The following is a 143,365-nucleotide window of genomic DNA, read 5'->3' as shown; positions in this document are numbered from 1 at the left end:
TAGTGCACGGATAATAGATAAGATGTGATTGGTTGTAGCGTATAGTGCACGGATAATAGATAAGATGTGATTGGTTGTAGTGTATAGAGCACGGATAATAGATAAGATGTGATTGGTTGTAGCGTATAGTGCACGGATAATAGATAAGATGTGATTGGTTGTAGCGCATAGAGCACGGATAATAGATAAGATGTGATTGGTTGTAGCGTATAGTGCACAGATAATAGATAAGGTGTGATTGGTTGTAGCGTATAGTGCACAGATAATAGATAAGGTGTGATTGGTTGTAGCGTATAGAGCACGGAAAATAGATAAGATGTGATTGGTTGTAGTGTATAGAGCACGGATAATAGAAAGTGGTGATCACAGTTTACGATAACTGATTATCAAACCTTTTTCTTGTAACAGTTCATCGAGAACGGGACTTTCTTCAGGGGTACCAAGAGATTGTTTTGGATCAAATTGAATGTTGCCTCTTCCCCGCTGACTTCATGGACTCCATTCACATAGACTTGTAGATTCCCAGCGATCTCTACCTGAAATAACATTGCAACGAAAGAGATCACTGCATATTAACATCGTCACTAACACAAAACACTATCATTATCGCCATTATAATCATACCCATCAGCATAACCACCATCATTAGCATTATTATAATTATTATCATCCATCATTATCATTATCATAATAATAATAATCATCATCATCTTTATTAATATTATTATCATTATCATCATCATTGTGATAATTGCTATCATCAAATAAAATTAAAACTCAGAAATCCCCAAACCTTTAATAGCTAACTTATTGAAATAGTTATTTTTATTGTCTTTCTTACTAAATCTGTGTGATCATCTGATTTGGAAGATACATCGATCAGCATCTTATGGATTTCCTCCAGATTGCTGATGGTCAAGTCATCAGTCATGTTTGAATACAGTTCTCCGTATGCCTATGAGATAATAAGATATAATAAGATATAATAAGTAATACAAAAACATAAAAGAAAGAAAACCGTTCCGTATATGCGATTGGGTCACACGGTGGGAAAAATTTCAACGCGTGTAGTTTGCTCACTTTTTCGCCGCGGGGCCAAAAATTAACAGTTCAAGTACGGCGACAAGTTTGCTTCGAACACTGAGTTTTTTGGCCTCGCGATGCAGGGAGCTCTCACGTGGTTTAGTGAATATGGTTTACGGCGTGTTTATATTTGCCTGTGTGATAGCAGCTTGTACTGAAGTCAGGTTCTTACGACCCTCTTCAAAGATCGCCTTGGTCTCCCTCAGCTTGTCACGTGATTGCTTCGCTGCGGTTTCTATGTCTTTACAATACTGCTCTGCTTTGATCATCGTGTAAATGTTGAAACCTGTTGATAGATAGTTTGCTCAAAAAGCGCGCTCTCTACATTATATTCAAGTTTTTCTCCTTATTCGTGGTCGATCGGCAACCTGCTTTTTTGAAAAAGAAAAAAAATACGTGCAGTGGTAAAAAGCTGACTTTAAAGAGGTCGCGAGAAATCCCCATGCTTCGAGCGGTTCCTTTTTTTTTTTACTACTATCACTAATAATACTACAAGTTAGCGAACGCAAAATAACTTAGGTGTCCGAGCATGGAAGGGTCGAACTCTAACTCTGGGCTATGCTTACCTGTACTGGCTAAATCGAATGCCGCCTGGAAACCTTTACCGGCAAGCTGTGCAAACCTTTTAACCTTCTGCGTCAGAGTAGTTTTCAAAGTTTTGGCTTGACGTAGCTGAGTTCGAATTGAGCCGATGTTCATATTTTTCTTGATAAGCTGTTGAGCTTGAGGGCTGCTTGCTTGAGTAGTAGGGTTCTTCCAGCGTATCGCGTTTCTTCTAGACAGCTAGTGACCAAATGTAAGAGTTAACAACCGCAATGGAGGCTATAATAGTTGTTGATGACTGTTTATCCGACTTGCGTCACTCTGTTTTGTTTTTGTTATCTCTTTATTAGGATAAGTTACTCTTTTCTTAATACTTTAAATGTAGTGCAGCCATTTTTATTTTAGACTGAAATGAATATCGTTATTTGCAAAATTAATATATAGCCCACGAAAACCGGCGTTTTTTTTAGTTTTTAGTTTAGTTTTATTTATTTTGCCACTCCCTTCTAACATATATATACTGTCAGGCAAAATAACATATAACTATATTAAGATAAGAACGCCGAAGCAAGGCTAAGCCTTGAAACAAAAAGGAAACAGTGGTTGAGGAGATTTGTGACGTCAGGGAACACTTCCCAGAGTTCCAAGCTCCCCTCCCTCTTGGTTCATATTAGAGAGCTTAAGCAAGTCAACACGAACGGCACCAAAAACGGCGCGCGCGCTCACGAATTGCTGAAAAACGTCGTTGACGTCCGTGACAGGAAATCTCGAAATCACGCAAAAATAGGGAAAATGCCGTTCGAGATTTCCTGTCACGGACGTCAACGCCGTTCTTTAGCAATTCGTGAGCGCGCGCGCCGTTTTTGATGTCGTTCGTGTTGACTTGCTTAAGCTCTCTATTAACTAGCAAACGGGCGAGCGAGTTATCGGGGTCGATTTGGGTCAATTAAAAAAAGAAATAACATTGCATTATATTTTATTTAACTTATTGATTTATATATGCGTGATTCAACTCACTACAGAGATAAAAATGGAAATTGAAATCAAGTTGTTTACTTCGTTGAAAATAATGAAATGCAACACCAAAACAAATTGTCCTCGTCTACTCCCCAGTACCAACCTTGCTAACTTCCACGGCTGTAATTTTTCTCTTGGCGTAATTGATCAGTACCCCGGTAGCCGGCGACAAGGTTGCGATCATCGGCACCCCTATATTCATGGCTGTATCTAGAGCCGAACTGTAGTATTGGGCGACCTTCATGTATTCAACATTTTCTCCCGTTTTCTTCATTCTATCAATATATCTCTATAAACAAGAAAAAAAAAACGTTTGTTCTGTTTATATAACATTGGTCATTATTCGTAGTAACAATATGAAAAGCTAAAAAAACTTTTTATAATAAAAGAGCAGATATGACATAAAAAGAAAATGTTGTTAACGATAATAAATAATTAGATCCTAAAATGTATCGAAAAATCGAGGTTGCAAACTGCAACTTCATTGGTATTAAATCCCCCCCCCCCCCCCCCATAAAAAAGCGTTTTTAAGAAATCAGCACTAATATCTCCCGTCGAGCGGTGCATGTAAGAACGGTGTTACTCTGGTATAGGAACAGGCTAAGGAATCTGCAAGTTAGCAGATCGAGACTTTCCAAATATTCCCCACTTTTTAAATCAATTTTAAAAGCGAAAATCGTTCCGATTGGCGAAATAATTTCAAAATTATATTGGATTATTTTAAAGCATTTTATAAAATGCTCGATATTGTACCTTCGCTTTGTCCCCTGCCTCGATAAGCAGATCACGGACTGTTGGTGACAAGGTTTTTAAATATTCCAGTTGAGAGTTTCCAATATCTTCGATGGTTTTCATCGATTGCAGAAAGGCTGTAAGGCTACGGCAAACCCAATTTTCTTGCTTTTGTACTGACAAAGAAAACAATTTCTTTTCAGAAATTATAAGTGCAGTTCAAAAGGATCGCAAGCGCATCCAGGAGAACTTCCGACTTGTTTACGAAGAACAATCGCTGAACACTCGCCTCAATTAACGATATGGGTGTGGGAGTAGAGACCCACCCTATCTACGAGGGTGTGGGGGGGGAGGTACTCAACCTATGAGGGAGGGGTAGGGAAAGACACCCACCCTTTGGGGAAGGAGGGAAAGATACCTACACTTTTGGGAAGGAGGGAAAGATACCCACCCTTTGGGGAAGGAGGGAAAGATACCTACACTTTTGGGAAGGAGGGGAAGATACCTACCCTTTGGGGAAGGAGGGAAAGATACCCACCCTTTGGGGAAGGAGGAAAAGACATCCGCCCTTTGGGGAAGGAGGGAAAGATACCCACCCTTTGGGGAAGGAGGGAAAGATACCCACCCTTTGGGGAAGGAGGAGAAGATACCCACCCTTTGGGGAAGGAGGGAAAGATACCCACCCTTTGGGGAAGGAGGAGAAGATACCCACCCTTTGGGGACGGAGGGAAAGATACCTACCGTTTGGGGAACGAGGGAAAGATACCCACCCTTTGGGGAAGGAGGGAAAGATACCTACACTTTGGGGAAGGAGGGAAAGATACCCACCCTTTGGGGGAAGGAGGGAAAGACATCCACCCTTTGGGGAAGGAGGGAAAGACACCCACCCTTTGGGGAAGGAGGGAAAGATACCCACCCTTTGGGGAAGAAGGGAAAGATACCCACACTTTGGGGAAGGAGGGAAAGATACCCACCCTTTGGGGAAGAAGGGAAAGATACCTACACTTTGGGGAAGGAGGGAAAGATACCCACCCTTTGGGGAAGAAGGGAAAGATACCTACACTTTGGGGAAGGAGGGAAAGATACCCACCCTTTGGGGAAGGAGGGAAAGATACCCACCCTTTGGGGAAGGAGGGAAATATACCCAACCTTTGGGGAAGGAGGGAAAGACATCCACCCTTTGGGGAAGGAGGGAAAGATACCCACCCTTTGGGGAAGGAATGAAAGGTACCCACCCTTTGGGGAAGGAGGGAAAGACACCCACCCTTTGGGGAAGGAGGGAAAGATACCCACCTTTTGGGGAAGAAGGGAAAGACACCCACCCTTTGGGGAAGGAGGGAAAGATACGCACCCTTCGGGGAAGGAGGGAAAGATACCTACACTTTGGGGAAGGAGGGAAAGATACCCATCCTTTGGGGGAAGGAGGGAAAGACATCCACCCTTTGGGGAAAAAGGGAAAGACTCCCACCCTTTGGGGAAGGAGGGAAAGATACCCACCCTTTGGGGAAGGAGGAAAAGATACCCACACTTTGGAGAAGGAGGGAAAGATACCCACCCTTTGGGGAAGAAGGGAAAGACACCCACCCTTTGGGGAAGGAGGGAAAGATACCCACCCTTAGGGGAAGGAGGGAAAGACATCCACCCTTTGAGGAAGGAGGGAAAGATACCCACCCTTAAGGGAAGGAGGGAAAGATACCCACACTTTAAGGAAGGAGGGAAAGATACCCACCCTTTGGGGAAGGAGGGAAAGATACCTACCCTTTGAGGAAGGAGGGAAAGATACCCACCCTTTGGGGAAGGAGGGGAAGATACCCATCCTTTGGGGAAGGAGGGAAAGATACCCACCCTTTGGGGAAGGAGGGAAAGATACCCATCCTTTGGGGAAGGAGGGAAAGATACCCACCCTTTGGGGAAGAAGGAGGGGAAAGGTAATCACTCCATTATGTGTTTGTTCTTAATCTCTGGGGGTCAAGGTTTAGCTTTTACTTTTAGAGTATTGGTTTATTACTTACGTCTCAGACTCATGGCGTCTGTCTCCGTCATAAGTGCCTCTACCTCTGCTTTGAGCTCGACAAAATCTTTCCTGTAATCGCAAGCACTCGTGTGGCAGCATTTTCCTATCGCATGGAAAGCTGCTTGGAACATTGAGGCGCCGGACGTGAGAATGTTGAGAACTTGAGCGGTCTTTGGCACGCGACGGAAAATCTTTGAGAGGAATCTTACAACACCTAAAAAAAAGTTATTTTATCATAAATGTTTCATATCTATATCGATAAGTTCTATTGTGTTTTTTTATTTATTGCTGTTTTTGTCGACTTTAGAAGATAAGTATTATATGATTTTGTTTTTCGCTGCAGCAAATTCTCATTCTTATTTGGCGTTTGAAAATGCGTCTTTGTGGATCTGGGGGACGTCCTCTTGCTGACTCCAATACTTTGCCTCCACAAAAGCTTTTTGTGGAGTTTTGTAGAGGAATCTACAGCTCAAATGACAAAAATGTTCTATTGTCTGATAAACGTAGTTGCTACGAATGTTATTTGTTTTTACGAATAAGTTACTAAGCACTTCTTTACGCACCGCGCCTAGAGCTTTGTTGTGTCTTGGGCTTCTGTGGCGCCAATCCAAGGCGCTCTTCCCCACCAGGGCTTGAGCCTGTGAAGCACTCAGGGTGAAAATGGTATAGCGCTACAACATTGTTGAGCATATTGAAACAAGACGGGGCTTGTAATTTGAAGTTTTGGGAGGGGGGAGGGGGTGGTGGGTTGTTTAAAATAGATGTGGGGGGATCGAGTTTTTACACTATGAGACTCTAATAAGGAGATAAGGAGGAAACAATTTCGATTTTTCTTTTTCAACAAAAGTCAGAGTACAGACACCGTTTTTTTCTCTATTACTCTAATATTAACCCTCTTAACCCTCAATATTTAAATAATAGTCGTTGACTGGTATCAGGACCAGCTGATGACGCAAGAACTTTGACATGAATGGCATTTTTTGGGGAGTTAACGAGAATTGTTTTGGCTCAAATTTTCTTCAGGGAGGGGTAGGGAGTCTTGTCAAATTCAGATTTCAATGGACTCTGATTTGATCCTTTCGCGCAGATGCATTAAAAATATATATTTCTCACCTCCGCCATTTTCATCGATGTCCTGGCTGTTTTCTTCTTCTTGTATCATATCATCATCACCGCACTCATATTCTTCGTCGCTTGCAATTTCCCGTTTTTTTACTCTTGATATGGCGGAAGAATGGGAACTGTCAATTTCCTGGAGCATTACCAACACACCCAGAAATATTATGATGCGGGTAGCTTTCTTTATCATCTTAAATAAAGAAAATACGCGATAAAGGACTGACAGTTTAAACAATGTTCTTTTCATTAAAACCTTGTTACACATTGTTATGAAGGAATTGTTAATCTATGCAAAAGTCGCTTCTGACACGTCAGTAAGATATTTACTTTCACTTTCCATTCGACATTTTAATACTTACTTTACAGACTTTACTTCAGCGACCTATCGCCGACATTTTCGAAAAGCTACTCCCGTCAATCTAGAAGCATTTTTTATTGGCATGCATTGAAATAGTTTCCAGCCACGCCGATTCTCAAAGCACCAAAAGTATAACTATATAAGTTGAAATAACAGTGCCAGAAAGCGGTTTACTTGCAGTTGGGAATTACTGACAAGAGTTCGCAGAATATTTAAAAGCGCAGTAACACAAACAAATTGATCCTTGTTAGTGAAAAGATCCAATTTTTCGAGTAGAAAAATTACAAAAAGAGTTAGGGCTTTCAATTCGAGCAGGAGTAATATCAAATTAGGAGCTCAAGGTATCCGGCCGTGTATTAGTGCCACTGTATCTGTTTTTTTAGCACATATTAATGCGAAAAAAAGTGGAAACCAGTGTTTGTTGTTTTTGTAGCTATTGCAGTAAGTTTTTGAATAAATTACCTTGATATTGTCTCTTGTCGAGGCTGCAAGAAGTTCCCTTCTTTTTGCACGTCTAAAAGCGAATGCTGAGATCACGTCCCATTCGCTATTTATAACCATAAAAGACAACATATAATCACGTCTGAATATTTCAGTAGTCATTCAAGCTGCTATGGAATCCAATTACCTGATGACCATGAATATGTACAGATCAGTCTAAATGCGATCACCTCTCTCTGCACCAGTAACAGCGATCATGTTCTAGCGCTCCTTGTAATTTTCAGAGGCATAACTTCCTGGCCTACGCCTGTGCTTACCGTGACATTTCCTCACTACCCCCCTGATGATAACATTTGACACCCGCCACTCCACCCCATGTAACAGACAGAACCAGAGATCCTCGATGAATTTAAAGAATCCACCGGGTCTCGGGGAGGCTCGGAAGGTTCGGCAGGTTTAAGTTTTAAAAATTCCAGTCGGATATGGTTTCACTGGTGTCCACAGAGGCGAGCCACGCTGATCATTGTCAGGTGGGGGATTCTTTATTATTATTTTGAAAGTTTTCAGAGTAAGTCACTTGAGAGCACTTGTACAGCGGTGCAGCAACCCGCACTGCTTCATGGGTAAAATGTGAAGGCGTGGAAATGTCTAAGAACTTGAATCTCTTTGAACACGTGTTTAAAAAAAAAACTTTTTTTGTTTATTGCATTCCTCGTGTGTAAGTTTTGTTGAGTTTGGTTTAGATCTCTTGTAAAATCCCGGTTATACTAGGTGCTAGCTACTTCCCATATCTCCCCAGGCTCCAACGCCTAACCACCCCTAACAATCTCCCCCACACGCACAACTATCCCTTATGCACAGGTATGTGGAGCTCTAGAAAGAGATAGATGACCGGCTGCATGACTTTAGGGCCTTTAAAAAGTGCGTGCCTAATTATTCTCCGGGATTTTGAGATGTGTCGCTATTTAAATAAATTATGAACGCTTCAAAACAAAACCAAAAATGGAATATGACCTAAAGGGGATGATTTTATCAATTTCTTTTGGTTTCCCTTTAAAGAACAAGCGTTCTTATTTACTTTTGCTTGCAGACTGATAGCTCGCCAGACTAATTCTACCAACTAAACTGTGCGAAGGTTATAAACTGGGCCCCGCTATACGAATCCGTCGCTATATTTTTATGAGAGTTTAAAACCGGCGCACATAAAAAAATTCACCAATTTTCAAGAAAGAGAATTTTTATCATTAAGTATGTTTTATTTTAATCCCGATATATTGATAAAGGCCAAATACATAATTACAGATTACAGAATAGCGCCGAGGCGTCCATAACAGTTAGCCGGGGGGGGGGGGGGAGGGGTTTGGGTGGAGAGTGAGATCCTATGTCTCTCGTGACCATGAATTTTACAAAAGTTGAGTGAAACGTGAAACTTGAAATTCGTGAAGCGTGCTATGGCCATGTGACGTAGAATGTCGTGTATCATTCTTACTTCAACAATTGATTGCATTCTTTTATGGATAGAGACGTTCATTTATTTCTCGTTCAGCTTTCATGAGGTATATTTTACTTCTATTAAGAAAATTCATTCTGTGAACTGTTCCTATTATTACAGTAGTCCTTTGTGGAAATGCAACAATTTGGTTCGTAATTGATACTTGTCCGCCTTCACCCATTGTATATATTATGTATAATGGCCCCGTAGATATACAAGTATATCGTAATAAACTAACTTATTGTTAACCACCAATCTTAATCCAATGGTCCAATTCATATTGTGTGCGGCATATTTTTATCTGTTTACGAGATTCTCTCCTGATAAAGCCACCAAGGATGGGAAGGATAATATTATTCTATCATCTCCCAGTTTAAGCCAGCCGGCCAGCATCTTTTATGTATATAGAGTTATCAGACATTTCCAAGCAGGTGCCCTTGATAGCTATCATCCCACCTCATGCTACCCTTCTTTAAAAGTGTATTTATTGCTTTATGCACCTAAAAGACATGCGTTTCTACCTTTGCTTCTTCGTATTCCCTCTCACCTCGGCCATTCAGAAAACAAGGAACTCCATCTTTGGTTACACCCTTCTTGCATCCCCTTTCGACGAGACAGATGTTGAGGAGCTTTGGGAATGCTATAAACTCTGCTATGATGACAAAGAAAACTGCGCCAGCATCAACTACGACATGAAAAAAGGAAGATGCAAGCTTATGAAGGTGACTCACGCAAACATGCCTCGAAGTGATCTCGTGGAAATGGAAAATTCCGTTAACGCGAATATTAGAGAGGGTAAGTTCACGCGGATATTAGAGAGGGTAAGTTCACGCGGATATTAGAGAGGGTAGGTTCACGCGGATATTAAAGAGGGAAAGTTCATTTGAACATAACCTTTTTCACTTGCTTTCCCTTTTGCGTACCAGTTTCGTGTTTTTTTTTAAATTGCGTTATATTTCAATTTTCAAAGTTACCCGAGAATTCTCGCAACGTACAGAAAAACGTTTGTGACAAAAAACACATATATGTCATTATTTAATAGATTAGCTTTTATTCTAAGACTTTTATTTAAGTTAGTTGAGCTTGTTATTTTTTCGAACCTCTGCTTGAATCTGACAGGTATCCTAACAGTTTGCTCTAACATCACCCACCCCCTGGGGATGGAAGATGGAAGCATTCCAGACTCAAGCATCACAGCTTCGTCATTCAGAGGGCACCCCCCTTATAACGGACGCCTAAACAACCAAGCAGTGGGACACATTGGCGCATGGGCAGCCGAAAAAGCCCAAAAAGGCGAGTTCCTACAGGTGGACCTCAGCCAAGTCACGTGGGTTACCCATGTAGCAACGCAGGGGCGCCCGGAAATGACGTCAGCGAATAAGACAATGTGGGCGACTGAGTACACCATTGAATACAGTCTGACGGGAGATCAGTGGCAGAGTTACCAAGACGAGAATGGTGTAATTAAGGTAAGAACACGTGTACAGTCTGACGGGAGGTCAGTGGCAGAGTTACCAAGACGAGAATGGTGTGATTAAGGTAAGAACACGTGTACAGTGTGGAGTACAGTCTGACGGGAGAACAGTGGTAGAGTTACCAAGACGTGAATGGTGGGACTAAGAGGTAATGACTCGTGTACAGTGTCAAGTAGAGTCTGTGACGGGCACCCAGTCGTAGAGTTATTTGTGTAGTGTATGTATTTAGCGCTTACGCAAATCTTATATATAATCAGGGCCGTAGCAGGGGGTGGGGCACTGGGGGCACGTGCCCCCCCCCCCAATATTTTCAAAACTATAAGAAAATGACCAGTAGGGGCGTGGCTGTGCCCCACATTGTTGTCTTAATGTTTCTCTACTTTCTCTCTCTCTATATATTATATAACTTATTTTTCAGACATTCCCTGGTAATTCAGACCGGAACACTGTGGTGAAGAACGAGTTCTCCCCTGTCATCCAAGCGCGCTACGTCAGGATTGTGGTGCAGGCCTGGTACACAAATATCGTTATGAGAGCGGAGTTGTATGGGTGTGAAGGGTAAACTGGGTTGATATACACCTATTTCACAAAAGGTTGTCAGTGCAAATGGCGATTGGCAAATGGCGATTGGCAAATGGCGATTGGCAAATGGCGATTGGCAAATGGCAGTTCTAAGACCAGAAGTGAAGAATATGAATAAATCAAAACAACTATCTATTAAAGGTAACCAATGCTTGGCTCTGACATTGCTGGACTTAATTTAACACCTTTAATTTTAAGAATAATTAGTACCCATAAGCCATTTGGCATTTGCACTGACAACCTTTTGTGAAATAGGTGTATCTTATTTAACGAGCTTTCACACTCGATAAAGCTCGTTTTTTGAGAGCAAAGCTTTTTCGCCAGGATTCCCAGGAAGCGTGTGCGTGTGCTTCAGCTGTGGATTTCAAGGGTTGTTAAATACTCCAATCATTTTTGTTGATATAAATCATTGCTAGTACATGGATGTCTTATTGTCGGGAAAAGACATCCTCAAACGGGCTAGGGCAAGAAATAGCTCATAAAAAGCAATAAAAAAAAAAACAAGGAAAGCACGTAATTTAGCTATTAGTTCGTTGGCTCATAGCTAACCTCCTACGCATTTGTTTTCTGGTCTCTGTCACGCAGTCGTTGTGTACTCAGACACGCAGTCGTTTTGCTATTTGTCACGCGATGTTTTTGCGTGACATACCTAGCTAAAATGTTTTTAGAGAGGTGGTGGATCTTTCATGTGTGTAGATAAAAGAAATTGATAATCTGGAGTCCATCTACAATACAAAAAAAATGGAAATCAAAATAAACCTGCACATTGTACATGTTTTTAATATTATATGAAATGTCTTTGTAATACAAATAAAAAAAGGTGGGCATACATTTCCAAAAAAAATAATATTCACTTTTCCTTGTCCGGCTTTTAACCTGCAATTGCTTCAAAGTTTGCTCTGTTTTGGTGTATCCATCTGCATGGTCTCCCTGTCTAGATGTATCCCATCTGCATGGTTTCCCTGCCTGGGTGTATCCCATCTGCATGGTTTCCCTGTCTGGGTGTATCCCATCTGCATGGTCTCCCTGTCTGGGTGTATCCCATCTGCATGGTCTCCCTGTCTGGGTGTATCCCATCTGCATGGTCTCCCTGTCTGGGTGTATCCCATCTGCATGGTTTCCCTGCCTGGGTGTATCCCATCTGCATGGACTACCTGTCTGGGTGTATCCCATCTGCATGGTCTCCCTGCCTGGGTGTATCCCATCTGCATGGTTTCCCTGCCTGGGTGTATCCCATCTGCATGGACTCCCTGTCTGGGTGTATCCCATCTGCATGGTCTCCCTGTCTGGGTGTATCCCATCTGTATGGTCTCCCTGTCTGGGTGTATCCCATCTGCAAGGTCTCCCTGTCTGGGTGTATCCCATCTGTATGGACTCCCTGTCTGGGTGTATCCCATCTGCATGGTCTTGGTGTCAGGGTGTATCTGCATGGTCTCCCTGTCTGGGTGCATCCCATCTGACATTTCAAAAGCTATTCAACATGCCTATTGAATATTGATGAGAGTTTTAAGCCATTCAAAACACTCGAAGATCGTGTTTAAAATAGCTATAAAATCAAGTAAACAAACAGATAAAAGGAAAGGAACGTCACAACAATTTAGTGAACATTACAATGTTGTGAGCCAAGCTCATAATGGTCATTTACTCATAATCTATAGATACTGGGGGTGGGAATGTTGCAAGTACCGCACCCCCTACTACTACCACCATGTACTTTTTGTCTTGAAGAAGGTAATCTCCCTGGTAACAAAATGAATAGGATCTGTAATTATCTATAACCATATTTTCTAAAAAGAATAATCACGTTTATAGGAGCTCCGTTTTAGGCAAAGCCACCATCTATGGATATTTCAACTACATTTTATCACTTGCCTAACCATTCCATACATTTCTAGCACAGTGGCATACATAATAACGTGTTGGCCAAACCTACAAATGAGTTAAAAGAGCTTGAATAAAGTTGAGAAATGTTACAGTGAGGGATTTACTCATGCAAAGGCCATATGAAGCACACTGGTCACGTAGCAACCAGGAAAGCAGGGGAGGGGGGGGGGTGAGAAAGATCACTGAAGCATTGTTTGTACTAATGCCCTACAGTAGTAGGCCCCAGTCCCACCCTCTTCCGCCCTTTGTGCTAAAGGGGCATCACATTAAAAGAATGCTATAACCTCCCCTGCTATAACCAAGTAGCAAGCCACAAATGAAACGATCTATACATTACTGAAGGCCTGAGTTAGCCCGTGGACACGTTGTGTGACAAACCCCACCCCCCCGGGGGTGGAAGATGGCAGAATTCCAGACTCGTGCAGATATAACAGCTTCGTCATACTTCTTTATATGCTACTCCCCTCATTTCAGACTTTTGGACAACAAACCACGATGTCAGCATGGCAAAAATAACAAACGTGAACCCTGTGTGCGTTTCTATCAGTTTTTATCTACAGGCGCGAATCCAGGATTAAAGTCTAAACTGTGTAGCATAACCTGACAAGCAGGACCTGTCTACTAAAAAGGAGCTTAACACTGTCGCCTCAATAGAATAAAAAACATGCTGCTGATACCTAACGTACTAGCTCTAATCATTTTGACATGTTTGAAGTTAAAGAATGTCGATCAACCACTCCTTTGTTATTGTTCATAATTGAAAATTCTTAACAATTATTCGCCGAGGGAGAAGTAAATAGATTCGCTGAGCATGAGGAGAATAATTGTTTTAGTATACACTTGGCGGGGACTGAACAAGACACATTTTGCTGTAATTATTTTATCGAATTTCCAACTTTGTTTACCTTTAATGATTGTCGCGCGAAACGAGGTATCGCTTCTGAGCGTTGTTTTGATGTTTGTATCTTTTTGAAGATTTTGCTCGCTCTGAACATTGAGGCCACCAAATCCATTTTGTTTTTCCACACACTGTTTTTAACCACCACGAAATACAGAACCTCCAATGAAGACAATTACGAATTTTGACCAATATTATTTTTTAGACTAGTGGGACTAATTCAATCCCGTTTGACTCGTTTTCACGAATTTGTTCCAAGTAAATTATTTTTTCGCTTTGAATCCTCCACAGATGATAAGGTTCAATCACTGAAATAATCCTTTTGATTGTGATACATTTTGTAGGCCTAAACTTTGAGTAACTTGTCGTTTTCCTTCGTAAAAAGTGACGATGTGCTGCTTTTGTTTATCGCAAATAAAATTTTAGCAAACTTAGAATTTGTCGGCGCGCGTTGCAAAATCATTTCGGCGGGAAATTGTCGAAACACAGGGAGTTTGAAGCCGATTTTCCGTAAAGGACAATAAATCTAAATCAATTTTAGCAAAATTGTCATTTTAATGTGAAGCTCGATAATTTCGGGTGCTAAAAGTAAGTTTCTTATATATGGTATTTTCACAAACCGACTCATCCGAGTTTTAGCGGTGAATACTGTCCCATTATTCCGGAATAGCGAACCAATCAGAGCGCGCGTTCTTATAAAGTTCCCGCCAAGTATATACTAAATTTTCAAGGAAACTTAAAAATAACAATCTACGAATGAAGTCTGATACAATATTGACAATATTTGATTGAAAATATCTTGGTTACTTGCTTGAATTAGCCGATGGAAATTGATGCATTGTGTCACTCGGCATTAAGCGGGACATAAAATGGCGGCGTAATTTATTCAGGGTGGTGAAAAGTATTTTCGTGATTCGTGATTGGCCCTAAATTAAATTCGTGATTCGTGAAAAGCCTAAAAATAGATTCGTGAACCGTGATCGGATACTCTATCGTTATCCGTGATTGGGGAATTTTTACTTTTGTGACTTGTGATTTCCCATGAATCTAGCGCAGCACTGATCTATGTATAATTAAATTAAATATTCATGGGCAAAGCAAAAAAATAGGGTTGAGGACTAGAAAATAAGAATCCTCAATTAATTGATTACAGGAAAGAGAAATGATTGGTCATTTGTAGAGCTTCTTGGAAACTATCGATTTCTATTGACAAATTGAATAATCAAAGTTTGCCAAAAGGGTGTCAGAGTTTTGTGTTTATCCGAAAAAAAAGGACACATACTACTAACTTCAATAGCGCAAAAATACTTTAATAAATATAAAAGTTTAACAGACTTTTGAAAAATTCTTTAATAAATATCAAAGTTTAACAGACTTTGTGAAAGCGTGCATATAAAGGCAGCATTGCCGAAATATTGGTGGATTCCTACTGCTCCCAATATTAAGCTACTCCATTATTAACATCCATCTTTCTAGTTATGAGACTCGTGTTAATCAAACTTCACATGCTGATTGGGGATCTTTTTATTGGTGGCCAAGGCAGCGCGAATCGTACTTTAATAGCTGGAACCCCAAACTGACATTATTTTGATCAAAACCAACGCTAAGGAAGTAAGGCGAAATATTTAATAATTATGCTTACTTATCTCATTTTTACAAGTTTTTTTGTTCTTGCTGAAGCAACGAACGTCTGCCAAAAGCCTTCCATGGTATCGTTTTCCAGGAAACGACTTGTAGAACATGTTATCCGTAAAGTGACTGGCAACAACCAAATGCAGTGTTACGCGGAGCGTGAAAACGATCAGCGCTGTCAGAGCATTAACTATCTTTACAACACCATGGCTTGTGAGCTGAATAATCGGACAAAGGACGCGAGACCGGACGATCTTGTGGACTATGATAGCGGCTGGTATATGCAGAGGGATAACAGAGGTATTTTGATTTATTTGTTTTGATCCTTTCAAATATTCCCAATTGTTTTAAACGCATTGCACATTTCATTGATTGAATGAAAATACTTTTTATCGAGGACATTTTTTTTCTAGACAAACTTTCCTATTTGGGTCATGATTAATTTGTCGTTTTGGATAAGGAATTGGAGTGCTTTTTACACAACACTCAATTTAGAATTGACTTTTAACGATTTAATCAAGGCACCATGGCAAATCGCATATTATTCTATTTTAGTGATTTTGATATTTGTTTGAGCCGGCGCGTTTGGTTGCCAATAGGGAATTTTTGCATCGAATTTCGCACGCACAAGACTAGTTGTATTATATTTTGGCCTGCAATAACAAAGTATCGACACAACAAAAAAGCCTAGACTATTGCTCTAGGCTCTTTGGTATTCATTCAGTAAAACGATCTGAAAATAATGCATCTCGTCGTGATGACAAATCAATGTTTCATACTTTTTAATAGAAGCCAAGTACTTCTTTCTAATTAAAAATAAATCCATCGAGGAGTTGCCAGGCAACACATGTGAGGAGATCAAATCAAGCGAGTCATGCGCTAGCAGCGGGTGGTATTAGATAGACATAAGAAACACGGGAACCGCGTCGCTCATGGTGTGTGACATGGAGATGGAAGGTAAGATGTGTCACGCGTGCTGTGTGACATGGAGATGGAATGTAAAATGTGTCACGCATGGTCTGTTACATGGAGATGGAAGATAAGATGTGTCACGCGTGCTGTGTGACATGGACATGGAAGGTAAGATGTGTCACGCGTGCTGTGTGACATGGAGATGGAATGTAAGATGTGTCACGCGTGTTGTGTGACATGGAGATTGAATGTAAGATGTGTCACGCGTGTTGTGTGACATGGAGATGGAAGGTAAGATGTGTCACGCGTGCTGTGTGACATGGAGATGGAATGTAAGACGCGTCACGCATGGTCTGTTAGATGGAGATGAAATTAAAGATGTGTCACGCATGTTGTGTGACATAGAGGTGGAAGGTAAGATGTGTCACGCGTGGTGTGTGACATGAAGATGGAAGGTAAGATGTGTCACGCGTTGTCTGTGACATGGAGATGAAAGGTAAGATTTGTCATGCGTTGTGACATGGAGATGAAAGGTAAGATGTGTCACGCTTGATGTGTGACATGGAGATGGAAGGTAAGATGCGTCATGCGTGGTGTGTGACATGGAGATGGAAGTTAAGATGTGTCACGCGTTGTGACATGGAGTTGAAAGGTAAAATGTGTCACGCTTGGTGTGTGACATGGAGATGGAAGGTAAGATGTGTCACGCGTGCTGTGTGACATAGAAATAAGATGCGTCATGCGTGGTGTGTTACATGGAAATGGAAGGTAAGATGTGTCACGCGTGTTGTGTGACATGGAGGTGGAAGGTAAGATGTGTCACGCTTGTTGTGTGACATGAAGATGGAAGGTAAGATGTGTCACGCGTTGTCTGTGACATGGAGATGGAAGGTAAGATGTGTCACGCGTGTTGTGTGACATGGAGATGGAAGGTAAGATGTGTCACGCACGGTGTGTGACATGAAGAGTGAAAAACAGCGGTTAGGCTACGTTCAAGGCAATACCAGAGGATGCTGAACAATATCAAACTAATTTTAGATTAAATATCGGGTTGAACTCTTTTTCAAGAATTTTTAGGAATAGTGATATTAGTATTCATTAGGAAACTAAGATTACTTTTTTTCTCCGAAGTAAGAAATATTTTGGGGTGGCTTTATACACTAACTTGATAGAATGTGAAACTAAGCAAGAAATGTATTCTATTTCTTTATGATTTTAATTAAAGGGTTCTACAGAGAAATTAGGGCAAAGTTGTTCAGGTTATTTTGGCTCCGCACGATCGCGTATCACCCTGAATTTCTGTCTTCTGCTTCTCATACTAATACCCAAGGAATCATACTTTTCAGAGCTGAATTGTCAATACTAGGTGCTAGCTACTTCCCATATCTCCCCAGGCTCCAACGCCTAACCACCCCTAACAATCTCCCCCACACGCACAACTATCCCTTATGCACAGGTATGTGGAGCTCTAGAAAGAGATAGATCACCGGCTGCATGACTTTAGGGCCTTTAAAAAGTGCGTGCCTAATTATTCTCCGGGATTTTGAGATGTGTCGCTATTTAAATAAAATATGAACGCTTCAAAACAAAACCAAAAATGGAATAAACCTAAAGGGGATGATTTTATCAATTTCTTTTGGTTTCCCTTTAAAGAACAAGCGTTTTTATTTACTTTTGCTTGCAGACTGATAGCTCGCCAGACTAATTCTACCAACTAAACTGTGGGAAGGTTATAAACTGGGCCCCGCTATGCGAATCCGTCGCTATATTTTTATGAGAGTTTAAAACCGGCGCACATAAAAAAAAATCACCAATTTTCAAGAAAGAGAACTTTTATCATTAAGTATGTTTTATTTTAATCCCGATATATAAATAAAAGCCAAATACATAATTACAGATTACAGAATGATATAGCGCCGAGGCGTCCATAACAGTTAGCCCGGGGGGGGGGGGGGGGGGGGAGGGGTTTGGGTGGAGAGTGAGATCCTATGTCTCTCGTGACCCATGAATTTTACAAAAGTTGAGTGAAACGTGAAACTTGAAATTCGTGAAGCGTGCCATGGCCATGTGACGTAGAATGTCGTGTATCATTCTTACTGCAACAATTGATTGCATTCTTTTATGGATAGAGACGTTCATTTATTTCTCGTTCAGCTTTCATGAGGTATATTTTACTTCTATTAAGAAAATTCATTCTGTGAACTGTTCCTATTATTACAGTAGTCCTTTGTGGAAATGCAACAATTTGGTTCGTGATTGATACTTGTCCGCCTTCACCCATTGTATATATTATGTATAATGGCCCCGTAGATATACAAGTATATCGTAATAAACTAACTTATTGTTTACCACCAATCTTAATCCAATGGTCCAATTCATATTGTGTGCGGCATATTTTTATCTGTTTACGAGATGCTCTCCTGATAAAGCCACCAAGGATGGGAAGGATAATATTATTCTATCATCTCCCAGTTTAAGCCAGCCGGCCAGCATCTTTTATGTATAAAGAGTTATCAGACATTTCCAAGCAGGTGCCCTTGATAGCTATCATCTCACCTCATGCTACCCTTCATTAAAAGTGTATTTATTGCTTTATGCACCTAAAAGACATGCGTTTCTACCTTTGCTTCTTCGTATTCTCTCTCACATCGGCCATTCAGAAAACAAGGAACTCCATCTTTGGTTACACCCTTCTTGCATCCCCTTTCGACGAGACAGATGTTGAGGAGCTTTGGGAATGCTATAAACTCTGCTATGACGACAAAGAAAACTGCGCCAGCATCAACTACGACATGAAAAAAGGAAGATGCAAGCTTATGAAGGTGACTCACGCAAACATGCCTCGAAGTGATCTCGTGGAAATGGAAAATTCCGTTTACGCGGGTATTAGAGAGGGTAAGTTCACGCGGATATTAGAGAGGGTGAGTTCACGCGGATATTAAAGAGGGTAAGTTCATTTGAACAAAACCTTTTTCACTTGCTTTCCCTTTTGCGTACCAGTTTCGTGTTTTTTTTTTAAATTGCGTTATATTTCAATTTTCAAAGTTACCCGAGAATTCTCGCAACGTACAGAAAAACTTTTGTGACAAAAAACACATATATGTCATTATTTAATAGATTAGCTTTTATTCTAAGACTTTTATTTAAGTTAGTTGAGCTTGTTATTTTTTCGAACCTCTGCTTGAATCTGACAGGTATCCTAACAGTTTGCTCTAACATCACCCACCCCCTGGGGATGGAAGATGGAAGCATTCCAGACTCAAGCATCACAGCTTCGTCATTCAGAGGGCACCCCCCTTATAACGGACGCCTAAACAACCAAGCAGTGGGACACATTGGCGCATGGGCAGCCGAAAAAGCCCAAAAAGGCGAGTTCCTACAGGTGGACCTCGGCCAAGTCACGTGGGTTACCCATGTAGCAACGCAGGGGCGCCCGGAAATGACGTCAGCGAATAAGACAATGTGGGCGACTGAGTACACCATTGAATACAGTCTGACGGGAGATCAGTGGCAGAGTTACCAAGACGAGAATGGTGTGATTAAGGTAAGAACACGTGTACAGTCTGACGGGAGGTCAGTGGCAGAGTTACCAAGACGAGAATGGTGTGATTAAGGTAAGAACACGTGTACAGTGTGGAGTACAGTCTGACGGGAGGTCAGTGGCAGAGTTACCAAGACGTGAATGGTGGGACTAAGAGGTAATGACTCGTGTACAGTGTGGAGTACAGTCTGACGGGAGGTCAGTGGCAGAGTTACCAAGACGTGAATGGTGGGACTAAGAGGTAATGACTCGTGTACAGTGTGGAGTACAGTCTGACGGGAGGTCAGTGGTAGAGTTACCAAGACGAGAATGGTGTGATTAAGGTAAGAACACGTGTACAGTGTGGAGTACAGTCTGACGGGAGGTCAGTGGCAGAGTTACCAAGACGTGAATGGTGGGACTAAGAGGTAATGACTCGTGTACAGTGTCAAGTAGAGTCTGTGACGGGCACCCAGTCGTAGAGTTATTTGTGTAGTGTATGTATTTAGCGCTTACGCAAATCGTATATATAATCAGGGCCGTAGCAGGGGGTGGGGCACTGGGGGCACGTGCCCCCCCCCAATATTTTTAAAACTATAAGAAAATGACCAGTAGGGGCGTGGCTGTGCCCCACATTGTTGTCTTAATGTTTCTCTACTTTCTCTCTCTATATATATTATATAACTTATTTTTCAGACATTCCCTGGTAATTCAGATCGGAACACTGTGGTGAAGAACGAGTTCTCCCCTGTCATCCAAGCGCGCTACGTCAGGATTGTGGTGCAGGCCTGGTACACAAATATCGTTATGAGAGCGGAGTTGTATGGGTGTGAAGGGTAAACTGGGTTGATATACACCTATTTCACAAAAGGTTGTCAGTGCAAATGGCGATAGGCAAATGGCAGTTCTAAGACCAGAAGTGAAGAATATGAATAAATCAAAACAACTATCTATTAAAGGTTACCAATGCTTGGCTCTAACATTGCTGGACGTAATTTAACACCTTTAATTTTACGAATAATTAGTACCCATAAGCCATTTGGCATTTGCACTGACAACCTTTTGTGAAATAGGTGTATCTTATTTAACGAGCTTTCACGCTCGATAAAGCTCGTTTTTTGAGAGCAAAGCTTTTCCGCCAGGATTCCCAGGAAGCGTGTGCGTGTGCTTCAGCTGTGGATTTCAAGGGTTGTTAAATACTCCAATCATTTTTGTTGATATAAAACATTGCTAGTACATGGATGTCTTATTGTCGGAAAAAGACATCCTCAAACGGGCTAGGGCAAGAAATAGCTCATAAAAAGCAATAAAAAAAAACAAGGAAAGCACGTAATTTACCTATTAGTTCGTTGGCTCATAGCTAACCTCCTACGCATTTGTTTTCTGGTCTCTGTCACGCAGTCGTTGTGTACTCAGACACGCAGTCGTTTTGCTATTTGTCACGCGATGTTTTTGCGTGACATACCTAGCTAAAATGTTTTTAGAGAGGTGGTGGATCTTTCAGTGGTGTAGATAAAAGAAATTGATAATCTGGAGTCCATCTACAATACAAAAAAAGGAAATCAAAATAAACCTGCACATTGTACATGTTTTTAATATTATATGAAATGTCTTTGTAATACAAATATAAAAAGGTGGGCATACATTTCCAAAAAAAAATAATAATCACTTTTCCTTGTCCGGCTTTTAACCTGCAATTGCTTCAAAGTTTGCCCTGTTTTGGTGTATCCATCTGCATGGTCTCCCTGTCTAGATGTATCCCATCTGCATGGTTTCCCTGCCTGGGTGTATCCCATCTGCATGGTTTCCCTGTCTGGGTGTATCCCATCTGCATGGTCTCCCTGTCTTGGTGTATTCCATCTGCATGGTCTCCCTATCTGGGTGTATCCCATCTGCATGGTCTCCCTGTCTGGGTGTATCCCATCTGTATGGACTCCCTGTCTGGGTGTATCCCATCTGCATGGTCTTGGTGTCAGGGTGTATCTGCATGGTCTCTCTGTCTGGGTGCATCCCATCTGACATTTCAAAAGCTATTCAACATGCCTATTGAATATTGATGAGAAATTTAAGCCATTCAAAACACTCGAAGATCGTGTTTAAAATAGCTATCAAATCAAGTAAACAAACAGATAAAAGGAAAGAAACGTCACAACAATTTAGTGAACATTACAATGTTGTGAGCCAAGCTTATAATGGTCATTTTCTCATAATCTATAGATACTGGGGGTGGGAATGTTGCCAGTACCGCACCCCCTACTACTACCACCCTGTACTTTTTGTCTTGAAGAAGGTAATCTCCCTGGTAACAAAATGAATAGGATCTGTAATTATCTATAACCATATTTTCTAAAAAGAATAATCACGTTTATAGGAGCTCCGTTTTAGGCAAAGCCACCATCTATGGATATTTCAACTACATTTTATCACTTGCCTAATCATTCCATACATTTCTAGTACAGTGGCATACATAATAACCTGTTGGCCAAACCTACAAATGAGTTAAAAGAGCTTGAATAAAGTTGAGAAATGTTACAGTGAGGGATTTACACATGCAAAGGCCATATGAAGCACACTGGTCACGTAGCAACCAGGAAAGCAGGGGGGAGGGGTGAGAAAGAGCACTGAAGCATTGTTTGTACTAATGCCCTACAGTTGTAGGCCCCAGTCCCACCCTCTTCCGCCCTTTGTGCTAAAGGGGCATCACATTAAAAGAATGCCCTACAGTAGTAGGCCCCAGTTCCACCCTCTTCCGCCCTTTGTGCTAAAGGGGCATCACATTAAAAGAATGCTATAACCTCCCCTGCTATAACCAAGTATCGAGCCACAAATGAAACGATCTACACATTACTGAAGGCCTGGGTTAGCCCGTGGACACGTTGTGTGACAAACCCCACCCCCCCGGGGGTGGAAGATGGCAGAATTCCAGACTCGTGCAGATATAACAGCTTCGTTATACTTCTTTATATGGTACTCCCCTCATTTCAGACTTTTGGACAACAAACCACGATGTCGGCATGGCAAAAATAACAAACGTGAACCCTGTGTGCGTTGCTATCAGTTTTTATCTACAGGCGCGAATCCAGGATTAAAGTCTAAACTGTGTAGCATAAACTGACAAGCAGGACCTGTCTACGAAAAAGGAGCTTAACACTGTCGCCTCAATAGAATAAAAACATGCTGCTGATACCTAACGTACTAGCTCTAATCATTTTGACATGTTTTAAGTTAAAGAATGTCGATCAACCACTCCTTTGTTATTGTTCATAATTGAAAATTCTTAACAATTATTCGCCGAGGGAGAAGTAAATAGATTCGCTGAGCATGAGGAGAATAGTTGTTTTAGTAAATACTTGGCGGGGACTGAACAAGACACATTTTGCTGTAATTATTTTATCGAATTTCCAACTTTGTTTACCTTTAATAATGGTCCCGCGAAACGAGGTATCGCTTCTGAGCGTTGTTTTGATGTTTGTATCTTTTTGAAGATTTTGCTCGCTCTGAACATTGAGGCCACCAAATCCATTTTGTTTTTCCACACACTGTTTTTAACCACCACGAAATACAGAACCTCCAATGGAGACAATTACGAATTTTGACCAATATTATTTTGTAGACTAGTGGGACTAATTTAATCCCGTTTGACTCGTTTTCACGAATTTGTTCCAAGTAAGTTATTTCTTTCGCTTTGAATCCTCCACAGATGATAAGGTTCAATCACTGAAATAATCCGTTTGATTGTGATACATTTTGTAGCCCTATACTTTGAGTAACTTGTCGTTTTCCTTCGTAAAAAGTGACGATGTGCTGCTTTTGTTTATCGCAATTAAAATTTTAGCAAACTTTGAATTTGTCGGCGCGCGTTGCAAAATCATTTCGGCGGGAAATTGTCAAAACACAGGGAGTTTGAAGCCGATTTTCCGTAAAGAACAATGAATCTAAATCAATTTTAGCAAAATTGCCGTTTTAATATGAAGCTCGATAATTTCGGGTGCTAAAAGTAAGTTTCTTGTAATGGCATTTTTACAAACCGACTCCTCCGGGTTTTAGCGGTAAATAATCTCCTATTATTCCGAGATAGCGAACCAATCAGAGCGCGCGTTCTACGAATGAAGTCTGATACAATATTGACAATATTTGATTAAAAATATCTTGGTTACTCGCTTGAATTAGCCGATGGAAATGGATGCATTGTGTCACTCGGCATTGAGCGGGAGCGTAAAATGGCGGCGTGATTTATTCAGGGTGGTGAAAAGTATTTTCGTGATTCGTGATTGGCCCTAAATTAAATTCGTGATCCCTGAAAAGCCTAAAAATAGATTCGTGAATCGTGATCGGATACTCTATCGTGATCCGTGATTGGGGAATTTTTACTTTTGTGACTTGTGATTTCCCATGCCTAAATTCGTGAAATGTGAACGTAGACACCGAAAATAATTAAAACAATTCGTGTAACGAGAGCGACTGCGAAACAGTGCCCAACTTGACAGCTGTAGTACAATCACTCCCCATCGACATGACGGAAAAACCCTGAACATGCGCACTTTGAAGAAATGGAGAAAGAAGATACAATTTCTCACAATGGCCATCAGTTCCTTGTATTCGGGAGTGATTTTCCCTTTTCAAAACACAAATAAAGTGAGATTGATATGCACATACCCAGATTTTGGCTTTTTATTGCTTATGTTTTCCTTGATCGTCCTTGCTCTATGTATGAGCTCAGGAACGATAAGCTAAAATTTCAATGCACTTTACAAAAAGTCGCATCGATTTAAAAAAAGTCGCATTTGATATTCTGTTTGATATTACTCACTAAGTACTTAGGGGAATTTTCCGCATTATTTGATGTGAAATGAGCTTATTGGAAACGTCAAGTCATGTTTTCCGTTATTTCCTCCCAATCGATTGTAACGGCGTCACGATGCGTGCATTTATACGTAGAAGTAAACATTGATGTCATTGTGTGTTGCTGTTGAAGTGAATCAAGCGCAGACTGATCTATGTATAATTAAATTAAATATCCATGGGCAAAGCAAAAAAATATGGTTGAGGACTAGAAAATAAGAATCCTCAATTAATTGATTACAGGAAAGAGAAATGATTGGTCATTTGTAGAGCTTCTTGGAAACTATCAATTTCTATTGACAAATTGAATAATAAAAGTTTGCCAAAAGGGTGTCAGAGTTTTGTGTTTATCCGAAAAAAAGGGACACATACTACTAACTTCAATAGCCAGTCATCGCAAAAATACTTTAATAAATATAAAAGTTTAACAGACTTTGTGAAAAATACTTTAATAAATATCAAAGTTTAACAGACTTTGTGAAAGCGTGCATATAAAGGCAGCATTGCCGAAATATTGGTGGATTCCCACTGCTCCCAATATTAAGCTACTCCATTATTAACATCCATCTTACCTTTCTAGTTATGAGACTCGTGTTAATCAAACTTCACATGCTGATTGGGGATCTTTTTATTGGTGGCCAAGGCAGCGCGAATCGTACTTTAATAGCTGGAACCCCAAACTGACATTATTTTGATCAAAACCAACGCTAAGGAAGTAAGGCGAAATATTTAATAATTATGCTTACTTATCTCATTTTTACAAGTTTTTTTGTTCTTGCTGAAGCAACGAACGTCTGCCAAAAGCCTTCCATGGTATCGTTTTCCAGGAAACGACTTGTAGAACATGTTATCCGTAAAGTGACTGGCAACAACCAAATGCAGTGTTACGCGGAGTGTGAAAACGATCAGCGCTGTCAGAGCATTAACTATCTTTACGACACCATGGCTTGTGAGCTGAATAATCGGACAAAGGACGCGAGACCGGACGATCTTGTGGACTATGATAGCGGCTGGTATATGCAGAGGGATAACAGAGGTATGTTGATTTATTTGTTTTGATCCTTTCAAATATTCCCAATTGTTTTAAACGCATTGCATATTTCATTGATTGAATGAAAATACGAGGACATTTTTTTTTCTAGACAAACTTTCCTATTTGGGTCATGATTAATTTGTCGTTTTGGATAAGGAATTGGAGTGCTTTTGACACAACACTCAATTTAGAATTGACTTTTAACGATTTAATCAAGGCACCATGGCAAATTACATATTATTCTATTTTGGTGATTTTGATATTTGTTTGAGCCGGCGCGTTTGGTTGCCAATAGGGAATTTTTGCATCGAATTTCGCACGCACAAGACTAGTTGTATTATATTTTGGCCTGCAATAACAAAGTATCGACACAACAAAAACGCCTAGACTATTACTCTAGGCTCTTTGGTATTCATTCAGAAAAACGATCTGAAAATAATGGATTTCGTCGTGATGACAAATCAATGTTTCATACTTTTTAATAAAAGCCAAGTACTTCTTTCTAATTAAAAAAATCTTCCAGTTGCCCTCGGATCCATCGAGGAGTTGCCAGGCAACACATGTGAGGAGATCAAATCAAGCGAATCATGCGCTAGCAGCGGGTGGTATTGGATAGACATAAGAAACACGGGAACCGCGTCGCTCATGGTGTGTGACATGGAGATGGAAGGTAAGATGTGTCACGCGTGCTGTGTGACATGGAGATGGAATGTAAGATGCGTCACGCGTGCTGTGTTACATAGAGATGGAAGATAAGATGTGTCACGCGTGCTGTGTGACATGGAGATGGAAGGTAAGATGTGTCACGCGTGCTGTGTGACATGGAGATGGAATGTAAGATGCGTCACGCGTGGTCTGTTACATGGAGATGAAAGGTAAGATGTGTCACTGTTGTGTGACATGGAGGTGGAAGGTAAGATGTGTCACGCGTGGTGTGTGACATGAAGATGGAAGGTAAGATGTGTCACGCGTTGTCTGTGACATGGAGATGGAAGGTAAGATGTGTCACGCGTTGTGACATGGAGATGAAAGGTAAGATGTGTCATGCTTGGTGCGTGACATGGAGATGGAAGGTAAGATGTGTCACGCGTGTTGTGTGACATGGAGATGGAAGGTAAGATGTGTCACGCGTTGTGACATGGAGATGAAAGGTAAAGATGCGTCATGCGTGGTGTGTGACATGGAGATGGAAGGTAAGATGTGTCACGCATGGTGTGTGACATGAAGAGTGAGAAACAGCGGTTAGGCTACGTTCAAACGTCGTATTATCCATGAGCCGTATTCAATGCAAATGCATGCAAATGAACATGAAACAATCGACTCGATTCATTTGCATTGAATACGGCTCATGGGTAATACGACGTTTGACTTAGCCTTATGGTCAGTGTATAGCATTGAAATAAGCAGCTCAAGCTTGTTGTGTTACATAATTATGTTTAATGTACCTAGAGCCCTATAGTCAGTCTGAGGTTTCCTATTTTTCCATGAAATATTTTATTACAGATATCGATGAGTGTGCGTCCGGAACTCACAAATGTAACGCGAAATCAACGTGCAACAACACAAAGGGCGGTTACAATTGCACGTGTGTTTCAGCTCTCTATGGCAAGATTGATCCGTATAACTGCACGGGTAAGAAACCCTTCGACCTTTTAATCTTACAACTTACTCTAGAGCCAGCATTTTCACCCTTCTCTATTAGTTCCCTTATCGATGAGTTCCCACTTCTATCATTGGCGCAAATATATTTAACAGGACGCTTTTCTTCCCTGAAATTGTTAAAGTGCAACTGGAGGAATAAAGCAGCTAGTGGGTGGCCCTAAAACATTAGGGCCACCTTTATTCTCACGTTAGTGAGAATAAAGATCAAGGTGCATGTAAAGGAGAGAGCAGACATTTTTTTTTTGCAGATAATAAATTCTGCCTGGATTTAAATGGACCTCCTAGTCGTTCGTGCCTGAGAATTAAAATATTCAATTTATGATATTCAATTAATGGTATTCAATTAATGATATTCAATTTACGATATTCACTTAATTATATTCACTTAATGATATTCAATTTATGATATTCAATTTAAAATATTCAATTCATGATATTAAATTTATAATATTAAATTTATGATATTCACGGGCGTGTCACGCCCGTTCCACAATGCGTAAAAGTCAGTCTAAGAATATCATTGCCATCATTGCCATCATTGCCATCATTGCCATCATTGCCATCATTGCCATCATTGCCATCATTGCCATCATTGCCATCATTGCCATCATTGCCATCATTGCCATCATTGCCATCATTGCCATCATTGCCATCATTGCCATCGTTGCCATCATTGCCATCATTGCCATCGTTGCCATCATTGCCATCATTGCCATCATTGCCATCATTGCCATCATTGCCATCATTGCCATCATTGCCATCATTGCCATCATTGCCATCATTGCCATCATTGCCATCGTTGCCATCATTGACATCATTGCCATCGTTGCCATCATTGCCATCATTGCCATCATTGCCATCATTGACATCATTGCCTTGTATAAAGGCAATACCAGAGGATGCTGAACAATATCAAACTAATTTTGGATTAAATATCGGGTTGAACTTTTTTTCAAGAATTTTTAGGAAATTGATATTAGTATTCATAAACAGATGCCATTAGGAAACTAAGATTACTTTTTTTCTCCGAGGTAAGAAATATTTTGGGGTGTCTTTATACACTAACTTGATAGAATGGGACACTATGCAAGAAATGTATTCTATTGCTTTATGATTTTAATTAAATAGTTCTACAGAGAAATTAGGGCAAAGTTGTTCAGGTTATTTTGGCTCCGCACGCTCGCGTATCACCCTGAATTTCTGTCTTCTGCTTCTCATACTAATATCCAAGGAATCATACTTTTCAGAGCTGAATTGTCAATATCACGCGTACATGGGTTCTTCAAGTGGCATTTTTGATATCAAGTACAACAACGAGACGATAGGGATTCAGGTACAATTATCTTAGAAACCAGAGATTCTAAGAATCTGCCTATCCCAGGTGATTACCCTGGAAATCAGAGATTCTAAGAATTTCCATATTCCAGGGGATTACCATGGAAACCAGAGATTCTAATAATTTGCCTATCCCAGGGGATTACCCTGGAAACCAGAGATTCTAAGAATTAACCCATCCCAGGGGATTACCCTGATGGAAACCAAATATTTTAAGAATAAACCTATCCAAGGGGACTACCCTGATGGAAACCAGAGAATCTAAGAATTTGCCTATCCCAGGGGATTACCCTGATGGAAACCAGAGAATCTAAGAATTTGCCTATCCCAGGGGAAAAGGGTTAGAGCATGACAGCAGAGGGGTCGGGCTGAGGGCATATTGGGATAAAAACTTTTATTGGGAGGGTAGTTAGAAGTTAAGTTGTATATGTTTAGGAACGCAGGTCTAACAACCAAAACTTTGCTTATTTTCGCTCAATAATTTCAACATAAAACTTTGCGACTGCTTGTACGCTATGGATGACAATACACACATCACTCCAAACATCTTCTTAGTTTGGTTGTCTGACGATGTTTATACCTTGAGATATTAATATTTTCTTCATCAATGATGTCAGGCATCAAGTGATAATTTTGTTTCACCTCACATGACATCATCCAAGTTTGGTATTCTTACGATTTTTCTATCATAAAATGAATAGAAATTTTGCTTTTGATGACTCCATAAATCACGTGACCATTCTGACCCTTTCGTTACATTCATGAGATATTTAAAGATTTATTGTTAATGCCCCCCCCCTCTTGACACTCACATTAACAAAGTTCGTTGAATGAATTTGGATGGGATATTACATAGAAGTCTTTGAAATGTGATTTTCATTTAGACAAATGACAACATTTGTTTCATATGTTAAAATGACAAGCTAGTAGATGATCATAAATGATGGTTAGAAGAACCATCTGAGATATAGAGTATATATTTCTGTTTCTTCAGTCGATGCAAGTGTATTGCCAAATCGACCAGTCCACCCCCAGGGCCTGGCTTGTATTCCAAAAACGACAAGACGGTAGCGTCGACTTCTATCAAAACTGGACGGCCTACGAAACCGGTTTTGGTAGCCTGTCAAGTGAGTTTTGGCTTGGTCTGATTAACATTCACCGATTGACCAATCAGGGACAGACGACTCTCCGCGTGGAGGTAGAGGACTGGGATGGGAACATGCGGTACGCCGAGTACAGCGATTTTTCTGTGGATAGCGCAGCAAACAAATACAAGCTGACAGCTAGCGGCTACACTGGTAAGTAATGAGTCACGGGGTGGGAATATATCACGCGAAGATAGGGTCACGTGACGGAATACATCACGCGCGAGGCTGGGTCACGGGGTGGGAATATATCACGCGAAGATAGGGTCACGTGACGGAATACATCAAGCGCGAAGCTGGTTCACGGGGTGGGAATATATCACGCGTAAAGATAGGGTCACGTGACGGAATACATCACGCGCGAAGCTGGTTCACGGGGTTGGAATATATCACGCGAAGATAGGGTCACGTGACGGAATACATCACGCGCGAAGCTGGGTCACGGGGTGGGAATATATCACGCGTAAAGCTAGGGTCACGTGACGGAATACATCACGCGCGAGGCTGGGTCACGGGGTGGGAATATATCACGCGAAGATAGGGTCACGTGACGGAATACATCACGCGCGAAGCTGGGTCACGGGGTGGGAATATATCACGCGAAGATAGGGTCACGTGACGGAATACATCACGCGCGAAGCTGGGTCACGGGGTGGGAATACATCACACGCGAAGCAAGGGGTTTGCGTAAGAAGCGGTAAAATGCTGGGCAACAGCTATCACATATAGCTGTTTTGAGTGTTTACAATTAGGGAGAGCCAAATCTCCTCGCCGTTTTCACAGTCCTTCTTTTGCAACATGTTACAAACGACCAATTTCAATTAGGAACTTAGGCCATAAGGCCATAAGAAGTAATGGCTGATAGATGACATTGCCGATATATGCTTTTGTTTTCGCAGTCCTTCTTTTTTTTGCATATGTTTCACACGACCAATTTCAATTAGAGCCATAACAAGTAATGGCTAATAGATGACATTGCCGATATATGCTTTTGTTTTCGCAGTCCTTTTTTGCACATGTTTAACACAAACAATTTTAATTAGAGCCATAACAAGCTATGGCTAACAGATGACATTGTCGATATATGCTTATGTTTTCAGTCCTTTTTTGCACATTTTTCACACGACCAATTTCAATTATAGCCATAACAAGTAATGGCTAATAGATGACATTGCCGATATATGCTTTTGTTTTCGCAGTCCTTTTTGCACATGTTTCACACGAACAATTTTAATTTGAAACGTATATACTTATTTCAAAAATACGTTGTCCTAAAACGCTCAGCCTATACCGTGAGCTAGTATGGGTTTGTTGCTCAGAAATTATTTCCAGGACTTTATTAAATAGACTGTTGTTTTGCTTTGCTGACAGCGCTTAACGAGTTTGCGCCGGTAGTAAAGAATTATATTGTCTGAAACAACATATATTACCCATACTACCTTGCGGTATGGGCGCGTGCGGCAGAGCGATCTTGGACGTTTTTTTTGAAATAGCTGTATGCTTTCAGGAACTGCTGGCGACTCACTTGACTTCCACACCGGGATGTGGTTCAGTACCCCGGAGCAGGATAACGACCTCGCCCCAGTCAACTGCGCGGCCGAGGGCGGGGTTCGCGGAGGGTGGTGGTTTAACTACTGTGTAAAGAGTAATTTGAATGCCTTCTATTATGAGGGTGGTACGTGTCCATTTACATCCGGGATAGTGTGGAGCTCGTGGAGAGGCCCCTCTTACTCTTACAAGCAAGTGAGAATGATGATATCTCAACATTAGGGACGACCATTTGATAATGTCGGGAAGGTAACTTTCTCTATGGAATTTGACCAGGTTTCACTCGTTCTTTTCTCTAAGATTATATGATGATGACGCAATAATTGTTTTTGGAACATTTGGTAGGGCTGATGGTAATATGGTGACGATAATCGTAATGATAACGATATCGGTGTAAGATACCACGACAACGACGATGATCACATATCTCTAAACCATTTTCAAGATTTTTACTATTATCATTTTTGCGTTTTTAACAGTAAAAAATAGAAGCCAATTTTCCAAGTAAGGCGAGTTACGATTGTCAATAAGCATATAAGCCGTTACTTCACAAGTTATTGTAAAACGTTACTGTAAAACGGGATCATATAACATCACCCAAGAGATAAAACGCCGCCGGCTAAAGTGGCTGGGTCATGTCCTCAGGATGGGGCAGGAACGTATCCCAAAGACATCAGCCTTATGGACTCCTATCGGGAAACGTAAGCCTGGACGGCCTAAAACAACTTGGCGAAGAACAATCCAGGCTGAGCTGCTAGAGATGGGATTGACTTGGGGCGAGGCACTAAAAGTTGCAAAGGACCGCCAAGAGTGGCGTCACCGTGTCGCGGCCCTATTTCCCACTAGGGAAGATGGGGATAACTAACTCACAAGTTATCATTAACGCCAGTCAATCATCATCGATCAAGGACCATAATGCAATGCCTAGATATCATTGAGGTCAGTCAATCATAACCGGTCAAGGACCATAATGCAATGCCTAGTTATCATTAAGGACAGTCAATTATCACCAGTCAATGACCATAATGCAATGCCTAGTTATCATCAACGCCAGTCAATTATCACCAGTCAAGGACCATAATGCAATGCCTAGATATCACATTGACGGATGGTATTGATTTTAACGCTAGGAAAGAAGTAATAAAAACGTTTTTTTTTCATTTAAGGAAATATTTTATTCTAAGGCGCGTACCAAGAGGGGGTGCGCAGGGGGGGGGGGGGGGGTTAAGGGGGCACATCCCCCCTGCCAAGGAAGCCAAAAGTTGGGTCATTTCTTCAAATACTATGCTATTATCATATGATATCTGACTGCGCACCCCCCCTCTCTCAGCCAATCCTGGGTGCGCGCCTGATTCCTGCAATGTGCAGCCACACGTAGGTCGCATAAGAATATTTTTAGAAATATTTATTATCTTTAGGATGTTTTTTTTACCTTTACAGACTGCATATAATATAACATATTATATTTCATATTATTGTAATTAAACGGGGGGGAGGGACCCAGGAGATCCAAAGGGAGGGGAGGGGGCGAAGCACCGGTTTCGAGAAAACTGTGGGGGGACCCATTGTTCTTCCGTGGATTTCGTTATATTTCTTGTTATTTTCGAGCCAAATTACAGAAAAAGGAGCCGGGGCCCCTAGATCCGACCCTGTTATACGTATCTCAATTCATCCGCTTGGATGCTAGGTATCACCATCTAGTCTATCCCCATTCCCCCCTTCAGACTATGCATCTTGCTATGGCATAAGGGAATCATTACTCACGAGACCTGTTACAAAGGTGTGCAGTCGTTATGGACTGTGAGGTATGCCCTTGGTGTGCGTGACAGGAGGTCAGATCGAATGCGTAGAGGTGACTAGCTCATATGTTAAAGTATTCTAAACTTAAACCTTTCCAGAGAGTTTATTCAAGTGGCCTTCCATTTTCAATAGTAATTAATTTTAATAGTAAATTAATAGAAACAGTGGCGGATCCAGGGGTGGTTACGTTGGTTTAAAAGAACAAAGCCTTATAAGCAAAATGATGGGACTTGGAAAGCTTTCATGGTTTCGATAAATCGAACCACCCCATGAAATATTCTAGATCCGCCATAAGCGGGAAAAATAATAAAAAATCAAGCACTTAAATCAGCATAGTTTAGACATTATACTATTTAACATTATACTTTAGTATACATAAGTTTGCAATAAAAAATAATCACGAAAACCATCAAAAGGGAGTATACATTTGTCACAGGTTTAGAATATTTTCTAGAAAAATGTACATACCCCTTACCGGCTCAAGAGCGTCGAGTAAAAAAGGCGGAGAGCCATATTTCATGTCTCAGAGTTTCCAGGAAAAAAGAAAAAAAAACAACAACAACAACAAACAACCATTTGTGTTCCGTGCAACAAATGTTGTGCAAAAAATAATCTTGGAAAGAACGCGTAGCACAACCTTACGCAAGAGGGAGATCATACAAAATGAGTTTATTCAATTTACACACAGAACAGAAACGTTGCTTGTCTTTGTGTCAATAAGCATTCGTAAGCATATCGGCGGTCGCTCGGGTTCCCGAGATCGTTTCGGTAACTTGTCGATAGTCTTCACTCCGATCTTTTGAAGCTTCACGGGCAGGTTTCTAGTTTTGTTTCTAGTCTCTGGTCGCCATAGCGAGTAAACATAACGCGAACTTCTTCAAGCGTCTTTTAAGATTGATAAACAAATCTCAACGAATCGGCTTAGAACCTCGTCGGGCACCAATCTGGTCAGCGGATTGGCTTGAGCCCATTCTTTTGGTCAGCTGGCACTGACCTTACTTGGGTGTCTGGTCAGCGGAGTTCCCTGGCAGTCTAGACAAAGCCAAATGTCTTGGTCTTGATAGCAAGGAGAAGCTTGCTCTTTAGGATAGCCCGCGATGAGTACAGCGGCATGTAGAGCCTGCTGATACACGTGTTAGCGGTCGGCAGCTGGTGGTCATGCGCAGGTTTGACGGTGACGGATGGCTTGGGCTGGAAACCCTCCTCGCTGGCTGGCAGCGCGGGACTGGACGTCCAGAAATACACCTGAGACAGACATTTCACTATGAATCAAAACTCATAACGAACTAGGAAATACGACTACGATAGGCATAACGACCGAAATACCATTAATTATGGCATCTAATCAACTCTATAGGTGTAAGAAGCTGGGGCCTTGGGTGGTATTTGCAGCTTACCAAGTCTTGTCTCTCGGTGTTGCTCATCTTCTCAACGATGGACCAGAACCACTTTTTGAACTTTAACAGCTTTTCTGCGCCAGCTCCTGTCAGAAAGTAACATAAGAGCCAATATGATCACGTGACAATACAAGAACACGGAGCACCATTAGAACCTATATGATCACATGATAATACAAGAACACGGAGCACCATTAGAACCTATATGATCACATGACAATACAAGAACACGGAGCACCATTAGAACCTATATGATCACATGACAATACAAGAACACGGAGCACCATTAGAACCTATATGATCACGTGACAATACAAGAACACGGAGCACCATTAGAACCTATATGATCACATGATAATACAAGAACACGGAGCACCATTAGAACCTATATGATCACATGACAATACAAGAACACGGAGCACCATTAGAACCTATATGATCACATGACAATACAAGAACACGGAGCACCATTAGAACCTATATGATCACGTGACAATACAAGAACACGGAGCACCATTAGAACCTATATGATCACGTGACAATACAAGAACACGGAGCACCATTAGAACCTATATGATCACGTGACAATACAAGAACACGGAGCACCATTAGAACCTATATGATCACATGACAATACAAGAACACGGAGCACCATTAGAACCTATATGATCACATGACAATACAAGAACACGGAGCACCATTAGAACCTATATGATCACATGACAATACAAAAACACGGAGCACCATTAGAACCTATATGATCACATGACAATACAAGAACACAGAGCACCATTAGAACCTATATGATCACATGACAATACAAGAACACGGAGCACCATTAGAACCTATATGATCACATGACAATACAAGAACACGGAGCACCATTAGAACCTATATGATCACATGACAATACAAGAACACGGAGCACCATTAGAACCTATATGATCACATGACCATACAAGAACACGGAGCACCATTAGAACCTATATGATCACATGACAATACAAGAACACGGAGCACCATTAGAACCTATATGATCACATGACAATACAAGAACACGGAGCACCATTAGAACCTATATGATCACATGACAATACAAGAACACGGAGCACCATTAGAACCTATATGATCACATGGCAATACAAGAACACGGAGCACCATTAGAACCTATATGATCACATGACAATACAAGAACACGGAGCACCATTAGAACCTATATGATCACGTGACAATACAAGAACACGGAGCACCATTAGAACCTATATGATCACGTGACAATACAAGAACACGGAGCACCATTAGAACCTATATGATCACGTGACAATACAAGAACACGGAGCACCATTAGAACCTATATGATCACGTGACAATACAAGAACACGGAGCACCATTAGAACCTATATGATCACGTGACAATACAAGAACACGGAGCACCATTAGAACATATATGATCACGTGAAAATATCAACCGATCAAGCGACATGATAAAACCAATTGTCTATTACACTTAAAAATGGTCGCGCGAGAAAATTAACCAATCAGGCAAAAGAGTCTTTGCGTGACTGTAATTCGGGCCTAGGCACAATCATCTAGCCAACAGATAACGGTACGTTATCGGTATGTGTTCACGTGATACGTACCGCCAGTCTCGTCGTTGAAAGAGGTATAGGACATCAGTTGTTGTACACTTATCTCGCCGCAGCCGTTTAGCAGCAACCGGAAGTCCTCGGCCGTAAGACACTCAAGCGAAGACGATGGGATCACATCCAGTACACCTTCACGCATGCTCTGTGGACGCAGAGGTTAAACCACGTTTACATGGGGCCAAAGCACAGGTTTAAGCCACGTTTACATGGGGCCAATATTACAAGTTTAAACCACGTTCACATTGGGCCAGTAACACGTGAAACAAAGGGTTTTGCCCCGTTAACAGGCCCAATAACTATACACAGTGTTTAACAATGGTACACCAGGAACACAAGGTAATTTGGCCCAGTTCACAAAGGAAAACATTCTATTTTTTCTCATTAGATTGGACACACTTTGACCTTGGCCGCAAAACTTCCTTCACACAAATAACTCGGTGCGTACATAGCTTTGATTTGAATCCTATTATCAACAGCTTAGGCCTAGTTTAAAGGCCGCATTAACGTCGCATTAAATTCAGCCGTATTAAATTTGTACAATTTTATATATGGTTTATTCGGCGTCTAAAACCATTTTATACGGCCGGTCGAATTAAATACGGGTCTGCGAGATAATACGCCTGGTCCAGGCGCCATAGGACGGCTTAAGTCAGATACGGTTTAGACGCCGTATTATCCATGCGCCGTTATAGAATGCATAGGTTATTAGAATGCAAATGTAGCTAAACCGACAAAATAAGGCTATAAGACGGCGTTGGTTTTAAACGCCGAATTAGGTCCCAGCCGTAGCAAATATTTATTTTAATTAAGTCACGAAAAGGATTATCCAGCTGTTTAAAATAAAGTTTTAGCTAAAACCTTTCGCCTGTGCGTTTTACAACCTCGTTTTGAACATTGTATTTATTGGTCTTTTTCTTTTTTCGTCAAATGGCGACGTACCAGAAACCCACGTCTCGATAAACTCGCAATTTTATTATCAAGCACACAGAACACTAATTTCGTTTTTGCCAATTTGCATGCCTGCTTTTCTACTCGAAAAAGCATAATACTTCATGTAGCCATCGATATGGTTAGGGTTTGGGTTAGGGTCAGAATCCAGGACACACTATATTGGTGGCTATATGAAGTTTCAACCCGCGAAACGAGCCATGTACCGCTGTCATTGTGATAGCGCGGGCACTACTCGACATCCCGCTAGAACTAAATCATATACCTACGCCTCATTTAATACGCCGTCTAAAACCACCGCTATATTTACGTCGACTAAAATTCGAATTTTATACGGCGCGACGTTAATTCGGCCTTTAAACTAGGCCCTAATCTGTTGTAAATGACCTGGGCATTCGGTAGTCTAGTGTACCGGAAGTGACGTCACTGACCTGTAAGGCCCTCTTGGTGCTAGTGACCATCCGATAGTCTGCGTACAGGCGCACGTACTCCTGAACGTTGGATGCCGTCACCGCCACGTCCTTCCCCCCCCTCATCAGGTCGACAAGTGCCCCCCCTTCCTCAGGTGTCAGGTGGATGTTGAAGGTCAGGTCGAGAGTGTGGAATTTCTGCTCCGCGTCCGGTGACTCAGCGAGCGCTAGCAAGTGTCGTAAGCTCTCGTATAGGACGGGATCGAAGAACGCTAAGTCGTGCCATCCGACCTGTCACAGAGAACAACGTGAAACGAGTGGGAAATGTGATGGTTCGAAATATTTGTACCATGTGATCACAACGTCTCTCACAAAGGAAGATGTAAGAAAACCCTGGGTAGATCGCGCCGGATAGAGAAGACACCATTACCATACTTTATTCACATCGTATACATTTTAGCGCAAATTGGTTTGTGAAGCTTTTACACATTCACAAAAAGTGACTATAAGTACGCCCAGTAGCAGTTCCCCTGTTCCTTATTTTCCCTTGATAATGTGTTCCAAACAATTGCAACACATTACCAAGGGTAGGGGATGGGAGGAGGTGGGGGGGTTGGTCTCCTGTTCCTTATTATCCTTTTATAATGTGTTCCAAACAATTGCAACACATTACCAAGGGAGGGGAGGGGAGGGGGGTGGGGGGTTAGTCCCTGTTCCTTATTTTCCTTTGATAATGTGTTCCAAACAATTGCAACACATTACCAAGGGAGGGGAGGGGAGGGGGTGGGGGGTTAGTCCCTGTTCCTTATTTTCCCTTGATAATGTGTTCCAAACAATTGCAACACATTACCAAGGGAGGGGAGGGGGGGGGGGGGAGGTGGTTAGGGTGTATCTCGTACCCGCCGTCCGAGGATAAACTTGATAACATGTCTGTTGAATGTCAGCGTGCACAGCTCGTTCTGGAGTAAACAAAGGCCGATAATCCTGGAAAAACAGAGATCCAGTCAAATAAACAGGCAGACAGAATAGACAGACAGAAACCGATGGACAACAGACAGACGCTTAGAAATAGTCAGACGGACGGACAGACAGACGGAGAGAAACAGATGGACAACAAACAGACGCTTAGAAATAGTCAGACGGACGGACAGAAACAGATGGACAAACAGACAGAAGCTTAGAAATAGTCACACAGAAGGACGGATAAGCAGCGAGACAGACGGACAGACGTGCAGACCGAGAGAGATGAACAAAAAGACAATTAAAAAGTCTGACAGACGGACGGACGAGCAGCTAGACGGACGGACTCACGTACAGATGGACAGGCAGGCTGTCAGAGACAGACAGACGCTTAGACACAGACAGACGAACATACCTTCCAACGTTCCTGTAGCAGTTGAGCCGGTCGTCCGTGTACTGGCCGGGTCTGGGCGAGTAGTAGCCCGCCTTGCCAGGCTGATAGAAAAGCGGGGTGTGCTCCTCAGCGGACTCCTCTTGCTCACTGACCGGGGCAGAAGCCACGGACTCTTCCTCCGCAGGCTCTTTGCTTAAATTCCTGCGCAAAACACACGCTTGTACTTTTTAGTTTTTGAAGTATATGAGAAAGTTTGTTTGCTGGTCAATTTTGTCGTCTTTAGTAAAGGTATACCCTGGTTCCTGGTTCCAAATTTTAAAAGGTATTACTATATTAGAAACCCGCTTATTCGAACTGATGCCTAGGTATACACCTTAGAACCCCTCTAATTCGAACTCCAAGGGAAAATACAATTACTTTGAGTAGGTGGAGATTTGGGACCTTATTACGCGGCCTTTCTGGCCTCCGAAACTTCGTACAAATCATATTATTTAGGTAGAAAAGAGAAGGAAGCACGAGACTGGGAACTGTGGCAAGTGAAAACGGGATTCAATTAAAAAAAATTGAAAATATAGGTCATATTCAGTGGTAATACCGATTTTTTCGCGGTTAAAAATACAATACTCGGGAGCTGGTTTAACACCAAAGAAAGGCTTAAAACTAAGTAATGATTAAACAGATATTACAAAATGTTGCTGTCTTGTGTGCTTGTTGTTTGCTTGCTTTTGGCGGGAATAAACATGCACGACCTATTGCAAGCGCCAGTCTCTCTCTGGTGTAAAACCCACAGGTCTCCCAAGCATTATGATTTTAATTATAATTCGGAGCTACCTAGTCACTCGAGTTAGCGTGGTTGTGTGACCTTACTTGGCTTCGTTGATGACGTCAACAGCCTCGTCCACGCGCTGAACCAGGGTGTCCTCACTGGCGAGGAGGAGGAGGAGCTGAGCTGGTGACAGCTCTAACAGCATCCCCGTGATCCTGCTGGCGAGAGCCTACATGGGGGAGCAAAACCAAGCTAGAATTTGTACTTGAACGGTAACATCTCATGGCCGGTTTTGAGACACGTCTATATGTGTAAGAGGAAAACAACTTTACCGGTTTGAGGGTGTGTTTATACTTGTGGGGTACACCGCCTTACCGGTTTAAGGGCGTGTCTATTAATGCAGGAAGTGTACACCGCCTTACCGGGTTAAGGGCGTGTCTACACATGTTAGGGTACACCGCCTTACAGTGTTAAGGGCGTGTCTATTAATGCAGGAAGGGTACACCGCCTTACCGGTTTAAGGGCGTGTCTACACATGTTAGGGTACACCGCCTTACCGTGTTAAGGGCGTGTCTATTAATGCAGGAAGGGTACACCGCCTTACCGGGTTAAGGGCGTGTCTACACATGTTAGGGTACACCGCCTTACCGTGTTAAGGGCGTGTCTATTAATGCAGGGAGGGTACACCGCCTTACCGGTTTAAGGGCATGTACGCGGGGGTACAATCTCTCGCCTAGCGACTGGCGGTGGTAGGGTAGGGGGTCACCATCCGTGTCATCCCCATCAGTGCTAGGTGTGCCGCTACAGTAGAATGGCCTGGCATCTGCAGACAGCGTGCGGCGTGACTCCCTGTCACGGTGGTCACGGCGCTTGTGTCGGTAGGAGGACAGGGCGCGGCGTAGACGCTGGACTGTACCTGAAAGGATGGGCATTCGAGATACAGTTCATCCTGTTTAAGCAGGCCAATCACGCTGTCATTTTATTTGCTCCCGCTCAACGCCTAGTGACCCAGAGAATCCATTTCCTTTGGCTAACTCAAACGAGTAACCAAGATATTTCAATCATATCGTAAATAACATATCAGACTTCATTCTTAGATTGTTATTTTCAAGTTTCCTTGCGAATATACCGCTGTATTTTCAATGATAAACAATAAAAAAGGCGATTTGGTGATTCTTTAACGTTATAAAAAAGATAGACAGCAACCGCAAAAAAATACAAAAACTGTGAAAGCAGTGTGGAAGTTTCCTTGAGGATGTGACTGATAATTTAGAACAGATGGCCTGTTGAACAGCGCGGATTCTAATATATTCTTTTGTCTTTTAACGGACCTTCGGAAGTAAACTGGTGAGACTGCGGCTTTAACTTCCCCATCCGTCACTGCTTGACGTGCACTCCGTCTTGACGTGCACTCTGCCTTGACGTGAACTCCGCCTCACCCAATCTTACCTTTATGACACGTGTCCAGGGGCGGCAGTTTTTCTCCTGATAGCAGAGCTTCGCTGAGCGCCGTGTAGAAGCTACGCGCCACTCCGCTCCCCTCCCCCTGCTCGTCCTTGAAGGAGACTTTTACCCGGTGGATGGTCATTGGACGTGACCTTGGGCCACGGCGGCCGAACTGATTATTGAGCTGACGGAACGACTGCTGGATGATGGTGGCGCGACCTCGCTCAACCTGATGAAGAGATCAGGTAGGAGGGCAACCATGTTAGGTCATGTTATTACTTCTTTCTTTACACCAAGCTATGTGAGGTCACGCAGTCATGTCAATATCATAATCTAGCTAGGTCATGTAACACAATCCCACCCGATTAATGTCACGTACTCACCCTGGTCGCGCTATTCAAGCTCACACACCCACCTCATGCCTTCATCTCTATATTCATGTCACGCTATATTTATGTCACGCCCTCACCTCTATATTTATGTCACGCAATGTAAGTTCACGGACTCACCTCTATATTCATGTCACGCCCTCACCTCTATATTCATGTCACGCAATGTAAGTTCACGGACTCACCTCTATATTCATGTCACGCTATATTTATGTCACGCCCTCACCTCTATATTCATGTCAAGCAATGTAAGTTCACGTTCTAACATCTATATTCATGTCACGCTATATTTATGTCACGCCCTCACCTCTATATTCATGTCACGCAATGTAAGTTCACAGACTCACCTCTATATTCATGTCACGCTATGTCAGTTCACGCACTCACCTCTATATTCATGTCACGCTATGTCAGTTCACGCCCTTACCTCTATATTCATGTCACGCTATGTCAGTTCACGCCCTTACCTCTATATTCATGTCACGCTATGTAGGTTCACGGACTCACCTCTTTATTCATGTCACGCTATGTCAGTTCACGCCCTTACCTCTATATTCATGTCACGCTATGTAGGTTCACGCACTCACCTCTATATTCATGTTAGGCTATGTCAGTTCTTACGTCCATTCTTCCCTTATATTCATGTCACGCACTCACCTCTATATTCATGTCACGTTGGGCTGAGTTTCTCAGTCTCTCCATTTCCCGCCTGAACTTGGTCTCATTCACGTCAAATCTGCCGAGCTCACCAAGAACAGAAGAAGGCTCGGACCCAACGTCCTCAAGGAACACTCGGCCAAAGAGCTCCACGCACAGGCGCCACCGGCCTAGTAACGAGTTGGCTGACGTGCCGCCATGAATGGACGACGAGGGCTGGGCACTAGCTGACGAGGGGGACTGGGTAGGCGACGTGGTGGTCTGAGTACTGGCGGAAGTGGAGGCTTGGGCACTAGCGGACGTAGAGGCTTGTGCTTCCTTATCTTAAATAGAATCAAAATTAGGCTCTTATTTCATCTCGTTGTTTTTGAACGTGGTTATGATGAAAAAAAAAACAGTCAAGGGAAGTCTGCTGATCCAAATTGCGTGCCGCATGGTTTATAATTAAAACCCTAACCCCATGAAAATTAGGTATCAATTTCAGTAGAGAATTCTATCCCATCTAAGGGTAGAGAGAGGTGGATTTAAATAACCCAAATCATCATGTACAATATTTACAATTTTTTTCTTAACATATAAACATTAATCTACTTCAACAAAATACAGTTAAACCCAATTAACTTGAACCCCCAAGGGATATGGAAAACGGTGCGAGTTGGCGGGGAGTTACCCGAGTAGAAATAACTGAACATTAGTCTCAAAATAATTTGAGATCAGACAGAGTTAAGAAGGAGTACGATTTACCGGGTCCCACTCTTTATACAACCAAGAATGGAAGGTAGTTTTAAAGTATTGAAAAACATTACCAAACGAACGCAACATAGAATTACCTCTCATTTCTGTATCCCCCGCACCATCACTCTTCTCTGTCACACCTGCTTGCGTGACCGTCACGTCAGGCCGTGACAGGGCCATAGTGCGTGACGCTTGCTTGCCTTTGTGGCGATCCTGGCCTGCGCCAAACAGCTGCTCCCTGCGCGCATTAGGATGGAGCAGGTGTGGCTGGCACGCCAGGGGTAACGCCTCCTCCAGTGGTGTGTTAAACGGGTCAGGCGGCTCACATCCAAGCACAGTGGTGGAATCCGTACGCACGAAATACCTGATAAGCAGTTAGTTAAGCAGCAAGTTAAACTGTGAGCCCGAGGGTGGAGGATCGTCCATGTAAAACAAGGATCGTGTTCTCATGAATAACAAAAGAAGTTTAATCTTGTAGTCAGAGAAATGTAAAAAAAAATGGTGTCTAGACGCGCCATACGCGTCTCACGTGCGTCTCGTTGCGTACTTATTTGATCATGACGCACGCTGTGACGTCGTCTGTGCATCTATTAGAGAACAGACGCACAAAAAATGAGATCTATTTGTTAAGTATCTTAGCGGATTTCCTAGTAAAGTTGGGTGGTACCTTTTGCACCTCCTTAACCCCCCTGGCCACGGGCCTGTGTCTGTTCGTAGGATCGTACCTGTGCAGGGATCCAGGAGGAGGCGGTGTCGGCATGGGCTCGTCTTCCACAGCCTCCGTGTCATCGTCGTACTCGTCATCTCTCCGCGAGCAATCCTCATCCTCGATATCCTCACTCCCTTCCTCGTCCGGTTCTCCCACTTCCGGGACAACACTGCTTGTACCTGAGACAATGCTCAATGTCATAACATAGAATTACATGCAATAATATACTTTACAAATAATAATAATTGAATACCAAAGCACGCCATTTTAACTGCCTCCTTCACTAGCGATTAAAGGTCGGCGTGAGATTATTCAATTCTTCTTACACACGGGCTTATATTTTTTACACGGTATTTGTGAACGTGGTAGTAGTAGAGTGGAATATATACGTTTGAAGTAGAGTGGGTGTGAAATAGTTTACATATGATGATGACGACAGAAAACGCACTGAAGGCGTTTCAATGTGACATGGCTTGGGGGGGAGGGTGGGGCTGAAGCTGCTTGCATGTTATTGGGATGGTTGCGGGTTTGGAGGGGCCTGAAGTAGCTTACATGTGATGGTAGCGGGTTTGGAGGGGCCTGAAGTAGCTTACATGTGATGGTAGCGGGTTGGAAGGGGCCTGAAGTAGCTTACATGTGATGGTAACGGGTTGGGAGGGGCCTGAAGTAGCTTACATGTGATGGTAGCGGGTTGGGAGGGGCCTGAAGTAGCTTACATGTGATGGTAGCGGGTTGGGAGGGGCCTGAAGTAGCTTACATGTGATGGTAGCGGGTTGGGAGGGGCCTGAAGTAACTTACATGTGATGGTAGCGGGTTGGGAGGGGCCTGAAGTAGCTTACATGTGATGGTAGCGGGTTGGGAGGGGCCTGAAGTAACTTACATGTGATGGTAGCGGGTTGGGAGGGGCCTGAAGTAGCTTACATGTGATGGTAGCGGGTTGGGAGGGGCCTGAAGTAGCTTACATGTGATGGAAGTGGGTGGAGAGGCACTGGAGACGTTCCACTGTGACATGGCCTGGGGGTTGTTGCGCAGGTAGTAGATCAGCGCGTCCAGGACATATGCAACATGACGGAGGGCAGACACGTCTAGTTTAGGCAGCGTGTCTCCATGTTCGTTACACTGGCCCCGTAGCAGCGACAGCACATACTGGAGGAAGTCCTGGCGACCAGCATCCGGGGTACTCACACTTGGCGTCACTTGACGTCTAAATGGAGCAGGCCATTAGTTAATACCGTACTTAGAACAAAAGGAGGAATGCAAGAACGAGGACTACGTTTAGTAAGTGAGCTACGCAAATGGGCTTCGTTGGCTTCCTTAAGATGCTTTGTACTAAACTGATCCAAAGTGTTTAAGGGTCTGTAGAAGCTATCAGAAGATTTTACCACATTGAATTGATGCACCACAGACAAAACAATAGAACGGAAATATAATAGAACAATGAGGTAATCTAGCCATTCCTGTTAGGACTTATGAACGGGCTTCTGCACTTCTGTGATTATTTACCTTCGCCTCTTACTCTCCCAGGACCTGAGGATGGCTGCGTCCTCCCTTACTCGCCGGTCCTTGGAGGCGGTCTTTGGGTGTGGATCATGTAGGGGGTGAGACGGGTGAGTGGAGTCGGTAGCGGCAGACAGGGAGAGTCCAAACCTCAGCTGAGACTCGGTGCAGTCTAACACAGTCTCCATCCACTCCCAGCAAGGCTGCAGCCCCCAGTCCACCAGGCTACAGCACTCTCGAACAGTGGCTGGGGTTGGGGTAAGGAATGTGGGTGGTAGTGTGGACTGAGGGTTGGCGTTACGTAGGAGGTCCGTTATCTGGTGAACAAGAACAGTTAGTATGAAGAATGTTACAGTAATGTTACATTCATCTGCCGGACGTACTGGTGCAAGCGCAATTCTTTAAGGCACGTTATCACTTGCAATTTTTGTTAAACGAATTTTGCAGCAACCATGGTCATAATCATATTCCAAGACAAACTGGGCGGGGAAAAAGGTTTTGAAAATAGCAACGGTAATGGTAATTTGAAAGTTTCAATGCATCGATTTGAACTCAACCCTTCAAGTATGATCGAATAGTCTGAAACAAATTTGAAATCTGTGGCCTTGAAAGTGTGGCGAGTTTACAGGCTGTTTACTCGCATGAATTTAGGTGCAATAAAATTGTCAAAAAATTGAAGCTTACAAATATTGAATTTTGTTTATACAATACACTCACTATAAACTAGTCCATTTTGCTGCCCCCAGACTAACCTCTCGAACAACAATGCCAAATGCTCTCGCAAGCGCACTGGTGGAGTTCCCCATGCGATCAGTTGTTGGCGTCCCAGTCAGGTCATTGGCCCCAGTTGCTGCCGATGCCCCATTGCTTGCGCCAGTCCGCCGCAGTGTCCCTGAGTCCATATAGATAAACCCTGATGCATTGGAGGTCTGGGCAGTAGCCAGGCTAGTTCCCGTACTGCGGGGCTGGTTGGGGCGGATCGCCCACTGCATAACATGAGGGGAGGACCGGGAGGGCTCAGAGGCTGTTGCAGCCGCTGCTCGACTAGGTACCTCCACCATGTTCTCCTGCCCACCATCGTTGTCATCCCTATCATGCATTTCTGCATCATCTTCTTCTTCCTCTTCCTCATCTTCCCCAGTGGATGACTCCTCCTCGCTGTAAAAGTCCCCATGGTCACCCTGGCTTGCACTGTCAGAGCCAATGAGGGAGCCTGGGACACGACTGCGGCGTTCGGTTTCTCCAACATTGCTACCAAGTAAATAAATTATTCTATCGTCAAATGTGATTAGCGGAGGTTTTAATAAGATCTGAAGAAAGAGACCAAAGCCATGCTCTCCTTCCCAAGAAACGTTCGATAGGAACAAAGTCACTGTCCTGTATTTCCCAGTATGTTTTGCGATTGCTGTTCTGGGCCAAATTTCTGTTTTCTGTTTAGCTCTGATGCGAAGCTATTTCAAATAGGGGTTTACATATTGTTAGTCAGTTAATATTTCAATTATTAGTCGGTAGTTAAATACAGTGTGACTAATTCTTGTATTGCCTCAGAAGCCTACCTATCATCACTGTCGCTGTCACTCTCAGCCAAAAGATCGAGGTCCATGTCTGATTCATTACCAGCAGCCCCGCTACCCAGCTCGTCGTCCGCTGCCTCCTCCTGGGAACAAGCAAGCAAAACGAAAAGATGGAAAAGCTTTTATGAGTTACAAAAATCAAGTACAACAAACCAGTTAATGTTTGAAAGAAGTCATTCCATTTAATGAGTAGAGAAATTGATTCGGTGAGTGGAGATCATTGTTTATGACTGGTCAAAATCCTTTGATAAATGGAACAAAAAATCATTTAGAGTGGAAAAAAAAACGCTTAATGAGTGAAGAAAATAGTTCGGTGAGTTGAAGAAAAATCGTTTGATAAGTAGAAAATCATTTGTAGCAAATCATTTGATGAGCGAAAATGACTTAACGTTTGTAGCAAGTTGTTTCAAGTAAATCACAAGAGTAAAGTAAATTGTTTAATTGTTTAAGTCCGAATTATGGAGTTGCCTAAAAACCTACATGTGTGGACTTACCTCCACATCATCGGCATCCACCACAGCACCCCCGCCAGGTGCATGATGGGACACACTGCTAGCAGCAGCATGCTCCTGCCCTACAAGGCGTGCCTGGCGGCGGCGGTGTCTAGTGCCCCTGTGCCTATGGGTGGAGGGCCGCTCATGGGGGTCTGCGTCCTCACTAGTGGCAGAAGATGGAGACTTGAGAGGCAAAGGTTCCACAGAGAAGAGCTCCTCGCTCGCCTGAGTGGCCTCGATGTTTGACGTTATGAGGGAGAAGGGCTGGGAGGGACGACACACGCCCAGGCGGACTGGGGCTAACAATGAGTCAGCTGTTTTCACCAGCTCAGGGACCGCCAGAGTGTTGAGAGTATGGAATACAAGTCTGCACTTGGCCAGCGGCTGCATGAAGCTCCTGAAGTTCAAAACACAAATCTCAGGATAGGTCATAGGTACATAAATTGATGCGGGAGAAATAAGCCAGGGTATTCAATAACTGTGGTCATATTGACAAAATGACCTGTCTTCATGTTTAAATGGGCAGAATCGTGCATACCAAAATATTGTGATATTTAGGTTTTCCCTCCCATGATTCGTGGTGCACCTAACTAGTGAAAAGGGACCTTAAGCAACGACAACGTGGACGACGACGGCAGGAAACAATAAAATTTGATTCAGAATTCAATAGCAGCAAGTGGGAATGCAATATGTCTGATACATTTCAGCCGTTTTCCGTAAAACCATGATGTGAAAACTCCAAGTTTTACGGTCAATTGAGGACGCAGATAATTGCACTGTAAACTCCACTTACTACGTTCGCTGCTGTAGAAATAATGTCCTTAGTTTATTTTCATCTGTCTCTGACTATAATGTTTTGCTTATTGAATGCAATTACTGATTGAAATATTGATCGCCACGCGCGAAAACATCTTTTTCGATCGCGTTGTCCTAGCCGTCGTCATCGTCCTTGCTTAAGGTCCCTAGTGTCGCATGCGGAGCAGATGGTTTGTCTAAACACTCGCCTGCTTATATCTCACACAATCCTGGAAATATTACATGTTTTAACTGGTCGATAACGTTTCACATTAATTGCTTTTATTTTCCTTGTAGCAAGAAGATCGACGAGAAAATACTCCAAGGGATTTTGCTAATGTTATCGACTTCCCTGAATTCAATACACGATAGTTTTTGTCACTGTCAATGAGGTTAGATTGTCTGCTGGTATGGTAAAACTGAAATCTGCACTCTTTTCACCCAGACTTTAATAATTCACTTACGGTCTTCTCTTTACAGTAGACGGAGGCATCTCGGAGGCTCTGACTACAAAGACTCGGGCTACCGATCGTATAAATCGTTTAGCAATCCGAGCTTCTTCAGAATTGTTTGGGTCTGTCGAAGACTTGACAGCAGAGACCAGTGTGGCGAGCAGATAGTCCAGCATCTGAATTAAAAGAAACTTTCAATTAATAGAAATTCATCCGTTTTATTGTCTGTCATCTCTCTTTTTTTCTGTTATCTGTCTCACGATACAAACGGCTACCTTAAAATCAAAATATATAGCTTATGGTATACAAATGGCGTGAAAACCAATAGTCCAACAACAACCAATGACCACACAATATAACCTTCTATAGTAGAATAGTGCCACTGATTACACAGCACTTAAAGTGGCCACCATTTTGTCATTCTATATGGCCAGTAGGAATAATCCAATTATATCGCATAGCTACAATCCCTTGGGGGTGAATTTGGTAAGCGAAATATGTCCTTAGATTACCTCAGAGGTGCACTTGGCGATCAGGAAGTGAGTGAAGGCATCCAGCCGGACAGCTCTATCTTGCTCGGACAAATGTTCTTCTTGCTCCTCCCCAGTGAGCATGTATGCAGAGGAGGCGTCTGGGTGACCCTCTGCCGCATGTCTGAAACAACAGCGTAACATTAGCACAGTTATAATACGCCCGTCTGCCGCATGTCTGAAACAACAGCGTAACATTAGCACAGTTATAATACGCCCGTCTGCCGCATGTCTGAAACAACAGCGTAACATTAGCAGCGGTTATAATACGCTCGTCTGCCGCATGTCTGAAACAACAGCGTAACATTAGCAATGGTTATAATACGTCCGTCTGCCGCATGTCTCAAACAACAGCGTAACATTAGCAGCGGTTATAATACGTCCGTCTGCCGCATGTCTGAAACAACAGCGTGACATTAGCAGGGGTTATAATACGCCCGTCTGCCGCATATCTCAAACAACAGCGTAACATTAGCAGCGGTTATAATACGCCCGTCTGCCGCATGTCTCAAACAACAGCGTAACATTAGCACAGTTATAATACGCCCGTCTGCCGCATGTCTGAAACAACAGCGTAGCATAAGAAGGGGTTTTAACAAGCTCTTAAGAAGCAGACAAAAGCTATTCTTTCCTTTGCAAGAAACGTTTGATAGAAGGAAAAGTATTTCGCTGTATGTATTTCTTTGGCCTAGGTTCTATTTTCTGTTTAGCTCTAATGCGGAGCTAAAAGGCTGACCCTACTACATATCCGTATTTACCAATGCACAAAACGCAATTCACTCCAAGTATGAACTTAAAAATTAGTCCAATACACTGACACACATCATATGTATATATTTCAAATAAGGGGCCACACTTAAGTAGTCAGTTAATATTTCAGTAATCCGTCGGGAGTTGTTGATGGAAGTAAAGTGTCACCTATTTCAAATAAGGTTGTACACCGAGAATCTGTGTATCATAACACGCAATGCTTTATGTGTATAAAGTTAATAAGCAAATAAACGTGATAATATACAAATCAAGGTTTCAAAAGCTGTAGAAATTTTGTTTACATTGTTATGGGCATTTACATAACTTTCAGATATAAGGATTCGGCCATTTATACGCTACTCATGAACCAACGCGGGTTACGACAAATGGCTTCTTGAGAGAAACCTTTTCGAAAAAGTTTTAAAATACGGGGAACCATAAAATGTTGGTAACAACTTTAGTTTCTCAGTAGTCATTACCTTTTTCAATGTTTATCGGAAGTGATTTTTAGGCTGTTAGTTGTTAATTGATAGCCCCCCACCCCCTCCCCCCAGGGTGTGGAACACATGTAAATACGTGTACCTAGTAACATCGCAGCAGCCATCCATGATCATAGCCTTGACCGCGCGCCAGTCCTGCATGATCAGCTCCAATGCTGTACGAGCGAATCGCGGTGGGTCGAGATCATGGTCGGGCAGGGGGTTAGTGGTAGCGCATGTACCAATAGTCTTGCTCTTGGTCTTGGGGCGTGTGTCATTGGCTCGGTGGGGGTGATGTTGCCTCTGTTCTACGGCTTGTCGAGATACAGTCTGGACCAAGAACAGCAGAAGGTGCTCGCCCCTGTTAATAACAATACGATAATCAACCTGGTAACAAGACTTGTAACAAAAGGATAATCAACCTGGTAAAAGGACTTGTAACAATACGATAATCAACCTGGTAAAAAGACTTGTAACAATGCGATAATCAACCTGGTAACAAGACTTGTAACAATACGATAATCAACCTGGTAACAAGACTTGTAACAATACGATAATCAACCTGGTAACAACATTTTCATATGACTACATATTTGAATAAGAAATGAACTTTTAAAGAACTGTTGAACTGGTAGTCACAAGTCACCCTGTGAACAGCATTTTGTGACTAGGTTATCACCAAACACCCCCCCCCCCCCCCCCCCCCACACACACACACACACACACATAAAGAGGAAAGAAACGGACATACAGATTATTATTAAATACACATTATTTTCATGATAAAGTCAATCGAGGCAGGAAGGGAAGAAAAATACAACAGTTAACAGTTCACATTGTCTTCAAATTTTTCTGCCAATGATAATTTGACGCTTTGAGCTTTATCATGAGATGCTAATGCTGTCGATCTCACAATCTACATATGACAAGATGTCAGGATTTTGTGCTCAGCATAGCCTTAGACATGAACTACCAGTTTATTGAAAGACCGACAGCAGTTTCTTAAGGTATATCCCACCGTTAGGTGGCCACTAGGATGGAGTTTTAGGAAAGCATTACTTTGCTGGTTTACGGATGGCAAGTGAAGTTGGTGTAATCAGAAGTATTGCATCTTTTTTGGTTTACTTTACAAGACAATCAGGACAATAGGCCCTGCCACACCCAATCAGTACTCACCTTGCATTAGGCCTGGTCACAAGGTCTGTGTCGCTGATCAACCTGCTAAGGAGTTGTGACCGCGCCACTTGGGAGCCTGGGATGAGGGCTCGGCATTTGCATTTTTCCCAACAATCACAGTAAGCTGTGGGTGATGTACGCTTCAGCCTAAAGACAACATCATATCAGCATGATTCAAAGTTACTGACAAAGGTCGCCATTGCATGAACTAGGGACACCAAACATCTGAGACTAAAAGTCAATTAGACAAAGTATTAAATAGTCGATTTTCTCGGTGAAAAATAGCTGGATATGTTCCGCCGGCCGCCTGGGCCTAATAAAACCCCTGTTCTTCAACAGTCCAAGTAGCCCTATAGCAAATAACATGGAAATTAAGACAAAAAACCCAGCTTGTTACACTCACTTGCAGTCATGACCACGATGGCAAACTCGCGCACATTCCGTGCAGCAGCACAGGGAGCCCGTCAGGCCACACGTGCGGCACTCAAAGATGTCCTGGTTTATGTGCTCGGTCCCAGTCCATGTGAAGGAGCACGTGTCATTGCAGCAGAGGACCTGCAGGGGAGAGGAGTCAGGATGTCCGTCAGAAGGGAACACCATCGTCATCAGAATCTCCTTGTCCACCACTCCATCAGCTCCCGTGGCAAGCCGTTGGGCTGTGGTAAACAGGCAGAGTGCGGCCTGGTAAGCACGTCCCTTAACTGCTGCCATAAATGGAGTCCCTCCATTTGCGTCCCTGTAGAAACAGATGAAAAAATAAAAAAACATTTCTAAACACTGGATGTTTTCAAAAATTGATTCAGTATATAAATAGTCTATCTTTTGAACTTCTGCAGAGCTAGATGTTGAATTGATGAGGTATGAATCAACACAAGGATAAAAAGGTATGTTAAACGCCTCTGTGAAGCAGAGTGGTTGCGATGACATTTCAAGCATTAGACTTTCGTCGGAGCAAAAGAAATTTAAGTTGAATTGATGACATGTTTCTATGATCTCTGTCCTGATTTTCTCACGAGCATAAAAAACGTATACGCTATATATAACGCTATTTATAACGTATATACATATATATATATATGTATATACGCTATATATTAATCAGTAAAAAGCTGATGAAATGTTCTTGACCTTCACAGCAGGGAGCATGAAAGCTATGAAAATAACGATCTAGATCACTTACTTTGCAGACAGGAGCTGGAGCAGGAATGGAGCAAGTGCTTTACTGTCACACAGTAGACGCAAGCATTTCAGAGCCTTTGCCTGTTTGGTAAGAGGCTCCTCTGTGCTTGCAGATGACGGCCCAGCAGGCGTGGAGGAGGCAAGAGGTGGGAGCTCTTCACTGTTCGAGTCTGCGATTAAACAACAAGAATACAGTTAAAAAAAATACTGTTTTAACATTTTGAGTTTTATAAATCTGACCCTGCAATAACAAAATGTTAGCAAGGGGCAATCAAGCAGTTTTAAATAATAAGAGATGGGTGAAGATCGATACTTGCATCAGTGCCGTAAATACCGATACAAAACACAAGCTATTTTTCCAAGAGTCATTTTCTTAAAAAAGATTGACATTTCTTCAGAAATATCCAATTGTTTAGATTATTTGATTGGTACATAACTTAACAAAAAGCAACCTTCTAAAAGGTAAATTTGGATATGCACGGTAGTTCTTGTTTTCCTTTACCACTAAAACACAACGGGCCCGCTACGCTGATGTTACCTTCCACTTGTTGAGATATGCGCTGGATGGTCGCTCTACAGTCGCCTGGCGGGTCAGGTGGCCAGTGTAGGGTAGGGATAGGTGCATCATCATCGCCCTCAAGCCTTCCTGAAGAAGACAGTCCCAAGGAAAAGGCTCGCTGCATCACTTCTCTGACTCCAGCCCTACTTACAGGTGGGGTGCTTTGAGAGGCGCCAGCCGCAGATGACGATGGGGTGTCTAAGAGAAGATTAAAATAGTGCTATACTGGAATCAAACAACACGTCTTATTTTCGGTAATCTATTTTGTGAGCATAAATAGGGGGTTAATTAACATAAATAAGGGTTAATTAGCATAAATACGGTTAAATTAGCATAAATAAGGGTTAATTAGCAGGTGTTCAGGTAACAATAACATTGCAGCAGCAGCAGAACTCCATTCACCAATCCCTAAAAGACTTAAAATCTTGTCAGACGAGAGACAAATCAAGGCTTATAATATGAAGATTTATATTTTTATCGGCAAAAACTGAAAAAATAAAAACTGTATCTTTAGATTTTCATGCTCCAACATTTTTCGGGTAACTCCAGCTGAGAAAGAGATCGGTGAAGCAGGCAGCAAAGCATGTACCATGGACAGAGTCCGCAAGGTAGCACTCGCCAGACACGCTGCTGCTTGACCGGACCGCAGCAGCGGCAGCAGCCACAGCTGAGGCAAGGGCATCCACCACGCCCTTGATCGAGTCTAGCTTACTGCCAGCACCAGAGGTAGCACTACCTCCTGTAAGAGGATCTGAGGAAGGGTCACCTGGCTCATGAGCTGACGTCGGGAAACACATGGAGATACAAGTGTGCAGAATGTTGCGGTTGCCATCACAGCGCTCAAGTAAGGCTGATTCTACAAGACTTGAGGTGTCAAGAATATCTACAAATGGAAATGAAATGGTGTTGTCTGTTTAGTTACATCCGACATGAATGTTGTCATGGCTTTTTCTGTTCAATTTTGAACACTAGTATTACTGAAAACATTACATTATTATGCTAATTTGCTGTTATAAACTAGATTAGCTAATATACATCAATTCCCCGAAAAAGACTTATTTTAAGAGCGATTTTCACAGTTTTTTTGAACCTTTATATTGTTTTTATTCCTAAGAATAACATTCAACCATATTTTTCTTTCTTGTCTATTAAACATGGCAACATACCAGATGAAGCTTCCAAGGAGTCCAAAAACTTCTGAATTCCCTCATAGTCGCAGGCAAGCACATAAGACATGAGTTTCTGGGGCTAAAGACAAACAAAGGTAAAGGTTACATTTATGTTATTTTCTGTCCTGACTCAATATTTCTTATCATGAGCCATGAAGTTATTATTTGTAATTTTGACATGTCCCAGGGGCAAGTGAAACAAAAATATTTTTTAGAGCACTTTAACATACCTCCAAAACCATGACAACAACAGCAGTCAGTTTGCAGTCCAGCCCAGGCCGGAGAGATGTAACTCCAACACCAAGACACTGCACTGGTGGAAGATCCTGAAAAAAATAAAAATAATTGATTTCAATAAGAATGTTGGATTAGATGACTGTGAATTCCTCAGATGATTCGAATTAGCAGGATTAATGAAGGGAAAGGGAAAATCTTGAAAAAAAGAAAGAAACACTATTTTTTTTTTCAACAGAGGGTGGGCACTACCTCCTCAAACATGACTAAACAGTAAATGGTGCTCCTCTGTTTCTTTTGTGCCCTTAGTGAGAGAAGCAAGACGAACCTATCCAGTGTCCGACAGACAAGAAGCACTGTACTAAAGCCCACCCAATCAACACCAGTAATCTCTCTTAACTCATTAGGGTTCATCTCTAGTTAAATGACATGAACATGCCTGCAGGGCCCTCTAATAGCTAACAAGGAATTCCATTGCAAAAATAAATTCGATAGCCTTTTTTCTTTGTTGATTTATAACATTTACAGCAAAATGAATAGGCTTATGGAATGAGAAATACTTACAATCCATGAAGGGTCTTTGATAGTCCCAAGAAAGTTCCTTGAGAGGGGAAATAAGGCACCATTTGTGTCGGTCATCATGATAAGGGAGTCCTGGAAAAGAAGTACAAAAAAAGTTAAGTGTCTATCATGTTTAAGAATAGATCTAGAAAAAAGCTTGGCAAGGTAATGGCAACTGGGTGACGGGACAAGGTGAGCATGGGTGGTACAGTTGCCAAGGCATCACCTGTATCTGTCATCAGAGGGGTTACTTGCTCAGTTCCCTGGTCACACCATAAATCAAGTTATTTGGTTCTCGCTTTTGCTAAAGGGATATATTTAGGTTTCCTCCCTTTCTGTGCCTTCTCAACCGCACTACATCTGCTCTCCTTGGAATTCATCATTCCAGATTCAGTAGAGGTGAGCTTCTCAAAGTGATAACTGTTACTTACACATCCTGTTGAGTACATCTGGATGTCTCGGCTACCTCGCTGGCCAAGGAAAGACGCACAGTCTGCAGGCAGGCCACCACCTGGCTCTGGTTTACTGGAGGCGAGGCTGTATAGGGCATAACGGACCCCAGTAGATGTCTTTAGCAGGACGTGAACCCCCTTGCAGTTCACCGTCAGGGATAGGACCTTACACCCTGTGGGCACTGACAGAGCCTTAGGTGTGCGCTGAATGCAGTCAGGAATCTTATTGGCAGCAGATGACTTGACCAACTACATATAATAATATAAAACAGGAACTAATGAATGTCATTATTGAATGTCACTCAAATATGCAAAATATCCTCAATTTAATACCATGATCCACAATAAACAATAACAGTCACTATAACAGTAACAAACAACAATGAAATACAGTAAGATATAAGCCCACGTCACATTTAGTGCTCGCAGCTCGATATGTATTTAAAAAATAAAAATGCTCAGTCTCTAAAATAAAAATGGGTTCACACCAAGAACCATTCGGTGGCCATACTACAATCCAAACTTATTCTTCCCCACTAGGCGGTTGGGTTTTCGTAAGCCTGTAGGTTCTGAATTTATGTATTTTCTTCTAGGTGTTTCATGTATGACTATGTGTATGTAAGCATTACATAAAAGAAGTAGTACTGTACATGTAATATTTGTGTATTGGCAAACCTGTAGTTCATCTTTTCGCAGCAGTCTAGTTTCCTGTAGAAGCTGAAGAAGCTGTCCTGTGAGCTGTGCTTCTTCCACAGGGTTCCCAGACGGTGCGGTGGGTTGACTACTACTGCTATCCTTTACTGGGAACCTGACAGCCGCGTAAGCACCATCAACCTGGAAACACAACAGCACCATCAGTAGACACACAAAGGGCTGGAAACACAACAGCACCATCAGTAGGCACACAAAGGGCTGGAAACACAACATCACCATCAGTAGACACACAAAGGGCTGGAAACACAACAGCACCATCAGTAGACACACAAAGGGCTGGAAACACAACAGCACCATCAGTAGACACACAAAGGGCTGTAAACACAACAGCACCATCAGTAGACACACAAAGGGCTGGAAACACAACAGCACCATCAGTAGACACACATAGGGCTGGAAACACAACAGCACCATCAGTAGACACACATAGGGCTGTAAACACAACAGCACCATCAGTAGACACACATAGGGCTGGAAACACAACAGCACCATCAGCAGACACACATAGGGCTGCAAACACAACAGCACCATCAGTAGACACACATAGGGATGGAAACACAACAGCACCATCAGTAGACACACAAAGGGCTGGAAACACAACATCACCATCAGTAGACACACATAGGGCTGGAAACACAACAACACCATCAGTAGGCACACAAAGGGCTGGAAACACAACAGCACCATCAGTAGACACACAAAGGGCTGGAAACACAACAGCACCATCAGTAGACACACATAGGGCTGGAAACACAACAGCACCATCAGTAGACACACATAGGGCTGGAAACACAACAGCACCATCAGTAGACACACATAGGGCTGGAAACACAACAGCACCATCAGTAGACACATTAAGGGCTGGAAACACAACAGCACCATCAGTAGACACACATAGGGCTGGAAACACAACAGCACCATCAGCAGACACACATAGGGCTGGAAACACAACAGCACCATCAGTAGACACACATAGGGATGGAAACACAACAGCACCATCAGTAGACACACAAAGGGCTGGAAACACAACAGCACAATCAGCAGACACACAAAGGGCTGGAAACACAACAGCACCATCAGTAGGCACACATAGGGCTGGAAACACAACAGCACCATCAGTAGACACACAAAGGGCTGGAAACACAACAGCACCATCAGTAGACACACAAAGGGCTGGACACACAACAGCACCATCGGTAGACACACATAGGGCTGGAAACACAACAGCACCATCAGTAGACACACATAGGGCTGGAAACACAACAGCACCATCAGTAGACACACAAAGGGCTGGAAACACAACAGCACCATCAGTAGACACACATAGGGCTGGAAACACAACAGCACCATCAGTAGACACACATAGGGCTGGAAACACAACAACACCATCAGTAGACACACAAAGGGCTGCAAACAGGGGAGGTTTCCCGGGTTTTCTTCTATTTCCCAAAACTAACAATTTCATTGTAAAAGGTAAGCGATTAATGTTATGGTGGCTGCCAGGAGCTCCATCTTATGCCTCCAACTCGACCATGCTACCGTATATATGTGTTCTAGTAATTAAGCATTTTATTTGTAAGGAGAGTGGTTACAGTAGCTCCCAAAAGTATCTTAATTATTCATTCATTGAGCATTGAATTGTACAAAAACCATAAACCTGTAAAACAATCATTTTCTAGTAATTAAGCATTTTATTTGTAAGGAGAGTGGTTACAGTAGCTCCCAAAAGTATCTTAATTATTCATTCATTGAGCATTGAATTGTACAAAAACCATAAACCTGTAAAACAATCATTTTCAAAAAATAACTTACCCTGTACGAGAATATTAGTTTAAAAAATGCCACATATATTTAGCATTTCTCTCAGGCACATGAATTCGAAAACAAATCTCAATGGTTTAGAGCTTGTAAAATTCTTTCATTTCAATGTCTTAAGTACCTTAAGTACTTTCCCAACAGGGATATTTTGTTTGTCTTCAACAAAGATGACATTCTTGAGTTCCCACTCCTCAACTGATCTGTCGATGGCAGACTCAGACATCACATCCTTCTTACGCTCTGCAAACAACAAGACACTTAAAGTCTCTAAGGCTTACGGCTTTTCATTCTAAATGAAATTGTAGATAATGATTGCCAACTCATAAAGGCAGTGATTTACAGTTAACAAAGCTTTAAAATGGAGATAAAGGTCCTGCTGTCATATAATAATGACCATTAAATTAATTATCTGACCACAGGATCTATCACTAAATCACTTTTTTGTGAAATCTGATCGAAATACTCTCACCAAGAACTTGTGATGTAATGCAGTGGGGGCCTTTAATAGCTGATACTCAAGGTGAATGGGAATCTGACCACAGGGTCTATCACTTAATTATTTTTTTTGTGAAATCTGGTTGAAATACTCTCACCAAGAACTTGTGATGTAATGCAGTGGAGGCCTTTAATAGCTGATACTCAAGGTGAATGGGAGTCCATCAAGGCGCATAATCCAATGATGTACATGAGACAATAAGTAATAAGCCCTGATCTCAAATCATCTTAGTTTTGGAAGAAAGATGACCATTAAATAGATTAAAAACACTCATCCTTCTATATGATTTTCTTATTGAAATGACTACTGTATCTCCTACCACAATGTTTACAATGCTTTTCTGCAGTGTTTGAGCTTTTATGTTCATATCTAATCATTGTAATTTTACTTAGTTTTTATTTTCCTAAACTGATTTGCCATGGTTAGTCCGAGACTACCCGCTGATCAGTGACTGAATTTAAAGCTAAAAAATGAAACATAACAAATTTGACTTGACCATTCAAAACAAGGAGAGACTTACTGAGGCCTAGCATGGCAGGCATGTCGTGATCCGGCGGCAGCTGCTCTTCAACAGGGGGCATGATCTCTTGGGTGCCTGAAGTTTGCACCTTGAATCGGCACTTCTCATCCAAATTCCAGGCTGCTTCCAGCAAGGTCCCAACCCTGGGTACTCCCGTGGAGATGTTGAACCCAACTGAACCAGGGTGGTACAGGGGGCAACTCCTCATGGACACCTAAGATACACAGAGGTATTAAGACCATGTAGAAAGTTAACAGCTAGTTTATATTAGTCTAGCTGGTGTGAGCTGTCAAAAGGTCCTACTTTTTAACACAATCACTTGAGTGACACTACCCTAAATTAATAACAGCATCTAGGAGACAATTTTAACAGGGATCCTTTTTAGAGGGCTCTTTTAGGTGAGTATCAGTCATTCCTTTTATTGGCTTGGAAAGAGAGGAAGGACAGATCCCTGTTTGCCATACCGTAAATGACCTAATAAACGCCCGGGGCTGGGGGGTTCTTTAGATAGGGGGCGTTTATTAGATCATTTACAATATCCTTGACAAAAACCAGCTAATCTTTTTACCGTGACATTTATCACCTAACAAAGGGGGACAATGGGACACTCACTTGGACTCCAGGAACTATGCAGCTTGTAAAGGTGGTCCTGTTACGACGAGCTCGTGCTCTAGCTTTTTCTAACAGCTTTTTTCTCTGCTCAAATGGCAGGACACCCCTGAAAAACATGACATTTTTTAAATGAAGGGAAAAACACCTCATAGAGGGCTTCTGATGTGGCCTGTACAAAGAGTACAAGCTTAGGTGGATACTTACCACTAGTAGTGGTCTGAACATAGAGTACAAGCTTAGGTGGATACTTACCACCAGTAGTGGTCTGAACATAGAGTACAAGCATGGGTGGATACTTACTACTAGTAGTGGTCTGAACATAGAGTACAAGCATGGGTGGATACTTACCACCAGTAGTGGTCTGAACATAGAGTACAAGCATGGGTGGATACTTACTACTAGTAGTGGTCTGAACATAGAGTACAAGCTTAGGTGGATACTTACCACCAGTAGTGGTCTGAACATAGAGTACAAGCATGGGTGGATACTTACTACTAGTAGTGGTCTGAACATAGAGTACAAGCATGGGTGGATACTTACCACCAGTAGTGGTCTGAACATAGAGTACAAGCATGGGTGGATACTTACTACTAGTAGTAGTCTGAACATAGAGTACAAGCATGGGTGGATACTTACCACCAGTAGTGGTCTGAACATAGAGTACAAGCATGGGTGGATACTTACTACTAGTAGTGGTCTGAACATAGAGTACAAGCATGGGTGGATACTTACCACCAGTAGTGGTCTGAACATAGAGTACAAGCATGGGTGGATACTTACTACTAGTAGTGGTCTGAACATAGAGTACAAGCTTAGGTGGATACTTACCACCAGTAGTGGTCTGAACATAGAGTACAAGCATGGGTGGATACTTACTACTAGTAGTGGTCTGAACATAGAGTACAAGCATGGGTGGATACTTACTACTAGTAGTGGTCTGAACATAGAGTACAAGCATGGGTGGATACTTACTACTAGTAGTGGTCTGAACATAGAGTACAAGCATGGGTGGATACTTACTACTAGTAGTGGTCTGAACATAGAGTACAAGCATGGGTGGATACTTACCACCAGTAGTGGTCTGAACATAGAGTACAAGCATGGGTGGATACTTACTACTAGTAGTGGTCTGAACATAGAGTACAAGCATGGGTGGATACTTACCACCAGTAGTGGTCTGAACATAGAGTACAAGCATGGGTGGATACTTACTACTAGTAGTGGTCTGAACATAGAGTACAAGCATGGGTGGATACTTACCACCAGTAGTGGTCTGAACATAGAGTACAAGCATGGGTGGATACTTACTACTAGTAGTGGTCTGAACATAGAGTACAAGCTTAGGTGGATACTTACCACCAGTAGTGGTCTGAACATAGAGTACAAGCTTAGGTGGATACTTACCACCAGTAGTGGTCTGAACATAGAGTACAAGCATGGGTGGATACTTACTACTAGTAGTGGTCTGAACATAGAGTACAAGCATGGGTGGATACTTACTACTAGTAGTGGTCTGAACATAGAGTACAAGCATGGGTGGATACTTACCACCAGTAGTGGTCTGAACATAGAGTACAAGCTTAGGTGGATACTTACCACCAGTAGTGGTCTGAACATAGAGTACAAGCATGGGTGGATACTTACTACTAGTAGTGGTCTGAACATAGAGTACAAGCATGGGTGGATACTTACTACTAGTAGTGGTCTGAACATAGAGTACAAGCTTAGGTGGATACTTACCACTAGTAGTGGTCTGAACATAGAGTACAAGCTTAGGTGGATACTTACCACCAGTAGTGGTCTGAACATAGAGTACAAGCATGGGTGGATACTTACTACTAGTAGTGGTCTGAACATAGAGTACAAGCTTAGGTGGATACTTACCACCAGTAGTGGTCTGAACATAGAGTACAAGCATGGGTGGATACTTACTACTAGTAGTGGTCTGAACATAGAGTACAAGCTTAGGTGGATACTTACCACCAGTAGTGGTCTGAACATAGAGTACAAGAATGGGTGGATACTTACTACTAGTAGTGGTCTGAACATAGAGTACAAGCATGGGTGGATACTTACCACCAGTAATGGTCTGAACATAGAGTACAAGCTTAGGTGGATACTTACCACCAGTAGTGGTCTGAACATAGAGTACAAGCATGGGTGGATACTTACCACCAGTAGTGGTCTGAACATAGAGTACAAGCATGGGTGGATACTTACCACCAGTAGTGGTCTGAACATAGAGTACAAGCTTAGGTGGATACTTACCACTAGTAGTGGTCTGAACATAGAGTACAAGCATGGGTGGATACTTACCACCAGTAGTGGTCTGAACATAGAGTACAAGAATGGGTGGATACTTACCACCAGTAGTGGTCTGAACATAGAGTACAAGCTTAGGTGGATACTTACCACTAGTAGTGGTCTGAACATAGAGTACAAGCATGGGTGGATACTTACTACTAGTAGTGGTCTGAACATAGAGTACAAGCATGGGTGGATACTTACCACCAGTAGTGGTCTGAACATAGAGTACAAGCATGGGTGGATACTTACTACTAGTAGTGGTCTGAACATAGAGTACAAGCATGGGTGGATACTTACCACCAGTAGTGGTCTGAACATAGAGTACAAGCATGGGTGGATACTTACTACTAGTAGTGGTCTGAACATAGAGTACAAGCATGGGTGGATACTTACCACCAGTAGTGGTCTGAACATAGAGTACAAGCATGGGTGGATACTTACTACAAGTAGTGGTCTGAACATAGAGTACAAGCATGGGTGGATACTTACTACAAGTAGTGGTCTGAACATAGAGTACAAGCATGGGTGGATACTTACTACTAGTAGTGGTCTGAACATAGAGTACAAGCATGGGTGGATACTTACTACAAGTAGTGGTCTGAACATAGAGTACAAGCATGGGTGGATACTTACCACCAGTAGAGAGCCCCTGATGTAGTCTGAGCACAGGTATAGAGATCACAAGCATAAATGGACATTATTTTATCGTTGGCAAGCTCAGGAAAACTCTGGGCAGAGTGCTCAAGCTTGCTTGCAACATGTGCTAGAGAGTCATCAATCCAACTAGCAACCTGCAAACAAGAAAAAGGGCATAAGCCTTTGTGTAAATCTTATAGCATTTATGGTATTGCATTGTTTTTGTTACGTCTAGACGTATGTATGGCAAGGGGATCTGAGTAACATGTGAATAGATATCTCACACACAAAATAAGAAAAGCATTCTTTTATTGCATTATAAGCCATGTTTCAAAGTAGAAGATGTCCTTAAGGCTGGTGTAGACAGTACCTAAAGGCTTGTCTTAGCCATGAATTGCACACTACCACTTTCTGTGCCAAATGTCGTAGCAGAGAAGTAGGCGGATTTAAGCTCTACGACTAGAGTTGTGGGGGTTTTGCGGACAAGTCGCATTACGCTAAGTAAATCATGCTGTCTAAACCAACCAGTGCACAAAGTTGAATACTGCTTTTTAGTGCCACAAGGGGAAGATTCTGCTCAGGTTTGGTGTACAGAATAAAATATTATGAAAATGGCATATTATCTGTTTAATCTCTTAAAGAAGATTAAAAAGATTAAACACAGCTCTTTTTCTCACCTTCCCAGATTCTGTTAACACAGAGGCCCTGATGGAGGAAGCAGCGATAGCAATGACTTTCTCTTCTGCTAGAGCTAGATCTCTTGCACGCGGATGAAAGGTAACAGTCCCTGCCGCACCAATGCCTGGAGATGGGGCGGGGTCCTGCCAGCGCCACTGGTAGAGTCTACCATCTACGCCGACAGCGATAAGCTCTGAGTGCATAGCAGCAATGTACTGAAATCTTGGGCATTCTCCGTCCTAAAAGATTAATTGGTTCCAGGATTAGTATTAAGGTCTTGGTGGCATTATATTACAGGCATGGATCAAGGATTTGCTGAGGGGGGCGCAGTCATAGAAGTCTTTCTGATGATCCTTCAGTAAGAAATGAACCACTTTTTGGCAACCAAGAGGGGTGCCTGAGCACCCTACGCAAACCCCTATTGCCTTATGCAATGCAATTACATCCCAATTTGATTCATAAACCACAAACTCTAAGGATACAGCTTTTCAAATGCAACCACACAAATTATGCAGCATTACCAAATTTGTTTAAATGAAAACCTAAAAATAAGATTTGCAAAGAAGTCTACAAAATAAGATGAAAAAAAAAAAAACCTCCACAGCAAGATAAAGGGCCAGTCACCCAGGAGAACAGTGATTCTTTTTGTTTGAGAGCATGAAAAACAATGGTGTTTGCTTTGCCTTGCAAGAATTCCAAACCTCATCCTACATATATGCTTTGAACTTGTTTTTAACTTGCTTTTTTTTTGTAAAATGACCTTACATTGGTCAAATAACTAAAATTCTTTAGTATGACTAGTCAACTAACATAACATGAAAAACTACTCAGCTCCATTTAACTCTTAAACAGTATTACTTGGTTATTGCTGAACTGTTCTGTGACCACCCAGAATTCAAATCCACTTCTCTTCTGGGAATGACGAGAAGTGCATTTGAAATTGAACACATACAGTATAAGCCAAATGGTTTATGACACGACAGTGAAAACATGAAAGACATTGATTTGTTTAGATGGTTGATTGCCTACCAGCTATTTCCAAATGAGACAAAGATTGAGGATTCCCCTAATTCTGCTATAAAGCTAACTTATTATGGTATTTATAGCCAATAAAGAATACAGCAAAAAGTCATGAAAAATCTTACAATACTGGGCCACCACTGAAGCTGACCAGCCACTGTGACAGGATCACTTGCAGATGCTTTAGCGGTGTTAACGGGTTTGTCTTGTGCTGGGATCTTGTTGGCTGACGACCTCCCAGCTGGGTCACCACACAGATGTACACTACCCCACCACCGGTCAAACTGCTCACGACTTAACGGCTCTCTGTCTCTAGTTGACCTATCTCGCTCGCGATCAGATCCTGGAAATAAAATAGTGACAGTGCTACCATTAAAATTATGAAAATTAGAAATACTGTATGTATCAAATGTTTTTGTCTGATAACATACAATATACTGTTAAAATAAACGGTCAACAATAAACCTTTTTTTAACAAGTCCTGTACATAATACTTGCAATTTAAAATGCAACACATTACAACAAATATACTAACGTATTGTTTTTGTTTATACAAAAAGAAACAACTCTAAGTTCTCTAGCACATACTCTATGGTCAATGTAAAAGGGTAGTGTTATGCACATGGTCCCCGAGCTCGGTCTAAATTAGGCTTGCTTTTTTAGTACAGTATTGACCAGCGTATAAGCCACACTTTTTTCCTCTCCAAAATGACCTTCAAAATTAGAGAGTGTCACACGCAGAATGCCACTTTTTATAATTTGGATGGAACAAAGTTAAAGCCAATTGTGATTTTCAAAGGTATGACGATGCCAAAGGACAGCCACACCTTGTTCTTAACGGAAACACTTTGGTTTTAATTCTATTGAATCATTCACTGACTAACAGCAAATTTGCTTCTTGCTGCATTTCTTTCTGGAATTGATATAGCGCACAATGCAAGTTTTAAACATTTGAATATTGACTTTTTTTACTATATTGAGCTCGGCAGGCAGTGAACAACCAACTTAGAACTGGCATTGACTAGGTAAATCCAACTGTTTAATTAAAACAAAGCATTGTGAACATTCTGGATACGTCTTACACACAGGTAAATATGGTATCCTATTTCTATAATATGAGTATTTCAAATGCCACAGGATCGAAAAGGCTGATCAAAAACATTTATTTTTTACTTTATTATTATTATTATCACGATCGAGTTTCTATCATCAGTCAACGTTCTCACCAACACCAGGGGAGTCCCTATCGACCACAGGCCTGCCACGCCCTGCTCCTGAGCTGCGGCGATGTAGGGTGCTGTACTGATGACTATAGAGCATGTCTTCTGGGAAGATCGCATCCGGATCAACTATTAGAGATGGGTCCTCCACATGCACACCAGCATCCAAGAGGGACATCAGGTCATCTGAACAGCAAGTATAACATGACTATAGGACTTATATGCTACAAAGAGGCACATCAGGTCATCTGAACAGCAAATAAAACATGACTATAGGACTTATATGCTACAAAGAGGCACATCAGGTCATCTGAACAGCAAGTAAAACATGACTATAGGACTTATATGCTACAAAGAGGGACATCAGGTCATCTGAACAGCAAGTATAACATGACTATAGGACTTATATGCTACAAAGAGGGACATCAGGTCATCTGAACAGCAAGTATAACATGACTATAGGACTTATATGCTACAAAGAGGCACATCAGGTCATCTGAACAGCAAATAAAACATGACTATAGGACTTATATGCTACAAAGAGGCACATCAGGTCATCTGAACAGCAAGTAAAACATGACTATAGGACTTATATGCTACAAAGAGGGACATCAGGTCATCTGAACAGCAAGTATAACATGACTATAGGACTTATATGCTACAAAGAGGGACATCAGGTCATCTGAACAGCAAGTATAACATGACTATAGGACTTATATGCTACAAAGAGGCACATCAGGTCATCTGAACAGCAAATAAAACATGACTATAGGACTTATATGCTACAAAGAGGCACATCAGGTCATCTGAACAGCAAGTAAAACATGACTATAGGACTTATATGCTACAAAGAGGGACATCAGGTCATCTGAACAGCAAGTATAACATGACTATAGGACTTATATGCTACAAAGAGGGACATCAGGTCATCTGAACAGCAAGTATAACATGACTATAGGACTTATATGCTACAAAGAGGGACATCAGGTCATCTAAACAGCAAGTAAAACATGACTATAGGACTTATATGCTACAAAGAGGGACATCAGGTCATCTGAACAGCAAGTATAACATGACTATAGGACTTATATGCTACAAAGAGGGACATCAGGTCATCTGAACAGCAAGTATAACATGACTATAGGACTTATATGCTACGAAGAGGGACATCACATCATCTAAACAGCAAGTAAAACATGACTATAGGACTTGTATGCTACAAAGAGGGACATCAGGTCATCTGAACAGCAAGTATAACATGACTATAGGACTTATATGCTACAAAGAGGGACATCAGATCATCTGAACAGCAAGTATAACATGACTATAGGACTTATATGCTACGAAGAGGGACATCACATCATCTAAACAGCAAGTAAAACATGACTATAGGACTTGTATGCTACAAAGAGGCACATCAGGTCATCTGAACAGCAAGTATAACATGACTATAGGACTTATATGCTACAAAGAGGCACATCAGGTCATCTGAACAGCAAATAAAACATGACTATAGGACTTGTATGCTACAAAGAGGGACATCAGGTCATCTGAACAGCAAGTATAACATGACTATAGGACTTATATGCTACAAAGAGGCACATCAGGTCATCTGAACAGCGAGTTAACATGACTATAGCATCCAAGAGAGCGACCAGATTCTAAACAGCAAGTATAACATGACTTTACAACTTATAAGCAAACAGTATCAAGGTAGCAGTGTTAAATTTAGGAAAACAAAATAGTCACAGTGTAAATGAATTACTCTTATCATTACTGTTAGCCTTCAGTCCAGAAAGGAATGGCAACCAAATGGTCACAGTGTAAATAATAATGACTTTCATTATTACTGTTAGCATTTAGTCTAGAAAGGAATGGCAACCAAATGGTCACAATGTAAAAAAAATAATAATGACTTTCATTCTTACTGTTAGCATTTAGTCTAGAAAGCAATGGCAACCAAATGGTCACAATGTAAACAAATAATAATGATTTTCATTATTACTGTTAGCATTTAGTCTAGAAAGGAATGGCAACCAAATGGTCACAATGTAAAAAAATAATAATGATTTTCATTATTACTGTTAGCATTTAGTCTAGAAAGGAAAGGCAACCAAATGGTCACAATGTAAACAAATAATAATGATTTTCATTATTACTGTTAGCATTTAGTCTAGAAAGGAATGGCAACCAAATGGTCACAATGTAAAAAAAATAATAATGACTTTCATCATTACTGTTAGCATTTAGTCTAGAAAGGAAAGGCAACCAAATGGTCACAATGTAAACAAATAATAATGATTTTCATTATTACTGTTAGCATTTAGTCTAGAAAGGAATGGCAACCAAATGGTCACAATGTAAAAAAATAATAATGATTTTCATTATTACTGTTAGCATTTAGTCTAGAAAGGAATGGCAACCAAATGGTCACAATGTAAAAAAATAATAATGATTTTCATTATTACTGTTAGCATTTAGTCTAGAAAGGAATGGCAACCAAATGGTCACAATGTAAAAAAATAATAATGATTTTCATTATTACTGTTAGCATTTAGTCTAGAAAGGAATGGCAACCAAATGGTCACAATGTAAAAAAAATAATAATGATTTTCATTATTACTGTTAGCATTTAGTCTAGAAAGGAAAGGCAACCAAATGGTCACAATGTAAAAAAATAATAATGATTTTCATTATTACTGTTAGCATTTAGTCTAGAAAGGAATGGCAACCAAATGGTCACAATGTAAAAAAATAATAATGACTTTCATTATTACTGTTAGCATTTAGTCTAGAAAGGAATGGCAACCAAATGGTCACAATGTAAAAAAATAATAATGATTTTCATTATTACTGTTAGCATTTAGTCTAGAAAGGAATGGCAACCAAATGGTCACAATGTAAAAAAAAATAATAATGACTTTCATTATTACTGTTAGCATTTAGTCTAGAAAGGAATGGCAACCAAATGGTCACAATGTAAAAAAATAATAATGACTTTCATTATTACTGTTAGCATTTAGTCTAGAAAGGAATGGCAACCAAATGGTCACAATGTAAACAAATAATAATGACTTTCATCATTACTGTTAGCATTTAGTCTAGAAAGGAATGGCAACCAAATGGTCACAATGTATACAAATAATAATGATTTTCATTATTACTGTTAGCATTTAGTCTAGAAAGCAATGGAAACCAAATGGTCACAGTAAATAATCCATAATACTGCAACTCTCACCATCACTGTTAGCCTCACCTCCAGGAAGGTACTGGGAGCTTTCTTCTTGGTCATCACCATCTTCCTCATCTCGACTCAGCAAGTTATTTACTGCCAGATTAACATCAAGATTCTGGAAAAATAGGAGATGTGAAGTTTAACACCTTACGTTTTATACAGTATATACAGTCATATACAGTGAAGCACACGGGAAAATGGTAAAGGTTTCAATTTTGATTACTTATGATTATCTCCACATGAAATATAAACATGGAACCCACCGTTCTCTGCAGTTCTCTAATGATTGCCGCCCTTGATTTACCCTGTAGAACAACTTGGGCCTGTAGAAAAACAATATATCTTATGAAATTTCTCAGGCTTTTTGTGAAAGTCTAGGTATAACTACATATGGTAAAGGTTATTGGAAGAGATCGATCATTATCAAGTCGACTACCAGTTTTTGTTAAATATACTGTACATAGATGTATAGGGTAGACTGCCAGTTTTTGTTAAATATACTGTACATAGATGTATAGGGTAGCCTGCCAGTTTTTTTCGTCAAATATACATAGCTGTATAGGCCATAGGCTATAACTGCCAGTTTTTGGTGAGCCCATATTTATACTTTGATTAACAAACACAACTATTGCAGGGTATTTTGATTAATTATCTTGACTAAAAATATTTTAGTGCTGTTATTAAATTGGTAAAGCAAGGATAGGAGGCTAATTGTAAAGGAGTAGTACTCATTTAACAAGAGGAGGAGGTCTAAACGAGATTTATTAACACTAAATCATACACCGATTGTTACCTGGGAGACAAGCTCCTCAGGTACAGCAGAAGCAGGTACAACAGCGCGTGATCCTAGTACCCAGGCACTGCCGCCAGCGCCCCCTCTCGTGCCTCTTCTCACAACTCTGCCACGCCCACGGGCAGAGGGGGCTCTGCTCGCAGCTCGTAAAGACACAGCCGCCGGGCCTGAGCCCCACCTAAAAAGAGATAGCACTTGATTGATATAGATAGCACTCGATTGATATAGATAGCACTCGATTGATATAGATAGCACTCGATTGACATTATGAATGCAATACAATACATGTAGTTCGAAGAAAGCATTGTCTTGCAGATAGAAAACAAGAAAGCATAGATAAAAACATTCTTCCACCTTTTATGCTAAAATTCGCCCTTTTAAATAAGCGCCTACCTCTAAGTGCCTCCCTGAGAGTAAATACGGTATGTAATTAAGTAAATGAAAGAGCATGATTTGACTACGAAGATTGCAGCCACAGACACTTGTTTGGCAAAACAGCACATAATTTTTTTATATAACAATATTCTCAAGCCAGAAGTAAAACTATGCCAAAAAATATTCAAGGGTTGACAATTTTCTTGATCATAATGATGTAATGTTTTGGTCCCTTGCTATATCATTATATCAACATTGCATCAACACCCTTCAAATAAGAGTGGTTTTGATGATGTTCCATTAGTCTTCTGAGAAAAAGCAGGACATATAAAGAACTCTGACATGAGACAAGAACATTGGTCCATCTTTTATGTCAGACATCAGAGCTGTCAGCTAATGAGTGTGCCTGTAAATGAAGGTGTCAGATAATGAGTGTACCTGTAACTGAAGGTGTCAGCTAATGAGTGTACCTGTAACTGAAGGTGTCAGCTAATGAGTGTACCTGTAACTGAACGTGTAAGCTAATGAGTGTGCGTGTAACTGAACGTGTCAGCTAATGAGTGTGCGTGTAACTGAACGTGTCAGCTAATGAGTGTACCTGTAACTGAACGTGTCAGCTAATGAGTGGGCGTGTAACTGAACGTGTCAGCTAATGAGTGTACCTGTAACTGAACGTGTCAGCTAATGAGTGGGCGTGTAACTGAACGTGTCAGCTAATGAGTGTACCTGTAACTGAACGTGTCAGCTAATGAGTATGCCTGTAACTGAAGGTGTCAGCTAATGAGTGTACCTGTAACTGAAGGTGTCAGCTAATGAGTGTACCTGTAACTGAAGGTGTCAGCTAATAAGTGTGCCTGTAACTGAAGGTGTCAGCTAATAAGTGTGCCTGTAACTGAAGGTGTCAGCTAATGAGAGCGCCTGTAACTGAAGGTGTCAGCTAATGAGTGTACCTGTAACTGAAGGTGTCAGCTAATGAGTGTACCTGTAACTGAAGGTGTCAGCTAATGAGTGTACCTGTAACTGAAGGTGTCAGCTAATGAGTGTGCCTGTAACTGAACGTGTCAGCTAATGAGTGTGCCTGTAATTGAAGGTGTCAGCTAATAAGTGTGCCTGTAACTGAACGTGTCAGCTAATGAGTGTACCTGTAACTGAAGGTGTCAGCTAATGAGTGTACCTGTAACTGAAGGTGTCAGCTAATGAGTGTACCTGTAACTGAACGTGTCAGCTAATGAGTGTGCCTGTAACTGAATGTGTCAGCTAATGAGTGTACCTGTAACTGAAGGTGTCAGCTAATGAGTGTGCCTGTAACTGAATGTGTCAGCTAATGAGTGTACCTGTAACTGAAGGTGTCAGCTAATGAGTGTGCCTGTAACTGAATGTGTCAGCTAATGAGTGTACCTGTAACTGAAGGTGTCAGCTAATGAGTGTACCTGTAACTGAAGGTGTCAGCTAATGAGTGTACCTGTAACTGAAGGTGTCAGCTAATGAGTGTACCTGTAACTGAAGGTGTCAGCTAATGAGTGTACCTGTAACTGAAGGTGTCAGCTAATGAGTGTGCCTGTAACTGAATGTGTCAGCTAATGAGTGTACCTGTAACTGAAGGTGTCAGCTAATGAGTGTACCTGTAACTGAACGTGTCAGCTAATGAGTGTGCCTGTAACTGAAGGTGTCAGCTAATGAGTGTACCTGTAACTGAAGGTGTCAGCTAATGAGTGTACCTGTAACTGAAGGTGTCAGCTAATGAGTGTGCCTGTAACTGAAGGTGTCAGCTAATGAGTGTACCTGTAACTGAAGGTGTCAGCTAATGAGTGTACCTGTAACTGAAGGTGTCAGCTAATGAGAGTACCTGTAACTGAAGGTGTCAGCTAATGAGTGTGCCTGTAACTGAAGGTGTCAGCTAATGAGTGTACCTGTAACTGAAGGTGTCAGCTAATGAGTGTGCCTGTAACTGAAGGTGTCAGCTAATGAGTGTGCCTGTAACTGAAGGTGTCAGCTAATGAGTGTACCTGTAACTGAAGGTGTCAGCTAATGAGTGTGCCTGTAACTGAACGTGTCAGCTAATAAGTGTGCCTGTAACTGAAGGTGTCAGCTAATAAGTGTGCCTGTAATTGAAGGTGTCAGCTAATGAGTGTACCTGTAACTGAAGGTGTCATCTAATGAGTGTGCCTGTAACTGAAGGTGTCAGCTAATGAGTGTGCCTGTAACTGAACGTGTCAGCTAATGAGTGTGCCTGTAACTGAAGGTGTCAGCTAATGAGTGTACCTGTAACTGAAGGTGTCAGCTAATGAGTGTGCGTGTAACTGAAGGTGTCAGCTAATGAGTGTGCCTGTAACTGAAGGTGTCAGCTAATGAGTGTACCTGTAACTGAAGGTGTCAGCTAATGAGTGTACCTGTAACTGAAGGTGTCAGCTAATGAGTGTGCCTGTAACTGAAGGTGTCAGCTAATGAGTGGGCGTGTAACTGAACGTGTCAGCTAATGAGTGTACCTGTAACTGAAGGTGTCAGCTAATAAGTGTGCCTGTAACTGAAGGTGTCAGCTAATGAGTGTGCCTGTAACTGAAGGTGTCAGCTAATGAGTGTGCCTGTAACTGAAGGTGTCAGCTAATGAGTGTACCTGTAACTGAAGGTGTCAGCTAATGAGTGTACCTGTAACTGAAGGTGTCAGCTAATGAGTGTACCTGTAACTGAAGGTGTCAGCTAATGAGTGTGCGTGTAACTGAACGTGTCAGCTAATGAGTGTGCGTGTAACTGAACGTGTCAGCTAATGAGTGTGCGTGTAACTGAACTTGTCAGCTAATGAGTGTACCTGTAACTGAACGTGTCAGCTAATGAGTGGGCGTGTAACTGAACGTGTCAGCTAATGAGTGTACCTGTAACTGAACGTGTCAGCTAATGAGTATGCCTGTAACTGAAGGTGTCAGCTAATGAGTGTACCTGTAACTGAAGGTGTCAGCTAATGAGTGTACCTGTAACTGAAGGTGTCAGCTAATAAGTGTGCCTGTAACTGAAGGTGTCAGCTAATGAGTGTGCCTGTAACTGAAGGTGTCAGCTAATGAGTGTGCCTGTAACTGAAGGTGTCAGCTAATGAGAGCGCCTGTAACTGAACGTGTCAGCTAATGAGAGTACCTGTAACTGAACGTGTCAGCTAATGAGTATGCCTGTAACTGAAGGTGTCAGCTAATGAGTGTACCTGTAACTGAAGGTGTCAGCTAATGTGTCAGCTAATAAGTGTGCCTGTAACTGAAGGTGTCAGCTAATGAGTGTGCCTGTAACTGAAGGTGTCAGCTAATGAGTGTACCTGTAACTGAACGTGTCAGCTAATGAGAGTACCTGTAACTGAACGTGTCAGCTAATGAGAGTACCTGTAACTGAACGTGTCAGCTAATGAGTGTGCCTGTAACTGAAGGTGTCAGCTAATGAGTGTACCTGTAACTGAAGGTGTCAGCTAATGAGTGCGCCTGTAACTGAACGTGTCAGCTAATAAGTGTGCCTGTAACTGAACGTGTCAGCTAATGAGTGTACCTGTAACTGAAGGTGTCAGCTAATGAGTGTGCCTGTAACTGAAGGTGTCAGATAATGAGTGTGCGTGTAACTGAACTTGTCAGCTAATGAGTGTACCTGTAACTGAAGGTGTCAGCTAATGAGTGTGCCTGTAACTGAATGTGTCAGCTAATGAGTGTGCCTGTAACTGAAGGTGTCAGCTAATGAGTGTACCTGTAACTGAAGGTGTCAGCTAATGAGTGTACCTGTAACTGAAGGTGTCAGCTAATGAGTGTACCTGTAACTGAAGGTGTCAGCTAATGAGTGTGCGTGTAACTGAACGTGTCAGCTAATGAGTGTGCGTGTAACTGAACGTGTCAGCTAATGAGTGTGCGTGTAACTGAACTTGTCAGCTAATGAGTGTACTTGTAACTGAACGTGTCAGCTAATGAGTGTGCGTGTAACTGAACTTGTCAGCTAATGAGTGTACCTGTAACTGAAGGTGTCAGCTAATGAGTGTACCTGTAACTGAAGGTGTCAGCTAATGAGAGTGCCTGTAACTGAAGGTGTCAGCTAATGAGTGTACCTGTAACTGAACGTGTCAGCTAATGAGAGCGCCTGTAACTGAAGGTGTCAGCTAATGAGTGTACCTGTAACTGAAGGTGTCAGCTAATGAGTGTACCTGTAACTGAAGGTGTCAGCTAATGAGAGTGCCTGTAACTGAAGGTGTCAGCTAATGAGTGTACCTGTAACTGAACGTGTCAGCTAATGAGAGCGCCTGTAACTGAAGGTGTCAGCTAATGAGTGTACCTGTAACTGAAGGTGTCAGCTAATGAGTGTACCTGTAACTGAAGGTGTCAGCTAATGAGTGTGCCTGTAACTGAAGGTGTCAGCTAATGAGTGTGCCTGTAACTGAAGGTGTCAGCTAATGAGTGTACCTGTAACTGAAGGTGTCAGCTAATGAGTGTGCCTGTAACTGAAGGTGTCAGCTAATGAATGTGCCTGTAACTGAACGTGTCAGCTAATAAGTGTACCTGTAACTGAAGGTGTCAGCTAATGAGTGTGCCTGTAACTGAAGGTGTCAGCTAATGAGTGTGCCTGTAACTGAACGTGTCAGCTAATAAGTGTGCCTGTAACTGAACGTGTCAGCTAATGAGTGTGCCTGTAACTGAAGGTGTCAGCTAATGAGAGCGCCTGTAACTGAAGGTGTCAGCTAATGAGAGCGCCTGTAACTGAAGGTGTCAGCTAATGAGTGTACCTGTAACTGAACTTGTCAGCTAATGAGTGTACCTGTAACTGAACGTGTCAGCTAATGAGAGTACCTGTAACTGAACGTGTCAGCTAATAAGTGTGCCTGTAACTGAAGGTGTCAGCTAATGAGAGCGCCTGTAACTGAACGTGTCAGCTAATAAGTGTGCCTGTAACTGAAGGTGTCAGCTAATGAGTGTGCCTGTAACTGAAGGTGTCAGCTAATGAGTGTGCCTGTAACTGAACGTGTCAGCTAATGAGTGTGCCTGTAACTGAACGTGTCAGCTAATGAGTGTACCTGTAACTGAACGTGTCAGCTAATGAGAGTGCCTGTAACTGAACGTGTCAGCTAATGAGTGTGCCTGTAACTGAAGGTGTCAGCTAATGAGTGTGCCTGTAACTGAAGGTGTCAGCTAATAAGTGTGCCTGTAACTGAAGGTGTCAGCTAATGAGAGCGCCTGTAACTGAAGGTGTCAGCTAATGAGTGTACCTGTAACTGAAGGTGTCAGCTAATGAGTGTAACTGAAGGTGTCAGCTAATGAGTGTACCTGTAACTGAAGGTGTCAGCTAATGAGTGTACCTGTAACTGAACGTGTCAGCTAATGAGTGTGCCTGTAACTGAAGGTGTCAGCTAATAAGTGTGCCTGTAACTGAACGTGTCAGCTAATGAGTGTACCTGTAACTGAACGTGTCAGCTAATGAGTGTGCCTGTAACTGAAGGTGTCAGCTAATAAGTGTACCTGTAACTGAACGTGTCAGCTAATGAGTGTGCCTGTAACTGAACGTGTCAGCTAATGAGTGTGCCTGTAACTGAAGGTGTCAGCTAATGAATGTACCTGTAACTGAACGTGTCAGCTAATGAGTGTGCCTGTAACTGAACGTGTCAGCTAATGAGTGTGCCTGTAACTGAAGGTGTCAGCTAATAAGTGTACCTGTAACTGAACGTGTCAGCTAATGAGTGTGCCTGTAACTGAACGTGTCAGCTAATGAGTGTACCTGTAACTGAAGGTGTCAGCTAATGAGTGTGCCTGTAACTGAAGGTGTCAGCTAATGAGAGCGCCTGTAACTGAAGGTGTCAGCTAATGAGTGTGCCTGTAACTGAACGTGTCAGCTAATGAGTGTGCCTGTAACTGAACGTGTCAGCTAATGAGAGTGCCTGTAACTGAAGGTGTCAGCTAATGAGTGTGCCTGTAACTGAAGGTGTCAGCTAATGAGTGTACCTGTAACTGAAGGCGTCAGCTAATGAGTGTGCCTGTAACTGAAGGTGTCAGCTAATGAGTGTGCCTGTAACTGAACGTGTCAGCTAATGAGTGTACCTGTAACTGAAGGTGTCAGCTAATGAGTGTACCTGTAACTGAAGGTGTCAGATAATGAGTGTGCGTGTAACTGAAGGTGTCAGCTAATGAGAGTGCCTGTAACTGAAGGTGTCAGCTAATGAGAGTACCTGTAACTGAAGGTGTCAGCTAATGAGTGTACCTGTAACTGAAGGTGTCAGCTAATGAGTGTACCTGTAACTGAAGGTGTCAGCTAATGAGTGTGCCTGTAACTGAAGGTGTCAGCTAATGAGTGTACCTGTAACTGAAGGTGTCAGCTAATGAGTGTGCCTGTAACTGAAGGTGTCAGCTAATGAGTGTGCCTGTAACTGAAGGTGTCAGCTAATGAGTGCACCTGTAACTGAAGGTGTCAGCTAATGAGAGTGCCTGTAACTGAAGGTGTCAGCTAATGAGAGTGCCTGTAACTGAAGGTGTCAGCTAATGAGTGCACCTGTAACTGAACGTGTCAGCTAATGAGTGTGCCTGTAACTGAAGGTGTCAGCTAATGAGTGTGCCTGTAACTGAAGGTGTCAGCTAATGAGTGTGCCTGTAACTGAAGGTGTCAGCTAATGAGTGTGCCTGTAACTGAAGGTGTCAGCTAATGAGTGTGCCTGTAACTGAAGGTGTCAGCTAATGAGTGTGCCTGTAACTGAAGGTGTCAGCTAATGAGTGCACCTGTAACTGAAGGTGTCAGCTAATGAGTGTGCCTGTAACTGAAGGTGTCAGCTAATGAGTGTGCCTGTAACTGAAGGTGTCAGCTAATGAGTGTGCCTGTAACTGAAGGTGTCAGCTAATGATTGTGCCTGTAACTGAAGGTGTCAGCTAATGAGTGTGCCTGTAACTGAAGGTGTCAGCTAATGAGTGCACCTGTAACTGAAGGTGTCAGCTAATGAGTGTGCCTGTAACTGAAGGTGTCAGCTAATGAGAGTGCCTGTAACTGAAGGTGTCAGCTAATGAGTGTACCTGTAACTGAAGGTGTCAGCTAATGAGTGCCTGTAACTGAAGGTGTCAGCTAATGAGAGCGCCTGTAACTGAACGTGTCAGCTAATGAGTGCACCTGTAACTGAAGGTGTCAGCTAATGAGAGTACCTGTAACTGAAGGTGTCAGCTAATGAGAGTACCTGTAACTGAAGGTGTCAGCTAATGAGTGTACCTGTAACTGAAGGTGTCAGCTAATGAGTGTACCTGTAACTGAAGGTGTCAGCTAATGAGTGTACCTGTAACTGAACGTGTCAGCTAATGAGTGTGCCTGTAACTGAACGTGTCAGCTAATGAGTGTGCCTGTAACTGAAGGTGTCAGCTAATGAGTGCCTGTAACTGAACGTGTCAGCTAATGAGTGTGCCTGTAACTGAACGTGTCAGCTAATGAGTGTACCTGTAACTGAACGTGTCAGCTAATGAGTGTACCTGTAACTGAACGTGTCAGCTAATGAGTGTACCTGTAACTGAAGGTGTCAGCTAATGAGTGTACCTGTAACTGAAGGTGTCAGCTAATGAGTGTGCCTGTAACTGAAGGTGTCAGCTAATGAGAGTACCTGTAACTGAAGGTGTCAGCTAATGAGTGCCTGTAACTGAAGGTGTCAGCTAATGAGAGTGCCTGTAACTGAACGTGTCAGCTAATGAGAGCGCCTGTAACTGAAGGTGTCAGCTAATGAGTGTGCCTGTAACTGAACGTGTCAGCTAATGAATGTACCTGTAACTGAAGGTGTCAGCTAATGAGTGTGCCTGTAACTGAACGTGTCAGCTAATGAGTGTACCTGTAACTGAAGGTGTCAGCTAATGAGTGTACCTGTAACTGAACGTGTCAGCTAATGAGTGTACCTGTAACTGAAGGTGTCAGCTAATGAGTGTGCCTGTAACTGAACGTGTCAGCTAATGAGTGTACCTGTAACTAAAGGTGTCAGCTAATGAGTGTACCTGTAACTGAAGGTGTCAGCTAATGAGTGTACCTGTAACTGAAGGTGTCAGCTAATGAGTGTGCCTGTAACTGAACGTGTCAGATAATGAGTGTGCGTGTAACTGAACGTGTCAGCTAATAAGTGTGCCTGCAACTGAAGGTGTCAGCTAATGAGAGTGCCTGTAACTGAACGTTTCAGCTAATGAGTGTGCCTGTAACTGAAGGTGTCAGCTAATGAGTGTAACTGTAACTGAAGATGTCAGCTAATGAGTGTACCTGTAACTGAACGTTTCAGCTAATGAGAGTGCCTGTAACTGAAGGTGTCAGCTAATAAGTGTGCCTGTAACTGAAGGTGTCAGCTAATGAGTGTGCCTGTAACTGAAGGTGTCAGCTAATGAGTGTGCCTGTAACTGAAGGTGTCAGCTAATGAGAGTGCCTGTAACTGAACGTGTCAGCTAATGAGTGTGCCTGTAACTGAAGGTGTCAGCTAATGAGTGTACCTGTAACTGAAGGTGTCAGCTAATGAGTGTGCCTGTAACTGAAGGTGTCAGCTAATGAGTGTACCTGTAACTGAACGTGTCAGCTAATGAGTGTGCCTGTAACTGAAGGTGTCAGCTAATGAGTGTGCCTGTAACTGAAGGTGTCAGCTAATGAGAGTGCCTGTAACTGAACGTGTCAGCTAATGAGTGTGCCTGTAACTGAAGGTGTCAGCTAATGAGTGTGCCTGTAACTGAAGGTGTCAGCTAATGAGTGTGCCTGTAACTTAAGGTGTCAGCTAATAAGTGTGCCTGTAACTGAACGTGTCAGCTAATGAGTGTACCTGTAACTGAACGTGTCAGCTAATGAGAGCGCCTGTAACTGAAGGTGTCAGCTAATGAGTGTACCTGTAACTGAAGGTGTCAGCTAATAAGTGTGCCTGTAACTGAAGGTGTCAGCTAATGAGTGTGCCTGTAACTGAAGGTGTCAGCTAATGAGTGTACCTGTAACTGAAGGTGTCAGCTAATGAGTGTGCGTGTAACTGAACGTGTCAGTTAATGAGTGTACCTGTAACTGAAGGTGTCAGCTAATGAGAGCGCCTGTAACTGAAGGTGTCAGCTAATGAGAGCGCCTGTAACTGAACGTGTCAGCTAATGAGTGTACCTGTAACTGAAGGTGTCAGCTAATGAGAGCGCCTGTAACTGAAGGTGTCAGCTAATGAGTGTACCTGTAACTGAAGGTGTCAGCTAATGAGAGCGCCTGTAACTGAAGGTGTCAGCTAATGAGTGTACCTGTAACTGAAGGTGTCAGCTAATGAGTGTACCTGTAACTGAAGGTGTCAGCTAATGAGTGTACCTGTAACTGAAGGTGTCAGCTAATGAGTGTACCTGTAACTGAAGGTGTCAGGTAATGAGAGTGCCTGTAACTGAAGGTGTCAGCTAATGAGAGCGCCTGTAACTGAAGGTGTCAGGTAATGAGAGTGCCTGTAACTGAAGGTGTCAGCTAATGAGTGCGCCTGTAACTGAAGGTGTCAGCTAATGAGTGTACCTGTAACTGAACGTGTCAGCTAATGAGAGTGCCTGTAACTGAAGGTGTCAGCTAATGAGTGTACCTGTAACTGAAGGTGTCAGCTAATGAGTGTACCTGTAACTGAAGGTGTCAGCTAATGAGTGTACCTGTAACTGAAGGTGTCAGCTAATGAGTGTACCTGTAACTGAAGGTGTCAGCTAATGAGAGTGCCTGTAACTGAAGGTGTCAGCTAATGAGTGCGCCTGTAACTGAAGGTGTCAGCTAATGAGTGTACCTGTAACTGAAGGTGTCAGCTAATGAGAGCGCCTGTAACTGAATGTGTCAGCTAATGAGTGTACCTGTAACTGAAGGTGTCAGCTAATGAGTGTGCCTGTAACTGAAGGTGTCAGCTAATGAGTGTGCGTGTAACTGAAGGTGTCAGCTAATGAGTGTACCTGTAACTGAACGTGTCAGCTAATTAGTGTACCTGTAACTGAAGGTGTCAGCTAATGAGAGTGCCTGTAACTGAAGGTGTCAGCTAATGAGTGTGCCTGTAACTGAAGGTGTCAGCTAATGAGTGTGCCTGTAACTGAAGGTGTCAGCTAATGAGTGTACCTGTAACTGAAGGTGTCAGCTAATTAGAGTGCCTGTAACTGAAGGTGTCAGCTAATGAGTGTACCTGTAACTGAAGGTGTCAGCTAATGAGTGTACCTGTAACTGAAGGTGTCAGCTAATGAGTGTACCTGTAACTGAAGGTGTCAGCTAATGAGTGTACCTGTAACTGAAGGTGTCAGCTAATGAGTGTGCCTGTAACTGAAGGTGTCAGCTAATGAGTGTGCCTGTAACTGAAGGTGTCAGCTAATGAGTGTACCTGTAACTGAAGGTGTCAGCTAATGAGTGTACCTGTAACTGAAGGTGTCAGCTAATGAGAGCGCCTGTAACTGAAGGTGTCAGCTAATGAGTGTGCCTGTAACTGAAGGTGTCAGCTAATTAGAGTGCCTGTAACTGAAGGTGTCAGCTAATGAGAGTGCCTGTAACTGAAGGTGTCAGCTAATGAGTGCACCTGTAACTGAACGTGTCAGCTAATGAGTGTGCCTGTAACTGAAGGTGTCAGCTAATGAGTGTGCCTGTAACTGAAGGTGTCAGCTAATGAGTGTGCCTGTAACTGAAGGTGTCAGCTAATGAGTGTGCCTGTAACTGAAGGTGTCAGCTAATGAGTGTGCCTGTAACTGAAGGTGTCAGCTAATGAGTGTGCCTGTAACTGAAGGTGTCAGCTAATGAGTGCACCTGTAACTGAAGGTGTCAGCTAATGAGTGCGCCTGTAACTGAAGGTGTCAGCTAATGAGTGTGCCTGTAACTGAAGGTGTCAGCTAATGAGTGTGCCTGTAACTGAAGGTGTCAGCTAATGATTGTGCCTGTAACTGAAGGTGTCAGCTAATGAGTGTGCCTGTAACTGAAGGTGTCAGCTAATGAGTGCACCTGTAACTGAAGGTGTCAGCTAATGAGTGTGCCTGTAACTGAAGGTGTCAGCTAATGAGAGTGCCTGTAACTGAAGGTGTCAGCTAATGAGTGTACCTGTAACTGAAGGTGTCAGCTAATGAGTGCCTGTAACTGAAGGTGTCAGCTAATGAGAGCGCCTGTAACTGAACGTGTCAGCTAATGAGTGCACCTGTAACTGAAGGTGTCAGCTAATGAGAGTACCTGTAACTGAAGGTGTCAGCTAATGAGAGTACCTGTAACTGAAGGTGTCAGCTAATGAGTGTACCTGTAACTGAAGGTGTCAGCTAATGAGTGTACCTGTAACTGAAGGTGTCAGCTAATGAGTGTACCTGTAACTGAACGTGTCAGCTAATGAGTGTGCCTGTAACTGAACGTGTCAGCTAATGAGTGTGCCTGTAACTGAAGGTGTCAGCTAATGAGTGCCTGTAACTGAACGTGTCAGCTAATGAGTGTGCCTGTAACTGAACGTGTCAGCTAATGAGTGTACCTGTAACTGAACGTGTCAGCTAATGAGTGTACCTGTAACTGAACGTGTCAGCTAATGAGTGTACCTGTAACTGAAGGTGTCAGCTAATGAGTGTACCTGTAACTGAAGGTGTCAGCTAATGAGTGTGCCTGTAACTGAAGGTGTCAGCTAATGAGAGTACCTGTAACTGAAGGTGTCAGCTAATGAGTGCCTGTAACTGAAGGTGTCAGCTAATGAGAGTGCCTGTAACTGAACGTGTCAGCTAATGAGAGCGCCTGTAACTGAAGGTGTCAGCTAATGAGTGTGCCTGTAACTGAACGTGTCAGCTAATGAATGTACCTGTAACTGAAGGTGTCAGCTAATGAGTGTGCCTGTAACTGAACGTGTCAGCTAATGAGTGTACCTGTAACTGAAGGTGTCAGCTAATGAGTGTACCTGTAACTGAACGTGTCAGCTAATGAGTGTACCTGTAACTGAAGGTGTCAGCTAATGAGTGTGCCTGTAACTGAACGTGTCAGCTAATGAGTGTACCTGTAACTAAAGGTGTCAGCTAATGAGTGTACCTGTAACTGAAGGTGTCAGCTAATGAGTGTACCTGTAACTGAAGGTGTCAGCTAATGAGTGTGCCTGTAACTGAACGTGTCAGATAATGAGTGTGCGTGTAACTGAACGTGTCAGCTAATAAGTGTGCCTGCAACTGAAGGTGTCAGCTAATGAGAGTGCCTGTAACTGAACGTTTCAGCTAATGAGTGTGCCTGTAACTGAAGGTGTCAGCTAATGAGTGTAACTGTAACTGAAGATGTCAGCTAATGAGTGTACCTGTAACTGAACGTTTCAGCTAATGAGAGTGCCTGTAACTGAAGGTGTCAGCTAATAAGTGTGCCTGTAACTGAAGGTGTCAGCTAATGAGTGTGCCTGTAACTGAAGGTGTCAGCTAATGAGTGTGCCTGTAACTGAAGGTGTCAGCTAATGAGAGTGCCTGTAACTGAACGTGTCAGCTAATGAGTGTGCCTGTAACTGAAGGTGTCAGCTAATGAGTGTACCTGTAACTGAAGGTGTCAGCTAATGAGTGTGCCTGTAACTGAAGGTGTCAGCTAATGAGTGTACCTGTAACTGAACGTGTCAGCTAATGAGTGTGCCTGTAACTGAAGGTGTCAGCTAATGAGTGTGCCTGTAACTGAAGGTGTCAGCTAATGAGAGTGCCTGTAACTGAACGTGTCAGCTAATGAGTGTGCCTGTAACTGAAGGTGTCAGCTAATGAGTGTGCCTGTAACTGAAGGTGTCAGCTAATGAGTGTGCCTGTAACTTAAGGTGTCAGCTAATAAGTGTGCCTGTAACTGAACGTGTCAGCTAATGAGTGTACCTGTAACTGAACGTGTCAGCTAATGAGAGCGCCTGTAACTGAAGGTGTCAGCTAATGAGTGTACCTGTAACTGAAGGTGTCAGCTAATAAGTGTGCCTGTAACTGAAGGTGTCAGCTAATGAGTGTGCCTGTAACTGAAGGTGTCAGCTAATGAGTGTACCTGTAACTGAAGGTGTCAGCTAATGAGTGTGCGAGTAACTGAACGTGTCAGTTAATGAGTGTACCTGTAACTGAAGGTGTCAGCTAATGAGAGCGCCTGTAACTGAAGGTGTCAGCTAATGAGAGCGCCTGTAACTGAACGTGTCAGCTAATGAGTGTACCTGTAACTGAAGGTGTCAGCTAATGAGAGCGCCTGTAACTGAAGGTGTCAGCTAATGAGTGTACCTGTAACTGAAGGTGTCAGCTAATGAGAGCGCCTGTAACTGAAGGTGTCAGCTAATGAGTGTACCTGTAACTGAAGGTGTCAGCTAATGAGTGTACCTGTAACTGAAGGTGTCAGCTAATGAGTGTACCTGTAACTGAAGGTGTCAGCTAATGAGTGTACCTGTAACTGAAGGTGTCAGGTAATGAGAGTGCCTGTAACTGAAGGTGTCAGCTAATGAGAGCGCCTGTAACTGAAGGTGTCAGGTAATGAGAGTGCCTGTAACTGAAGGTGTCAGCTAATGAGTGCGCCTGTAACTGAAGGTGTCAGCTAATGAGTGTACCTGTAACTGAACGTGTCAGCTAATGAGAGTGCCTGTAACTGAAGGTGTCAGCTAATGAGTGTACCTGTAACTGAAGGTGTCAGCTAATGAGTGTACCTGTAACTGAAGGTGTCAGCTAATGAGTGTACCTGTAACTGAAGGTGTCAGCTAATGAGTGTACCTGTAACTGAAGGTGTCAGCTAATGAGAGTGCCTGTAACTGAAGGTGTCAGCTAATGAGTGCGCCTGTAACTGAAGGTGTCAGCTAATGAGTGTACCTGTAACTGAAGGTGTCAGCTAATGAGAGCGCCTGTAACTGAATGTGTCAGCTAATGAGTGTACCTGTAACTGAAGGTGTCAGCTAATGAGTGTGCCTGTAACTGAAGGTGTCAGCTAATGAGTGTGCGTGTAACTGAAGGTGTCAGCTAATGAGTGTACCTGTAACTGAACGTGTCAGCTAATTAGTGTACCTGTAACTGAAGGTGTCAGCTAATGAGAGTGCCTGTAACTGAAGGTGTCAGCTAATGAGTGTGCCTGTAACTGAAGGTGTCAGCTAATGAGTGTGCCTGTAACTGAAGGTGTCAGCTAATGAGTGTACCTGTAACTGAAGGTGTCAGCTAATTAGAGTGCCTGTAACTGAAGGTGTCAGCTAATGAGTGTACCTGTAACTGAAGGTGTCAGCTAATGAGTGTACCTGTAACTGAAGGTGTCAGCTAATGAGTGTACCTGTAACTGAAGGTGTCAGCTAATGAGTGTACCTGTAACTGAAGGTGTCAGCTAATGAGTGTGCCTGTAACTGAAGGTGTCAGCTAATGAGTGTGCCTGTAACTGAAGGTGTCAGCTAATGAGTGTACCTGTAACTGAAGGTGTCAGCTAATGAGTGTACCTGTAACTGAAGGTGTCAGCTAATGAGAGCGCCTGTAACTGAAGGTGTCAGCTAATGAGTGTGCCTGTAACTGAAGGTGTCAGCTAATTAGAGTGCCTGTAACTGAAGGTGTCAGCTAATGAGTGTGCCTGTAACTGAAGGTGTCAGCTAATGAGTGTACCTGTAACTGAAGGTGTCAGCTAATGAGTGTACCTGTAACTGAAGGTGTCAGCTAATGAGTGTACCTGTAACTGAAGGTGTCAGCTAATGAGAGCGCCTGTAACTGAAGGTGTCAGCTAATGAGTGTACCTGTAACTGAAGGTGTCAGCTAATGAGTGTGCCTGTAACTGAAGGTGTCAGCTAATGAGTGTGCTTGTAACTGAAGGTGTCAGCTAATGAGTGTGCCTGTAACTGAACGTGTCAGCTAATTAGTGTACCTGTAACTGAAGGTGTCAGCTAATGAGTGCGCCTGTAACTGAAGGTGTCAGCTAATGAGAGCGCCTGTAACTGAAGGTGTCAGCTAATGAGTGTACCTGTAACTGAAGGTGTCAGCTAATGAGTGTGCCTGTAACTGAAGGTGTCAGCTAATGAGAGCGCCTGTAACTAAAGGTGTCAGCTAATGAGTGTACCTGTAACTGAAGGTGTCAGCTAATGAGTGTACCTGTAACTGAAGGTGTCAGCTAATGAGTGTGCCTGTAACTGAAGGTGTCAGCTAATGAGTGTGCGTGTAACTGAAGGTGTCAGCTAATGAGTGTGCCTGTAACTGAACGTGTCAGCTAATTAGTGTACCTGTAACTGAAGGTGTCAGCTAATGAGTGCGCCTGTAACTGAAGGTGTCAGCTAATGAGAGCGCCTGTAACTGAAGGTGTCAGCTAATGAGTGTACCTGTACCTGAAGGTGTCAGCTAATGAGTGTGCCTGTAACTGAAGGTGTCAGCTAATGAGAGCGCCTGTAACTGAAGGTGTCAGCTAATGAGTGTACCTGTAACTGAAGGTGTCAGCTAATGAGTGTACCTGTAACTGAAGGTGTCAGCTAATGAGTGTGCCTGTAACTGAAGGTGTCAGCTAATGAGTGTACCTGTAACTGAAGGTGTCAGCTAATGAGAGCGCCTGTAACTGAACGTGTCAGCTAATGAGGGTACCTGTAACTGAACGTGTCAGCTAATGAGTGTACCTGTAACTGAAGGTGTCAGCTAATGAGTGTGCCTGTAACTGAAGGTGTCAGCTAATGAGTGTACCTGTAACTGAAGGTGTCAGCTAATGAGAGTGCCTTTAACTGAAGGTGTCAGCTAATGAGTGTACCTGTAACTGAACGTGTCAGCTAATGAGAGTGCCTGTAAATGAAGGTGTCAGCTTATGAGAGTGCCTGTAACTGAAGGTGTCAGCTAATGAGTGTACCTGTAACTGAAGGTGTCAGCTAATGAGTGTACCTGTAACTGAAGGTGTCAGCTAATGAGGGTACCTGTAACTGAACGTGTCAGCTAATGAGTGTGCCTGTAACTGAAGGTGTCAGCTAATAAGGGTGTGTATCATTAGAGCTTCCTACTATCGTGTGTCTGTTTACAGTAGACTGACCTGATTGGATGGCCTGTCAATCCACTAAGCCCCTCCCCTGACGACAACACCCAGGAGCCATCACTCTGACCACGTGAGCCTCCAACTGACCAAAGACAACAAAATAAGAATGGTTGAGCAGTTTCAGATTCACAAAAAACACTCTTTGAGGCTGTATTAAAATTGATTGCCATACTTTGACTGTATCAAAATGGTTTGTAGCACTTTGGGGCTGTATTAAAATGGGTTGTTACACTTTGAGGCTGTATTCAAATGGTTTGTAGCACTTTGCTGTATTAAAATGGGTTGTTACACTTTGAGGCTGTATAAAACTTGGTTGCCATACTTTGACGCTGTATAAAAATTGAGGCGTTTTCTACTGTAAATGGGTTGTTACACTTTGAGGTTTTTAAGTATGTGATTCACCTGAGTGAAGCACTACATGTGCAGCAGAACGGGCAGACGAACTTGGGGGTTCTTCCTCCCTAAAACAAATAGTACAAAGAGCAAAAAAATTAATCTTCTAACAGTAGCAAGAAGCCTGGAAATAGCTCCAGCAATAACCTGGAGAGAAGGAAGCTACCATACAGTAGAATCAATAGACTCAATTACTTTTAGGGGAAAGGTATTTTGCTACTCAATAATATAAATGTAAATATATATTTTTAAATGTATGGAATTATTTATTTGGTCCCATGAACCAATACTGGCTGCAATGGCACATTGATTTTTGGAGGGCAATCCGTTTTCCGTATTTGGAGGGCAATCCGTATAATGATAACTTACAGTGGAACATCCTTGATACTCAAGTCCAACTTATCAGCATTTAGCATAAAAGGTATGCGGCAGATCTGTCCATCCTAGAAAAACATTTGTGACAAATAGTGTGACACACAGTAAAATAATTACTCTTCGCCTTAAATGAAAGCAAACATATAATTTAAAGTTTTTTTCTATTAGTTTCTTTTACAATCATAGTAATGTCTTTAGTCAATACTCAGATCCAGAGGGGGGGGGGGGAGGGGGCCATCGGTAAGAGAGGGTCTTATGCTAGTGGATCATCATATACTAATGACCACTGCTACAGTACAGACGGAAAGTATTTTAACATTTCCCAGCTTGGATTCGGAGTGGATTCTGAGTGGGTTCTGAGTGTGATCCATGCACTTTTACTGTGTGGAAAACCAGTGAGTGGAGTCCACTCACTGCGTGGAATTATTCTTTGTTATGCAGTTTATTGTGTGGATAGTAATTGAAGTGGGACCAGTAAGTAGAATAACGAAACTCAACGCAATGCTCGATTACTTGGATAAGTAAAAGCTCGCTAACAACAGATTTCGGAGATATTTACAGAAAACTAGCATTGACCGAAAGTTCGGAAAAGATCCGAAATAATGAACTAAACAAATGCTATTTTATCGCTTAACTTTAACATATAAAGATCGTCTTACTTGCTGCCCATAAAAGCACATATTATCAAAGAAGAGTGTAATCTGTGTTCGGACTAAACAACAACATTTTGCCAAGAACCCTGTCAAGTGCTCAAATGACCAAAACATTGCCAAACCTAGTGCAAGTAAATAAACGACTGTAGATGATTTTTAGCTTACGATTAACTTCATATTTCACTGACTTCTGATAACTTATGACTCAGAATCAACAAGTAACATGCTCCAGCAAATAATGCAATGCTGTGCTTCGTTGAGAGTTTGAATCGGTTCGATCAAACAATAAAAACATTGGAAAACTAGAACCAAAAGAAATGTCACAGTACATTAAAATAGTAGAATAATAATCGATAGATGCTACCGATCTATTTTGTTTTCGTTTAATCTGAGAACTCTGCAAAAAGTATTGACTGCGCATTTGACAAAAATTCTGATCACAAAGACAATGGAATTTGTCACACATTTCAAGAACCAAGTTTCATGAAAATATTGAACGTTTTGCTAATTGTTGATCTACTTGTGCTTGTTTACACTACTTAAACACACTTTAAAACTGAGTTCTAACTCTTTCTATGCTGCTCAGAACCCAAAGAGTTATTTCCACATGCTACTAATAAATCTAGAAGAAAGACTGAGTGCTTTACAACAACAAAAATTGGTTTTGAAGTTTGTTTACTGTTGACATTACGTTCGATCTTTGTTGCAATGATCAGCGCGCACCATGAAGTCAGGTAGAATTTTTATTTTCAAACAAGTCGCTGGAGATTTATAACTTTATCTAGGAAACATGTATTTGTGGAGTTGTCCCTGATTTGTGTTTCCCTTAAGTTTCTATATGTTTGGAGGGATACAATATGTAAGACTGTTTCCCAAGATTTATGTGTGAAAATTCCTTTGTATTTCATGCAATTGCGGCTACAACTACACTGTTTTGAAAAATAGCTATGCTTTGTTACTAAATGTCGTAGGTTTATTTTTCCTTAGACTACGTATGTGAGGAAGTATATAAAACATCTACCTTCAAAGAAAAAGTACCTGTTATCTCACACTTGCTCGAAAAGTTCAAAAGAACTTGAAGAAACTCGATAATTTAGAACATCACGCCACTAAAATTATGAACTGTATTTGGCGTTCTATTATTGGGGGAATCGAAAAACCCAACTGCAACCCATAAATTTCAGTGTATCATAAGTTCACCAAAGTTGCGCTTGTGTTTAATTGATTTGTGGGTATTTACACCATCAACGGGAGATCGAGACTTGTGAATCCACGCAAAATCCACATAGAATCCACGCCGAATCCACACGCAGAATGGTAAAACAAATTCAGTCTGTACTGTGTACTAATTACAGCTGGACATGAGGTCAGCAAAGGGATGCGCCCAATGGAGGGGTCTTAAGTACTGAAATACACGAAAACTGAAAATGTGTTTGTGTTTAGTGCTTATAGAATTTGGAATTGCTTTGACCACACCAGGGGTAAGGCAAAATTTATTTTGCCACTTTTTCGCTACTCACTATCTATGGCTCAATAGATAGTGAGTACGGGAGCCAATCAAATTGCGAGATTCGTGATAGTGGATTTATATTAATTAACAATAAGACTACAAGTTTAAGTTTTCTAACAGTCAATAGATAGTCAACAAGGCACGTAGCTATTTAACTCATAGAAAACTAGAATGAGAAGTCTAATTGTTTTAGTATAAATCCACTTACATACTAGCTTTAAATAATTGACTTTTAATACAGTACAAATAAATTTTTATAATTCTGATAATAAGCACGTGCAATGCACAATCGACATGTGACCAAGCACGTTTTTCACTACTAACTATCTAAGGTTCAATAGATAGTACTTAATTAGGTCCCCTACTCCTAACAAACTCATCCGGTATACCATAGCAAGTCCCCTATTTCATACCTCTAAGAGGAAAGCCACATGCTGGGGGCCGATGACACTTTGTTTGATGGTGCAATCTTTAAGTAGCTGCACCACCGTGGGGCTGCGGATACATAGATAAACAGTTCATATATGAAGAGAGCTATCTGGCAGAATTTAGTAGGCTCCAAGTGCATAAATTATTTTTTTTTAATTATCCCAAAAACTTCTGTAAATCAACTGATGGAGAGGAATGCTTTCCCACTCCTTGTACTTTACTGGGACGACAAAAAATAGAGGCTGACAGAGGTGACAAACAGGTACTGTAAGTAATGCCATCACCCTATTTGAATGAGTGCCTCAGTGCTTAATAAATGTTTCTACTCTCAGGTAAGGGGCTTATTCAAGGGAGGCGCTTTTTTAAAGGAGGTGCTTATTTAAAAGGGCAAATTTCGCACACAAGGCCGAAGAATGTTCTTTTTCATTAAATATCTTTTTTATACTACTACAAGAGTTTCTTTTCTCTGTATCATTATTACATCTTTAACTAGCTTTGTTCAATAAACTTTCATCCACAAAATATTTGTCTCTTTCTTGTCCAGTCTATGAGCTCCTGTGCTTTGTTAGGACTAAATGCATGATAGTCATTTTACACTGGGGAAGGTAGGGGGGCTTATTTGGGGGAGGGGCTATTTAATAGTTTAATGAATAGCAAATGTGTATCAGGCTTACAGTATGTGCTGTTATTTGATCTTCCTGAAAAATGGGGATTCCAGCGTTGAGGCAGTTTGTAGTATAAAACAAACGTTATTTGTTTTGATTACTGTATGTTTGTCTGTTTTTTTTTTTACAGGAGGTTTCAATCCATATGGAATTAACAAGTCTAAATTCTGAAAGAAGTTGACTAGCTGTGACGATCCTAAGAAAGCTTTGACAACTAAGGTTAAGTTCAAACATCATATCATCCACAAGCCATATTAAATGCTATTGTATGTCAATGAAGATGAAACAATCAACTTGTGCCATTTACATGCATTTGTATTGAATACTGCTCACAGATAATCATACAATGTTTAAACTTGGCATAGGGTCTCTAAAAAGGTTTCAAGGCATTCCCTATAGATTTTAATAGAAGATAAGGGTTTTCCTGTATTTTAGGGGCCAGACAATAAGAATACAAATATTTTCTTTTGCTCAGTTTTACTGCCACAGAATAACGAAGGCAAACAGTAGTGTCTCAAATTGAAACCTCTCTCCATAAACAAATGCCCGAAATTATCAAGACAACTACAAACCAGACAACCATAGGTTACCCTAATATATCTTGATGTGTGGAAAAAATAGATATAACTAAAGTATTTTGTAATCCAGGGACCAAGCGCAGTAAAGAACCCGTACCAATATATGTGGATCAACATAGAAACAATCTGAATTCAACAAGATCAGGTGTAAAGTTGTACGGGAAAAAGGAGAACTAAGACGAAACGTATCGCCGTAGGATGGCGGTAACAAAAACACGTTGTGGAAAGCATGTTAGAACGACTCGTCTGTCTCACCTGAAATGTCCTGTTTTGCCCTTAGACTCGGCGATTTCCTTGAGCCTAAAACAAACAACAAAGGAATCAACAATACCAGTAGCTGCTCCTTTATAGATATTGCGTGTGTGAAATAAAAAGCATGGAAAAGTTAGTTTTTTTTTTCATTATCAAATTTCAATAGATTTGTTCGCATTATTCTAACCTTTCATGGAGTTCATCGATAGTTCCCGGTAGAGGATGAACAGCGACATGGATAACTGGCATCCTGTGGCTACTTCTGTATTATTTGAAGGCTATAAGCAGCATTTCATTTAAAGCGAACACTTGAAGAAAGCCTTACAAGAGCGAAGAACACAACTTTGACTTTCTTCTTTACCGCTCTATTAAGATACGCATGGTACGGTGGGGGTAGACAGCTGACCATTAGGTAACTTGAGCCCGCAGGATCCTACAGAGACCCAGCAGTCATTGCAGGCGCTCAGAAAGATCGCCACAAGTGTATTCTCGTATCCGGTTGTTAAGAACGCATTTCGAAAAACAACTGCTGTGGACACTCTTACTGCGATGGTGCGTTGAATCATTTATGATATACGGGGGCCATATATGGTTATGAATTTATGTGCGTGACCGACGTGAAAGATTTACGTAGATGATTCACGTGCATCATTGACGTGTGTGATTCACGTGCATCATTGACGTGTGTGATTCAAGTGCATCATTCAAAGGTGTGATTCACGTGCATCATTGACGTGCGTGATTCACGTGCATCATTGACGTGTGTGATTCACGTGCATCATTGACGTGTGTGATTCACGTGCATCATTGACGTGTGTTATTCACGTGCATCATTGACGTGTGTGATTCACGTGCATCATTGACGTGCGTGATTCACGTGCATCATTGACGTGTGTGATTCACGTGCATCATTGACGTGTGTGATTTATGTGCATCATTGACGTGCGTGATTCACGTACATCATTGACGTGCGTGATTCACGTGCATCATTGACGTGTGTGATTCACATGCATCATTGACGTGCGTGATTCACGTGCATCATTCACGTGCGTGATTTATGTGCATCATTGACGTGTGTGATTCACGTGCATCATTGACGTGTGTGATCCACGTGCATCATTGACGTGCGTGATTCACGTGCATCATTAAAAGGTGTGATTCACGTGCATCATTGACGTGCGTGATTCACGTGCATCATTGACGTGTGTGATTCACGTGCATCATTGACGTGCGTGATTCACGTGCATCATTGACGTGTGTGATTCACGTGCATCATTAAAAGGTGTGATTCACGTGCATCATTGACGTGCGTGATTCACGTGCATCATTGACGTGCGTGATTTATGTGCATCATTGATGTGTGTGATTCACGTGCATCATTGACGTGTGTGATTCACGTGCATCATTGACGTGTGTGATTCACGTGCATCATTGACGTGCGTGATTCACGTGCATCATTGACGTCCGTGATTCACGTGCATCATTGACGTGTGTGATTTATGTGCATCATTGACGTGTGTGATTCACGTGCATCATTGACGTGTGTGATTCACGTGCATCATTGACGTGCGTGATTTATGTGCATCATTGATGTGTGTGATTCACGTGCATCATTGACGTGCGTGATTCACGTGCATCATTGACGTCCGTGATTCACGTGCATCATTGACGTGTGTGATTTATGTGCATCATTGACGTGTGTGATTCACGTGCATGATTGACGTGTGTAATTTACGTGCATCATTGACTCTGTTGTATATGCACTTTTTAAAATGCGCTGATTTTATTCTTTCAAACTTCGTATATTTGACCACAAACCTTATTTCAAATTTCAAAAAGTAACGAAAATTGTTTAATATCCCTAAAGAAGTCCTAAGATCCTGATAACGTCAAATGTTGCGCGCATGCGAAGTCCGAAATACACATTTCGCGCCATTTTAGTTGTTGATGTGAAAAAGGAGTTCTATTTGCAGAGGTTTTCACGAGCATAATGACAGGTAAAGCTTATTTTCGTGATCCGTGAACGGCCGTGTTTGCTTAACGTGAATCGTGAAAAGGGCAAATTAAAAACCGTGATTGCTACCTTCGCCGTGATTTGTGAATGACGTAATTTGATCAGCGTAAATCGTGATCTATGCTCTTTAAAAATCGTTAATCGGGATCTATGCTTTTTAAAAATCGCGAATCGTGATTTCCGAGTACAGATCCTTGTCGTCAGTTTATCAGTATATCGTGAAACGTGATTTCCGATTTTTGAAAATCGTAAATCGTGCAGGGACCCTCAACCCCTAAAAGCCCCTGCAGGAGCGTCCGATAAAATGGAAGAATAGTGACATATTATAGCGCCCAGGCAGCAATTTTGAGGTCATCAGGCTGTTTCAATAGCACTTTTAAGTTCTAAAATTATTAAAGGGCTGGAGCGCTTAGGCCCGTAGCCAGGGGGGGGCTCGGACGAACCCCCCCCCCCCACCCGGCCCGAAGGTGAGACAAAAAATTATAGCGTTTGACTGGATATGTGCGAATAAATGTCTTTCAAATGACTAGGAAAATCTTTTTAGAATAATTATCTTTGTTATTATCGCTATATGTTAAAAAGCACCCTATTAATAATATTTTAAATACAATATTGAATTGATTTGAAGTATTGATTGCCTAATGTAATAAGGCGAGGTGAGGGGGAAATTTGGTCCGCTGAAATGGAAAAACGAACCAGCCCGCTCAAAATCCCGGCTACGGGCCTGGCGCCGCGCCAAAAATGTTCGCGCTACTATTATGTTGACAAAGCCAGGTTTGGGAACCCTGCAGTTCTGACTTAAGTCGTCCAAAATACATTTATTAAAGCAATATACAAGCGAGAAGATTCGAGGAATTCTCATGCCCAAGATCAGTTACTAAAACAAGCGAATCGAAACATAACATTCAAATAGGAACTCCTGTTCACAAAGCTACAAGTTACTTATCAGATGTTGCCAGCAAAACTTGCCAAATTCCATAGAAAGGGAAGAATGACCAGCCAATTAACCTAACCATGAACCGATAGAAAGTGTTTAGGGTATTTTGGACAAGTCAAGTTAGTAATCCATCGCCGACGACGATAAAATAACTATGTATGTCTGATAAACAGTTACACAGGGCATTGAATATGAATATTCCGTGTCGTTTCTTGGTAATAGAGACATGCCATCTCTTGCAGGGCGTTCTCCTTGTTTGCTGACAAAACTCATACAACACCTGAGTCAGCGAATAAAATCAAGCCTTTTTTAAATCAAGCCTTTTTTAATATAGTCAAGGATGATTTTAGTGTAAGAACGGTGAAAAATTTTCAACCTATCATTTACGGAACTCTTTAAGCTTTTTAAAACTGACTTCCATATATTCCATCAGTACTTCATCTATCATTCATCATATACACCATCTACTAATCGCATACGTTAATGTCACCATGGCAACCAGGTCTGAGCATGTTCCAGGCCCTCTCGGCCCAGCCCCCTTGAGCGCTCCACTCTTCTGATTACACTTTTCGCCATAGCAACAGGAGGCGCAAACGCTGTGGTACCTTCTCCCATAATCCTTATCGAGCTTGACGTCAGTCTTACAACCGTAATCACAGTCGAGTCGGTAACCCCAGTAACGAAGCATATGTGAGCACCCTTTGATCACCGTGGCCGCGGCGCTGGCTTCACGCTGTAGCTTTAAAGTGTAACATTTATCACCGGGGGGGCAATCGACTGTCCGGGCTTCGACGTCTTTATCCCCGCATCCCGTGCACTGGATGCAGGAATACGTGGGCGGGGGGGTCGTGGGGGGTGGCGGAATATAAATTCGCAGCTCTACGTCACGTGCCCAGAAGCAGCAAACGGGGTCAGAGGATTGTATTCTCCCCCCGGAGCCGTCATATTGCTTAAGTGTTGTCCGGCCGCCTATTGAAATGCATTGCGAGTTGCAAGAAGTTGAAGTGGTCGATGTCCCGTCATCCTTCACACGCTCGGTTACCAAAGTGACGGCCGCGCACAGCTGCTGGCCATAGAACCGCATGTTCGCCTCGCCCACACGGTTGACTGTGTCGCTCTTGTGCACGGTGTAAGCATTGGACGAGAGCATCACGGGAGCTGACGTCTGTAAAAAGAGAAATGGAGCAACAGTCAACAAACTGTATGCAATATCCTGGTCCATAGTAATATAATAGCTTCTCCTGGTCCATAGTAATATAATAGCTTCTCCTGGTCCATAGTAATATAATAGCTTCTCCTGGTCCATAGTAATATAATAGCTTCTCCTGGTCCATAGTAATATAATAGCTTCTCCTGGTCCATAGTAATATAATAGCTTCTCTAAAGATTGAAGTACTACCATGACTATTAATTGAAGACAGTGGCAGATAAAGTTAGATTTAGAATAAGTTAGATGTACAGCATAAATTAGGTATAATAGAAGTTAACACTCGTCTTTTTTATAATTTTCAGTTAAGGCTGGCCGTTCTTATTTTTAGGACTAGGGCTGAATATCTTCTTAACGATGTTCTTAAATTTTAGTGTATAATATGGATATAATACCCAATGAATTATTCGGAAGAGAATAACACATATGATCAATTAAGCAATAATAATAATAATACTATGAGCACAATTTGATTCTGCATTTACAAAAGGATCAGGACTAAAAAGAAATTTATTTCTGCTATCTGAGCCTCGGCATGTTCTTAGCATGTTCAATTGTGAAATCTCAAGGCTGAACGTTCTTATAAAAAAGAGTGTACAGTATAAACTTAAAAAGGCAGCATACGTTAGATACAGAGGAATTGCATGCCATATTTCCATGCTTGATTAGTTTTGTATATCAACCATTGCGCAACGCTATTAACATCATTTGACTGCAGTCCATAAAAGTAACTGCTCCATTTTGAGGTGAAATACATAATGGCGGTTCATAGAAACAATTTTTCTGTATAACATTTTACAAGTATACCATAAAACCTGGTTATACAACTTTGAATAGCCTGCGTGCATGCGGATTTAAAATGCTTATTGTATAACAATGGTGCTGGCATAATGTATTCGAAATATAGATAGAATCAAGGATTCAAAACCTATTCAGTATACCTGTGCAGTCTTCTTACCAAAATTTGCAATTAGCTTATCATTTCCTGAGACCGCTATAGAAGGTCTACGCGGTTGTACTTACGTGAAAGTTCGAGGTCCTTGTCTCCCATTTCTGTACGATAACAACGACAGAATCTTTGTCACCGCTATTGCCATTTGGAGGCTTGCATTCGTCTGCAATTGTGAGACAAAAGCAGCCACAGAGAACAGCAAATGCAATCATACTTCTCAAGTGCTTCGGTAACTTGCTTCAGCCTCCTCAAAGAAACGACAGGAATCGAGTCTATCACAAGGTTTCCGGTATTGTTTCAGTTTCCGGTTGAATGCTACTTCCTGTATGACGTCATGTTATAATTTCTGAAACGCAGTGCATTAGGGGTAGATCCATAAATGTTTTGAATGTGTACACGATTTAACATCGTCAAACTGTGGTGTGGTGTAAACACTTATACAGAAAATAAATAGGGCAAAAATAACAAATCATTTTCTTATAGGGCAGGAATATTCTCCAAATTAAAGTGATTTTCATAAACCGGCAAAATACTCTTTAGGGTTATTATTCATCGGGAGGGGGGTGCTGCTGCTGGGGGTGCTGCTGAATTTTTTCCCGATTCAGACATTCCTACCCTCCCCCAATCTAAAGCGCAAGAATGGTGACCCTCTTCCGTTAAGGCGACCGAAAATAAAGGCACTCCCCAGAACAAAAATGGCTAAAAAAGCGTATTACTTCATTGAAATTCTACTGTAGTGAGATGCTCTGCCTTAGGCACGTTCTTCCAGAAGCACCAATCGCATTACCATATGAGCACTCTTTACGCCACTTTTTTAGGGTTTGTAAATAATATAGGGGGTCTAGGGGAATGGGCTCCGTGAATATTTTTCCATTTTGAAATACTAATTACTGTTACGACCCTCAGTTGGTGTTTGTAAACCTTGTACACAAAGGCATCCATACGCACGTGCTTGGCGGTTGCGTCACTTCTATAGGTCAGTCTTGGACTCCCAAGAGACCAAAGACGCCCAGATAGACCTCAATATTTGTTACCCTACGTCACAGCGAGCTGTGTGTGGCGTAACCGTATAAGACTTCGGTCTTAAGGGCTAGGAACCTGGTTATTGCCTCCCTATTAATGCGCTTGTGCCTCGGTACCTGTGTGTTACACAGTTTGCTAGATAGCGGTGTTGGGGTCGAAATCTCCAGCCTAGCCGTAAAGCTTTAGCTGCCATACGGTGATTCAGCAGTCGTCTGGATGTATGGTCAATTTTTTTCTTCATTTCACGCTGATCACTCCAAGTTCGATCCTTTGCAACTGGGAACCGTTTTTTTTTTTCTTCGCTGCAAAAGGTCTACAAACCGATTTCTTGACTCGTTTGTCTACATACCTATTCCAGATCTCGCTGTAAAATGCCTGCTTACCGATTCCATGACTCGTAATAGGCCCGTACCCAGGGGGGTGAAGGGGGTGCGAACGCACCCCCCCCTCTCACAACAGCCGAAGATCCACTTTCGGTTCTAAATAGACATGCCATTTGTAACAAAACTATAAAGCATAAGCTAGATCATTCGACCAATATAAAGGACCCTTGGAGATTTTGCAAACATAAAAAAAATTCCATTTTTGTTTTTATTCGGAGGTGGTCAGCTTTTACTCACCCCCCCCCCCCCCCCCCCGTCCACTTTTTCGGATTTCGCACCCCCCAAGGAAAATCTTGGGTACGGGCATAAAATGTCTACATGCCGAGCGCCCCCGAATGGCCCTCCGAAATTTCGATGCTCGCAGTTTTCGGCTAATGCACGCACTCGCTCAATTTTTTCCGCCGTGCCCGCATTGTATTTTTCGATGTGCTCGTTGCTCGATTTATTCAACAACTAAAATTGCTCGGTCTCGCATAAAAAACGGGATGCTCGCCAAATATCATTCGGGGACCCTCCGATTCCATGACTCGTTGTAATATGTCTACATACCAATTCCTCGTTGTAAAATGTCTACACACCGATTTCATGACCCTCTGTAAAAGGGCTACACACCCTATTCCATAGACTTGTAAACTGTCTACCTACCGATCTCAGCCTTGTGTTAAATTTCCCTGATTCTCCCACGCCTAAACAAACCACCTAGTTGTTCTACGGCTTTTTTGTAGTTTTAGTCACACCGTATATAATTCTCTCTCTCTCTCTCTCTCTCTCTCTCTCTCTCTCTCTCTCTCTCTCTCTCTCCTCTCCTCTCTCTCTCTCTCTCCTCTCTCCTCTCTCTCTCTCTCCCTCTCTCTCTCTCTCTCTCTCTCTCTCTCTCTCTGTAGAAAGCGTGAATGGTGACAGCGTGTGGGCAAAAAAAAGTAAAACACAAGATCCTTAATTCTTCTATGAACTTTAACACCTCTTTTACGGCTAGTCTTCCGGTGATACCTGCCTCTGCGTTCGTTCATTTGTTCTCCTTGGATGAACACAATAACAATTAGAGAAGTGATTATTGTCTGTTTAAGGCTTATGTCCTATTGTCTTCTGCCATACAACCGCAAAAGAAAGCATACACAATACACAAACTCATTACAAAAACAGTCTATGATGCACAGAGCTTATGTGGTGGTTTTCATTTAAGTAGTTTGTTTACTACAATTTTCTACTATAAATTTACAATTTGACGGTCATTCTCGGTAAAGCAAGAAAAAAAACACAAGCCAAACAACCACAAAGAGAAAGCGCACCGTCTAGTATTTGCACAGAGCTTGTGTGCATTGCGTGGTGGTGTTCCCTCAAGTAATTTGTTTACTATAATTTTGTTCTATAGATTTAAAATTTGACGGACATTCTGAGAAAAAAAAAAACAGGTCAAGGTGACATCGGCACTTATGTGAAGTGTGTGCTCATAAGATGGCAAACTATGACTATAACAAGGGTTATCGAGGATTTCGCTTTACAAAGAACACGAACATCGATAAACAAAAAACAGCGCTTAGTAGTTACTGCTCTATGCGAGAAAAACAGACTCTACTATGGATCTCAAACACCGAGAAAGTGATCGCGAAAACCGGACAAACAGCCCTCAAAACTAGTGCTTCCACTCAAATGGATGATACTTCAGTTATGTATTTCCCGAGTATAAGCTCAAAGACACCTACAAGATTTTCGTCGACGCCCGGACGAAGCCCGGACGATCCTCGGCAGGATTTCGTGCTTTTACCGACGAGCTCATACGCCTTGCCGACCACACCAGCGACATTAAAGCATTCGGAGGCTAAGCGCCGACAAGGGAAGATTGGATACCAAGCCAGTAGGGATGCAAAAACAGGGATCCGAGACCGGCAGTTACAGGAATGCCTGGTTATTCATAACGGGAAAGAGATGGGGAGTGAACGAAGCACGGCGCTTTTGAGTAAGGAAAAAGCGGAGGATATCCGAGTCTGGGGTGGGTTAATAGTATGTCAAATCAATGTGTTGATTGACCTAAACTTCACAGACACAAAATCACTAGGCCTCTTTGTTCTTGTAGCTGCAGTACGTCGAGTGGTGTATTGTACGTGAACGTTTTTCTGAATGTCTACAGTCATTGAGAAAATGAGCTTATTGTAACATAGCTTCATTCAGGGTAATTCGTTGACATACATTTTCTACAGGGAGGGGGGGGGGGGGTGGGTGGGTGGCTGAAACTAAGCGCAAATAGCCGCGCTCGTACAACATGCTGCAGATTCGATCGAATGATCATTGCTTGCGAGGCTAGTATCTAAGAACTATTTATTTAACTCTATTTTTATTTTTTGACATTTTTTTTTCGCTACATATTGTAGTCAAGCATATGCGGATATTGTCAAGAAGCGCATTGAATTAGCGTTAAAATAGTTTTTTTTTTAATTTTTTCCCTATTTTTCCTCTTTATCTTAAAAGCCAGACGCTACCAAAGCGCCTGCTAGCAGATGACCAGCAGTCTCACACACCGGTAGCCCAGGATACATTGCGAACGCTTTGTACTCGACTGCTTTCGCTCTGATTCGATCCACAATACCTCAGACGACTAGCGAATCCGGAAGAACTTCGGGATCGAAAAGATGAATCTGAGAGCTGTCGGCGAAGGATTTTTTTTGCGGTGAATAAGCTCTTGACTCCACGTCGGTACTTCTCGTTAAATATCATGAATATGAATGGATTGATTGCGGCGTACGAATACGCCGCGAAAAACACGAGAAAAGTTAACTCCTGCATGCCACATGGGGCAGCCCATCCCCAAACAAAGTGGAAGTACAGGCTATACACATGGATGGGCGCCCAGCAGAGCACAAAGCACAACACAGCAACCACGCACATCTTCGTCACCTTACGATTGCGACTCCTCTCCGAGCGCCTCCGACGCAAAGGCTTGTGGGTAGCCAGGGCTCCTTCGCGGAGTTTGCGTATAACGCATGCGTAGAGGAAGGCGATAAGGAGCAAAGGCGCGGCGTACAGCAACACGAATTGGCACATGTAGAAGGGCCTCTGCGCGCGCATGCTGTCCGTGTACGGCTGCCAGTCGAGAATACAGTACGTGTTATGATTCCACTCCAGCAGGCGGAATGTGTAGAAATATATAGCGTGGAAACCGGCCGCCGACAGCCATATCACAGGTATCACTATTGCGCAGACTCGGGTCGGTCTACTCACGACGGCTTTCAACGGAAACTTGACGGCGTAATATCGATCCGAGGCTATCGCCACAAGACTGAGTATGGAAACAGCCGTTGAGACATCGAGTAAAAAGTTCAGAGTTTTGCATAGAATGAGGCCACCAGTGCCAGACCACATCCACAGAAAGCTCGCGTCTCTTGCGAGGTTGAAGATGCGGTTAGGAACCGCGAAAAGAGGTATGATGAGGTCTGAGAACGCCATGTTTGCGATGAAACAGTTCGTGGTCGTCCACATGCCGGTGTGGCGGTGCTTGTAAACGACGGCAATAATGAGCACGTTGCCGATTAGTGAGACGGCCAGAATAGACGAATAAGCGGCGAGCTTGGCGACTTTAGCGGGGTATGAGTTATCCACGACGACGGGGGAGCAAGCGAGAGTGACGTTGCTCATGCTGATCAAATCAAGTATTCTCTTTACTGCCCTAAAGGCTGCGAATGGATTTGGGTGACGAGAAGATATATACTTCGTCTGGACTGATCTCACGTCTAATTTCTTCTGTTGGTAGCGGTACAAACCATGGAGAATTGATAGTTGATCCAAGAAAAGGTCAAGAAGTCTTCAATTCTGAACTAATCTTACTTTTAATTTGCTCCCTACAATGAAAATCAAACCAGGGAGAATTAATAGTTGATCTGGCAAATTTAAAGGAGTCTTCAAGCTCTCTGGTCCCCTTTTTCCGCCTACTGAGCAGCCTCTTTCATCTTAGCTGAACACTTCTTAGAAGTCTTGTCGTCATCCTCACATTATCTTCCCAGCTAGGGGGTCTTGTTTTGCTTGACATTCAAAGATGTCTCAGTCAATTTTCTAGTTTTGTCGCTTTCGCTCCTCTTAAAAACTTTACGTAGTCGATGAAGTAAAGTAATGTAGTTCAACCGTCAGATTCATAGACTTCTGGGCAATTCTAGCGTCAACCTCTCATCGCATTAGCAAATAACATCAAATAACTCGATTTCTTTTTTCTTGGATGGAGTAACTTGTCGTTTAAAACGCCTTGCAAATGAAAGAGAGGTGTTAACATTAAATTAGAAGAAATGAAACATTGCTTCCTTCAAATACAATAATATTTTTAAAAATATTTTTAAAAAGCTTGTTTGTTGAACGGAAACATGAATTCGTTTATTCTTAACAGCCCTTAAAATAAAATAGGGAGGCTAAGACCGTCTTGTTTCTTTTCCTATTATTTTGTAAGAATTTAGTCATATAAAAGCGCCTTTTTAAAGGGCTTAAAAGGCTTGTTTTCCCTTTATCTGTTTCAAAATTACGTCAAGTCGAACATACCTAACATATTTTAAAACGTACCTAAAGGCGTTTTATAAAAAAAAGCTGCCGTTGTCAACTCTGTAGATATACGCTCTATTTCCCATTTATTTCAATTTCCGTCTTTATGAATTCTCTCAGGTGATCTGCCCCTAGGAGGAAGCTCACAATTAGATGATAACCCCTTACTGTGAAGACGTGCGCACAATTAAACGGTTTTCCGCTTATTCCATGACCAATGCGAGCAATACGAGCAATACGAGCTTGTTTCCCCTTCTGCAATGCAGTCTCAGAACAGTTAGCTGATAGGGAAGTGTTCCCGTATCCAGGAGAGAGGGCAAAAAAGAGTCTCTTCTTTTGAGGTGTCCCCAGCACTCGCTAGTATCGTATGGCTGCTCTCCCTCCTCTAATCCCTAGCATAACCTGTAAACTCTAATCTCTTGTAATTGTACGGAAAGATGGAATTTTCAGCCAATCAATCAATTCATTACGCCGAGCAGTTCATAAAAGGAATAGCTGTCAGAAAGCCAGTTAAGTGTCATGTCAATCTTGTCCACACTGCTTCAATTAACATCAATCATGTGTCAAAGCCTGAGTGATGTAGATTACTGCACGCCTTTAATCCCTTGCTTCAAAACTCGACACGCTCGTCTCAGGCTTGCCTTCAATTTGCCAAATGCTGCAAATCCTCGATAATTCGGCATTTGTACGCCCCCCTTTCAACATTACTCATGATGCCTAATCCATCGGATGCAAATCCAAGCACCGAATTAAAAATTCAGTGTTTGTGTCCAACGCGCTAAGAGAAGGCTCAAGTATCCAGCAGAGCTAAGTGATTTCTATTGTCACGTCTCGGTTCCCTTGACTTACATGACAGCGCTTCGGTTGTCTACGCACTCTGTTCTATTAACCTCAGTTTTATCCTGCTTTTGTTAGACTTGCTCCAAGTCAACCTCAGAGTCAGTAATCGAGCGAAGCGAAATTAAATCAGCGAGCGAAGCAAGATGAGGTCGCGAAGCGACCGAGCGAGCGACGAAGTCGCAAAATGGCTCCTAAACCTCAATTTGTTTAAACGACTTTGAGAAAGTCTATGCTTTTGTGTGCATTCATGGCTTTTTATAACACACAGTTGCGTTTAAATTTGGCTAAATGCGTCGCCGACAAAACATTCCCTCTAATTGTCAGACGGTTTTTAATATTTAAAACACAATACCGCGAACACTAGGCGATCACGCACCTAGAAAGCAAGGCATCTACTCAATTATCCCCCCCCCCCCCCCACTAAGGCATCTGGAATTAACCCATTCTCAGAATATCTCAAATGAATATCTCAAATCGTAGTGGATGACGAGACTCTTGTGACCTTTATGATAATTCGTGCATATACCGGGGTGGGGGAGAACAAAGCGGTTTTGGCGACTCCCTTTCTCGCCTCTAAAAAAATGTTATTTTGAAATAACACAAACAATGCGGTGTGAACAATAAGATTAGGTAGACTTTAAAGAATGTTCCGTGTGAAGTACGATTGGCAAGCTAGTAGATAGTGCATGCCGGGATGTCTCTTCTGGTTACAAGTCATAAAGTTTACGAAGCCCCTGGGGTACGCTATAATATATTAGTTTCCTTAGGTGGAAGTGACTGCGTTTGGCAAAAACGACAATTTTGGGCTCAATTCTCTTGATATGATTTGATTGGCCGACGCACAAAACCCGCCCTAGCATAAGCTATACGTGATATACGAAATGTTACATAATATTTCGACGTTTTCAGCTATAGGGATAATTATTATTTATAATTATTATTACATATCATTTCAGATTAATGTTATAAGGGAAGCCTTGTAAATGTAAAACAAGTAAAAGCTATTGTTTTTGCTTGTTTAGATTTGTCCCCAGCAGGAAATCACCAGTCAAGAGGATATGACGAAAGAAATGTTTCAGTTAATTTCTTTTCTGTTCTGCCTGCATTAACTAAAAGAATCTTCTGCGAGGGAAGTGAGGCGATGGACTTTGCCTTAGTTGCTTTGAATGGTTGATGTTTAAATGTAGAGACAATGGACTTTGCCTTAGTTGCTATGAATGGTTGATGTTGGACTTTGCCTTAGTTGCTATGAATGGTTGATGTTGGACTTTGCCTTAGTTGCTATGAATGGTTGATGTTGGACTTTGCCTTAGTTGCTATGAATGGTTGATGTTGGACTTTGCCTTAGTTGCTATGAATGGTTGATGTTGGACTTTGCCTTAGTTGCTATGAATGGTTGATGTTGGACTTTGCCTTAGTTGCTATGAATGGTTGATGTTGGACTTTGCCTTAGTTGCTATGAATGGTTGATGTTGGACTTTGCCTTAGTTGCTATGAATGGTTGATGTTTAAATGTAAAGACAATGGACTTTGCTTATTTGTTTTGAATGGGTGGTTTTTAGACGTATAGTTGTGGCCAAAAACATTGCTACCTTAATCACCTATTATGCATGCTAGGACTTGCCAGCAGAAAAGCAAGTAAATTAAACATCATAGACAAAATTTCCAGAACAAGATATCAAATATTTTAATGCGCTTATCTTTACTATTTCTCTTATTTTAGAACAGGAAAACCTTAACAAGAGGCATGTGCTTACTCTGATGAAAAAAATCACTAATAAACGATTTCAATGCACGAATGAAGATATCTAATCAATAATTCATTATGTTTTGTCAAAATAGTTCCGAAAACAAAAAACATTTGAGATAAAAAGTAGATGGAAATAAAAAATGCAGATATGTTGGGGCTTCAAGAAAAAGCATCAGTTATTTTTATGGCGCCGATGGTCTGAAAAATCGATAAAAAGGCCAAAAGCCTTTTCTATCGATAAAACTTTTTTTATCAGTAACATTTTTTCTAACGATAACACTTTTTCTATCGATAACACATTTTCTATCGATAAAACTTTTTGATAAGTGTATAGCCGGCATAAGGCTGACGCCTTTTTAGGGTTGTTGTATATTTGAATCAGTTATATGTATATGTATGTTCAGCCGCATATCTTTATGCCCTCGTAAAGTTACCTGTTTTTTTTTTAATAGATTTTTCGCATGTTCATTATTCCAGTTGGTAACTGGCAATTTGAAATCACACACACAAAAAAAAAAAACACGAAAAAAGCTTCCGCAATGAGTGATTAAATGCAAACATTTCTTTGTCCTTAGCAAGGAAGCGTATTATCTCATTATCAACGATGCAAAACTCGCCTTACACGGTTCTCGCTTAATAAAGGCGTAAACACAAAATCGTGAATTAAACAGGAAAGCGACTTTTCGATAATTGCAGACCGCATAAAACGCCTCAGGCGTATGCTCAGCCGCCCGCATTAAGTAAAAATCAATCTCAACGTCATCTCATCACCCTTTCCTCGCATAGAGTGGCATTAAAATCATAGCTCATTAAGTAAGTATAGCGTGGAACCTAGCAATACTCAACACAAGAAAAGAACCCATAGCTTACTAAGTACAGTATAGCGTGGAACCTAGCAATACTCAACACAAGAAAAGAACCCATAGCTCACTACGTACAGTATAGCGTGGAACCTAGCATTACTCAACACAAGAAAAGAACCCATAGCTTACTAAGTACAGTATAGCGTGGAACCTAGCAATACTCAACACAAGAAAAGAACCCACAGCTTACTAAGAACAGTATAGCGTGGAACCTAGCATTACTCAACACAAGAAAAGAACCCATAGCTCACTACGTACAGTATAGCGTGGAACCTAGCAATACTCAACACAAGAAAAGAACCCATAGCTTACTAAGTACAGTAGAGCGTGGAACCTAGCAATACTCAACACAAGAAAAGAACCCATAGCTTACTAAGTACAGTATAGCGTGGAACCTAGCATTACTCAACACAAGAAAAGAACCCATAGCTTACTAAGTACAGTATAGCGTGGAACCTAGCAATACTCAACACAAGAAAAGAACCCACAGCTTACTACGAACAGTATAGCGTGGAACCTAGCATTACTCAACACAAGAAAAGAACCCATAGCTCACTACGTACAGTATAGCGTGGAACCTAGCAATACTCAACACAAGAAAAGAACCCATAGCTTACTAAGTACAGTAGAGCGTGGAACCTAGCAATACTCAACACAAGAAAAGAACCCATAGCTTACTAAGCACAGTATAGCGTGGAACCTAGCATTACTCAACACAAGAAAAGAACCCATAGCTCACTACGTACAGTATAGCGTGGAACCTAGCAATACTCAACACAAGAAAAGAACCCATAGCTTACTAAGTACAGTATAGCGTGGAACCTAGCATTACTCAACACAAGAAAAGAACCCATAGCTTACTAAGTACAGTAGAGCGTGGAACCTAGCAATACTCAACACAAGAAAAGAACCCATAGCTTACTAAGTACAGTATAGCGTGGAACCTAGCATTACTCAACACAAGAAAAGAACCCATAGCTTACTAAGCACAGTATAGCGTGGAACCTGGCAATACTCGACACAAGAAAAGAACCCATAGCTTACTAAGAACAGTATAGCGTGGAACCTAGCAATACTCAACACAAGAAAAGAACCCATAGCTTACTAAGTACAGTATAGCGTGGAACCTAGCAATACTCAACACAAGAAAAGAAACCATAGCTTACTAAGTACAGTATAGCGTGGAACCTGGCAATACTCAACACAAGAAAAGAACCCATAGCTTACTAAGTACAGTATAGCGCGGAACCTAGCAATACTCAACACAAGAAAAGAACCCATAGCTTACTAAGCACAGTATAGCGTGGAACCTAGCAATACTCGACACAAGAAAAGAACCCATAGCTTACTAAGAACAGTATAGCGTGGAACCTAGCAATACTCAGAACAAGAAACGAACCCATAGCTTACTAAGTACAGTAGAGCGTGGAACCTAGCAATACTCAACACAAGAAAAGAACCCATAGCTTACTAAGTACAGTTAAGCGTGGAACCTAGCAATACTCAACACAAGAAAAGAACCCATAGCTCACTAAGTACAGTAGAGCGTGGAACCTAGCCACATTCAACACAAGAAAAGAACCCATAGCTTACTAAGTACAGTATAGCGTGGAACCTAGCAATACTCAACACAAGAAAAGAACCCATAGCTTACTAAGTACAGTATAGCGTGGAACCTAGCAATACTCAACACAAGAAAAGAACCCATAGCTTACTAAGTACAGTATAGCGTGGAACCTAGCAATACTCAACACAAGAAAAGAACCCATAGCTTACTAAGAACAGTATAGCGTGAAACCTACCAATACTCAACACAAGAAGAGAACCCATAGCTTACTAAGTACAGTATAGCGTGGAACCTAGCAATACTCAACACAAGAAAAGAACCCATAGCTTACTAAGTACAGTAGAGCGTGGAACCTAGCAATACTCAACACAAGAAGAGAACCCATAGCTTACTAAGTACAGTAGAGCGTGGAACCTAGCCACATTCAACACAAGAAAAGAACCCATAGCTTACTAAGTACAGTATAGCGTGGAACCTAGCAATACTCAACACAAGAAAAGAACCCATAGCTTACTAAGTACAGTATAGCGTGGAACCTAGCAATACTCAACACAAGAAAAGAACCCATAGCTTACTAAGTACAGTATAGCGTGGAACCTAGCAATACTCAACACAAGAAAAGAACCCATAGCTTACTAAGTACAGTATAGCGTGGAACCTAGCAATACTCAACACAAGAAGAGAACCCATAGCTTACTAAGTACAGTATAGCGTGGAACCTAGCAATACTCAACACAAGAAACGAACCCATAGCTTACTAAGTACAGTATAGCGTGGAACCTAGCAATACTCAACACAAGAAAAGAAGCCATAGCTTACTAAGTACATTAGAGCGTGGAACCTAGAAACCACGGATAACAAAAGCCGTAATAAAAAAACCTACATACAAGGGATCACCTTCTTAAGGTGGCAAGGCGTTCAGATGATGCAAATGACTGGATTAATTATAGAGTCGCGAGAAACAAAGCCGTCAAAGTCTTGCGTTCAGCAAAGCGTGAATACTACATTAATTCCTTTGAGGAGAACAAAAACAATCCAAGCGCCATCTGGAAATCCATCAAAACTCTTACTGGCTCAAATAAGAAATGTAGAGAAATCAACAAGTTGAAAATTGATGATCACGATGTGCTTGATAAAGCGGAGATAGCTGAGCAATTTAATTCTTATTTTTCTACCATCGCTGAAAAAATACGAAGCCAGCTCACTAATGTGAACTTTGATATCTCTAAATTGATAAACTCTAGAAAGGATCCAGATTTACATTTCAAAATTCCAACTATTACGAACTGTCAAGTTGCGCACATAATAGATAAGATTAGCGCACACAAGGCGGCTGGTATCGACAAAATTAGCGCCCGTATTTTACGTGTTGCCGCACCAGCAGTTGCACCAAGTATTGCCCGACTCATAAATCTGTCCATTTCTATGGGAACATTTGCATCACGCTGGAGGAAAGCTAAGGTCACGCCTTTGTTTAAAAGTGGAAGTGAGCATCATCCAAGCAATTTTCGTCCTATTTCAGTGCTCCCTGTTTTATCGAAAGTAATTGATCGTCATGTGCATGATTCGCTTTACGCGTTTCTGTGCGAAAGCATGGCAATCAGGCTTTCGTAAAAAGCATAGTACTGAAACTGCGTTAATCAAATTGATAGATGACCTCTTATTTAATCTAGACAATGACAAAGTGTCAGGCTTGGTGTTGGTAGATTACCAAAAAGCGTTCGACATGGTTGACCACGCACTCTTGATAAAAAACTACAGGTGTATGGAATTGACGGTCAGGAACTTAAATGGTGTTCATCTTATTTATCAAATAGGATGCAAACGGTATGTGTGGATGGCAAGATGTCACGTGACGCTCCTATCAAGCACGGAATTCCGCAAGGGAGCATTTTGGGTCCATTATTCTATATTCTATTCATTAATGACTTGCCGCTGCATGTAAGCTCTCAAATAGATCTTTACGCTGACGATACAGTCACAGCATCCGCGGATACCCAAAATATCTCAAAACTGGAACGCTCTTTAAACACCTGTGTAAGCGAAATTCAGTCTTGGGCTACTGCGAACAAGCTACCACTTAATAAATCGAAGACCAAGGTTCTGACGATTACAGGAAAACGGCTACCACAAGATTAAACAGTCAACTTAATATTTCAATCGATGGAAATACAATTTTAGATAATGTTAACAAAGCAACTCTCTTGGGCCTTGAAATTGATAGTTTGTTGTCATTTAACATTCACATAGAAAAAGTATGTAAAAAGCTCGCTTCCCGCATAGCTATCTTGAGAAACATTGGTTCGTACCTGCCATTAAACCAACGCATTAATTATTTTAATGCTATCATAAAGCCCTTTATGAATTACGCTAATGTAATATGGTCATCTTGCGACAAAGAGTCGCAGTACAAAATTCTAAAGCTTCAAAAGCGTGCGGCGCGAACAATCTTGTATGCGGATCGTTTGACTCCATCAGTCGAACTTTTTAACAGACTCCAGTGGCTTCCATTCTATGAACAATGTAAAGCTGATCGTTGCGCAGTTATGTACAAACGCATAAACAGTAATGTACCAAGTTATCTCCAAGAACATTTGTCCTTAAACAGTGATCGTCACTAGAAACACGAGATACAGTAAACTTAATGTTATATGCCCTAAGTATAAGCGCGAGACCGAAGGTGGGCGCACCTTTGCTGTCTCCGCATCAAAACTATGGAACAGTTTAAGTATAGATGCCAGAAAAGTACTCTCTTAGATGTTTTAAAATTAATTTGTGGAACAAAGCTTTACATGATCAAAAGATTTTGCAACATTTTAACGTTTAATTTTTATAGTGTTTGATTTATGTTTATTTAGTTTTACATAGCTTAATATAGATATATATTTATATATACTTCTCTGCCATTTTTATAATATATTTTTAGTAAGTGTAATTGTAAATTTTTAGTATGTAATATTTTAGGTGAGGGCCACAAGGTTATTAGCCAATTGGCTATTAAGTTCTTCCTCTTTAAATAAAGTCTTTATTTATTATTATTTATATAACCTAGCAATACTCAACAAAAGAAAAGAACCCATAGCTCACTAAGCACAGTATAGCGTGGAACCTAGCAATACTCAGAACAAGAAACGAACCCATAGCTTACTAAGAACAGTATAGCGTGAAACCTAGCAATACTCAACTCAAGAAAAGAACCCATAGCTTACTAAGCACAGTATAGCGTGGAACCTAGCAATACTCGACACAAGAAACGAACCCATAGCTTACTAAGAACAGTATAGCGTGAAACCTAGCAATACTCAGAACAAGAAACGAACCCATAGCTTACTAAGAACAGTATAGCGTGAAACCTAGCAATACTCAACACAAGAAAAGAACCCATAGCTTACTAAGCACAGTATAGCGTGGAACCTAGCAATACTCAACACAAGAAAAGAACCCATAGCTTACTAAGTACAGTATAGCGTGGAACCTAGCAATACTCAACACAAGAAAAGAACCCATAGCTTACTAAGTACAGCAGAGCGTGGAACCTAGCAATACTCAACACAAGAAAAGAACCCATAGCTCACTAAGCACAGTATAGCGTGGAACCTAGCAATACTCAGAACAAGAAACGAACCCATAGCTTACTAAGAACAGTATAGCGTGAAACCTAGCAATACTCAACACAAGAAAAGAACCCATAGCTTACTAAGCACAGTATAGCGTGGAACCTAGCAATACTCAGAACAAGAAAAGAACCCATAGCTTACTAAGTACAGCAGAGCGTGGAACCTAGCAATACTCTACACAAGAAAAGAACCCATAGCTTACTAAGTACAGTATAGCGTGAAACCAAGCAATACTCAACACAAGAAAAGAACCCATAGCTTACTAAGTACAGTATAGCGTGGGACCTAGCAATACTCAACACAAGAAAAGAACCCATAGCTTACTAAGTACAGTATAGCGTGAAACCTAGCAATACTCAACACAAGAAAAGAACCCATAGCTTACTAAGTACAGTAGAGCGTGGAACCTAGCAATACTCAACACAAGAAGAGAACCCATAGCTTACTAAGTACAGTAGAGCGTGGAACCTAGCAATACTCAACACAAGAAAAGAACCCATAGCTTACTAAGTACAGTATAGCGTGAAACCTAGCAATACTCAACACAAGAAAAGAACCCATAGCTTACTAAGTACAGTAGAGCGTGGAACCTAGCAATACTCAACACAAGAAAAGAACCCATAGCTTACTAAGTACAGTATAGCGTGGAACCTAGCAATACTCAACACAAGAAAAGAACCCATAGCTCACTAAGTACAGTAGAGCGTGGAACCTAGCAATACTCAACACAAGAAAAGAACCCATAGCTTACTAAGTACAGTATAGCGTGGAACCTAGCAATACTCAGAACAAGAAACGAACCCATAGCTTACTAAGTACAGTATAGCGTGGAACCTGACAATACTCAACACAAGAAAAGAACCCATAGCTTACTAAGTACAGTATAGCGTGGAACCAAGCAATACTCAACACAAGAAAAGAACCCATAGCTTACTAAGTACAGTATAGCGTGGGACCTAGCAATACTCAACACAAGAAGAGAACCCATAGCTTACTAAGTACAGTAGAGCGTGGAACCTAGCAATACTCAACACAAGAAAAGAACCCATAGCTTACTAAGTACAGTATAGCGTGAAACCTAGCAATACTCAACACAAGAAAAGAACCCATAGCTTACTAAGTACAGTAGAGCGTGGAACCTAGCAATACTCAACTCAAGAAAAGAACCCATAGCTCACTAAGCACAGTATAGCGTGGAACCTAGCAATACTCAACACAAGAAAAGAACCCATAGCTTACTAAGTACAGTATAGCGTGGAACCTAGCAATACTCAGAACAAGAAACGAACCCATAGCTTACTAAGTACAGTATAGCGTGAAACCTAGCAATACTCAACACAAGAAAAGAACCCATAGCTTACTAAGTACAGTATAGCGTGAAACCTAGCAATACTCAACACAAGAAAAGAACCCATAGCTCACTAAGTACAGTATAGCGTGGAACCTAGCAATACTCAACACAAGAAACGAACCCATAGCTTACTAAGAACAGTAGAGTGGAACCTAGCAATACTCAACACAAGAAAAGAACCCATAGCTTACTAAGTACAGTAGAGCGTGGAACCTAGCAATACTCAACACAAGAAAAGAACCCATAGCTTACTAAGAACAGTAGAGTGGAAACTAGCAATACTCAACACAAGAAAAGAACCCATAGCTTACTAAGTACAGTATAGCGTGGAACCAAGCAATACTCAACACAAGAAAAGAACCCATAGCTCACTAAGTACAGTATAGCGTGAAACCTAGCAATACTCAACACAAGAAACGAACCCATAGCTTACTAAGTACAGTATAGCGTGGAACCTAGCAATACTCAACACAAGAAAAGAACCCATAGCTTACTAAGTACAGTATAGCGTGGAACCTAGCAATACTCAACCCAAGAAAAGAACCCATAGCTCACTAAGTACAGTAGAGCGTGGAACCTAGCAATACTAAACACAAGAAAAGAACCCATAGCTCACTAAGTACAGTAGAGCGTGGAACCTAGCAATACTCAACACAAGAAAAGAACCCATAGCTTACTAAGTACAGTAGAGCGTGGAACCTGGCAAAAAAAAAAAAAAAAAAAACCGTCACCTTAATCAATATAAGTGCTAAAACTAAACAAAGATATTTTAATGGCATGAGTTGCGAGGCAATGTATTATGGGAAGGCATGAGTTGCGAGACAATGTATTATGGGTAGGCATGAGTTATGAAGCAATGTATTATGGGAAGTCATGAGTTGCGAGGCAATGTATTATGGGTAGGCATGAAATGCGAGGCAATGCATTATGGGTAGGCCTAAGTTGTTAGGCAATGTATTATGGGAAGGCATGAGCTGCGAGGCGATGCATTATGGGTAGGCATGTGTTGCGAGGCAATGCATTATGGGTAGGCATGAGTTGTGAAGCAATGCAGCATATACATTGTCGGTAGGAATTTATTGCTTAAAAGATGATACAGCTGTCCTTTCAAACTCGATACTTGGAATTCATTGACATACACCCGACACATGCCTCAGCATTCTCCATCAGGTATAAGTATGCCTCTGCTCACATTAAACATACCATGTCATATTGTCAGATTTGGGGGGGGGGGAGGGGGGGCTAGATGTTGCATATGAAGAAAACGTTGTCGTTTTGAGGGACTGGTACCGAGGAGTCTTAGTTTCTTTTTCAGATATTTTCTTCATTTACCAAAGATGGTCACAGACACTGTTTTTGTCTTCTGATTACAAGTTATAAAGTTTACGAACTAAGGTACGGCATCCTTCTATGGAAGTAGCCGCGTTTGGCAAAAACGACAATTTTTTGCTAAATCTTCTTGTCACTGTGGCTTGGAGTCCAAATATATAGAAATAAATAATAGCTTGTTATTATTATCCATGCACTTGCTTTTTCATGATATAAAAAAGGAGCTTTTTACAGTTGAATCGGTCCAGACACAGGTTCGAGTCCCATACATTCTGTACTAGTTCTAACTGGATCCCAATTCGTCTCTACCTACCAGATTCCTTCTTTCTTTTTTGCGGAGCCTATTGTCTGATTCCCTTTTTTCCCATATCAAACCAACAAAAATATTGCTTGGTCTATAGATGATGTTAAGATGAATCCATCAATGTAGCACGGCCTATAGATGATGTGAAGATGAATTCATCAATGTAGCATGGTCTATAGATGATGTTAAGATGAATTCAACAATGTAGCATGGTCTATAGATGATGTTAAGATAAATCCATCAATGTAGCTTGGTCTATAGATGATGTTAAGATGAATCCATCAATGTAGCACGGTCTATAGATGATGTGAAGATGAATTCATCAATGTAGCATGGTCTATAGATGATGTTAAGATGAATCCATCAATGTAGCTTGGTCTATAGAGGATGTTAAGATGAATCCATCAATGTAGCACGGTCTATAGATGATGTGAAGATGAATTCATCAATGTAGCATGGTCTATAGATGATGTTAAGATGAATTCATCAATGTAGCATGGTCTATAGATGATGTTAAGATGAATCCATCAATGTAGCTTGGTCTAAAGATAATGTAAAGATGAATCCATTAATGTAGCACGGTCTATAGATGATGTGAAGATGAATTCATCAATGTAGCATGGTCTATAGATGATGTTAAGATGAATTCAACAATGTAGCATGGTCTATAGATGATGTTAAGATAAATCCATCAATGTAGCTTGGTCTATAGATGATGTTAAGATGAATCCATCAATGTAGCACGGTCTATAGATGATGTGAAGATGAATTCATCAATGTAGCATGGTCTATAGATGATGTGAAGATGAATTCATCAATGTAGCATGGTCTATAGATGATGTTAAGATGAATCCATCATAGCTTGGTCTATAGAGGATGTTAAGATGAATCCATCAATGTAGCACGGTCTATAGATGATGTGAAGATGAATTCATCAATGTAGCATGGTCTATAGATGATGTTAAGATGAATTCATCAATGTAGCATGGTCTATAGATGATGTTAAGATGAATCCATCAATGTAGCTTGGTCTAAAGATAATGTAAAGATGAATCCATCAATGTAGCACGGTGATGATGTGAAGATGAATTCATCAATGTAGCATGGTCTATAGATGATGTTAAGATGAATTCAACAATGTAGCATGGTCTATAGATGATGTTAAGATAAATCCATCAATGTAGCTTGGTCTATAGATGATGTTAAGATGAATCCATCAATGTAGCACGGTCTATAGATGATGTGAAGATGAATTCATCAATGTAGCATGGTCTATAGATGATGTTAAGATAAATCCATCAATGTAGCTTGGTCTATAGATGATGTTAAGATGAATCCATCAATGTAGCACGGTGTATAGATGATGTGAAGATGAATTCATCAATGTAGCATGGTCTATAGATGATGTTAAGATGAATTCAACAATGTAGCATGGTCTATAGATGATGTTAAGATAAATCCATCAATGTAGCTTGGTCTATAGATGATGTTAAGATGAATCCATCAATGTAGCACGGTCTATAGATGATGTTAAGATGAATCCATCAATGTAGCTTGGTCCATGATGATGTTAAGATGAATCCATCAATGTAGCTTGGTCTATAGATGATGTAAAGATGAATCCATCAATGTAGCATGGTCTATAGATGATGTTAAGATGGATCCGTCAATGTAGCATGGTCTATAGATGATGTGAAGATGAATCCATCAATATTATAGCTTGGTCCATGATGATTTTAAAAGAAATCCATCAATATAGCTTGGTCCCTAGATGATGTAAAGATGAATCCATCAATGTAGCATGGTCTATAGATAATGTAAAGATGAATCCATCAATGTAGCATGGTCTATAGATGATGTAAAGATGAATCCATCAATGTAGCATGGTCTATAGATAATGTAAAGATGAATCCATCAATGTAGCTTGGTCTATAGATGATGTAAAGATGAATCCATCAATGAAGCTTGGTACCTAGATGCTGCATCTTCTTGCCCTGCCTGAGTGCTTCTCGCTCCTCCTTCTTCCTCTGTTGTTCCATTGCTCTCCTTTCCCTTTCCGCTTGTTTTTGCTCTCGTATGACTTTGTCAGCTTGTATATCCAGCTCCTGCTCAGACATGCCCTCTGCATCCCATCCGCCACTATCATCGCCATCTTCCCATGAGCCTAAGTCAGCCTAAAGAGGAAATGTAACAAATAACAATATTTTTAAGTCCATGCAATATATTTGGTAAAGAGCCATGTAAGATAGTGGCTATGGCATTTGTTTGGAGGTAGCTCTCTAAGGAAGGCTACACAAGAAACTGTGATTTAATAATATGGCTTATTAAATAATGCTCTGTGTAAGAACTGGGCAACCCAACGGCATATGCACATTTGTATGTCAAAAATGCCTTTGTTAATATTCAAAATTTGATTGGCCAAGACAAAAAATTACAACATAAGTTACACTTAAAACTGAATGATGCCTAACATTTTTAATATTTGAGTTTTAGGATTTATTAGTATGTGTAATAGATAGGTAGGTAGGTATGTTTTTTTTAACCTTTAGCAGCGTGAGAGCTGAATCACAGGCTAAGCGCAACATTTACTAATTCAAATAATACAAATATTTAACAGTGACATATATGGCTTATTAGACAAATCTAACATGGGGAACCTTGTGAAAATTATCTCAAGAAAAACTATAGTTCATTCTTCTTTGATTGGTTAAAAAAAATCTTGGAAAAGATATATTAGGGAGCACATGTTTCATGAAATTTCCTCAAAATCTCACTATATTCTATATCTTGGGCCTGTGTGTTTATTACAAAATATATGTGGGAAAGCTATTATAAAGCTTTTTGCCGCAGGACAATGAGACTTTGGTTTGTTTTTGCATGGATGGTTTCTTAAGCCTTTCACAGCACAACTGAATGCAGGCTATGTGCACAACTTTAGGATTTAATGGAAGATTAAACAAATAAACAGGACAGAATTTAGTTTTGTTTTATTATGTAAGGCTGTGGCCTCATCAATGGATAAGTACATCATATGCACATAAAAATGATTTTAGTAAAAGTATTGTTCTTAATGACATTAAACTGGCATGCATAGTTTTCACCAACTCTTCTGAACCAATCAGGGGTTAAAATTTTACATTCTTTAGCATTACTTTATGAAGAGTCATAGTCTAGGTAGATAGACAATAACAAAATGTAGACACTTCTAAAATAACATACTGTAATAAATCAACAGGGTTGTTAAGGATCTCGCTTATGAAATATGATATTTCATTGGGCTGATCTTTTTAAAAGTTGACTATAACAATTTGAAAATCTAGAAAAAAAGATTTATAACAAGTTTGGCCAGACTGGATATCATTATATCTCAGTAACAGTCCAGTTAAGAGCTAACCTCGAAAAAATGCATGGAATGCAAAATGCACACTGGCATGTAAAAAAATGTTGTTGTGAATACCAGAAATTTGATTGGCCGAGACAAAGAATTAAAGCATAAGTTACACTTAAAACAATATTTTACCTAATGTTTTTTTTATTTATTGTTAGGGATTATTATTTTTTTGTAATATGGCTTATAAGAGAAAGTTGATGTGGGGAACTTTGTTAAAGGAACCTTAGTAAGTGGCAATTCAGTTGTTCGGCGCGTGGGCTATCATCCGGGAACTTCACACTTTCGGGCAGGAAAATCGATTGGCGGGAAAACAACTTGCGCAAACAACATTTTTAGCAAACGCCTAAAACTGACAAGAAAAACGTAATTAACAGCAAATAACGTAGAATAAAAGTGGGCAAGCACGTTTTTATACCTAGGGCACCTACTTAGCGACTTGAAGTGCTGATTTGAGCAAATAAAGAGTTGTTTCAATGCGTATTTCACTGTTAAAAAGGCGAGAGAAAAGTTGATATTTTCATAAGATAATTAATCACAACATTTGCATTAGTAACCAGGCTTTTTCACATTATTCAATTGCGCATGCGTAGATGATTCTAACAATGATGCCATGCCTAAATGCATTCCATTTCACAAATGTTTGGCTGATTTATAACGTCTTAAAGTTTGCCTAGCAACGACCCTCAGAGAACTGTCCCAACACTCTTAAAATTAGAAGAGAAAAAAGCTATTGTCCGTGCTCCATCTGATGGATTCAAAACAGAAAATCGACAATAAGATATATTAGGGAGCACATTCTTCACACAATTTCCTCAAAATCTTACTATATTCTACATGTTCTCACCAGTATGCTTTGGATAAAAAGATCCTATATGGGGTAAGCTTTTTGCCACCGAACAATGGGACCTTGGTTCCTTCTTGCATGAATGATTACTTAATAGGTTCCTTCAAATACACAATTCAATAATTGCACAATGTTTTGGTACTAGGGTCTTCAACCTTTGATTAATCTGCAATCAGTTTGGATCTAATCTAGCATTACAATGAACTCAGAATGTACAGTATTTTATATATTACTACTGTAGAACTCGAAGGGATTAGAGAGATCACACAAATAATGATCGTATGGAAGGGCTTCGAAGATCAATGATTTTTTGGGAAAACATTCTTATTAATAAAAGCGGGCCACCTTAAGAGGGAAGAAAGAAGAGATGGGGAAAAGGAAACAGGGTAGTATGTAAAAAAACTAACCTGGGGGGGAGGGTAGGTCATATCAAAGTTCAGTCTGTTGGTTACTTGCTTCATATGTTGGTTTGGGTTTGACTTTGTTTTCTTTACAGCAATCTATAAAAAAAAAACAATACAATGGCAAATGGTTTCACAAATGGTGATAGAACAATGGTGATTTGGTGCTGACTTTGTATTTGATAAAAAGCTGACTTCAATTGCTGTTGACAAAATTATGACAATGATAAGTCAGCTCAGAGAGGAAGAATGTATATTGTATACGAATGAGTTATATTACAAAAAGGAAATATCCCAGCAGTATATAAATCTGACCTTTTGAGTTTTTGGAATACAGGTGTCATGAATAGAACTGATCTTTTTGGGTTTCTGGTGTCATGTATAGAATTGACCTTTTTGGGTTTCTGGATTACTGGTGTCAAGCATAGAACTGACAATTTTGGGTTTCTGGAATACTGGTCTCATGTATAGAACTGACCTTTTTGGGTTTCTGGAATACTGGTGTCAAGTATAGAACTGACCATTTTGGGTTCCTGGAATACTGGTGTCATGTATAGAACTGACAATATTGGGTTTCTGGAATACTGGTGTCATGTATAGAACTGACCATTTTGGGTTTCTGGAATACTGGTCTCATGTATAGAACTAACAATATTGGGTTTCTGGAATACTGGTGTCATGTATAGAACTGACCTTTTTGGGTTTCTGGAATACTGGTCTCATGTATAGAACTGACAATATTGGGTTTCTGGAATACTGGTGTCATGTATAGAACTGACCTTTTTTGGTTTCTGGAATACTGGTGTCATATCTTTAAAGAGGTCCTGTTCGTCTGTCTCAGCATGCTGCGCACTGTCAGGGGGAGGGGAGGTGGGTTCAATCTTGATGCTGAATTCATCTCCCCAGTCCTCCCACTTATCACTCATGCTCTGCACGGTAATAATAAATAAATAATAATAATAAATTAAATTTAAAGTAAATTTATGTGAGCACATAAAAGTTATAAATAGCTTATGTGGTCATGTAATACTCGCTCGAATACATTTATCAATGACAGGTGACTTGCACTAGGATATCTGTGTCTTTCTGAGAGGTAAACTCTCTTGAGTGTCTTTTGAAATAACCTACTGCTGATTAATTTGATAGCTAGTTACATGCCTTAGCATCTGCAAAAGTGACAGACAAAATAAACTTGACACGAAAAACCAGGGGAAGGGCTGGTTATATATATAACATATGTGAAACATGGGAGCAGTGGGTGATATAACATATGTGAAACAAGGGAGGGGTGGGTAATATGACCTATGTGAAACAAGGGAGGGGTGGGTAATATAACATATGTGAAACAAGGGAGAGGTGGGTAATATTACCTATGTGAAACATGGGAGGGGTTGGTAATATAACATATGTGAAACAAGGGAGGGGTGGGTAATATCACATATGTAAAACAAGGGAGGGGTGGGTAATATAACATATGTAAAACAAGGGAGGGGTGGGTAATTCTGCACATCTTCACCAGTTGAAGAAATATGCTCATGATAACTACCCTTTGCCCCACATTTAAAGAAAAGTCTTTCTAACACGGGACAGGCCCATTCTTGTGATCAAAATAAATTAATTCAGAAATCATAACAAGAAGATATTTGGAAGTATGGCTGCATAGCTGAGTGAATGAAAACCATTACAGTGCTGGCTAATGAAAAAGCTTTAAAGATTTGAATGCCATTTAGGTGATTTAGCAGTAAGAATCATCGGCGAGAGTTCACAAAATACAGGGCTTCTGGAGTTACGCGCTTGTGCGGAAGCGCGTAATTTGGCTTTCTCCGCGTAATCCAGCGTAATTTAGCTAAATTAAAAAAAAAAACATTCAAGTGCACAGCTGATGTGTTCTTTTAGGGTTCTTACCTCTATTTCTCGTAAAAAAGACAGATATTCTTCGTAAGAGTGCGATATTTTGAACTTAATTTCGAAAACTAATAAAATGACTAGGCGTTCTTTGCTAAACCGCGAAGGCCTAGGACTAATAATAAAATACCCTTTTTAATTGGCTGGTGGCTAGGAGCCAATGAAAACTCGCCTAAGATATGTTCGCGCAAAAAATTTACCTTTTTAAAGTTATTTTGTGCTTTCCTTGGGTACAAAATGTAGTTTGGGCGTAACAGTTGATATTTCGTGTAATTTAGCGCGTAATTTAGTAAAGAATCCCTCAAAATTTTGATTTTTTAAGAAAAATGTATTGCAAAATCCTGCGTAATATAACGCGTAATGATTGATTTTCTGCGTAATTTAGGGCGTAATTTAGCAAAGAATCACGCATAATTTTGAGTTTTTTTCCGCGTAATTCCAGAAGCCCTGAATATACTGAAAACCTCAGTTATGCCCACCCATGCGATAGGCATTATGACATCCTTGGAAACCTAAGTTTTTTCTAAAAATAAGAAAGCTATCACCACCTTAGGATTATCTGCTTTTTAGGGGCTCATAAAAGGTACTTGTTGATAATAGGAAGAAACGTTTTAATTTGGTGTCCAGTTATCATAGAAACAATGGAACTTTTTATTTTCTCAAAAGAACTCCCTTCCAGGAGGACTTAGAATTTACAATAAGGCTTATGGCAAAAGCTTTTTCTTTCGTCAGTAAAATAGAAGAAATAATTTAAACCCTGGGTTTCCAAATATAGGGTTGTGGACGAAAGTTTGTACGCCCGAGAGGCCCAATGGAAGATACTTTAATGTGGCATGAGTCTGAACATTATTCAGAGAGGAAAAGGATTGAAATTGGCCGTTTAAAACATGGTGAAAGCATACATGGTTTAAAACATACTAAAGCACTTGATAGGCTTGTAACCAAGCTATCTACACGTTACCTCTGTAGGAAGCGAGGCGCTCGAAGGAAGGCCCGATTGACTAGTTTTCCTCTCTCGCCCTCTTCCAAAGATTTTCTTAATCAAGTTAAGGATAAATACAAAGCAAGAGCATAATCTACCAAAATTTAGCCTAAATACTTTCATTTTGAATCAATTCAAGTCGTTGATTTGGAGATTTATCAAGAAATCTCACGCATTATCAACTTAGCATTCGTTCCGCCATTTTGGATTCATGAATAGAGTACTGCGGGCTCAGATCAGCTGATTTGTCACGCACTCCTCCCCCCCCCCCCCCCCCCACTTTGGGCAGTTTAGGGGTATGACCCCCCTGAAGAATAGAGCTTCTAGACTAGAATTTCTTTTGAAAATAAAAAAGAGATCCATAATAATAATATTCACCTCAGTCTATATGCTTTAAAAAGACTAAAGTGCTGTATGCTTAAATCCCCCCCCCCACTTTTTCATACATGTTACTTGTTCGAAATGCACGGTCCAAGCTGGATTTTATTTTATCTCAGCTATTTCTCCCACCGTAATGAAATGATGGACCTCCTCCCAATCACTTCTTTTGCAGCCAAAAAAATATTGCTGATATTTTAAGTTTATTTATTAACAGTGCTCTGTGTAGCTTCATTTGATAGACAACTGATACTGAGCGGATATTTCCTATTTTACTTTTCTATAATCAAATAATCTAACATATATGCCTTGCCATGTACAGCATTACTCAGTTTCTTCGTTGATCGTTTGATTTCGAAAGTCAGAATAGGCTTAGTCCCACCGCCCCCCCCCCCCCCCCCGGCTTTCCAAGCCCCCCCCCCACCCCACCCCAGTTTCTGTAGGCGCCAGTCTGTCATTGGTTTAGAGTGATCAATCAATTAGCTGGCCTGGTTGCATGAGCTGGTCACGTGAGTGGTACAGCCAGCTGACATCCAATAGAAATGTTCACTTTTCAAATAATAAAAACAATAAAATAGGTGTTTATTCTTCAAGAAGAAACAATTGATATAATTCGGTTTACAGATGCGTAGATGTCTGTGGAAGAGATCAGACGTTGTGTACATATTTGGGCCACACTTGTCACAAACAGTCTACTTGCTATGCCTCCACAACATTGAGCGGGTTACTCATAGGTAGCCCCTTACTCACGAAACAAATGTGTTACAAACAAGCCCACTGACTAATGGTCGTGGATAAGGTACGGGCTATCTCAGTTAGGGAATAAGCCGTACATTTGGGTATTTTATTAAAGCAAAGTTGAGCAAGCTGGTCACGCGCGAAGTGGTGGGCACTATATAACAACCACTCACCCTAACTCTAGTCCTGGTTTCGGCGGTTGTTATAAAGTATTTTCCCACGCGATGTGGTATCATACGCAAAGATAAGCGAGTTCGTCACGCGCGATGTGGTATCAAGCGCAAAGAAAAGCGAGTTGGTCACGCGCGGTGTGGTACCAAGCGCAAAGGTAAGCGAGTTGGTCACGCGCGATGTGGTACCAAGTGCAAAGATAAGCGAATTGGTCACGCGCGATGTGGTAGCAAGCGCAAAGATAAGCGAGTTGGTTCCGCGCGATGTGGTACCAAGCGCAAAGAAAAGGGAGTTGGTCCCGCACGATGTTGTACCAAGCGCAAAGATAAGCGAGTTGGTCACGCGCGACGTGTTAGCAAGCGCAAACATAAGCGAGTTGGTTCCGCGCGATGTGTTACCAAGCGCAAAGAAAAGCGAGTTGGTCCCGCACGATGTGGTACCAAGCGCAAAGATAAGCGAGTTGGTCACGCGCGATGTGGTAGCAAGCGCAAAGATGAGCGAGTTGGTTACGCGCGATGTGGTACCAAGGGCAAAGATAAGAGACTTGGTCACGCGCGATGTGGTACCAAGCGCAAAGATAAGCGAGTTGGTCACGCCCGATGTGGTAGCAAGCGCAAAGATAAGCGAGTTGGTTCCGCGCGATGCGGTACCAAGCGCAAAGAAAAGCGAGTTGTGTCATGATATCATGCAACGCTTCGCTCACACTAGTAATATAGAACTAAATCAATCGTTAGAGATTAATCACGCAATATTATTGTAATCTGAAACTTAATCCTCTTTCTCTCAACTACATGCGCTCGCTTCAACACACAATGCTTCATCCTGGCAATTATACTCGATAAATTGATTAAATAAAGACCGCAAAATCATTACATGGTGCCAAGAAGTGGGATAGAACATCCACAAGAGCGCACAGCAAGCCGGTAAGTGGCAAAAGAAGAATAAAGACAAAAAAAAAAAAGCGAAAACGTATTGTGTAATTGAACCGTAACATAATCAGTCCAGACGATGGCAGCCGGGTTTACGCCTCCATGCATGAACTGGGACGCCAAAGACATCCCAGATGAATTTAGAAGGTTCAAACAATATTGCAACCTAGTTTTTGACGGACCATTCTCCAAAAAACCGGATACCGAGAGAGCTTCGTACCTCTTATTGTGGATAGGCCGTTAGGGGGTAGACATTTATAATAGTTTTGTCTGGGAAACCAAGGGTGATAACATTAAACCTAAGAAGATCTGGGAAAGGTTTGAGAAGCATTTGGCCCCCAGAACAAATTTTAGACTTGCGAGATATCAATTGCAACAGTTAAACAATTACCCAGCGAAACAACCGATGGATTTGTGACCCGATGCAGGAATCAGGCCGCAAAGTGTAAGTTTCGTGACCAGGAGGAAATAAACGAGCGTCTCATCGAACAACTCGTGATTGGAACTAAACATGAGAAGGCCCAAGAGCGAATCCTAGAAAAAAGCGATGAGTTATCCTTAGATCAGGCTATCGACTTCGCCAGAACCTATGAAGCTACTTTAGAACATGTTGCACAGCTTCATAGCGAGCCACAAATAAACGTTCATGAAATTAAAGGAAAATCCGGAACCAAGAATAAGAAATGCGGAAACTGTGGTTCGGAGCATGAGCCGAAAAAATGTCCCGCATATGGCTCAGTCTGTAATAACTGCTCAAAACTAAATCACTGGAGCAGGGTTTGTAGGCAAAAATCTCAGGAAGCGCAAAACAAGCCCCGAAACCCTAATAATTTTGGTAGAAAACCGGAATCAGGGAAACCGCGCCAAAATCGGCAAGGGGCGTGTCTTCGCACTCGAAGCGGAAGACAATGATTTCGAAAGCCTGGTGTTTGAAACGATAAATATCAACGCCATTGGTCCGAATGAAACGCAAAACGAAGCCCTTGTAACACTAGGAATAACATTGCCAAGCGCAAGCAAACAAGATACACGACTAAAGGCGAAACTTGACACAGGCGCGCAAGCGAACATTCTACCATTGAGAATTTACAAAGGAATGTTTCTGCAAAACATAGGAACTGATGGTTACCCTAAGCGAGGTGCACTCACCAAATCAAACACAAAACTAACAGCTTTCGGCGGATCTAGCATAGCTCAGCTTGGAATCTGCGAGTTACAATGCGCACACGAGAACAAGGCAACAAGCGCACGTTGCTACGTGGCCGACGCTCCCGGACGAGCAATAATAGGACTGCCATCAGCACTAGAGCTGAACCTAATAACCCTTAATTGCTCAATCGAGAAGACAGCGTAGACCGCTGACCCTCCAACTGGAAATACCGCTCACACCTCTGCATAAGAACCCATACGTGATCGCAAACACCTTTATCAACCAGTACCTGCAGTGCTTTGACGGAATAGGCAAGTTTCAGGGGGAATACCACATTAACCTTGATGCTAACGTCACCCCTGTAATCCACAGGCCACGTCGAGTCGCCATCAGCTTGAAGGATGACATCAAGCAAGAGCTGGATGACATGGTTAAACAAGGCATAATAGAAAAGGTACGAGAAGGCGAACCAACAGCATGGGTCAACAGCCTCATGTATAGACGAAAGCCAAACGGTAGGCTCCGGATCTGCCTGGACCCAAAAGATCTGAACCATCAAACGTGAACACCACGTCACTCCTACACTCGACGAAATCCTCCCAAACTAACCGGCGCGAAATATTTTTGATTCTCGACGCCAGAAGCGGCTATTGGAACGTTGTTCTTGACGAAGATTCGAGCTATCTTATGACATTTAATTCACCATTCGGCAGATATCGGTACATGCGGATGCCATTTGGCTTACTAATGTCACAAGATGTATTCCAGGCGAAAATCGACCAGACGTTCGAGGGATGCCAAGGAGTCGTAGAAATCGCCGACGATATAGTCGTGTTCGGAACGACCGCCAAGGAACACGACGAGAACCTTCACGCGATGATCGACAGATGCATCAAAACCGGTCTCAAGTTGAACTACGAAAAGTGCTTTATCAAAAAGCAAGAAATCAAGTTCTTCGGAGTCATCTGTGGAGAAGAAGGAGTCAAACCCGACACTGGTAAAGTATCGGTACTGCAACAGATGCAGAGTCCAACGAACCGCAAGGAACTACAAACATTTCTTGGGCTGGCAACATACATGGGCCGATTTATCCCCAACCTGAGCACTCTCACAGCTCCCTTGAGAGAACTACTGAAAGAAGAAAATCACTTTACATGGGATCCACCCGAATACCAGGTAGCATTCGACCTCATAAAGAAGTCAATCAGTGACGAGGTAACACACATACTTCGACAAATCCAAGGAAATAGTCATTCAGGTCGATGCCTCTATCAAAGGTATAGGAGCAACTCTACTACATGAAGGGAAACCAGTGGCATTCGCAAGCAAGAGCCTAACAGACGCCGAGACCCGATATGCAAACATCGAGCGAGAGCTATTGGCTGTAGTGTATGGATGCGAACGCTTCCATGCATACCTGTTTGGACACTCGTTCACAGTCCATTCAGACCACAAGCCGCTGGAATCCATACATCTCAAACACCTTACATCCGCACCGCCAAGGCTGCAAAGAATGCTGCAAAGAAGACTTCAACCGTATGATTTCACAATCAAATACATACCTGGCAAGGACATGCACATCGCGGACGCACTGTCAAGGCTCTCACCCGAAGAGAAACAACCCATCAAAGGCATGGACGTGCATCAAGTATGCACCCAGTTCAGCGAAAATATGCTCACTCGTATTACTAACGAACCTCGACGATGAGCTCCATGCACTGAAAAAGACTGTATATGACGGATGGCCAGAAACAATCCTGCAAGTGCCGCCTACAGTAAAAGCCTACTGGTCATACCGCGACGAGATCTCTATTGACGATGGGATCCTACTGAAGGGCCATCGCATCATAATTCCATCAGCCCTCCAGGGCGAGATTCTCGCAAAGCTTCACTCCGCCCACCAAGGAGCTGAGAAAACAAAGTTGCACGCGAGAACATCTGTCTTCTGGAGAAATCTAAACCAGGACATAGATAAGCTTACACAATCCTGTACCACATGTCAGAAATACCAACCTGCGCAATGCAAAGAGCCTCTGATCCAATCAGAAATACCACCACGACCGAAGCACACCATCGCGTCAGATCTCTTCCATATCGACAACTCGGAGTTTCTGCTAATCTCTGATTATTAATCTAAATACCCATTCGTAAGGAAGATGTCCCAGGTCAACTGCAAGAGTAAATCTGTGATCGACGCCATGAAACAAGTGTTTGCCGAACACGGAATTCCTGCTGTAGTCAGATCCGACAGCGGATCACAATACACAAGTGAAGAATTCGACGACTTCGCAAAGGAATACGGATTCCAACACTTACCAAGCTCGCCGAAGCACTCACGAAGTAACGGATTCATCGAGAGCCAAGTCAAACTTGTCGAGAACGCTCTCATAAAAGCGCGAGAAACCAACGCAGACCTGAACATCGCACTCCTTTGCCTTCGCGCAACTCCAATCGATAGTATGTTACCATCATCTGCTGAGCTCCTATTGGGCAGGAAACTACAGGACAATCTACCACGCAACATACCACGACCAAGCGACAGTGACGACACTATTGAACGACTGAAATATCGACAGGAAGTTCAGAAACACTATTACGACCGCCACACGAAACCACTACCGCGACTCCACACAAGACAGCCTGTGACCGTTCTAGATCACAAGACGATGCAATGGAAGCCAGCAGTCATTACGGAGAAGCTCCAGGACGTGCCAAGATCCTACCGACTAACAACAGCTACAGGAGGAGAACTTAGGCGCAACAGACTACACCTCAGAAGTGTCCCACCAGCAACACCTAACAGCAACGCTGACGCGAACTAGTCACAACCTGCTCCCCAAGAACCAAAGATAACTGCTGATAACCCACCCTGTAACAAGCCTCCAGGAGCAACGGTTACACGCAGTGGAAGGATCGTCAAACCACCTGACAGATTTGTTTAGATGACATTATTATTCCGATTGGAATAGAACTTATATGGAACGGTTTGCATATTGGAACATTCAGAACATCTTTTATAGTTACTGTTAAAGCTTTGATTGCATCATTAATCACGGAAAGGGGGATGTCATGATATTATGCAACGCTTCGCTCACACTAGTAATATAGAACTAAATCAATCGTTAGAGATTAATCATGCAATATTATTGTAATCTGAAACTTAATCCTCTTTCTCTCAACTACATGCGCTCGCTTCAACACACAATGCTTCATCCTGACAATTATACTCGATAAATTGATTAAATAAAGACCGCAAAATCATTACAAGTTGGTCAGGCGCGATGTGGTAGCAAGCTCAACCATAAGTGATTTGGTCAAGCGCGATGTGGTAGCAAGCGCAAAGTTAAGCGAGTTGGTCACGCGCGATGTGGTATCAAGCGCAAAGATAAGTGAGTTGGTCACGCGCGATGTGGTAGCAAGCGCAAAGATAAGCGAGTTGGTCACGCGCGATGTGGTACCAAGGGCAAAGATAAGCGAGTTGGTCCCGCACGATGTGGTACCAAGCGCAAAGATAAGCGAATTGGTCACGCGCGATGTGATGGTAGCAAAAGCAAAGATGAGAGACTTGGTCACGCGCGATGTGATGGTAGCAAAAGCAAAGATGAGCGACTTGGTCACGCGCGATGTGGTACCAAGCGCAAAGATAAGCGGGTTGGTCACGCGCGATATGGTAGCAAGCGCAAAGATAAGCGGGTTGGTCACGCGCGATGTGGTACCAAGCGCAAAGATAAGCGAGTTGGTCACGCGCGATGTGGTAGCAAGCGCAAAGATAAGCGAGCTGGTTCCGCGCGATGTGGTACCAAGCGCAAAGAAAAGCGAGTTGGTCACGCGCGATGTGATAGCAAGCGCAAAGATAATAGAGTTGGTCAAGCGCGATGTGGTAGCAAGCGCAAAGATAAGCGAGTTGGTTCCGCGCGATGTGGTACCAAGCGCAAAAAAAAACGAGTTGGTCACGCGCGATGTGATAGCAAGCGCAAAGATAATAGAGTTGGTCAAGCGCGATGTGGTACCAAGCGCAATGTAAGCGAGTTGGTCACGCGCGATGTGGTAACAAGCGCAAAGTTAAGCGAGTTGGTTCCGCGCGATGTGGTAAAAAAGCGCAAAGAAAAGCGAGCTAGTCACGCGCGATGTGATAGCAAGCGCAAAGATAATAGAGTTGGTCAAGCGCGGTGTGGTACCAAACGCAAAGTAAGCGAGTTGCTCACGCGCTATGTGGTACCAAGCGCAAAGCGAGTTGGTCACGCGCGATGTGATGGTAGCAAGAGCAAAGATGAGCGAGTTGGTCCCGCACGATGTGGTACCAAGCGCAAAGATAAGCGACTTGGTCACGCGCGATGTGGTTTTGGGGCGGAGGGGTCATTCTCCTGACCTGCAATACCCATGGCCAGCGGATTGTCAGACAATATGAGGGATCCGAGTTAGCGCACACACATACAACAAAAAGGCGAGACTGATTGATAGGGTTATTTATTAAAAACAATATATGTGCTGTTTGCACCTATTACGAATAAGGTTCCATATGGGAAATCCATCTGTCGTTGCCCGCGGTACTTCATGGGTATCAAATAAATAAGCGAATAAAGTTTAATAAAAACAAAACCAAGTAAAAAACAAAAAAAACTTGTAGAACTCGTGTATGCATGCGTGAATAAAAATCAAGTGGTTTTCAGAGACCGGGATTCGATTTATTTACGATACAAGGATTCTTCGAGTACAACCTTATTTGAAATAGATGTTTGTCAATATGCTTTGAAAAATTGTTTCTTTGTTTTTCTTGCATACTGTTTCTTCCAGGAATCATAACTTTATTTCTTTCAAAACAAGACTTCTGATGCCAACTTCTGTTTCGTGGTCAAAATACAATAAAACTGTTATATTGACAGGGACCGCTTATTGCTGTTTGCATTGGTCTAGAAATTGTGTCAGTTGGGTCCACAGAGATCTATTGTTGTTCACATTGGTCTTGGAATTGCTCGTGGGGACTCCTTTTCCATCAAGCCTTTGTTCTTGGAAAGAGATAGCCAAATGGAATGCGCGCGCCGGTTTTCCGTCTCAAGCTCCTGTGCGGATTTGGACTTGATTGTTGGTGAACTGGACTCCTGAGTTACACATTGAAGTCTGTTGCTTGTCTCTGTTAAATAAATAGTTAAATAAATAAAACAAAACGTTCACTAAATCAGCGCGTTTTACAGAAAACAATGATACCCCTTGTCTGACGATCTGTGATCAATACTAACAAACCCTTACCCCCTTGTCTGACGGTCTGTGATCAATATTAACACACTTTTACCCCTTGTCTGACGGTCTGTGATCTATACTAACACACCCTTACCCCCTTGCCTGACGATCTGTGATCTATACTAACACACCCTTACCCCTTGTCTGACGATCTGTGATCAATACTAACAAACCCTTACCCCCTTGTCTGACGGTCTGTGATCAATATTAACACACCCTTAACCCTTGTCTGACGGACTGTGATCTATAGCAACACACCCTAACCCCTTGTCGGACGATCTGTGATCAATACAAACACACCCTTATCACTTGTCTGACGGTCTGTGATCTATACTAACACCCTTACCCCTTGTCTGACGGTCTGTGATCTATACTAACACACCCTTACCCCAATCAAGCCAACTTAATTGAAATCTTACTTACTGAGGTGAGCCTGCAAATTGGTCTGGACCACTTTAGCACTTCAAGCAACTGAATAACTATATATCAGCACTTCACATGTCATTTGCCAGTTGATTTTCTCCAGGCGATCTTTCTCTTTGTCGTATAATGCCCAGGCCTTCTCGATCTCCTTCTTCGCTTTCTCCAGTTCAGATTTACATGCAGCAAGTTCTTCAATTCGATTCTGATTTTGCTGAAAAGGAAAAAGGAATTATCATCAATGTCAGTCAGCACAGTCAATCAGAATCAGCTCTCACCATCATCATCACCACCACCATCACTATTATGGTGGGGGGCATTGAGATTCATTGTGTTAGATGCCATTATGCATGATAACGAGAACCACTACTGCTAATGAACCCTTCTTTTTTTGTAATTCCGCAATTGTAATGGCTCCAAGACAAAAAAGAAGCTGCCCCTGCTGTGATGCCGAAGTCGTTCATTTGCCGCGACACATGAGAAATGTTCACGAATTGCAAGAGGGGGCAATTAAAAAATATGGTTCCAAAAAAACAATACTGGAGAAAACAGAAGAATATGTCCCTTTAAAGGGTGTTTTAAAAATCCGAAAAAACTTCACAACCATTTGAGAGAAACACATAAACTAAAAAAAAAACAGATAAAAAAATATAAACTTTTCTTGCTTGTAGCACCATTTCATAAAATTACACAAGATGATTGCACACCGAGTTCTTCACATGTTTAATAGTACATAAAATGTAAAAACTTCGTCAAAAGCCCCCATTTCTCGATAGTTATCTCGAGGGGTGGGGGGCATTGAGATTCATTGTGTTAGATGCCATTATGCATGATAACGAGAGCCACATGATGCTAATGAACCCTTCTTTTTTTGTAATTCCGCAGTTGTAATGGCTCCAAGACCGAAAAAATGCTGCCCCTGCTGTGAGACGGAAGTAGTCCACTTACCGCGACACTTGAGAAACGTGCATGAATGGTCTGGAGCGACAATTAAAAATTATGTTTCTAAACAAAAAAACGGGAGAAAACAGAAGAATATGTCCCTTTAAAGGGTGTTTTAAAAATCCGAAAAAACTTCACAACCATTTGAGAGAAACACAAACTAAAAAAAAAAAAACAGATCAAAAATATAAACTTTTCTTGCTTGTAGCACCATTTCATAAAATTACACAAGATGATTGCACACCGAGTTCTTCACATGTTTAATAGTACATAAAATGTAAAAATTTCGTCAAAAGCCCCCATTTCTCGATAGTTATCTCGAGGGGTGGGGGGCATTGAGATTCATTGTGTTAGATGCCATTATGCATGATAACGAGAACCACTACTGCTAATGAACCCTTCTTTTTTTGTAATTCCGCAATTGTAATGGCTCCAAGACAAAAAAAGAAGCTGCCCCTGCTGTGATGCCGAAGTCGTTCATTTGCCGCGACACATGAGAAATGTTCACGAATTGCCAGAGGGGGCAATTAAAAAATATGGTTCCAAAAAAAATACGGGAGAAAACAGAAGAATATGTCCCTTTAAAGGGTGTTTTAAAAATCCGAAAAAACTTCACAACCATTTGAGAGAAACACAAACTAAAAAAAAAACAGATAAAAAAAAATAAACTTTTCTTGCTTGTAGCACCATTTCATAAAATTACACAAGATGATTGCACACCGAGTTCTTCACATGTTTAATAGTACATAAAATGTAAAAACTTCGTCAAAAGCCCCCCTTTCTCGATAGTTATCTCGAGGGGTGGGGGGCATTGAGATTCATTGTGTTAGATGCCATTATGCATGATAACGAGAACCACTACTGCTAATGAACCCTTCTTTTTTTGTAATTCCGCAATTGTTATGGCTCCAAGACAAAAAAGAAGCTGCCCCTGCTGTGATGCCGAAGTCGTTCATTTGCCGCGACACTTGAGAAACGTGCATGAATGGCCTGAAGCGACAATTAAAAATTATGATTCCAAAAAAAAAAAAAAACGGGAGAAGGAAGAAGAAAATGTCCTTTCAAAGGATGTTTCAAGAACCCAAAAAAATTGCACAACCATTTAAGGGAAACTCATAAATTAAAAAAAACTGACCAAAAATATAAACTTTTCTTGCTTGTAGCACCATTTCATAAAATTACACAAGATGATTGCACACCGAGTTCTTCACATGTTTAATAGTACATAAAATGTAAAAACTTCGTCAAAAGCCCCCATTTCTCGATAGTTATCTCGGGGGGTGGGGGGCATTGAGATTCATTGTGTTAGATGCCATTATGCATGATAACGAGAACCACATGATGCTAATTAACCCTTCTTTTTTTGGAATTTCGCAGTTGTAATGGCTCCAAGACCGAAAAAATGCTGCCCCTGCTGTGAGACGGAAGTAGTCCACTTACCGCGACACTTGAGAAACGTGCATGAATGGCCTGAAGCGACAATTAAAAATTATGATTCCAAAAAAAAAAACGGGAGAAGGAAGAAGAAAATGTCCTTTCAAAGGATGTTTCAAGAACCCAAAAAAATTGCACAACCATTTAAGGGAAACTCATAAATTAAAAAAAACTGACCAAAAATATAAACTTTTCTTGCTTGTAGCACCATTTCATAAAATTACACAAGATGATTGCACACCGAGTTCTTCACATGTTTAATAGTACATAAAATGTAAAAACTTCGTCAAAAGCCCCCATTTCTCGATAGTTATCTCGGGGGGTGGGGGGCATTGAGATTCATTGTGTTAGATGCCATTATGCATGATAACGAGAACCACATGATGCTAATTAACCCTTCTTTTTTTGGAATTTCGCAGTTGTAATGGCTCCAAGACCGAAAAAATGCTGCCCCTGCTGTGAGACGGAAGTAGTCCACTTACCGCGACACTTGAGAAACGTGCATGAATGGCCTGAAGCGACAATTAAAAATTATGATTCCAAAAAAAAAAACGGGAGAAGGAAGAAGAAAATGTCCTTTCAAAGGATGTTTCAAGAACCCAAAAAAATTGCACAACCATTTAAGGGAAACTCATAAATTAAAAAAAACTGACCAAAAATATAAACTTTTCTTGCTTGTAGCACCATTTCATAAAATTACACAAGATGATTGCACACCGAGTTCTTCACATGTTTAATAGTACATAAAATGTAAAAACTTCGTCAAAAGCCCCCATTTCTCGATAGTTATCTCGGGGGGTGGGGGGCATTGAGATTCATTGTGTTAGATGCCATTATGCATGATAACGAGAACCACATGATGCTAATTAACCCTTCTTTTTTTGGAATTTCGCAGTTGTAATGGCTCCAAGACCGAAAAAATGCTGCCCCTGCTGTGAGACGGAAGTAGTCCACTTACCGCGACACTTGAGAAACGTGCATGAATGGCCTGAAGCGACAATTAAAAATTATGATTCCAAAAAAAAAAAACGGGAGAAGGAAGAAAATGTCCTTTCAAAGGATGTTTCAAGAACCCAAAAAAATTGCACAACCATTTAAGGGAAACTCATAAATTAAAAAAAACTGACCAAAAATATAAACTTTTCTTCCTTGTAGCACCATTTCATAAAATTACACAAGATGATTGCACACCGAGTTCTTCACATGTTTAATAGTACATAAAATGTAAAAACTTCGTCAAAAGCCCCCATTTCTCGATAGTTATCTCGGGGGGGTGGGGGGCATTGAGATTCATTGTGTTAGATGCCATTATGCATGATAACGAGAACCACATGATGCTAATTAACCCTTCTTTTTTTGGAATTTCGCAGTTGTAATGGCTCCAAGACCGAAAAAATGCTGCCCCTGCTGTGAGACGGAAGTAGTCCACTTACCGCGACACTTGAGAAACGTGCATGAATGGCCTGAAGCGACAATTAAAAATTATGATTCCAAAAAAAAAAAAACGGGAGAAGGAAGAAAATGTCATTTCAAAGGATGTTTCAAGAACCCAAAAAAATTGCACAACCATTTAAGGGAAACTCATAAATTAAAAAAAACTGACCAAAAATATAAACTTTTCTTGCTTGTAGCACCATTTCATAAAATTACACAAGATGATTGCACACCGAGTTCTTCACATGTTTAATAGTACATAAAATGTAAAAACTTCGTCAAAAGCCCCCATTTCTCGATAGTTATCTCGGGGGGTGGGGGGCATTGAGATTCATTGTGTTAGATGCCATTATGCATGATAACGAGAACCACATGATGCTAATTAACCCTTCTTTTTTTGGAATTTCGCAGTTGTAATGGCTCCAAGACCGAAAAAATGCTGCCCCTGCTGTGAGACGGAAGTAGTCCACTTACCGCGACACTTGAGAAACGTGCATGAATGGCCTGAAGCGACAATTAAAAATTATGATTCCAAAAAAAAAACGGGAGAAGGAAGAAGAAAATGTCCTTTCAAAGGATGTTTCAAGAACCCAAAAAAATTGCACAACCATTTAAGGGAAACTCATAAATTAAAAAAAACTGACCAAAAATATAAACTTTTCTTGCTTGTAGCACCATTTCATAAAATTACACAAGATGATTGCACACCGAGTTCTTCACATGTTTAATAGTACATAAAATGTAAAAACTTCGTCAAAAGCCCCCATTTCTCGATAGTTATCTCGGGGGGTGGGGAGCATTGAGATTCATTGTGTTAGATGCCATTATGCATGATAACGAGAGCCACATGATGCTAATGAACCCTTCTTTTTTTGTAATTCCGCAGTTGTAATGGCTCCAAGACCGAAAAAATGCTGCCCCTGCTGTGAGACGGAAGTAGTCCACTTACCGCGACACTTGAGAAACGTGCATGAATGGTCTGGAGCGACAATTAAAAATTATGTTTCTAAACAAAAAAACGGGAGAAAACAGAAGAATATGTCCCTTTAAAGGGTGTTTTAAAAATCCGAAAAAACTTCACAACCATTTGAGAGAAACACAAACTAAAAAAAAAAAAAACAGATCAAAAATATAAACTTTTCTTGCTTGTAGCACCATTTCATAAAATTACACAAGATGATTGCACACCGAGTTCTTCACATGTTTAATAGTACATAAAATGTAAAAATTTCGTCAAAAGCCCCCATTTCTCGATAGTTATCTCGAGGGGTGGGGGGCATTGAGATTCATTGTGTTAGATGCCATTATGCATGATAACGAGAACCACTACTGCTAATGAACCCTTCTTTTTTTGTAATTCCGCAATTGTAATGGCTCCAAGACAAAAAAAGAAGCTGCCCCTGCTGTGATGCCGAAGTCGTTCATTTGCCGCGACACATGAGAAATGTTCACGAATTGCCAGAGGGGGCAATTAAAAAATATGGTTCCAAAAAAAATACGGGAGAAAACAGAAGAATATGTCCCTTTAAAGGGTGTTTTAAAAATCCGAAAAAACTTCACAACCATTTGAGAGAAACACAAACTAAAAAAAAAACAGATAAAAAAAAATAAACTTTTCTTGCTTGTAGCACCATTTCATAAAATTACACAAGATGATTGCACACCGAGTTCTTCACATGTTTAATAGTACATAAAATGTAAAAACTTCGTCAAAAGCCCCCCTTTCTCGATAGTTATCTCGAGGGGTGGGGGGCATTGAGATTCATTGTGTTAGATGCCATTATGCATGATAACGAGAACCACTACTGCTAATGAACCCTTCTTTTTTTGTAATTCCGCAATTGTTATGGCTCCAAGACAAAAAAGAAGCTGCCCCTGCTGTGATGCCGAAGTCGTTCATTTGCCGCGACACTTGAGAAACGTGCATGAATGGCCTGAAGCGACAATTAAAAATTATGATTCCAAAAAAAAAAAAAAACGGGAGAAGGAAGAAGAAAATGTCCTTTCAAAGGATGTTTCAAGAACCCAAAAAAATTGCACAACCATTTAAGGGAAACTCATAAATTAAAAAAAACTGACCAAAAATATAAACTTTTCTTGCTTGTAGCACCATTTCATAAAATTACACAAGATGATTGCACACCGAGTTCTTCACATGTTTAATAGTACATAAAATGTAAAAACTTCGTCAAAAGCCCCCATTTCTCGATAGTTATCTCGGGGGGTGGGGGGCATTGAGATTCATTGTGTTAGATGCCATTATGCATGATAACGAGAACCACATGATGCTAATTAACCCTTCTTTTTTTGGAATTTCGCAGTTGTAATGGCTCCAAGACCGAAAAAATGCTGCCCCTGCTGTGAGACGGAAGTAGTCCACTTACCGCGACACTTGAGAAACGTGCATGAATGGCCTGAAGCGACAATTAAAAATTATGATTCCAAAAAAAAAAACGGGAGAAGGAAGAAGAAAATGTCCTTTCAAAGGATGTTTCAAGAACCCAAAAAAATTGCACAACCATTTAAGGGAAACTCATAAATTAAAAAAAACTGACCAAAAATATAAACTTTTCTTGCTTGTAGCACCATTTCATAAAATTACACAAGATGATTGCACACCGAGTTCTTCACATGTTTAATAGTACATAAAATGTAAAAACTTCGTCAAAAGCCCCCATTTCTCGATAGTTATCTCGGGGGGTGGGGGGCATTGAGATTCATTGTGTTAGATGCCATTATGCATGATAACGAGAACCACATGATGCTAATTAACCCTTCTTTTTTTGGAATTTCGCAGTTGTAATGGCTCCAAGACCGAAAAAATGCTGCCCCTGCTGTGAGACGGAAGTAGTCCACTTACCGCGACACTTGAGAAACGTGCATGAATGGCCTGAAGCGACAATTAAAAATTATGATTCCAAAAAAAAAAACGGGAGAAGGAAGAAGAAAATGTCCTTTCAAAGGATGTTTCAAGAACCCAAAAAAATTGCACAACCATTTAAGGGAAACTCATAAATTAAAAAAAACTGACCAAAAATATAAACTTTTCTTGCTTGTAGCACCATTTCATAAAATTACACAAGATGATTGCACACCGAGTTCTTCACATGTTTAATAGTACATAAAATGTAAAAACTTCGTCAAAAGCCCCCATTTCTCGATAGTTATCTCGGGGGGTGGGGGGCATTGAGATTCATTGTGTTAGATGCCATTATGCATGATAACGAGAACCACATGATGCTAATTAACCCTTCTTTTTTTGGAATTTCGCAGTTGTAATGGCTCCAAGACCGAAAAAATGCTGCCCCTGCTGTGAGACGGAAGTAGTCCACTTACCGCGACACTTGAGAAACGTGCATGAATGGCCTGAAGCGACAATTAAAAATTATGATTCCAAAAAAAAAAAACGGGAGAAGGAAGAAAATGTCCTTTCAAAGGATGTTTCAAGAACCCAAAAAAATTGCACAACCATTTAAGGGAAACTCATAAATTAAAAAAAACTGACCAAAAATATAAACTTTTCTTCCTTGTAGCACCATTTCATAAAATTACACAAGATGATTGCACACCGAGTTCTTCACATGTTTAATAGTACATAAAATGTAAAAACTTCGTCAAAAGCCCCCATTTCTCGATAGTTATCTCGGGGGGGTGGGGGGCATTGAGATTCATTGTGTTAGATGCCATTATGCATGATAACGAGAACCACTACTGCTAATGAACCCTTCTTTTTTTGTAATTCCGCAATTGTAATGGCTCCAAGACAAAAAAAGAAGCTGCCCCTGCTGTGATGCCGAAGTCGTTCATTTGCCGCGACACATGAGAAATGTTCACGAATTGCCAGAGGGGGCAATTAAAAAATATGGTTCCAAAAAAAATACGGGAGAAAACAGAAGAATATGTCCCTTTAAAGGGTGTTTTAAAAATCCGAAAAAACTTCACAACCATTTGAGAGAAACACATAAACTAAAAAAAAAACAGATAAAAAAATATAAACTTTTCTTGCTTGTAGCACCATTTCATAAAATTACACAAGATGATTGCACACCGAGTTCTTCACATGTTTAATAGTACATAAAATGTAAAAACTTCGTCAAAAGCCCCCATTTCTCGATAGTTATCTCGAGGGGTGGGGGGCATTGAGATTCATTGTGTTAGATGCCATTATGCATGATAACGAGAGCCACATGATGCTAATGAACCCTTCTTTTTTTGTAATTCCGCAGTTGTAATGGCTCCAAGACCGAAAAAATGCTGCCCCTGCTGTGAGACGGAAGTAGTCCACTTACCGCGACACTTGAGAAACGTGCATGAATGGTCTGGAGCGACAATTAAAAATTATGTTTCTAAACAAAAAAACGGGAGAAAACAGAAGAATATGTCCCTTTAAAGGGTGTTTTAAAAATCCGAAAAAACTTCACAACCATTTGAGAGAAACACAAACTAAAAAAAAAAAAACAGATCAAAAATATAAACTTTTCTTGCTTGTAGCACCATTTCATAAAATTACACAAGATGATTGCACACCGAGTTCTTCACATGTTTAATAGTACATAAAATGTAAAAATTTCGTCAAAAGCCCCCATTTCTCGATAGTTATCTCGAGGGGTGGGGGGCATTGAGATTCATTGTGTTAGATGCCATTATGCATGATAACGAGAACCACTACTGCTAATGAACCCTTCTTTTTTTGTAATTCCGCAATTGTAATGGCTCCAAGACAAAAAAAGAAGCTGCCCCTGCTGTGATGCCGAAGTCGTTCATTTGCCGCGACACATGAGAAATGTTCACGAATTGCCAGAGGGGGCAATTAAAAAATATGGTTCCAAAAAAAATACGGGAGAAAACAGAAGAATATGTCCCTTTAAAGGATGTTTTAAAAATCCGAAAAAACTTCACAACCATTTGAGAGAAACACAAACTAAAAAAAAAACAGATAAAAAAAAATAAACTTTTCTTGCTTGTAGCACCATTTCATAAAATTACACAAGATGATTGCACACCGAGTTCTTCACATGTTTAATAGTACATAAAATGTAAAAACTTCGTCAAAAGCCCCCCTTTCTCGATAGTTATCTCGAGGGGTGGGGGGCATTGAGATTCATTGTGTTAGATGCCATTATGCATGATAACGAGAACCACTACTGCTAATGAACCCTTCTTTTTTTGTAATTCCGCAATTGTTATGGCTCCAAGACAAAAAAGAAGCTGCCCCTGCTGTGATGCCGAAGTCGTTCATTTGCCGCGACACTTGAGAAACGTGCATGAATGGCCTGAAGCGACAATTAAAAATTATGATTCCAAAAAAAAAAAAAAACGGGAGAAGGAAGAAGAAAATGTCCTTTCAAAGGATGTTTCAAGAACCCAAAAAAATTGCACAACCATTTAAGGGAAACTCATAAATTAAAAAAAACTGACCAAAAATATAAACTTTTCTTGCTTGTAGCACCATTTCATAAAATTACACAAGATGATTGCACACCGAGTTCTTCACATGTTTAATAGTACATAAAATGTAAAAACTTCGTCAAAAGCCCCCATTTCTCGATAGTTATCTCGGGGGGTGGGGGGCATTGAGATTCATTGTGTTAGATGCCATTATGCATGATAACGAGAACCACATGATGCTAATTAACCCTTCTTTTTTTGGAATTTCGCAGTTGTAATGGCTCCAAGACCGAAAAAATGCTGCCCCTGCTGTGAGACGGAAGTAGTCCACTTACCGCGACACTTGAGAAACGTGCATGAATGGCCTGAAGCGACAATTAAAAATTATGATTCCAAAAAAAAAAACGGGAGAAGGAAGAAGAAAATGTCCTTTCAAAGGATGTTTCAAGAACCCAAAAAAATTGCACAACCATTTAAGGGAAACTCATAAATTAAAAAAAACTGACCAAAAATATAAACTTTTCTTGCTTGTAGCACCATTTCATAAAATTACACAAGATGATTGCACACCGAGTTCTTCACATGTTTAATAGTACATAAAATGTAAAAACTTCGTCAAAAGCCCCCATTTCTCGATAGTTATCTCGGGGGGTGGGGGGCATTGAGATTCATTGTGTTAGATGCCATTATGCATGATAACGAGAACCACATGATGCTAATTAACCCTTCTTTTTTTGGAATTTCGCAGTTGTAATGGCTCCAAGACCGAAAAAATGCTGCCCCTGCTGTGAGACGGAAGTAGTCCACTTACCGCGACACTTGAGAAACGTGCATGAATGGCCTGAAGCGACAATTAAAAATTATGATTCCAAAAAAAAAAACGGGAGAAGGAAGAAGAAAATGTCCTTTCAAAGGATGTTTCAAGAACCCAAAAAAATTGCACAACCATTTAAGGGAAACTCATAAATTAAAAAAAACTGACCAAAAATATAAACTTTTCTTGCTTGTAGCACCATTTCATAAAATTACACAAGATGATTGCACACCGAGTTCTTCACATGTTTAATAGTACATAAAATGTAAAAACTTCGTCAAAAGCCCCCATTTCTCGATAGTTATCTCGGGGGGTGGGGGGCATTGAGATTCATTGTGTTAGATGCCATTATGCATGATAACGAGAACCACATGATGCTAATTAACCCTTCTTTTTTTGGAATTTCGCAGTTGTAATGGCTCCAAGACCGAAAAAATGCTGCCCCTGCTGTGAGACGGAAGTAGTCCACTTACCGCGACACTTGAGAAACGTGCATGAATGGCCTGAAGCGACAATTAAAAATTATGATTCCAAAAAAAAAAAACGGGAGAAGGAAGAAAATGTCCTTTCAAAGGATGTTTCAAGAACCCAAAAAAATTGCACAACCATTTAAGGGAAACTCATAAATTAAAAAAAACTGACCAAAAATATAAACTTTTCTTCCTTGTAGCACCATTTCATAAAATTACACAAGATGATTGCACACCGAGTTCTTCACATGTTTAATAGTACATAAAATGTAAAAACTTCGTCAAAAGCCCCCATTTCTCGATAGTTATCTCGGGGGGGTGGGGGGCATTGAGATTCATTGTGTTAGATGCCATTATGCATGATAACGAGAACCACATGATGCTAATTAACCCTTCTTTTTTTGGAATTTCGCAGTTGTAATGGCTCCAAGACCGAAAAAATGCTGCCCCTGCTGTGAGACGGAAGTAGTCCACTTACCGCGACACTTGAGAAACGTGCATGAATGGCCTGAAGCGACAATTAAAAATTATGATTCCAAAAAAAAAAAAACGGGAGAAGGAAGAAAATGTCATTTCAAAGGATGTTTCAAGAACCCAAAAAAATTGCACAACCATTTAAGGGAAACTCATAAATTAAAAAAAACTGACCAAAAATATAAACTTTTCTTCCTTGTAGCACCATTTCATAAAATTACACAAGATGATTGCACACCGAGTTCTTCACATGTTTAATAGTACATAAAATGTAAAAACTTCGTCAAAAGCCCCCATTTCTCGATAGTTATCTCGGGGGGTGGGGGGCATTGAGATTCATTGTGTTAGATGCCATTATGCATGATAACGAGAACCACATGATGCTAATTAACCCTTCTTTTTTTGGAATTTCGCAGTTGTAATGGCTCCAAGACCGAAAAAATGCTGCCCCTGCTGTGAGACGGAAGTAGTCCACTTACCGCGACACTTGAGAAACGTGCATGAATGGCCTGAAGCGACAATTAAAAATTATGATTCCAAAAAAAAAAACGGGAGAAGGAAGAAGAAAATGTCCTTTCAAAGGATGTTTCAAGAACCCAAAAAAATTGCACAACCATTTAAGGGAAACTCATAAATTAAAAAAAACTAACCAAAAATATAAACTTTTCTTGCTTGTAGCACCATTTCATAAAATTACACAAGATGATTGCACACCGAGTTCTTCACATGTTTAATAGTACATAAAATGTAAAAACTTCGTCAAAAGCCCCCATTTCTCGATAGTTATCTCGGGGGGTGGGGAGCATTGAGATTCATTGTGTTAGATGCCATTATGCATGATAACGAGAACCACATGATGCTAATTAACCCTTCTTTTTTTGGACTTTCGCAGTTGTAATGGCTCCAAGACCGAAAAAATGCTGCCCCTGCTGTGAGACGGAAGTAGTCCACTTACCGCGACACTTGAGAAACGTGCATGAATGGCCTGAAGCGACAATTAAAAATTATGATTCCAAAAAAAAAAACGGGAGAAGGAAGAAGAAAATGTCCTTTAAAAGGATGTTTCAAGAACCCAAAAAAATTGCACAACCATTTAAGGGAAACTCATAAATTAAAAAAAACTGACCAAAAATATAAACTTTTCTTGCTTGTAGCACCATTTCATAAAATTACACAAGATGATTGCACACCGAGTTCTTCACATGTTTAATAGTACATAAAATGTAAAAACTTCGTCAAAAGCCCCCATTTCTCGATAGTTATCTCGGGGGGTGGGGGGCATTGAGATTCATTGTGTTAGATGCCATTATGCATGATAACGAGAACCACATGATGCTAATTAACCCTTCTTTTTTTGGAATTTCGCAGTTGTAATGGCTCCAAGACCGAAAAAATGCTGCCCCTGCTGTGAGACGGAAGTAGTCCACTTACCGCGACACTTGAGAAACGTGCATGAATGGCCTGAAGCGACAATTAAAAATTATGATTCCAAAAAAAAAAACGGGAGAAGGAAGAAGAAAATGTCCTTTCAAAGGATGTTTCAAGAACCCAAAAAAATTGCACAACCATTTAAGGGAAACTCATAAATTAAAAAAAACTGACCAAAAATATAAACTTTTCTTGCTTGTAGCACCATTTCATAAAATTACACAAGATGATTGCACACCGAGTTCTTCACATGTTTAATAGTACATAAAATGTAAAAACTTCGTCAAAAGCCCCCATTTCTCGATAGTTATCTCGGGGGGTGGGGGGCATTGAGATTCATTGTGTTAGATGCCATTATGCATGATAACGAGAACCACATGATGCTAATTAACCCTTCTTTTTTTGGAATTTCGCAGTTGTAATGGCTCCAAGACCGAAAAAATGCTGCCCCTGCTGTGAGACGGAAGTAGTCCACTTACCGCGACACTTGAGAAACGTGCATGAATGGCCTGAAGCGACAATTAAAAATTATGATTCCAAAAAAAAAACGGGAGAAGGAAGAAGAAAATGTCCTTTCAAAGGATGTTTCAAGAACCCAAAAAAATTGCACAACCATTTAAGGGAAACTCATAAATTAAAAAAAACTGACCAAAAATATAAACTTTTCTTGCTTGTAGCACCATTTCATAAAATTACACAAGATGATTGCACACCGAGTTCTTCACATGTTTAATAGTACATAAAATGTAAAAACTTCGTCAAAAGCCCCCATTTCTCGATAGTTATCTCGGGGGGTGGGGAGCATTGAGATTCATTGTGTTAGATGCCATTATGCATGATAACGAGAACCACATGATGCTAATTAACCCTTCTTTTTTTGGACTTTCGCAGTTGTAATGGCTCCAAGACCGAAAAAATGCTGCCCCTGCTGTGAGACGGAAGTAGTCCACTTACCGCGACACTTGAGAAACGTGCATGAATGGCCTGAAGCGACAATTAAAAATTATGATTCCAAAAAAAAAACGGGAGAAGGAAGAAGAAAATGTCCTTTCAAAGGATGTTTCAAGAACCCAAAAAAATTGCACAACCATTTAAGGGAAACTCATAAATTAAAAAAAACTGACCAAAAATATAAACTTTTCTTGCTTGTAGCACCATTTCATAAAATTACACAAGATGATTGCACACCGAGTTCTTCA

At 41.4% G+C, this 143,365-nt stretch overlaps 10 protein-coding genes across 15 annotated transcripts in view; 5 read left to right on the top strand and 5 right to left on the bottom strand.

Moving 5' to 3' along the window:
• LOC116613554 overlaps positions 1 to 7,607 on the bottom strand; it is an 11,975-nt gene extending 4,368 nt beyond the window's left edge. The window contains exons 1-11 of the mRNA XM_032374118.2: positions 7,495 to 7,607; positions 7,329 to 7,413; positions 6,503 to 6,698; positions 5,953 to 6,027; positions 5,388 to 5,603; positions 3,397 to 3,551; positions 2,747 to 2,932; positions 1,650 to 1,866; positions 1,218 to 1,369; positions 842 to 955; positions 393 to 536 (exon numbers count right to left, since the gene is read on the bottom strand). Of these exons, the coding sequence (XP_032230009.1) occupies positions 393 to 536; positions 842 to 955; positions 1,218 to 1,369; positions 1,650 to 1,866; positions 2,747 to 2,932; positions 3,397 to 3,551; positions 5,388 to 5,603; positions 5,953 to 6,027; positions 6,503 to 6,698; positions 7,329 to 7,413; positions 7,495 to 7,505 (1,551 nt within the window). The 5' untranslated portion in view covers positions 7,506 to 7,607. The remainder of the gene's footprint in view (positions 1 to 392; positions 537 to 841; positions 956 to 1,217; positions 1,370 to 1,649; positions 1,867 to 2,746; positions 2,933 to 3,396; positions 3,552 to 5,387; positions 5,604 to 5,952; positions 6,028 to 6,502; positions 6,699 to 7,328; positions 7,414 to 7,494) is intronic.
• A 1,616-nt stretch (positions 7,608 to 9,223) lies between these two features.
• Positions 9,224 to 10,935, top strand: LOC5505776 (lactadherin). The gene is made up of 3 exons (XM_032374114.2): positions 9,224 to 9,594; positions 9,919 to 10,268; positions 10,693 to 10,935. Exons 1-3 carry the CDS (start codon positions 9,294 to 9,296, stop codon positions 10,834 to 10,836), a joined length of 795 nt encoding a protein of 264 aa, XP_032230005.1. The 5' UTR covers positions 9,224 to 9,293; the 3' UTR covers positions 10,837 to 10,935.
• Positions 10,936 to 18,748: 7,813 nt separating this feature from the next.
• Positions 18,749 to 21,287, top strand: LOC116613534 (lactadherin). The gene is made up of 3 exons (XM_032374088.2): positions 18,749 to 19,077; positions 19,377 to 19,726; positions 20,399 to 21,287. The coding sequence occupies exons 1-3, from the start codon at positions 18,777 to 18,779 to the stop codon at positions 20,540 to 20,542; spliced, it is 795 nt and encodes a 264-aa protein (XP_032229979.2). The 5' UTR covers positions 18,749 to 18,776; the 3' UTR covers positions 20,543 to 21,287.
• Positions 21,288 to 25,258: 3,971 nt separating this feature from the next.
• Positions 25,259 to 31,489, top strand: LOC5505760 (ficolin-2). The gene is made up of 6 exons (XM_048734524.1): positions 25,259 to 25,580; positions 26,101 to 26,247; positions 27,081 to 27,209; positions 28,487 to 28,572; positions 29,569 to 29,872; positions 31,227 to 31,489. Exons 1-6 carry the CDS (start codon positions 25,283 to 25,285, stop codon positions 31,487 to 31,489), a joined length of 1,227 nt encoding a protein of 408 aa, XP_048590481.1. The 5' UTR covers positions 25,259 to 25,282.
• A 1,168-nt stretch (positions 31,490 to 32,657) lies between these two features.
• On the bottom strand, positions 32,658 to 90,989 carry LOC116613544 (E3 ubiquitin-protein ligase UBR5-like). Of its 2 annotated transcripts, none has more exons than XM_032374104.2 (46): positions 90,768 to 90,989; positions 90,584 to 90,628; positions 89,070 to 89,151; positions 86,488 to 86,561; positions 86,128 to 86,186; positions 85,723 to 85,807; positions 69,475 to 69,652; positions 68,945 to 69,004; positions 68,703 to 68,796; positions 65,453 to 65,632; positions 64,352 to 64,569; positions 63,206 to 63,445; positions 62,526 to 62,683; positions 59,586 to 59,691; positions 58,974 to 59,187; positions 58,079 to 58,197; positions 56,101 to 56,259; positions 55,405 to 55,674; positions 54,977 to 55,066; positions 54,409 to 54,504; positions 54,176 to 54,257; positions 53,599 to 53,892; positions 52,989 to 53,207; positions 52,452 to 52,620; positions 51,675 to 52,007; positions 51,272 to 51,418; positions 50,199 to 50,456; positions 48,849 to 48,990; positions 48,349 to 48,512; positions 47,090 to 47,486; positions 46,578 to 46,678; positions 45,774 to 46,272; positions 45,028 to 45,338; positions 44,487 to 44,728; positions 43,541 to 43,703; positions 42,911 to 43,179; positions 42,081 to 42,403; positions 41,038 to 41,263; positions 40,284 to 40,504; positions 39,690 to 39,817; positions 38,844 to 39,023; positions 38,368 to 38,452; positions 37,490 to 37,759; positions 36,105 to 36,252; positions 34,465 to 34,550; positions 32,658 to 34,312 (listed from the first exon to the last, which is right to left on the bottom strand). In XM_032374104.2, exons 1-46 carry the CDS (start codon positions 90,827 to 90,829, stop codon positions 34,100 to 34,102), a joined length of 8,259 nt encoding a protein of 2,752 aa, XP_032229995.2. In that variant the 5' UTR covers positions 90,830 to 90,989; the 3' UTR covers positions 32,658 to 34,099. The 2 variants fall into 2 exon arrangements, with proteins under 2 accessions (XP_032229995.2, XP_048590266.1); XM_048734309.1 differs by having other exon boundaries at positions 53,776 to 53,892.
• A 2,408-nt stretch (positions 90,990 to 93,397) lies between these two features.
• LOC5505783 lies at positions 93,398 to 96,029 on the bottom strand. Its single transcript, XM_001626466.3, has 2 exons — positions 95,762 to 96,029; positions 93,398 to 94,696 (listed from the first exon to the last, which is right to left on the bottom strand). Exons 1-2 carry the CDS (start codon positions 95,900 to 95,902, stop codon positions 93,983 to 93,985), a joined length of 855 nt encoding a protein of 284 aa, XP_001626516.1. The 5' UTR covers positions 95,903 to 96,029; the 3' UTR covers positions 93,398 to 93,982.
• Positions 96,030 to 98,218: 2,189 nt separating this feature from the next.
• Positions 98,219 to 101,558, top strand: LOC116613549. Of its 4 annotated transcripts, none has more exons than XM_048734330.1 (2): positions 98,219 to 99,086; positions 99,567 to 101,558. In XM_048734330.1, the coding sequence occupies exons 1-2, from the start codon at positions 98,552 to 98,554 to the stop codon at positions 99,593 to 99,595; spliced, it is 564 nt and encodes a 187-aa protein (XP_048590287.1). In that variant the 5' UTR covers positions 98,219 to 98,551; the 3' UTR covers positions 99,596 to 101,558. The 4 variants fall into 4 exon arrangements, with proteins under 4 accessions (XP_048590287.1, XP_048590288.1, XP_048590289.1 ...); XM_048734331.1 differs by having other exon boundaries at positions 99,563 to 101,558; XM_048734332.1 differs by having other exon boundaries at positions 98,219 to 99,090.
• LOC5505762 (galanin receptor 2a) lies at positions 99,412 to 100,726 on the bottom strand. Its single transcript, XM_001626465.3, has one exon. The coding sequence runs from the start codon at positions 100,724 to 100,726 to the stop codon at positions 99,605 to 99,607; it is 1,122 nt and encodes a 373-aa protein (XP_001626515.2). The 3' UTR covers positions 99,412 to 99,604.
• An 11,538-nt stretch (positions 101,559 to 113,096) lies between the features above and the next one.
• LOC5505761 (receptor-binding cancer antigen expressed on SiSo cells) lies at positions 113,097 to 120,972 on the bottom strand. Of its 2 annotated transcripts, XM_048734329.1 has the most exons (5): positions 120,738 to 120,972; positions 118,651 to 118,800; positions 117,878 to 117,970; positions 115,155 to 115,409; positions 113,097 to 115,072 (listed from the first exon to the last, which is right to left on the bottom strand). In XM_048734329.1, exons 1-4 carry the CDS (start codon positions 120,879 to 120,881, stop codon positions 115,191 to 115,193), a joined length of 606 nt encoding a protein of 201 aa, XP_048590286.1. In that variant the 5' UTR covers positions 120,882 to 120,972; the 3' UTR covers positions 113,097 to 115,072; positions 115,155 to 115,190. The 2 variants fall into 2 exon arrangements, with proteins under 2 accessions (XP_048590286.1, XP_001626514.2); XM_001626464.3 differs by having other exon boundaries at positions 113,097 to 115,409.
• Positions 120,973 to 127,100: 6,128 nt separating this feature from the next.
• LOC125573758 (splicing regulatory glutamine/lysine-rich protein 1-like) lies at positions 127,101 to 128,492 on the top strand. Its single transcript, XM_048734514.1, has 2 exons — positions 127,101 to 127,108; positions 127,541 to 128,492. The coding sequence occupies exons 1-2, from the start codon at positions 127,101 to 127,103 to the stop codon at positions 128,490 to 128,492; spliced, it is 960 nt and encodes a 319-aa protein (XP_048590471.1).
• The last annotated feature ends 14,873 nt before the right edge of the window (positions 128,493 to 143,365 follow it).

The sequence above is a fragment of the Nematostella vectensis genome, chromosome 11 (assembly GCF_932526225.1).
Source record: "Nematostella vectensis chromosome 11, jaNemVect1.1, whole genome shotgun sequence".
Lineage (NCBI taxonomy): Eukaryota > Metazoa > Cnidaria > Anthozoa > Actiniaria > Edwardsiidae > Nematostella > Nematostella vectensis.
Note: the sequence above shows the minus strand (reverse complement) of the source record. Positions and strands in the feature narration are given on the sequence as shown.

Bases quoted from the DNA above. Each gene is read 5' to 3' on its own strand.
- LOC5505783 (XM_001626466.3), bottom strand. From the start codon at position 95,902: ATGATTGCATTTGCTGTTCTCTGTGGCTGCTTTTGTCTCACAATTGCA. The intron at 94,697-95,761 runs GTAAGTACAACC...CTCTTTTTACAG, and splicing joins CAAGGACCTCGAACTTTCAC to ACGTCAGCTCCCGTGATGCT.
- LOC5505762 (XM_001626465.3), bottom strand. From the start codon at position 100,726: ATGAGCAACGTCACTCTCGCTTGCTCCCCCGTCGTCGTGGATAACTCA.
- LOC116613534 (XM_032374088.2), top strand. From the start codon at position 18,777: ATGCACCTAAAAGACATGCGTTTCTACCTTTGCTTCTTCGTATTCTCT. The intron at 19,078-19,376 runs GTAAGTTCACGC...TGAATCTGACAG, and splicing joins TTACGCGGGTATTAGAGAGG to GTATCCTAACAGTTTGCTCT. The intron at 19,727-20,398 runs GTAAGAACACGT...CTTATTTTTCAG, and splicing joins ACGAGAATGGTGTGATTAAG to ACATTCCCTGGTAATTCAGA.
- LOC5505776 (XM_032374114.2), top strand. From the start codon at position 9,294: ATGCACCTAAAAGACATGCGTTTCTACCTTTGCTTCTTCGTATTCCCT. The intron at 9,595-9,918 runs GTAAGTTCACGC...TGAATCTGACAG, and splicing joins TAACGCGAATATTAGAGAGG to GTATCCTAACAGTTTGCTCT. The intron at 10,269-10,692 runs GTAAGAACACGT...CTTATTTTTCAG, and splicing joins ACGAGAATGGTGTAATTAAG to ACATTCCCTGGTAATTCAGA.
- LOC116613544 (XM_032374104.2), bottom strand. From the start codon at position 90,829: ATGCCAGTTATCCATGTCGCTGTTCATCCTCTACCGGGAACTATCGAT. The intron at 59,188-59,585 runs GTGAGTGTCCCA...TGTGTATCTTAG, and splicing joins GCATAGTTCCTGGAGTCCAA to GTGTCCATGAGGAGTTGCCC. The intron at 48,991-50,198 runs GTACACGTATTT...CTGTTGTTTCAG, and splicing joins GGCTGCTGCGATGTTACTAG to ACATGCGGCAGAGGGTCACC.
- LOC5505761 (XM_001626464.3), bottom strand. From the start codon at position 120,881: ATGAAAGTATTTAGGCTAAATTTTGGTAGATTATGCTCTTGCTTTGTA. The intron at 117,971-118,650 runs GTCAGTTCTATA...TTTTTTTTATAG, and splicing joins TATTCCAGAAACCAAAAAAG to ATTGCTGTAAAGAAAACAAA. The intron at 115,410-117,877 runs GTTAGTTTTTTT...TTTCCTCTTTAG, and splicing joins TGACCTACCCTCCCCCCCAG to GCTGACTTAGGCTCATGGGA.
- LOC116613549 (XM_048734330.1), top strand. From the start codon at position 98,552: ATGGCAAACTATGACTATAACAAGGGTTATCGAGGATTTCGCTTTACA. The intron at 99,087-99,566 runs GTGGGTTAATAG...CTTAAAAGCCAG, and splicing joins GGAGGATATCCGAGTCTGGG to ACGCTACCAAAGCGCCTGCT.
- LOC5505760 (XM_048734524.1), top strand. From the start codon at position 25,283: ATGCTTACTTATCTCATTTTTACAAGTTTTTTTGTTCTTGCTGAAGCA. The intron at 25,581-26,100 runs GTATGTTGATTT...AAAATCTTCCAG, and splicing joins TATGCAGAGGGATAACAGAG to TTGCCCTCGGATCCATCGAG. The intron at 27,210-28,486 runs GTAAGAAACCCT...CATACTTTTCAG, and splicing joins TGATCCGTATAACTGCACGG to AGCTGAATTGTCAATATCAC.